A 120,682-nucleotide genomic window follows, 5' to 3' on the forward strand; every position below is an offset into this window, starting at 1 on the left:
AATTATTTTTTACTTGTCTCTCTTTTAACAACAATTAATGTGTATTACACTCTCATTGGCGCTCACCAACATTCGTCAAAATGAAACCACGAGGGTCGGGCACAAGTGGTACAGATACAACATAATAATATTTATACAGGTGTACATTGATGCGAGAATATTAAAATATACATGAACATGTGTAGGTATATATATATATGCCTAGATGAGCGAATGTATATATATATATAGGTGTGGCGCGTAAAAACCGGATCCTGCAGCAGTGGTATATATATCATATTAATAGAGATCGGTGAGAGTGTACGACGCGTTCGGCATCTTCGTGGCAAAATCGTGTGTCGTCGTTGAGAAATTTACGCTATGAAACTTTATTTATACTTGTACAAGCAGCACATTTTACAGTAACAAAAAAAAAAAAAGACCAAAGCGACGAACTTTTTTTTTTCCATGCAAAAACGTTATCTAATTTCCCTGTAATATTAAAATGATTGTTCAAAACTCAAAACAACAACGAAAAATCCTTTTTCCTCCTTTCGGGCGGAAAGTGAGGGCCGAAAGTACTTTCAGTGCCTATTTCACGGGCGGAAAGTGGAACCTCCCGCCCTAGGGCGGAAAGTACATTCCTGCCCTAGGGCGGAAAGTACATTCCCGCCCGCAAATAAGAAAAATTAGTAAATTTTGTAGTTGGTGCTGTACATTATCAATATGTTATATGCGACATCTATCAAATATCTTTCTTTATACATCTTCAAAACAAGACTTGATTATTTTATGAAATTCTATTATAAGTATATTTTGTGTATAATTTCTTAAGAAAAAATATAATATTACAATAAGGGAGTATTATATCTCTGATTGCCATTTTTTGATACTCATACTCTCATTCCACCAAGTTTTTTTTTTTCGGGAGATTAGATTAATTTAATTTATTTTTTTTTTTTCGGGAAATGGTTGTAAATTTTTTTTAATCGAACGATCAATTGATTTTTTGGACGAGGGGGGGGGCTTTGCCCCCCCTACCCCCCACCGGGGGCTCCGCCCCCTGGACCCCCGCCGGGGGCTTTGCCCCCTGGTCCCCCACCAGGGGCTGCCGCCCCTGGACCCCGCACAACCTTTGATGCGAACTTTCGTTTATTAACAATTAACTCTTACTTATTTTAAAAAATTCCCTACCTTACCGACTACTTTTTAGACTTATTATTTTATAAAAATAAAATCATACTCAATTTTAAATAATTGATGCAAAATACGAGTTACCGTTCTTCTTCATGACATCTCAATCAATAAACATAGTTTTATATATACAACACAATTTATAAATAGGGAAGTTCACTAATATCTACACTGCAGTCAAGATATTCTAGCATACCAGCTTTAAGTTTTTGTTCGTACTCAACTATTCTAGTCAATACACTATTCGAAACACCTCCGTTATTTTTTAACAGAGGTTGCAATATCTTAGAATTCACCGTAAATATTTTTCATTTTTAATCCTGTAGTTAAATTTCTATTGAAGTGATCATTAACCAGACAAAATACGCTCTCACTTTGCGCCCTTAAGGAGAAAAATAGGATACGCGACTCGGGCGGAGGCCTTCCCGCCCTTGAGCGCACTTTCCGCCCTTCGAGTACTTTCGGCCCTCGGGCGGAAAGTACTCGGCGGGTGGAAAGTGCGCCCGCGGGCGGGAAGAAGCACTTTCCGCCCTAGTGGCGTAATATACTATTTTTCTTTGCCGATCGAGTGTACGTAATGTGCAATCCTCGTGAAATCGCAACCATATAAGATTAATAATTCTGTTGAAGTTGAGCTCTGCACACCATATATATTATGTCATTCGTGGGTAAAATAAATAACAATCAGCACCTCCGAAGACTTCCTACATCAATAGAGTCGCTCACACAGGATGGGGGGACGTCTATAAAAGACACTTGATTTGCTTGATTCACTGCAAGTCAAAAAAAGCCTATCCATATTTATGTATATTTGTAGCTTTATGCAGTATGTATATTGTATAGGTGTATACATATATACATGATTGCAGGTCATCACTCCTATAATGGCCTCGATTTCTCTCCTACGTGTATATTATATACACCTATCCGGCGCTCGTGGGCAGAGGCGCCGCTCCTCTCCGAGTCCCGGATGCCTTCTCCCCGGGACTCGGCAGAAAGAGCGCCCGCAGTACTTGTATCTATATATATTTACAACACACACGCTTGCACACTGCAAAAGTTCTCTCTTTCTATCTTTTTTTTTTTTTTCCCCGAGGGCGAGCACCGGTTTCACACGCGATCGGAAGCAGCAGCAACATGTCCTACCATCAGCTACCACCCATATATACCTACGTACATAGTGTACAGGTTTCGATTTCTGCTGCCATAATACTCCAGCTCGTACTTCGCTTGTGTATACACAGTAGGTACGCTCGTGTACCGCTATAACGCCGCAATTGGCCTTTCCCCCCCCCGCCCCTCTCCTTGCCGCGGAATCGGTGAAAAGGATCTTTGCTCTCGTTGCCGATCGTTTCGCTGCATCGGCTGTATGTATACGTAATTAATGCTCGGTTTCGTTTGATCGTGATTTATATATGTAAATCTACGTATTACTGCTCCCTCTTTATTTTAATGATTTGTGTATAAGGTACGTAAAATCATAAGTTAACGGTTGCATGGGTTTTTTAGGGGGGTTTTTCAACCGATACCACGATAGGTCATCCTAACGAATCGGATGGTCTGCCACGATTATACCTTACATAAATAGGTTGGACACTATTGGCGATAAAAATCCGAAAGACATACGATGCGCGTCAAGACAGAATGTGTCATAATCACCGATCAAAGCTCTCTTTCTTTCTTTTTTCTGCCGATTTGATTTTAGCTCTCTCTTTCCCGTACTTATGTACATACATGTAAAAAAAAAACCGGCGTCTGTCCTGTATAGCTTTCTTTCTCGCTTTTACGCCGCGCGGGCGTGACGATCCGAAAAGAAAGACGACGATCGTTAAGTGCTCATTCTACTCCGCTATATAATATTTTCACGGGTAACTATATATGTATATGTACAGCTCTCGGCCGGATGATGCGGCGGCGGAGTCAGTGTAATGGCCCTCCCCGGTGGGCAACTCCGAACCCTCGCATATATACATGTATATACAAGAGCTCTCTCCGTTCCGCGGGGGGGATCTCGCGCCGGTCGCGAGAAAGAGCCGCGGGCGCTGAGAGGCATAAGGCTCGGAAAGCCTCGGAAGCGCGCCAGTTGGTCAATGAGACTCCGTTGCCGCCGCTGCTGGGTCGTGGAGCAGCGTGCATGCACGTTTTTTTTTTTTTTTTTTTTTTTTTGGTAATTTGTTTACATAAATACGCGCGAGGAGAATTTTCAAACGGCTACAGGGTGTTGGAGAGTTACAAATGATGAAACTGGTGTGCGAGTGATTGTTATTTTTTGTTGTTGTTGTTGTTGGTGGTGTAAAACTATGCGTGCAGACAAAAGCACGTGCGAGCCTGCGACCCGCGAAAGCTTGCGGAGCTTTAGTTGATAGGAGCAGAGGCGTTGTTGATCGAGCTTTTCGGAGATATCCCTATTAAGAGCAGGTATCCGACTGCGGAGGTGGAATATCGTTAGTCCGTACAGGTGTGCCGATTTTCCTGAGAGCAGGGACCGGCAAAGGAAAGCCTCGAAATGACGATCTCGGGAAAGGTAAGTTGCACACACAGTACATGTATTTCTAAAATTGTGTAGGTACTACGTGTTTTGTGGCGGCAATCGGTATAGATCGGTATTGGAAAACAAGAGAGCCGGTTTCTCTCGTGTTTGACCGCATGGGCCGTGCATATCACGCGTTATTTCCTTTATTTGAAAAAAAAAATCGGTAAACAACAAAGAGAGTAAATTAAAGCATAGTATCCATATAATTGCGCGTTATGGGTATACTGTGCTTGTGCATCGGGAATGAGTACAAGTGATGATTGACGTTTATCACCCAATTCTGGTGTGGCATGATCGTCATATCTATACGACATTACATGCCTGGCGACGGCATTTTCTCCTGTACGTATACACGTATGCACCATCCATACATACATACATGCTATGAGATAAATATAAATTCTTACACGTGTGTGGCTGATCGGTAGTATTATTTTAGTTTACACATGTATTTATACACGTACATAATGTTATCCGTACAGTCGAACCTCGGTACATGTAAAACGAGTACTGTACTTATATACACCAAAGCATAGCGGATACGGAACGATGAAAAAAAGTAAAATTAAGCCAAAGCAGCAAACTGAGAGAGGATCGGTAAAAAAAAAAAAAAAAAAAAAAAAAAAAAAAAAAAAAAAAAAAAAAAAAAAAAAAAAACAAGATACTTGTGATGAATAACAATTATACGAAGAGGAGCAACAGCGCGTGCAGGGGGCACGTTTTATATATACATACGGAGGTGGGGCGGAGGCTCGGTTGTATACGTGTATATACGCGTTATATTGTTGCGTTTCTGCGTGACGTAAATGCGATTCTCGGCGGACGAAAGCGCGTGCAATGACGAAACATGCAGCCGTGCGTATAGCTTTTTTTTTTCTCCTCTCGTTCGTGGTGCTGCCGGCGATATTACACAAATCTTTACGAGACACAAATATATACGTATATACTTTATGTACAAGGTGGTTAGACTGAAGGAAAAAAAAAAGTTGGAGAGGAGGAATCGCGTGATCAGGCTTACACTGTCGTCGCTACTGTTTTTTTTTCTTCTCCTTCATTTGTTTATTCATTTTTTTCGTCGAAGCACTTGTATTTTCACTTCGACAGGTGCATTATATTTTGTTGATGCGCATCAATCTGAAGGGGGGGAATCCATATCGCGATTTATCGTACATCGCATGTATAACTGTTTATAATACATACTGTGCTACCTTATACGCGTACATAATATTACACCAACGGCGATACCGATTACGATTGCGATACCGATTCGATCACGTATGCCCCCAAAGAGGAGGGATATGTATGTGTAGGAAGACGTTCGGTTTTTCGATCTCCGTTGCGAAATTTTGATGTCATTGGTTCGGTAAGCGATGGGGAAACTTTTCCGCCGAGCCCCCTGCTGTTGGGCATTTCTTTCGATTGTTTCGAAAAAATATACTTACCCGTCAAGTTTTTAAGCCCGTGCAAATATACCGGTGTGCCATATTTTTTTTGAAAATATTCACCGCGTGTTGATGGATTTTCTTTTTTTTTTTTGTTCTTACACGTTATTACGGGAACTTTGGTTTTTTTCAAACTGATGGACGTCTATAAAAACGTACGTATACTTTGAACCGATTCGAGTCTTTGTCGTAAATATATTATTCTTATTTATGCAATATAATATGTATTTGAGTATATCTACATGTATACGACGTGTCCTATAAGTGGTTTTACACGTACAACATCGTTAAAAGTATATTATAACTGTAAGTACTCCAAATAATGAAATTGCCCCGGCGGCGACAAATCACGAATTAAACGTTACATTAAAATTAAACGAGAAATAACACGATCGATGATTCGCAAGCGAGGAGAAAGCAGCGGTGTATGTATGATATATAGACTGTATGGACGTGCCACGGGGCACCGAAGAGCCGCGAGTTGGTGTGCAGCATCATCGCGGCAGCGGTGCACGCACCTGTTTTTCACCCGCGGTCCCGCTACTTTCACCGCATCACGCGCTCACCGATAGATCCGCCTCGCACATGTATATATACATGTGCTCTCTATTATACTGTTGCCGTGTGCCGTCCCCCTCCGCGCTGAGTTTCTCTTTACTCGGTTTTGCTACAATATACACGTACTTATACATACTTATATGTTTTGTACCTTATTACATGCTTTCGAAGCATTTTCATTATTTTGCAGCTTTTTTACGTACCTGCTTTTGCAAAAAAATGTTATAAGATTTTCGATTTTTCATTTTATTGAAACAAAAAAAAAAGTATCCACTCGCACAGCAATATGTCATACACGCAATCATATAAATGCACTTCTGTGCCAATAAAATTCCATTTGTTTATCCATGTGTAACCGTATCGTTATTGTTAAGATCGTTTTTATATTCTACTTTTTATTTATATTTTGTCGTCTTCGATCGAATTGTTAATTGGTATCATATAACACACATTATGTGTACGTATTTGCACATCATACTACATGTTACATGATGTACTCGATTATCAATTTCCTGCTTCATTCTAATGATTTAAACAATATAATTATTTTGCACAAATGACGAGCATATCGAGCTTCGAAAAGTACGTATCTTTACCATTGCCAATTGTTACAGCGGAGATGTAAAAAAAAAGCGTCCATATTTAAAAGTTCAAAAAGAGCGCATGTATACATTGTTATATTTCATGAGCAGTGTAAAACTAACGCAATTAAACCCCCCAAATTGTTCTTCGTACCCACGATTGTATTAACGTGCTTTTGTTCACGATTGCTCGCGATGACGATATGCACAGAAGTACGTGGAGTGCACAGTCCTGGGAAACGGCGGCGGAGCCGAGGCTGAGGATTCGTCCTACGACAGTGACTTCGAGCCCGAGGCCGATCACCCGTGCCCGTCGTCGCACCGGGTCGCCGAGCATCCACCGAGCACCAACGACAAACCGCACCCGGACGTGTCGCGCGCCAACTCCGACACCTTGGCCGCAGAGTTCGCCGAGTACGTGACGGTCCACGGAACCCTCACCAACGGCATCGCCGTCGACCCGGCTCTAATCACCAGTGCCCCCGGTAGGTCAAGTCATTACAGTATACCCGATCATTGAAATAAACAATATGTACATGGGTGATGATGTATGTTGAACGTATGGCCAGGGTACGCAGCTCGGGTCGAGTTTGGCCTGAAGTTGGGCTACACGGAGCGACTGGTGCAGACGGCTCTGCAGAAGCTGGGGCCCGAGCCGGGCCAGAACGAGCTCCTCGCCGAGCTAATAAAGCTGGGGGCGAACACGGCGCCGAGACTGGTGGACGCGCCCGACGAGAGCGAACCGTCCCTGGAGCACGTTGGTGGTGAGGATGGGCCTTGCGGGTCGGACGAGTCCTCGGAGATGGTCGGCAGCAGCCACCGTTTGCGGCCCGTTGTCATTGACGGCAGCAACGTTGCAATGAGCCACGGGAACAAGGAGGTCTTCTCGTGTCGGGGCATCAAGGTGTGCGTCGAGTGGTTCCGAGCCCGGGGACACCGGCAGATCACCGTCTTCGTGCCAAAGTGGCGCAAGGAGGCCTCCCGGCCCGACAACCCCGTCGCCGATCAAGAGATACTCGGCGAGCTCGAGCGCGACCGGCTGCTCGTGTTCACGCCTTCGAGGTATACACATGCATATACGTTTTATCGAGTAAACTGTAGTTTTTCTTCTTTTTTTTTCAATAACTTGGATAAACTTTTTGCAATGCAGACTGGTGGGTGGCAAGCGGCTGGTGTGCTACGACGATAGATACATCCTCAGGTATATAACTATACATATTTTTATACACGTTGGTTGTAACTTCTCTAAATTGGTTGTTTTTGTTTGTCAGGCTCGCCTCCGAGCTCGACGGCATCGTGGTCAGCAACGACAACTACCGGGACCTGGCCCAGGAGAGTCCCGAGTTCCGGAGGGTGGTCGAGGAGCGGATCCTCATGTACAGTTTCGTCGACGACCGGTTCATGCCGCCGGACGACCCACTGGGCAGGACCGGGCCCACCCTCGACAACTTCCTCAGGATGGCTCCACGGCGAAGCGAGCCCGCACCACCTTGTCCCTACGCAAAGGTTGGTATACAGTGGAAGCTTTTAATTTCCTTTCTTTATTCTCTCATATATATACAATGATACACGACATGATCTAAGTATGGAAAATTGAATAGAAATGCACGTACGGCAACAAGTGCAAGTTCCGGCACCCGGAGCGCGGTCCCCATCCGCACAAGTCCGTGACCGAGCGACTGGTGGAGCACGCGCGACTCCTGGGAGCTCGCTCGGCCAGCCTACCGCTCGCCGCTCCGGGCCAACACTCGTCCCTGACCAAGACCAGGTCCTGGACTCCGGGCGCCTGCGACTCCTCGACGAGCGCACCGAGTATTGCCGCCAACCAAACAAAGAGCTGCAGAGCCGACGTCCCAACCATGAACGTCTACCCTCAGAATTCCCCACAAGGTGAGTGGTGAGGTGTGCGTGGCTGGAAATTGGAGAGTACAGAAAGTATTGTTATTATTAATATTATCTCATCGATGGAACAAATATATGTACATGCAGGGGCTTCGCTGGGCTGGGTAGCCCCGAGAATGTCGAATCCCGAACCGGAGCCCGCCAACATGCACAGGAAACTGCAGCGCCAGCTGACGCTCAATCCGAGCTGCGATCCCCGTATCGGTCAGCTTCGCAGGTATCACCACAATCAGCAGATGCACCACCAGCTGCAGCCACAACAGCTGCTCGTCGGTCCGTCGCGCTCCACGGCTTTGCAGAGCCGGCAGTTGACGAGGCATGCGAGCCACGAGGCACACCCTGGTGCACCCACCGCAAGGTTTGTAATTGACAATCAGTTTTTCTCATGTATTGTATATACTTGATGTATATCAAAAAGGTTTCATTGCTCACGTCGTTATTATTGTCATTCAGCTGGGAGCAGCGGCAATTCCAGCGAGTCCACGTGACGCGCATGGCTTCGGCTCCGGATACCGCAAGAGCGGGTTGGTTGGACATTGGCGCTGCTACTGTCCCAACTGGTCAGCGGCTTGGCGCCTCGGAGCCCCACCTGAACTTGCTCGGTCCATCACCGATGCATCATCATCCGTGTCATCCGGATGGCGATCCTCAGCGTATGTGCGCCGCTGTATTTGCGATATTTCCGAAATACCGGGACTTTAGCGGTTAAACTTTCAATCTCACTATAATGTCAGAGAGATGCAGTTGCTGCGTGCGTGCGTGAGCAGGAACGTTGACAAGCAATTGTAAAACCTTTTCCCAAGTTCTTGCGTAAAATCCTTTACAGCGGATGTTCTTTTTTTCCATTCATCATCGTTAAAAATTAACTGGTAATATCATACTATATAATATGCTCTCTATGAGAGACATGCTGCTCTAGACTTTTACATACCACACACACACGTACATTATACAAGAGGACCTGCATAGTTCTTGTTGTTAAAAAGCAAAGAAAAAAAAACGTACCGTCATTGCAGGTACGCGAAGTTTGTTGTCATTTGTTTTATATTTAATTATTATGAATTTTCAACGATGGCTTTTTGTATCGAGGAATCAAAAAACAATCGATGGAGACTAACAATGGCGACAACTCGTCGATGGAGAGTCATTTTTGTATTACTGGTTACAAGTAAACAAGCTCACTGTGAGATTAATTATCGTGGAACAAATAACTGAGCTCTCAATCGAACTGTACTTTGTTTATTATATTTTTAAATGGTGAGAGTTTGTTGTTTTAGTTATTTTCATTTTTTGATGTGTTTCAATATTTTTTTACAATAGCACGAAATATACAAATGCAGTTACTTAGCACCGATTTTAAACATGACCAACATCGTATAAAATATATTAATTTATTGTATGCAAGTAAAACAACAAATGTACTTTAACATATTCTTACAATTTTTTTAAGTTTCGAGGTATTTCTTGCTATTTTTTTTTTTTTTACTTTGTAAAAATAATTGATTATTAAATTTAAAACATGGACAAAAAATGTAGGATTTTAAAAATTTTGCCAAAGTTTGAGGGCATGCATTTTATATATCAAAAACCTAAAAAATAAGATTTTTGAATTAGCGGCTCATATTGAGTGCTTTATTGTCGTTATCATTTTTTCTGTTACTTATATGACATGAGTTATGTGAATAAATAATATTGTTTATCAAAGTTTGTTTTTATTTCCACTGTTTTTTTTATGTGCCGTTTTGTTTTCGTGTTTATTTTTATTCTCAGTAAATTTGAATGTATCTTCCATAAAAGAAGACACATAAATCAATATGTTATCACTTTTGTAACTATTTAATACAAAACATTTCTAGTGAAACTAATACATTATTTCTTACTGTTATATCTGAAAACGTAAACAAAAAGATACAATTTTAATTTTTACATGATAAGCTATATTATATAAAACAAAGATTATTACACGTTTTATTGTATAATAGGTTACACTGAAGCATGAAACGTAATAAAATAAATGTTAAAGGCACAATTATCTAGTAAGTAAATTCTATCCTTATCCTTCTCTGACGATTATAATACTGAGGTTGTGGAATTAGTGATTAAAAAAAAAAATCAAGGCAGAGTCTTGTTTTTTAAACAGAATTTTATTTATAGAACTATTGCAATTTTTTTCTGCAAATGCATTAAAATGCAATACAATGATTTATTTTGACATACATACAGTTTAAGTTTTTATTTTTAGAATTTTAAAATATTTCCAACCGCGTATGTCATTATAATTAATGTTGTCTCTTATTTGTGAGTATATATGTGTGTGTACACAATTAACCATTCCAAGAACCATTTGATCAAACCACTGTATAAATATTGATCTGCTAAAAATTTTGATGTTCATCCAATGTGCAGGGAAAACCAAAATCTCATTTACAAGTCTGAAGAAAAAATATTTTTAAAAACGCAGTTTATACGACAATTTATGATGGACGTTTATAAATCTTTGCTTAGCGTAGCGTTATTATGGTAAATAAGTAAAGTTTTTATTAGCACAAATAGACGAGTGTGCATTTTGTACTAATTAAACTCGAACCTATAGTATTCTTTCATAAAATAACAAGTAAGCCTCGCTACTCAGAACAGTTTTCTCATCTACTTCTGAAACCCTGAAAAACAAAATTTATTTTTCATCTCACATGTGATTTGCGAATACTTTTAGATGAATTTCTCATTTGTTTGGATTTTTTTTTTTTTGTAATACCTTGAATCAGACACGTAATACCAGCGTCCTGGCGGCGGTTCAATTTTTGAAATATCAGCGCCAGAAGCTTCGTCATTTTCCAATTCAGAATTCGACTCGCTAGAATCGTCTTTATTTTCAAACCCATCTTTAGAAGGCAAAAAAGCCCAACGAGGATCATCGGGCTTTAATGGTGCTCTCGACTAAGATAAACATCATTTTACGTGTATCAATTTATTTCAATTAATTATAAAACTTTTAAAAACAAGCATTACATACCTTGACGTAAGCTACATAGTGTCCTCCGTACATGGTCCCACTATGTTCTACAATGCCGTATAACGAGTATATCCTAGGTTTCAAATAATCTTTGCAAACTGGTGAAAGATCTAATATCATTGGGAAACTGACTTGTTTTCCAACTTTTCGAGAACTAAACTTCTGAACTTGAAACCTTTTCAAGTGCAAGATGAGAACTGCAGGTACACACGAGATGAGATATTGCTTAGTACTATCCGTGCATACCATTTTTACTCCTTTTTTTCCCTGTAAATATTTAAGAGCTCGTGTCAAAAACATTTGTTTACAAAATAGGACTTTCACGGTGGTTATACGCAAACGAGAAAACAAATACCAATTACCTCATTTGCTCTTTGTGTACAAGCTTCGCAGCCTACTTTATTATTTCCATTTAGAAATTCAAGTACAGTGAACTGATTGAGACAGGATTGTATTGAACACTCGCCTTCTTTTACGAGATATCTTCTTGGAGACTCTGTGGGACTTGACAAGTTCAGCTTGGACATGTTTGACGCAATTTCGCCAAAACCATTTGTTAACTTTTTCGTTGTACCGTTTTCTTTGTTGGAAAATAAATTTTCGTCCTTTGAGTCGTTTTTTTTCCTGAAAATGGAGCAAACATTTTTTTTATAATAAACAAAATTTAGTTCCAAAAGCATGGATGGAAAGCATTTAGCATACTTAAAAGAGTCTTCTTTATCGCTTGTATCCTGCTTCTCTGAGGTATTATCGAGTGCTTGAACGAGTTTGCCTACTTTTTCAACTTCATCTCCATCTATAGCACTAGAAATGGGACTTGTAGGACTATCCTTGGAAGTTAGTGGACTACTTAACGGACTGATGGTCGGTCCTTCAGGACTAGTGAAATCTGAATGATCAAGTAATGACGTCGGAAGACTTAATCCTGCTGTTGTTGCTTCATTATTCTTGTTGTTTGTTAAAACAGTTATCTCAATGTCTGTCGGGCTTGGTAAAAAATTGGCATCGGCAATATTTCGATTCCATGACGTAAAATCGTAACTAAAATGTGCAACTGATGAAATATTGCTACTCTTTTCTGTACTGTGGAGCTCTGACAAAGATATGGGACTTGCAAGTTCTGACGGTTTTTCAGAGCTATATCCAGATTCTCCAACCTCTGTTTTTGAAGCATCTTCATTCTCAATGTTATCTTCGACATCCGCATCACTTTCTTCTACACAAAAAATTATTTATTTATGAAGCAATTACATTATTTCATTTATTTTATTTTACGTTTAAAGTATGTGAAAAGTTGAGATTACCAGACTCATTACCCTTTCTCTCTTCATTTATATGACCGGCATTTTGTGTCGATGTATTATTGACTTTATTTTTTTTTCTCTGAGCCTTATTAACTTTTTTTTCGTGCTTGGGTGTATTAGAAACATTATTGCTCGCAGTTTCAGTGGCATTCTCTAATCCAGTACTTTTTCTTCTATGAAAATATTACATGGTTAATGAACTACACATCGATTGAAAATCATGTTTACAAAAGTGGTAAATCTGATTCTGATGAAAATTCTTACTTATAACTGGTAGGTAAAGATTTATCGATCAATATAGGTAAACTAAGGTCTAAAAATGGTTCAGTCCGAGGTGATGTGTGATTGCACTCTAAACATGTTAAAGTTGAAACTAATTCGCCTCTAAAAACTCGTTCTGGACCCAAAAATTTAGCATTTGCTTGGTTGCCGTAATATTTTATATGTGACCTTATGTTATCATCGATCTTTTTTCGTTTTGATTTTTCATCCAAGCCAGTTTCTTTTAAAATAACCGATTGATATCTCTGTAAAATTTAAATACTACAAAATGTTGAAAAAACTAAAATTTTCGAAATGCATAATTTTTATGTACCTTTAGATCTTCATTACGAACAAATTCTAGTAAATGTCTCAAGAGCTCATGAGAATCATGTTGACCTCCATCGGTACACTGCATAGTCCTTCTTCTTAATGCAGTTAGTAAATCTGCTGGCCTGTAAACCTGACCATTTGAATTTTGCATTTCTACAAGCGTCTTGCGTAAAACTGGTGTGAAGGTAATATTGTTATCTAATGTTCCCTCAATAGGTGCCTAAGAAAATAAATAAATATTAGATAAGTGCAGTGGAATGTACTGTGCTATGGGGTAGAATAATTGCATACTAATTCAACTTCTTCATCATCTGTGACTTTAGATTTACCACCAGGCAGTATAAAATTTTGTCCAGGCACTTGCAAATCGTCTAAGACTTGAATCAAAAAAGGGGTCTGCGCAAGACATTGCAATACCGCATTGAAAAAGCAGGTATTGCCCAAGTTGGATAATCCCTGAAACAAAGAATCAATGAACAAAAAGCATTATTGGAAAATTAAGCCAATGTGATACTTACGCCAACTTTTGAGAGATCTGTTGGAATTTTTTTCCTTTCATTGTCCATAGGTGTCGTTTTATTTTGGCACAAAGGTAATTCCAGCTTTGGCTGAGCTGCACTGCTCCTACTTAATACCCTTTTAATAAGGCCTGTCACTTCGGCGAGCTTTTTTATTTGTTTGGAACATCTACAAGAAGAAAATACAAGATACGTTCACTCATAAGACACATTTGAAGAGCATATGAATCCATGTAAATCAAGATTTTTAAAAATTCACTCATATTCATACTTTGTATTACTGACGTAATCTTCATCACATTTATAGCACCAGACACTCCATTGTTGAGTGTCTACTACAACGTAATGCATACCAGTTCTGGATGCTTCAAAATGCTTGGATGCATGATTCTTATGATCTCTTCCACACGCAATATTTCCACATTGCAAGCAGACCCACAGTCGGGGAGGTTGCGGGACAATCTTTAAAAATTTTACAAATTATAAAACCCCAAAAATACCATTTGAATAATTATAACATTGATGTTACCTCATCGTCGCTGTCCAAATCTTCAGGAGCGACAGTAGCAGTCCCATCTACCTGACAGTCTGTACACGCGTTATTGAATGATTTGGATACAGTCTTTCTCAATCTGTTCAAGTCGATGCTCTTCATGAAATGTTGACACTTTGGCTCCTCTGCAAAATGCAACGATATTGATTCATCAGAAGTAAAAAAAAAAAAAAAAAAAATAGCAGAAGCAGAAGTATTGGTACTTATACATGTATTAATTATAACAGAGAAAAAAAAAAAAAAAAAAAAAAAAAAATTAGAATGCAGCACACGTGAAAATATAAAAAGGAGAAAGAAAGAGAGCGTGCTAAAGATATCCTCACCATTGCTGCCGTCCCCGGACTCCTCGCAATTGTCGTCGTTGTCGACGACGCTGTTCTCCACTTGATTGCTGCCGTCCCCGGACTCAGTGGACTCCTCGCATTTGTCGTCGTTGTCGACGGCGCTGTTCTCCACTTGAGACCTGCGCTTCCTACGACTCATTATCACGATGAATGCCGAAAGGCCTAAAACAACGACGATGACCGCGACAATCAGGACGGCAACGAGGGGCAATGGGGATTGGGCCGAAAAATCCACTGCTCTTGCACCAGAAACAGTACAGCACAACTCTTGATGTCACGCAAGAGAAACAGACACTGCAGGCAGACGAACGGATGGACCCAGTCGATTCAACAGCGAAGGAAGGAAAAAAAAGACTGGCTCCCCGCGCAACTCTCTATAGAGAGTATTATACTCTCGCTTGCTTGATTGATTGTCTAGAATTTTACACTAATTGTTTGATCGAACAGAGATATTACTCACATTTTCGGAAACGAGATTCCTTCTATTCATTTAATAAGTATTAGTAGGTAATACAGTATAATAATATAGAGCTACGGGGACCCAAACCCAAAGCCAAAAAGACTCCACTCCAGAGTATAAGTAATAAAGCAAAAAGTTATAAAGAACATACCTATAGGTATAAATATATGCACGTATAATTATAGCATTAACGCCATTATACCCTTGCCTAAAATGTATTTTTATTGCCAGTGCCCAGTAGCCCAGTTATGTTTATGTATCGACAAATTTGTACTATAATATGTCGCTACATCGTAAATATGTGTATGTACGTATGTGTATGCATGCATAAATACGATGAGTGATCGGTAATGTATGTTTACACACCTACTTACGGCTGGTATCATCGGTAGCGATATTTTTCATGATGTTTTTCTTACCTACCTAAGGTAATTGACTTTTCCGGTTTATACCATAAGATGATAAGAAGGGAAAGAGCGCGCGGTCACACGTCTGCTGGATTGACGTCATCACTCGGTCAGCGACGTCATCTGGTTACTAGTCGTCTATATATACGTGTAAGTGTAAGTGATGTCACAATGTCACATCATTGATGTGTGTAACTGTGTACTGTGTAGTGTGTAACTGTGTACTAGTGTACTCAAGTGTACTGTGTAGTGTGTAACAGTGTAAGTGTGTACTCGTACCGTACGAACGAACGTTCGTACTGTCAAAGAAAGTGTCAAAGTCAAAAGTGACTCCACCACTCCCGATAGCCATTTTGTATCCTTATACCGTATTCCATCGTAAATAGTCAATTATTTATTCTGTTACTTGCGGTTTCACGTGTGAAAAAGTAATTTAATTGGCATCAACAATGACTGGAAAAGGTAATTATACGATATGATCACTTTTTACTATTATTCTTCACCAATTTAATGACGTTTCATGCATACTCGAAAGTACTGCGTAAATTTACTGCTCTGGAGGCAATAATTGCATCATCTTTCACATTTGAGTTGTGATTGTTTCAATGTTCTTTACACATCTAAATTCTCCATGATTGATCCCGATGTTAAATTTCGTAAACTTACGATCATAGATGGCTTGACTTGTATACTTGAAATATATTTTCTAAAAGGTGGAAAAAAAAAGAAGGAAGAAGAAGGGGGTCCCTCTGCTGATTCTTCTACTCAAAGTGGGTCTAGCTCACAACCACAACCGCAAGCCCAAGCATCATCAAGTTTGTCCTCCCAGCCCCCTCAACAAGCAGCTCAACAGCCCCAGCAGCAAAGACAAAATGTTAAACCAGGCAGAGGCAGAGGTCAACAAAGATTCCAATCTCAGCCATCTCAAGTCCCTCAAGATCAAAGCCGATGGCCTGGTCCTCCTGGTAGTAGAACTCAATCGGCGCCTCAACAAGTTGCTCCTGCACAAGCATCAGCCCAGCCTCAACAGTCAGCATGGGGACGGCCAAGTCAGCCTTTGGAACAGTCAGCTCAAACCCAGCAGTCGTTCTGGGGTCAACAAAAGCAACAACAACGACAACCACAGCCGCAGCAACAACAGCAGCAACAACAGTGGCAACCACAGCAACAACCTCAGCAGCAGCAGCAACAGCGGCAACCCCAGCAGCAACAACAACCACAGCAGCAGCAACAACAGCGGCAACCCCAGCAACAGCAACAACGGCAACCCCAGCAACAGCAACAACAACGACAACCACAACAGTCTCAGCAGCAACAACAACAACAACAACCAGTATCTTCTTCTCAAGAAATCTCAAGACAAGTATTAAAATAATAATTTACTTAATATTCTAGCAATAAGTAATGGTTTCTCATACCTAATTTTTTCTTTATAAAGAGTTCAGATGTACAAGCAGCTACTAAACAACTTGCTAAAATGACAGTCAAGGTAAATAGTTTAAGTTTTTTAATTTATACATTATTAAGCTTAGCTTTTTTTTTTGGTATAATTATGTAACAATTAGTCTTCATCAATTATAAATAATCATCTTTCTTTGTCTAGCTATAAAATATAGTCTTTAAGTTTATCATTGGCATACATTTCACAGGCATTATCTCCCACTAACACAACTGCTCAAACAAGAAAAGAATATGATGCTTGGTATGAGAAAATTCCCAAGCGCGTAAATCCCCTGAAAGCTGGAACACTGGGGCGGCCAATTCAAGTCATCACAAATATGATGGCTGTAAACTTTGGAAAAAATTTCAAATCAAACGTTATCCATTACGATGTGGATATACAACCGAATGTCCCAAAGTATTTAATGAGACCTGTTTTTGATAAAGTTAGACAACAACATTTTTCAAATAGATTTCCAGCATTTGATGGAAGAAAAAATGCCTACTCTGCTGGAAAGTTGCCTTTTGGTGATGCATCGGTAATTGAGAAAGAGATTGAAAAAAATTTTTTTTACACAGTACTTTTGGTATAAATTCATAATTTTTTTTTAGCCTACTTATGAAGTAAAAATTCCGAATGAAGATGGAAGAGAAAAAGAATTTAAAGTTACATTGAAAATTGCCAATGTACTTGACTTGTCATGGCTTAAAAATGTAAGACCAGGCTTACAAGATGATGAAAAAAGTCAAAGTGCCATTCAAGCATTGGACATTATATTACGCAGTGCACCAGCTCTGCAAGCTACAGCTGTAGGTTCAGTATATGATAATCTTATTTAAATTAACAAGAAATTTTTAACTACTCTTTGATTATTTCATTAGGTCGGGCGCTCATTTTTTCCTCCACCTGTTCAAATACCACATAGTCTTGGTGGTGGCATGGATTTATGGGTTGGTCTTTTCCAATCTGCTGTGCTGGGATGGAAACCTTTTTTAAATGTTGATGGTTAGTGATATTTTCAAAGAGATCATGTCAAAAGTATAAAATTAATTATTGTTAGTTTCTTAACAACTTTTTGTTGTAACCATTATCAGTTTCTTTAAACATTTTTATTAATGGCATGCAGTACTAAAAGTTGAATTTATTTTCAGTGTCGCATAAAGGTTTTCCAAAATCTCAAAATGTTATTGATTTGATGAAAACCATTTGTGGCGTTGGTGATGAAGGTAGCGGTGGTGGTGGTGGTTATCAAGGGGGAAGAGGTGGCTTTCAAGGTGGAAGAGGTGGAAGAGGTGGTAGCAGAGGTGGTAGAGGCGGATATCAAGGAGGCCAGGGATATCAAGGAGGCCAAGGTCAGGGTGGTGGTGAATTAACGGCAGACTTAGTACACCGGTACAAAGACGATATCGTAAAATTTTTAAAAGGCCTAAAAGTCTCGATTCAAATTCCTGGACAGTCTAAAAGGACTCAACGAGTAAATGATCTCGTTAGATGTCCAAAAGAAAATATTTTTGAGCATAATGGTGTGAAAATTACTGTCCAAAAATATTACGCTCTTGAAAAAAAATATGCAATTCGGTATCCCGATTTGCCATGCCTATGGGTTGGTGCAAGAGACAAACATGTTTATGTTCCGCCAGAAGTAAGTTTTTACTAAAGATTAGGATCAAGTAGTACTGCATGTGTAACTGTAATAATTAAATCCAAATTTCTAGATATGTACGATTGTTGCGGGTCAAGCCACACAGAAGAAACTTGATGAAAATCAGACATCCAATATGATTCGTGCTGCAGCAACTGATACTGATCGTAGAAAACAAAAAATTATGAATGCGGTAAGTAATATGAAAATACTATTCAAATCCAAATAAAACAACTCTTCTATTAAAAATTTGTAGTATACACCTATGCAACACAACCAAAATCCCAGCATGAAAGAATTCGATATTTCTATTAGTGGAGAGTTTGAAAAAGTTCAAGCTCGAGTATTAGATCCTCCCTCAATACAGTATGGAAACATTGCTAGAGTTGCCAAAGGCGTGTGGCGCGCAAACCGGTTTAAAGAACCTACAAAGAAAATAGGAGATGACAACTCGTGGACTATTTTAAATCTTGATTACAGAACGAGAGATGATGCTCTCCATAATTTGCAAACACAATTGATAAGAATGGGTAAATATTCTCTTCAAATTTTTTATTTTGATTCATTATAATTATTAACACCAAGAATTGGTTTGTTATATTAGGCCAATCATTAGGGATTGGAGTAGGTAAGGCCAAAACCCCTTTCGAAAGTTTGCAGTGGAGAGGTAATGACACCAGACCCTTACAAGAATTCTTTAAAAGGAACAAAGGTTTGAAATTAGTTGTTGTTGTCATTCCTGATACAAAAGGGTATTACAGTAAGTAAACAGCAATACCAGAAATCAACATATCATCCCTGTTGTTGCGGTCCAATAAAACCAATAAAATTTTACAATGGGATTTTTCTATTAGTTTCTTATCGGTATTTGCACCCGTAAATCCAAATAAAATCCGAAATGGTTAAAAATAGATTTTCTATATCATTTATTATAACCAGGACATGATTGAACAAAAATAAATTGACAAATTTATGTCATACCATCCGGATGGTAACATCAAAACGGGGGGATTAGAGTATTTTATATGTAAATTGAAAGAAAAGTTAGTTATTAATTTTTATTAGAATTTTGTAAAAAATACGTTAGTCCCCCCGTTTTGGTGTTACCATCCGGATGGTATGACATAAATTTGTCAATTTATTTTTGTTCAATCATGTCCTAGTTATAATAAATGATATAGAAAATCTATTTTTGACCATTTCGGATTTTATTTGGATTTACGGGTGCAAATACCGATAACAAACCAATAGAAAAATCCTAAGGTAAAATCAATGAATTTTTTATTGGTTTTTATTGGACCGCAACAATAGGGATACTTACAGAGTGTAATTATTTTAATGTTTATAAACAAAAATTTTAACATTTCAGGTAGAGTTAAACAAATTTCGGAAGTCTCTGTTGGCGTTCTTACGCAATGCTTGAAAGGTAAAACCATTTTTGGGCCAAAGTTCAATGATGCGACTGTTGGAAATATATTACTAAAAATAAATGCAAAATTAAATGGTGTTAACCATTCATTGGCAGAACCAAGCTGGTAAAGCATCATGAGCAAATACAATAAGACACCGTTGGATTATTACAATTTCGTTAATTTTCATAAAGCTGATTTTTTTCACAGTTTACCATTCATCAAAGCTCTTAGTCTTCATTACATGATAGTGGGTGCTGATGTGACACATCCATCTCCTGATGCCAATGATATTCCATCTATAGCTGCAGTAAGAAATTTTATACTGCCTTATTTTTTGCAAATTTATCATTTTTTTTTTTTTTTTTTTTTCTACGAAAAAACGCCAGGATTCCAAGTGGTGTGCAAAAAAAAAAAAATAACGAATATGTCGCTGTTATATTATATACGCGATTTATCTAGATAAAAATATCTTTCTTCTTGTGAATTTTTCATTTCTTAATGATTCCTTCATAAAGTCAATCTTGTAATTAACATTAAAAATTATTAATGAATATCCACTAGCCTTAGATGAAGGATTCATAAACATGAGTGTAATGCATTCCAGTTTTATTGCTTACTATACTTTTTAATTTATCTTAAAGGTTGCTTCTAGTCACGATCTAGCAGCATTCAAGTACAACATTGAAATAAGACTACAACCGCCACGAGAAGAAATAATTTTAGATTTGACGGAAATTATAAGGAATCAGTTATTGTATTTTTACGCATGCAATGGAAGTCGGAAGCCTTCGAAATTGTTTTACTTCAGGTAAAAAATTATGGATTTTAAGATTTATCAATATACGAAAATTTTCAAAGATCACGTTGTAGATGTCCTTATCATATCATCTTAACTGTCATAAATGAGTTTCTATTATTTTTGTTTACAGAGATGGAGTAAGTGAAGGCCAGTTTGGTCAAGTATTGGCAAGAGAATTGACCGCTATTCAAAGAGCTTGTAAACTTTTGGAAAAAGGTTATGAACCACAAATTACATTTTTAGTAGTTCAGAAAAGACATCATATAAGATTATTTCCGGCTGATCCCAGAAATAGTGATGATCGAAATAATAATGTTCAAGCTGGAACGATTGTGGATACTCAGATAACGCATCCTTCACACATTGACTTTTACTTAGTATCGCATGCCAGCATTCAAGTGAGTTTTTTTTTTGTTTAGTATTTCATAAATAGTAAATTAACTGCAGATGGATGAAAAAAAAATTTTTTTTCTCAGGGTACTGCCAGACCTACGAAATATAGATGCTTGTGGGATGATTCAAACATGACAGAGGATCAAATAGAACAGCTTACTTACTTCTTGTGTCACATGTTTTCACGTTGTACAAGATCTGTGAGCTACCCCACTCCAACGTATTACGCTCATCTTGCTGCTTTCCGAGCAAGAGCTCTAACTCAAGAGTAAGCTTGAATTTTCTTACAATTTCTAATAAAATAGAAAATTATGGACCATAATGTATTTTTTAATAATTACTTTCATTTTAGCATAAACATCGATTTAAGTAAGCTGGATCGAGAACAGGATAAAGTAAGAATCCAACCAAACATTATAAATGATTCACCAATGTTTTTCGTATAAAAGTAACTTGAATAAAAAAAATAAAAAAAACAGTTATTCTATAAAAGTGTCTGTGCAGCGAAAATGTTGTACGACGCAACAAGTAGCATTGTTAAAAATTTATCCTAATATATGATAAAACTATTTTTTTGAATGTATTATTTATTTAAAAATTTTAAATATTCACGAATATATACCAATGTGTTTTATGTATTTTTAAATTGATGAAGATTTTTAATAAATGAGATTTTTTTTCAATCACGATTTTTTGCTATACCGAAAACCTACCCGAAATGTTTAATGAAATTTTTAAATAAAGCCAAAAAAAGTCTTGCTTATTTTGCATGTAATACAACTGAGTGACTTATAAGATTCGAGTTACCAATACATCGTTTATCACCTCTAGCGTATGAAAATAAACAACTTACAAGAACACATTAAACGTAATGTAGATATGTGTAACATCATTTTCAGTAAACTTGTACTCCTTAGATAAAGTAGATAAATAATCAATAACAATCACTTCATATAGTCCATCGCGATTTTGTTCTTTACTTGTTAAATTGGCTCTTATGTAGGTATTACACTAATTTTTATCGTCTTCTGTGAACGCCAGTTACTTACATCCATTTTAATCAATGAACGATCGATTGTACACTTATCGCAAAATTTTGACTAATATTCAAGCGCTCTTGTTTCAGACAGCAGTAGATAAGCAAAGTCACAAACTAATTATTAATTATACGAATGTCAGTAAACAAATTTAAATAAAAAAATATACTACAAGTACTGCAAGATGCCGATTGTCACTTGCAAAATTACTCATGAATTTTTACCACTATCAATCCGACACATGTAGAACAATTATATGATGCATTTTGATAAAAACCAGAAAAAACACATTTTAATGTGTATTTACTATCTATAAGTATTCAGTTCACCATAAAAAAATCAAATCAATTTTATAAAGCCGTTGTATCGCATAAAAAATAAGCTTTTAATTTATTTATCGGTAAAAATCGATTATTAGTAATTGAGACATCAATTAGTTGCGTAAAAATACCATGAATGTCTCGTATACCGATAAATAATACAACAATGTGTCAAAAGAATCCATATATTAAATGGATGTATACGTATGTATCTTTTTCGATTTACTTGTTCCCCATTTCACATCGCATATTATATTGAAAAAAAAAAAAAAAAAAAAAAAAAAAAAAAAAAAAAAAAAAAAAATACAAACACTTTTAATATTAGTTATAAAAATCTCAAAATCAAACGCCATTTGATCACTTATAATTTACCTGTAAAACACAAAAAACCTTTACTTTTAGTTGAACAAATTCACAATACTCATCGAGAGATTTTGGATAAAATGGCCCAGTCATTTTCTTCATTTATGTCATTCAAGTACTTAACTTTACAGTACAGTCAAATTTGATTTTTTTTTAACAGTTTTTTCGACACTTGTACAATAATAAGTAAAATGAGGCGTAAATTTTAAGGCACATCCACCCCCTATAGGTATATATGTACACATACATATACATAGTACGGAGTATATACACACATGGACATATCATAATATATAGGTATATACGCAGTTGTTAACAGACAAACTTATAAAAAGACAACGTCGTAGTTGGTGATATGGTAGTGGCGTGCGTAAAATTATTCAACCTACGCGTATACCCGCGTAATTGAACCATATTACAATAAAAAAAAAAAAAAATTGGTGAGTGCTTCTTCATACATATTTTGTGTCGATGTGTGTAAGCATATAATACAACTGATGACGTGTGTGATGTGTGCAATCGGTGCTAATTTTTGGAGCACTGAATAAGCCACTGATGCTGAAACAACCTAATCTATAATATCATCAGTTGTGGAATAATAATTGCATAAAGAAGATGGCTTGAAAATAATTATATATTTTGACAGCGTTCAGGCACTTGATCGAGTATCCATAAGTACCAATCAATGTTAAAACAATATAAATATTATTTATCATCTACCGACTGATCGATACATATATATATATATATATATATATATATATATATATATATATATATATATATATATATATAATTTAATGTAATCGTCCTATTGTAGTTGACAGTGAAACGTTTACGATAAATCGATCCTATGGTTTATAGATTGATACTCATCAATGATTATAATGTTTCTCATATCTTTTCGTCGATATTACTATTTTTTTTTTTTTTTTTTTTTTTTTTTTTGATAGAACTGTCGATTGTATTTATATTCGCGTACTTATGTGAATGTATTGTTGTGTCACGTGAATTATGAAAAAGTATACTTTTCTTGTTTACATAACAAGAAGCTGTGCCTGTTGTATTTTTCGTCACCCCGAATACTCAAAAGTAAATAAAAAATCAAATTATAGATACCCACAAGTTCTTGATGGCACTACTTATATTATTGTTATTTTGCAATTACAATAAGTCAACTTTTTACGCATTTATATATACTACAATATGTGTATATCGTGTATACCGCACCTGTATTGTACATATCATTTCATTACAAACCACGTATATGTATTTTACAAGTATACCGAAACGAGAGTATATACCTGTATTAGAAATTTCGATTGTATAAATAACGGAGCCATGATTATTATGTGCACGAGTCTGCAAGTGATATATGTTATATGTATAGGTAAATTAAAAGAGACGTATTAGGTATAGATTCCTAAACAGTAAACAGCAAAAAGTATTGAACGTTGGGTGTATATACCTATTCATTATAGTGCATGCGCGCGCGGTCAAGTCGTCTTATCTCTCCCTCTTCCGCGAGAGAGTCCATGTGGGTGGATGTGTATACATATATGTACACGACGTCGCGTAGTGCTCGCGAGGAAGGCCTCAGTCGAAGGGCTGCTCCGAAAACGGCTGTTATATAGACGCGTTTACGTCGCAGTTTTTTTCTTTTTGTTTTCCCCTCATCACTTGAAATAACAACAACTCTTGCAGGTAATGTTTATCACCCGTGCATGTACTTTTTTTTTTTTTTGTTTTTTTGTTTTTTTGTTTTTTCTTCCTTCCCCGCGTTATTACAGTGGCCCCTCGTCGTTATAGTGATTTAGGGGTGCAGATTTGTGTCGAGGGTCGCGGGTTAGTGTCTGGAATTTTCCATCTCTTGGAAATTGGAGGGAGGCAGTGTGTGTGTGTCTCTCTATTGCCACCCCCACTTCGCAGCTTGTGTTGCCCCCAACCCCCCACCCCCACCCCTCCTAACACACGTATACCCTTATTCTTGTTTATGCCGTCATTATTACGTGCTGTAAATATACGTAGCTCTGCGAGTGTGTCGAGTGATGTTTGTTGCTTCGCAATTATCTTTTTTTTTTTTTTTTTTTTTTTTTTTTTTTTGTACGTATTACCCAGTGATTAATTGTGTGATACGGTTTTTGGTTGCATACAATATGTTAATTTATAGGAGTACGTTACATTGGCACTATTCGCCGTAGCCCTTTAATTTTCTATACGCATAGTAAGTAAATAAGTTACCCGACTTCGTTTCTCAATTGTTTTTCCTTGCACGCGTGTAGGTGCGCGTATATTTTATTCAATCCTGCACATCATTCACGTGTCTCTATATACATACATGCAAAATATGTTAAACGGTATAAATGATGACTGAAAAAAAACGTAAACAAAAATTTTATTAATAGCGTAATGACATCCTTATGATCATTTGACTGGAAATAATTTTTTTTTTTTTTTTTTTACCTGCACACGTGCCTTTATGTACGTGCAATCGTGTTAAATAATTATAAATGTGACTCACGCACGAGAATCTGAAGCCAAATATGAATAATCTCTCGAAAATGTATTGTTGTAGTGTCAATATTATTGTCGCACTTTGATTAATGTGCCACACTTATGAATCATGTATATTTTTTATTTTTGTGTATCATGAGTAGCCGAAAATTGATAATGAAGTATTTGCACCGAGTATATGTAATTATACAAATGATTCAAGAATATTTGACGTGTGTAAAAACAAACAGCTATAGGTGTAGACGTCACTTGATGTCATTAAGAGCTAAAAAAAAAGATGTTTTTAACTTCCTCGTGCTTTCTCGTGATGCCCTCTAACGAGGAAAGAGAAAAAAGAAATAATTAAAAAAAAAAATTGCGTGTTTCAGACACAAAGAGCCGACAGAGAGCATGCATGGATCGGGGCCAGTGAGACGAGAAAGAGAAGAAGAGGAAGAAGATTAGCAAGAGGAGCGGCGCAAGGGGAAGAAAAAAGGGGTGGCGACTGATATCGTGAGGCGCTGATAAGAGCCGGGGGCTGAAAGCCGGGAGCCATCCCATGCTTACTTTACGGCTCGTCTCGACGCACTTCCTCAAGCAGCCATAGGCAGGTGCCTATAATAACCAACGTGCCATGTGTCGCGACCGAGACATGAATCCATAGACTCACGAAAAATCAACCGCACTCGCTCTCTCTCTCTCTCTCTCTCGCTCTCTATTGTTGCGTCCGTTTGTTTGTTTCTTCTTCTTTTTTTTTTTCGCTCAACTTTCGATCGTCGCTCCTGTCGTGTCGATCGGGAAATCAGGGGTGTACTCTATTTTTTGTCTTCTCCAACAACGGCGGACGAATTTTTCCACGCCTTTTATTTCGGTGGTGCACGCTTCTTTCGAAGGAAGAAGAGGAAGAAACAACGAGCACAAACAAACAAGAAAAAAAAAAAAAAAAAAAAAAAAAAAAAAAAAAAAAAAAAAAAATCGGGTGCACCGATCGCCACGATCGTTAAGCACCTCCGTTGTTGTAAATTACATACGATTATTATATTGTTACGTACTCGGGTGAAGAGGAGTGGTTCGTGAGACGAGACGAGGCGCGCGTTGTCGGGAGAAAAGGTGCGAAGAGGAAGGAACAAAGTCGGACGACGATCGGCAAAATCGGTTGGCGAGCCGATACGGTGCCGGCGTTATTCACCTTCGACACAGACACACTTCAACCTGTGGAGAGTCGCGAAAGAGTGTATCGTGAGTACCTTTTATCTCCATCTCGTAAATAAACCACAAAATATACAATCACTATCGTGCATTACTTCATTCAACACACACAGCGCGTAACACCAATTGATATACCCTACACGAGGGAAAGAACAAAAAACAACTTTTTTTCCCCTCGCAACGCATATATATATATATACATATATGTACATGGCCGTATCGCGTTACGATGTTTTATTGATTTTTAATAAATCGATACCCGATGGCGCGCTCGTTTGACCCGATCTCGAATAACGACCGGCCGAGTGAAAATCGGTAAAACACACGTTCACACACATACAACCGACGTTTGAATAAAAAAAAAACCAGTAAAAATGATGACGATCCCACAGTGCGGCAGTGGGTCGCGGTGCAGGCGGAGTGGGATGAGAGGCCCCCAGCAGGAATCACTAGCCCAACAGCAGCAAACAACAACAACAACAACGACGACGACGACGAAATCGATCATAGAGCAAGAGGTTCAGCAAGAGCAGCAGCCAAAGGACGAGTCGCGGCTGGCTCGGGTGAAGCGGGTGTTGCTCGGGCGCGGCAGCAATGCGGCGTCCGGGTGTAACAGCGACTCGTCGCCTCGGGCGAGTTTCGGGATCGAGCTGGAGCTGGTCGAGCGGCAAGGCGGGAGCGACGTGCCGCGAGTCGTTCACCGGCTCTGCGGCTACCTCGAGGCCCACGGCTTTAACAACCCGAGCCTGTTCAAGCTCCCCGCGGGCAGTTCCAGGCTCGCCGACCGGTTGCGCCTCGCGTTCGACCGACGGGGCGACGCTGACCTCGAGGCGGCTGCGTGTCCGGTCACCGCGGCCCTCCTGCTCAGGCAGTACCTCAAGGAGCTGCCCAGGCCCATCGTCGGGCCCACCTGCGTGTCCAAGCTGCTGCAGCTACATGCTCGTCAGTACCTATTTTATTATACATCATTACTACATACCTGTACTTTATGTATTATATTATATGGCAATATAATCTCGTATTGACTCGAACCGTGTCGGGCCGTCCAAATATTTGCTCCGCTTAATTTGTAGCCCATCAGGTTGACGAGCTTTATGTTCTTCTACTTTCGACACACCCTATTGTCGGTAAGTTCTTCGGGGTTACCTATAGTTGTGTATACAAAAACGCAGACGTTCTTTATTAGGAATAGGACGTCGTGGTATGTGATGTGACATTTTTTTCCACTGTTTGCGGTACTTATTTGCATGGAGGAGCGTAAAGTTATCGCGCCTGCCAACCGACCCATGTGACTCGTTGGAACATTTTTTATGGTTTTATCGATTACGTCGCCGTTCTAATTATACACACACCACGCGTACGATTGACATTGGGAAAAGTACTAGTGACTATTATTTTAATGTCACTATTTCAACTTGAACGCTTTTCGTCTTGTTTACGAAGTACCTGTAACCAATTTATTACGATGATGATCAATAACAAATTGGTAAGCATCTTTAATTAAATTTTGTTGATCGTACGATTTTTCCGCGTTTGATTGTACGCACACGTGTGTCTCGACGCTATACGTGTCCGCGAAACTATGCATCTGACAAAACAAAGAATTACCGCTCGGGTGAACAAACTCCCCAACAGTGCACACCAAACGGACGAGCAGGTGCGCGCGCGCGCGCTTTCACTTTGCAAAATTTTCCCCGATGACAAGAAAAGGGGAAAAAAAAAAAAAAAAAAAAACAATTCACCGGCTCTGCGAACCGTTCACTCGATGATGCGCTGTTACTGTACCGCGAGCCATCGATCAAGCCTCGCGCGATCGATCTCTGCGTTTCGAAAGTCGAGGAAAAAAAAAAAAACAAACTACGCGCAAACCCGACGCTGCAAAAATCGACTTTTGTATCGGTAAATTTAGCCGCAGGGAACAATGCATCTAAGGATCCAATGACCGATCGCGTGTATTTATACCGACGGTGTATATTTACCTGTACGTTAATGTGCAGGCGAGCGCGGCAACGATCACGAGGGCTGGATCGACAAGACGCGTGACCTGTTGGCGAACGAGTTGCCGATCTGGGAGTTGAAACTGCTTGGCTACCTGATCGTGTTTTTGGGAAAGTTCGAGGCACGGCATGGCTGTGGGGCCGGCGTTTGCGGTATATTCGCGCCCATCCTGCTGCCCCACGTGCCCCCGGCCACTGTGCTGCTGCGCGACATTCTCCACGACGCTCCTCTCATCTTCCCGGACGCGGACAGGTAAGCCGATTTCATATAGCATATTATGTATATATATAGTATATACTCTTGCAGTGCCCTTTTTTTTCATCCACGTAGAGTATAAACGACACATTTTGCACACGGGCATGTTTATCGTCACTCGATCTCCGACTGAGCTGGAATGAGAAAAATCGAGCCAACGGTTCGTATCACAATATAATACAGGCGACAAGTCACGCGAGCAAACGCGATACCTGCAATAAATGCGTCTGCAAGACGATCGGAACAATCGGTTCACTGTACATGCAATGGGATGCGCGATACGCGGTCACATCACAAGCTATACATTTAGTCACTACTTATAACTATAAGGCGTAACTTGAAACTCTGTCCACACGTAATGGCTGCTGAAATATTTTTGTTCTGCCTCGTTATTTCTCGCAATAACTCGAGCTTCAACGATTCAACTAATATATACGAATAGCGTCACGAAAACAAAGTATGATTTTTTGTTTCCGATGTCAGTGTATATACACACTACAGTCGATCGCCTGCATAATCCGTGCACCTGTATATCGTAGAGTACGTGATGCAATATACGTTTAAAGGTACAGGTCAGTGATGTACCGGTAAGCCTTTTAATGACCCCGCGTTCTCATTTCTACTTGCATAAGGTGTACATTGTTTCTTTTTTACATGTACATATACGTCCGCGGAGAAGCCCCAAAAATCTCGTTGTAGCGTTGCAATGGCTGTAAGTAGATGATATGATGATTATAACAATGAACGTACAGTCGTCAGGGTCAGTATACGGTATAACACCGCAGTTCGCGTTTAAACAGATTATATGCACCGATGACGAATGGAAATCTGTTTAGTTTGGGTCTTCGCGCGGATGCCGTGGCGTAATCCAAGTGTCATTGCAAGGCACACCAACAATTCGTAATTTTTATGTTACGCGAGCGTTACGCGTACGACTTTCATCGCGATTCGTACAGGGGATACGGGGTAACTTTGAACTCTTGCCTTCCATGATGATACGTAAGAAAATCATTTGCTCTGAATGTATACTCCTGAAGGTGTAATGTATAAAGTAATGAATCCTTAGGTGCAGTGTCTTTGGATTTGCAACTTTCAATAGCTGAAAGTGCTAGCATGTACGCGTGTCAATTTGGTGATCGAGACCAACCCCCAATTGTAGCTCCCTGTCGTGCAAGGAGAAGGAAAAAATCAATGACCGATTACGATTGATTTTATTCCGTTTTATCAATGGCAAACGAGTGCCTTGAACCGGGTTTCCAGTTCAAAGGGCACGCTTTACCTGTAACACATTATTATCACGGTGAACAAGACAATGACTGACTGACCCGGTGTATACAGTGCACGAGGTGTTGGCGCGCGATATACAAATTTTACATTTACAAGCTCTCTCCCTTGCAACTTTTATTGTTATTCGCTTGTTGCTCCCGGGGCTCAAGGATCTTCCCTGTATACTCGATGGCCTCTCGTGCACGTACAACCATCGGCTCGGATTATTTTCTCAATCGAGACTACAAGCAATACCTTATATACGTATACGCGCTTTTGTGCTTCAATCGATCGTAATTGTCTAGATATCGGTGCTTATACATGTTGTACGTGTATACATCATCATGCCGTGTATTTACAGGAGAAGGATGCAGTGTGTCAATTGCTGGCCGAGTGTAATCGTACGTTTGTCAACCAGAGGCGCGTGACTTTGCGTGACCCGCGACGTCGCGGTCATATTATCCATTATGTCTCGCTTTATTTCTCTTTCTTTTTCTCGGTCCTCGACTTTGCCTGCGTTTTTTTCATCGTACACGCTTTTATAAATACAACTGTACGTGAATAAAAGAAAATAAAATAAAAAGGCACGTAAATAATTCAAACGACGCGCCCGCGTCCCCTGGAGGTCAATGCGTGTTTTTGCGTCGCTCCCCGCGAGCCGCCCACGCGTCTATTTTTACACCCTCGTATATAAGCATACCTACGTACGTGCGTGTAACTTTTCTTTTCTTTTTTTTTTGGCGTTAATCCTTTCTCGAGTATTTCGGGGTGATACGCATTTGTCTCCACACCCATATGTATCTTATATGCTTGAAGTCGCGCATAATTTAGTATATATGACGTTGTGGTGGATCGGTACCCAATTAACGGAACGAAGGGCGTGTGCATCCAAGCTAAATTTGTTTTACGTCAACACATGGACACAGTAATCGCTCGACTATCGATACAAGGGGAAAAACCCCCTGTGGTTAACTATACATCTACAGTTGGAAATCCGCGCTCAATCAATCGAGTTAACTTGTTTTGATCGGTTAGTTACATCCACTTTACGTGTAAGAGTCGAATCACACATATTCGTAGCAAGAAAAAAAAGGGGGGGGGAAGGGCGAATGTTTGCACGCGCCCTTTTGTTTTTTTCTTCCTCCCTTATGGGTGCCGTTGACTCACAAAGTATAGCTCTTTCTCGTTGAAAGCTTTTTTTTTTCCCTCGAGTATACACGTACTCTAGTTTTTTTTTCCATCATCGGACGCTTTTATCGCTGGTCGAATCGTATGGTTTTTAATTCATAAAGGGCGCTTGTCTCGACATGGGTTTTCTTTTTGTTGACTCTACTAAAAATAGACGAGCTCCGATTGATGTTTTTTCTCGATCCACCGTTGGGTAAATGATTGATTAATTACACGTTGCTCGGCTCACCCCCCGATCGGTATGTATAGGGTACATCGAAAATCCATTTTTACCCTCTTTGTAGTTTAGTCAACTTATACATATTACGATCGGTTATAACAAAACAACGTTTCGTCGAATAAAACGCGGTTTATTTGTCGATCCCTGCGCGTAAACACGGCCTCTAGTGATAAAACAATTGGATTTCACGAACAACAGCAACAACAATAATAAATCACGCGTATTCGAACGAAGCTCTCACGATTAAAGCGACCGTCCGACTGTACGGAAATTTTCCGTGACGCCACAATCGGAAGGACAGCTTTAACCGGTTGTCGACGAGCGCGTTACTTTTAATCTCTTTCCATTTATCGCGACCTTTTCTCGGGCTACCAATAAATTAAAGCTATAATATACGCGCAAAAAATAAGTTTGTCTCGCTCATGTTATCATCTCCCTCGAAAAACTCTCCGTTTTATCATGTACTATGTATTCTGTTTTTTTTTTTTTTTTTTTTTTTTTTTCTTTTTGTTCCTCGAATCGTTTGTTTTCTCACTGCGATTAAAGAGAACTTACACCACAACAAAGTCTGATGTGCCAACAACAACAACAACATTAAATCCGAAGGATAGAGCCCTTAAAATCTCGAAAATAAACACGAATAAACATTCCAAAAATCGTTATTAGATCGCGACCGTCCATCAATCGGGAGGGAAAGTGAAAAGAAAAAAGGGTGTACCGCAAAAGTTAGTAACAACAGCACCTGAGGTCGTCGTGCAGTTTATTACATATTTTTAAACCGGAATAAAAATTGTTGTACACGTATACAACTTGCACTGCTGATGTGCAATACACCAACTTATTTGCTTCTCGAATTGATCGTTTGTGGACACTATACATACACACAATTAATTCTAATATATTTATTACTTACGAAATGCACCTTTTTTCCAAAGTATCCGAGGGTATACATGTATACGTACGTATATATACAAAAAAAGAAAACCCGTTCCTCGTCCCCAGTTCCAGCCTTCCTTCCATCTTCAAAAACAGGTTTTCTATTTTTTTTTCTTTCCTCCTTTCTCTCCTTCGCGTCTTACATGTACACATACGTACAAGTATATAAAATGGCCCTTGGGAGTCTGCCTTATGTCCTCACGAGGACGCGTGGCACGTGGCCGGTTAGCTGGAGATATACAATGCACGCGCGCTTCTTCGGCTTTTGCTGTTCATCATCAGTTATACATATTATGTATTATTGTTACATCCCTCGACGGGATCTCGTTGACTTGCAAAATAATTACTTGCTGGAAAATTATTACGTGTAACGTTTTTGTCGATCTGCCAAAATTTTTCATATCGAGGTTTAATTTTGTCCCTGTGGATTCACCGTTTCGTATATTATATATTTACGGTGTAGAAACTTTCCCGGCTGTTCATGCGCTGGGAATAGCATTTGGACGTATGTCGTGTGACTCGGACGAGACGCGATGTATACCTATGCTTGAGTTTTTTTTTAATTTTAGCGTTAATAAGTAAAAAACCTTTTTTTTTTTTTTTGCATCATCCCTGAATGATTGTTACTTTGAATGAAAGTTGTGGACTTTAATTTTACTCTATGTTTTACCTTCGTTTCCACATTTTGTGTATATTTTACAATCATTCAAAAAGTCTGCAGGAGAAAATTCAATTTTTTATCCCGTTGGGTTTTTCGAGAGACGTATTTGTGGCAGCTGTCTGGAAGTGAAATATATTTTCTAGAATTATTTTTTTTTCCTGCTTTTCGTAGGATTTCTCTTTATTTTTCCGTATACCCTACTTTTCCGAGCGCGAATCGCAAACCGACTGTACAGAGAAAGTAGAGAGAAAAAAAGCAGAGAATTGTTTCAGAGTACGAAAGGTATATGTAATAAAAAAAAGGAAAGCAAAACGCTTGTCTTGAAATTATAAAGAAAAACAATCAACAAATAAAGTTTTAACAAGTGAGTAAATTTACGAAAAATTTTACGCTTTTGTTTTAATTATAATTCATGTACTTATACGTGAAATTTTGTAAGAAATGGTTATATTGGAACGAATTAGAAAAAAAATTCACCTATAGTTGCATTTTGTTTGATTAGGAAACGTAATTTTTTTTTCTGACAACCCCACAAAATGTACAACATCACTACTTTGTTTAACGAAATAGTACACTTTCTAATCCTATAAAAATACTCATCTAATGAAAAACGAAATAAAATTCACTTCAAAAATATACAAATTCATTTGATGTAAACACAACGGTATTGATAATTTCCGTCGTCTGGTTCGAAACAACGAGTATATATTATGTATAAACGCTAGGTAATTTTGTCGAATCGATTTTTCTCGGAAGGCAAATCATAAACAATTTTTATTAAATTATTGGTTCGAGTACAACGCAACGCGCCTCGCGTATTATGCAACAACATCGCTCCATATCAAGTCCTGCGCTGTATAGAGCGCAAATTATTTTTTCTCTTTCCTTGGGAATACCGAACTCGGCTCGAAATTTTTCCATTGCCCCACCAACCATCCGTACACCTACTACTTCTACTACTACACACACACACACGCGCGCACGTATACTAGGATGATAAAAAAGAAAAAGTGGTCCGATGATGATGATTATGATGATGACCTGTTTGCTACACACTTCGGCTGATGCAAGTACAATGAATATTAGGCGTTGATGTTTAACACCGTCGGCGAATAATATTGGTATAACAATACAAGATTTGACCATACCCGCACTCAAGCTTCGATGACATTTTTCGTTGCGCAAAGTCTGAGCAAGCACTTGACTTTTTAAAACTGTTTATACCCAACTGCTTTCAATCCAAAGTGTAAAAATTTCATCCGCGTACACACACATATAGCAATAATCGTGAAATCGGTAATTCAACAACTGGGCATGCAATTTTTTTTATTTAGAAATTAAACAGTTGTTTTGTACACATTCATTGAAAATAATTCAGCGTTAGAAATCGGGGTGAAAATGCGAATCCTTGGCGGTATAATATACAACAGGAATAAACAGAAAAATCGGCATACCGATTTCCGCCCGTACAACTTTTACCCCTCGAGCTTACGGACAAAGAAGTCTACGTACTTAGTAAATCACAAGCAAAGGGATGATGGAACCAGTTTCTCTTTTTTTATAAACTGGGCACAAACAATGAAACAATAAAAAAAAAAAAAAATTAAAATAATCCACGATCTCAGGGAGTACCGATGAGAGTGACCTTAAGCACGTGTTGTTCTCCCTACGCACCATGAGGCTGTATACGTTTAGCATCGTCATTCATGGAAAATTCCATCGTCGTTCTATCACACGCTACTACTCCCACCAAATACCAAAGTCTCTCGTATACACATGACCCTCGAAATACCTAATAGCCGTACACACCCGCATAATCGTACTTTTGCATGTTGTTGCCGGGGTATCCATCACCTAGGTATATCGATGAAACTCGTACTTGTAAATTGCCTTTAAAATAAATAAATAAATAAACGATGAAAAATATAGATTCCACACTCACACACACACCGGTGTACTATAGTTGTATAAGGTAGCTGTCTCTTTCCCTATACTCTTCTTCTTTCTCTTCGTTGCTGGTATAGACCAACAACTCCGTTCGATCCACTCCACTCCAATATACATGTGTGTATACGAGTACAAAAAAACTAGCCGGCCGCTTGTACACGGCTGACACGCGTTCTCGCGACAGTCGCCTTCCAGACACCAGCCAGCGAGCGTCGACGCCTCCGGTGTTTTTATATATTCGCCATATATACACCCGCACACTCGACGCGCCCGCAGCACATTTTGCTCCGGAGTTGTTGCAAATACCCGAGCGAGCAGGGAAACCACTCCCTGGACTCGACAACGGACATCTCGAAACGAGTGTGGTGGCCACAGCGAGAGTTTGTCGGCACGAAAAATATTTCAGCGGGGGAGAGACAGTCATAAATGTTTCGTCGGGTCTACGAGAGGATCGCGTGCTGCGAGCCGATCGGCCGATTCTGGAAACGAAAGCTTACGGTCTTTGTGATCACGTGAAGCGCTATTGTTTTACATAAATAAGCCACCTCCTCGGCTGTACTTTTATTCATATACTTACACACAAGTACAACGCACTTGCATCCTCTCTTCTGTATATACCCACTCCGTGCGTTTTGCTTCGAATGCGGTGAGTCATGGGCTTTCACGTATCATGTGCTGGTTCCGCAAAAATTATACCTACCCCATTGATGCTCGGGTGTCTCTTTTTTTCAAACCGAATACAAATAAATTGGTTACTTTGGTATGGCTTTTGCAGAACTACGCTCGAAACATTTCATCCTCGGGATAAGCCAAAAAACAAAATCGCGCGCGGCTAAAAAAAGGGAAATTAATTTTGGAGATCTTATACTCGTAAAAACGCCCGTATAGCTCATCCACTTGTCGCTTTGGTCCTACATGTAACACAGCTTTTGGGCACTAGCTTGGCTTAGTGTTGATGGAACATACAAATTTTCAGTTGCTAAATCGGTATCCTTTTCCAGCCCCCGAGTATCAAAACTGATGACTTTTACGCGTGTGTACATGAAGCTTCGGTTGAACTTATTGACACTCAAAGATACATTTATACATATATTATACATGCACTGCACGTGAACACAAGTATAATTATATGCATCCGTACACAGCTGAGTATTACGTTAGTTGCCGGGTCATTCAGTTATTTATGTAAAGATAGCACACCGCTGATGCAACGATATACGACACCTGCATTATTGTTTGACGCTTGATCTAGAGTTTCATAATAGAACAGGTTTTGTGACCTCCTGCCTGTGCAATCTTGCGTTTTTTTTTATTTGTACGTCTGGCATGACTTTTCATTAAAATGCATAAATAAAATCCACTCCACCGGATAGATCGACAATTAATCCAAACGAGCGTGAACCGATGAAATTCAATGGACCGTGACGTACGTACTCGGTGTTCGAACATGACATATCTTTATTATATTAAATGCCACGCCAATCGAGTACATCGACCGGCTAAACGAGATCGTTATAGTTTTTCGTCGTATAGATCATAACAACAGCTCGTCACAGTCGTTCGGTAAAGGATGTCCTTGGCTCCTCGTGTTTTTTTTTTTTTTTTCCCGCGAGCAGAGTTTCAAAAGTGGGACATTTCCGTACACGTGTACCTACCTATCTCTCTCAAACGCGCACTGGCATCACAATTTTTTCCCAAATTAGCCCGTACGAGTTTCGCTGGGGTGCTCGATACCCCACAAACAATCACTCGATCACTGCATTAAACTAGTGTATAAATATGGCGATATAACCACATGCATGAAAAATCCGAGCTTGGCCATCATCGGTATTTCTTAACTGATGTTGTCTCGTTTCAGTGTCAAAGAGTCCACGCTGAACGGTAGCCAAGACAAAGCCACCAAGGACCAAGGAGACTCTGCCAACAACAAACATCATCACCATCAGTCCTTGGTCCCGTCGGCAGTGGGTACCCCCGGGATGGGCGCTACGTTGCTCCTCTCCAAGCCCTCCAAACGAAAGGACCGACGTGATTCCTGCGGCCAGGAAAGAAAGCTCATCAGGTACACAATCACCATCGTCGCACACGCGCGCGTGTGTCTTCCCGCGGCCGTGTACCGTATCTACTTTTTTTACTTTTTTTATTTTTCCGGCTTATTACCGCGGTCGGCCTTACGCTCGTTTATCTCTGGAGGCCGTTTCTTTTAACGCGCGTTATTTATGAGCAACAACAGCAATACACCAAAGTTGCGCCAAGGACAACATATTCTTTTTTTTTTTTATGCCCAACAACAATCAAACGGTTGGTTATAAGTATATCATTGTAAACTGGCTTGTGAAACGAAGATTTTGTTGGGGAGGGGAAGGAAAAAATCTTTCGTAACGCGTTTATAAATATTATACACGTTTGTCTACTAAGTATAACATATAATGTACGCAGGAGCAACAGCGAGGAGAAGATTGTGGCTGGGGAAAGTTGTTCCGAAAAATCAGCGGACACGATCCGCCGGGTCAGCAGCCACGAGGACTTCAACAGTGCCAAACACCATCACATTCTATCGAAGCTGCAAAAGGACATGGGAGGACACGGACCGGTTAGCCTATACCTATTTATACATTTCATTGATGTATCATGAAAAATCTTTGTAAACCACGAGTCCTCTTTTCTTTTCTTTTTTTCATTCAATCATAAAACAGCGTCTCGGCAGTAGTCAGCCTCTGCACGAGAGGACCAGCAACGTGTCGCCGGCTTCGTCTAGGGCTTCCCTGATGCACTCGACGGGTGACGTCGTGCTCGCGACCGAAAAGTACGACTGCGATGCCGAGAGGCTCAGGAACAGTGAGCGGTTCAGCAGGAGCATCACTCCCAGGGGCAGGCGCCAAGCGAGGAGGAAAAAATTACATCTGGGCGTCAACTTCGAGCAAAACAGCAGCAGGGTACCTTTTATTTTTTGTTTCTCTCGATCGGCTGGTTGAAAAACTTGGGCTGACGCGCAATTTGATTCGACGATTGCAGGAAAGCAACGAGATCACCGATTCGGAGTCAATTTTCAACCTGGCGCCGGATTTTAACAAGAGCGGCCAGAGTTTCCTGGAGATGCTGAGCGGCGATCCCAGCCGGTCGCCGTCCCCGGTCAGGCCTCCCTCGCTCGAGCTGGATGACGCCAACAATCCGACCATCGCCAACTGGAGCTTCCCGATACGCCAGAGCAACGTGTGTATTCCCTTTATTTTTCCCTCTGTCTCGTGGATGGAGAATCATTGTCTTCCTCGTGGTCTTTCAGGACGAGGAAATGGACGAGAGATTGGAGGCGATGGTTTCCCCGCGAAACTCCATACTGATACCTCGAAGGTTCTACAACAAGGAAGACGAAGTCGAGGACCAAGAGAACATCGGCAGCGCCAAGGAGTACGGCCTCAAGAGCATGATGAAGCACATCAACAGTCTCAAGAGAAAGATCAAAAAGTACGAGGGCGAATTCGAGGACAACTTTGGCTATCGGCCCACCCACTCCGACAAAATGAGCAACCGCGACATCAAACGGATTGTCTCGGAGTTGAGCAAAGTTAGGAAGGAGCACAAGATACTGAAGGAGGGCTTTGTCGGCACACTGCTGAGCAGCCCGAGAATGAGTCGGGACGAGGGCGTCTGTCCAAACAACAACAACAACGGCGAGGACAAGCTGCGGGCGACGACGATGGCCGAGATGGTCAAGGAGGTCGATCGCAAACTGTCGGAGAAAAGAATCAAGTACAACAGGTCGGAGAACATGGAGGATCTCACGTACGAACAGCTCTTGGACGAGAAGACCGCCGTGCAAAAGGCCCTCCTCCACATCGAGAACACCTTCGGGAGGCCCGTGTCCAAAGAGGACCGATCGATCGTTCGACCACTGTACGACAAGTACCGAACTCTCAAGCGGTTACTCATCAGAGCAGGCGCTGTAAGGACATCATACTTGATGCCAGTTTTTTTTTTTTTTTTCTTCTTTCACAACGTATTGTATACTTCAATCGACTGGATTTTCGGTTTCAGAATCGGTATAACGACAGCATGTCGGAGCTGGCGACGATTTTGGAGCACGAAGCCATGGACTTTACCTCGGCCATCGATTGCGATCGGCGAGCCAGTGAACCGGACATGTCTCACAGAGGAATATTGGATTGCATCGACTTCATGGATCAAGTGCCGACGGACAGCGACAGCCAGCACAGCAGCAGCGAAGGCAGTCGCGGTGTCGTCGAAAGCCTTCATTCCCTTCCAAAGTAAGTCATTGGATGAATTTTTAATCACGTTTACAAACAGTTTTGGGACTGATGAATGTCGCGTGTCGCATTTTCAGGGACGAATTGTTACAACAGCAAAGGGTAACCAAGGAGGAGAAGAAACGTTTGAGGAGAGCTTTGAAGGAATTGGAAATGCAGTTCGAGGTTCGCGTAGGTAGGCGTATGCAACGAGAAGACCGCGGCCCACAAGTACACGCTATTTACGACTCTTACAAACAAACGAAAGCCAAACTTAGATTGATCAGTGCCCTGTTGGCGAAAAATGCCTGACAGAGCGTTTAAGTTATTATTAATAAGTGAACACGTACCTTGATTTTACATGTACATATACATATATGCATACACAATATATACATATACATGTATACTGCGTTATGATTGTCAGATTACAGACAACAACCACTTTGAGCGTGGGGTGTAAAACTATTGTTTGTATTAATTTCGTAATTTTTTTGTTTGTTTCCTTGTCGAGCTTGTTGATGACATAAAAGTACCTGTAGCTGTTTAAATTACGATGAGTTGATATTTAAACGATAAATTATTAAAAGTCTTGAGTCTTACAAATACTCTATGGTGTTAACGTGTTGCGCACAGTAATTAAAAAAATTTTTAGAAGACCTGTAATTATAGTTGGAGGTACTTACATAGAGAGCTGCTCCATCAACCCCCACGTTGTTCAACAAAAAGAAAAGAAAAAATTAAATCAAGAGAGTAGCGTAGAAATTATACTTTTACAAGTGAATTACGTAATAACAAAGTTATAAAATGTTATATCTTAATGGTAAATAAACTGTTCGCGATGCCACATTTTCTGATGAGACTTTTTTGGATGCGTTTTTGGAATTTTTTTTTTCTTTTCAACAAAAAACAAAAAACTCCTTTTTTTTACAAAAGCAATCATTAAAAATTTTATACTTTCGATTGTACGATATACTTCCGCGTTATCATTCGATTACACTGAAAAATTGTCATTTTTTTTTAAATACTCGCGCGTATTGCCTGTATTGTCCACAAAGCCAAAACAAATATCGCATGTTAAAAGCGTCTAAACGTACTATTGACTGTTAAGACTTTGAAAATTTGACAATGAGCAACACCGTATAGCTAACGTGTATTTATATACATTTACGTTTTTATGAAACGCATGATTTTATATATATATACGTACTTAAAAACCGACAATTACTGTATATAGTATTGTTGAACAAGCAATACAGAAAATTGATTTACAACACCCGAGTACATTAGCTATGTATACATATATTATACTAGATGCGAGGCATGTTGATCGAGTATGTTCGGGAGAAATGGTTTTATAAGCTTTCCTTTTTTTTTTTTTTTTTTTTTTTTTTAATAACTCATCTCCTAAAATTTTTTAAACAAAAAATTTTGTAACTGTGGCTTAAAAAAATAAAACGTTTTCTATGGCTTGAGCACCGAATGTGTTTGACAATGCAAACGACCCAGAAAAAAAATAAACAACCACGCTTAACTGAGATTTGTGTCGTGAATTGAAAAAAAAATAAATCAATAAAATAATTATACGGAATGGTTTTTGTAGACCAAAGCATTTTTAGTCTGTGATATAAAAGAATTATTGAACTTGATAGAGAAAAGAGAGAGAAAGAATGTTTGTCTGTGAATGACCAGATTTAAGGAAAAAATGTGATTGACGTGGAGTAATGTATAGCTTTAAATGTAGGAATTGCATTCCTCGCAAAGATTAATTCTTATATTTTGATTATTAAAATGTTTTAAATCGATCGTCTAAATGAGCTATCGTACTGTTATGATTATTTTGTATACAAAAAATAAAAAAAACAATAATTGAGCGAAAAAAATTTTTTTTTTAAATATCGGTATTACACGTAGATTTAAGCTTGTGTTTTGTAGAGTACTTATTGAAAGTAATTTTGCAGCTGCTACGCCTAATGTAAAGCGAACCGAGACAATCGATAAAAAGAAAAACAGAAAGACAAACTTGTTCTTTCTTTCTTTCTTTCTTCTTTTTTTTTTTTTGTTTTTTTGTAGAACTTTGCAATAGAAACCAATTCTGGAGTTTGGCAAATGATGATTACTTTATCACAAGATGACAAAACAAAAACAACAGCAGCAGAACATGTTTCATGTTACAAGGAAATATTATCTAGGTGTAACCCAAGGTTTCAAGCGTTTGAATCTGATGTTTGGTCAGTGTAAAACTAATATATTTGCATACATGAAAATAAGATAAACAATAACCGGCTTATTAATCGTTTGCTCATCTCCAATAAACATGTATTGCAGGCTAACGATACTGTGTTTAAATAATCATACAAAAAAACAATATATCTATTAGGTGCTGTAGAGCCATCCGTAACAGATTTCTTATAAATACTTATAAATAAAAATAAAAAAAAAGAAACAGAAAAAAAGTAGAAAACAGTGAGCAGCGAACCTTGAGATTATGCTGTATACATATATACATATATATATATAAACAATAAAAAAATGTATGCGTAATCAAGTGCGCATATTTTTAAACACAGCCATACTTCAAACAATGTGTATAAAAAAAAAATGAAAATCAATTAAACTGAAAAAAAATCATAGCATAGCGACGATAAACTGGTAGAGTTGTTTGACTTTGAAAAAGATATACATACACATATATACTTGCATTATATTATACGTAGCACGTCAGAATTAAGTGAATGTGTATATAAAACAATGCGTATATATTACACACACACATAACGTATTATACATATTATAAATAATTATTGATGAGTCGATCTCGATGATAATAATATGTATCATGTACGTTATTTAAATAAAAAAGAATCCTCCCACTTGACTTTTCGTTTTTATTATCACCGCAAAAAAGGGGACAACGACAAAAAAGACGCATAAATTTAAGAACAAGACGACGACGACACAAGATACAACTCGCTAACACTATTGATTCACGCGAGGGACAGCTGCCTGTGAAAGGCCTGGATCTGCCTGAGCAACCCAGTGAGCTGGAGCGAATGGGGCGTCGCCTCGCAGAACAGTCCTGAGCCCCTCGTCCTCGAAGACCCGTAGTAGCCGATCTGATTGGCCGCCGCAAGGGCTCCGGCCGACGACTCGAAGGGCAGGGCCGTGTGGGCTCGCGCCCTCATGGTCCCCGTGGTCTGATGGAAAAGTGAATCCTCCGGTCTCGCGATGCACACGAAACTGTTGCGCTCGTGTAGCAGCTTCATCTGCTGCTTCAGCGATATAACCTGGTCGGGGTGGAAGTTATTTCATGGGACAATCGGTGACTATATATATATATTTTATATGATGGTTGGAAACGAAAAATTCCAAGCCAAACTCGTACAAGTTGGAAATAAAAGTGCACAAGCATCGCCGAGCATATAGGAATAAATACCGATCGTTCCTACTACGGTATTGTACAGAAACGAGCGACGACGTAACACCGGCTAATCCGTACGATGTTACGTGCGTGTCTCGCGGAAATGTCATTAGCGCTTTTTCCCCCTTTTTTCATCCAATTCGCCGTTGCGCAACGAGTAATACATTGATAAATATATAAGTACCTCTTTGTAGAGATCAACGACTGCCTTTATTTCTTTCTCCTTAGCTCTAAGGGCCTCCTCCAGCTCGAACACCTCTTTCAGCACTGACTTGTCTTTCCGCTTTTCTAACTGCTCCTTCAGCTTTTCTTGCTGCCTGTACGTAAATATACACGTATATGTTATTGTCGCTTTGTTGAATATCGGTATTCCGGTACTACGTAGAATATATCGCGGCGTACGTAATCATTTTTTGGAACTGGTCGTGGAACCTGTTGAGCACTTCCATCATTTCCTTGTTGTTTCTCGGGTAGTTGTTGCGGCTAAACGAGTGATCGCCTACGCTCTGCACCTGCGCGCACCAGGATCGAGAATTACAACATCTTTTTGCGTCTCTGTGTGTATAAAATATACCCAGCTTACCCTACTCGGGTGCCTCAACGAGCGATTTCTCTGCTGCTGCAAGTTATCCATCAACTTTCCGGCATCCGAAGCCGCTATCTGCTCCTTGTGTCCATTGTGCCCCACGCACGTTTCTGAATTCGACGAGTGCAACTCCTGAGGATCATACGTTATCGGATGATAATTAAATGCTCAAGGAAGGGCAAAACTCCTCAAAAACAGCACCTCGTCTTCCTCGTAGAGCGGCTCACAGGTGACGTTGTTGCTCTGCTTGAAGCCCATTTGATTGGCTATCGGGGACTGCAGGTGTCCGCACGAGTAGGAGCTGATGTCGCGACCAAGGCCCAAGTTGCTCGTCCTCTGGTCGTAGTAGCCGGTCGTGCTGTCGTGGAAGTTAAAGTCCCGGCACGATCTCGCGAACTCGCTGTTTATCTCCTCGAACAATCTCGACACCGGACTCATGCCCTTGCTGACTTTGCGTATCAGCACCGGACTTATCCCCGGCACCGCGGGTTGTTTCATTTTGATCACGCCCAGCACCTTTTTCAACCACCATCCGATTAAACGCAGCTCTCCCAATGACAAATATCAGCACAAGTTTACCTGCTGAATGTTTAATCCGAGGTTGTGGCTCGGGGACAAGGACGTTCCCACGACGAAGGGGATACTGCGGATGCTGAAGCGCTGGTACAGTGGCTTGGGTACCCGCTTTTTGTCCGAGACATAAGTGGGCGTCTCGTAGTGCGGCGTTTGATGAGGGGCTACAAGGTGGTTATTCGCCACTGCCGAGTATACTTGCGACAGCGACTGTCGCGGGCCCTCCTCGTTCACTTGGTACCGATCGTTGCTACTTTTGCCTGGGTTATCGACGTTCTTTCCTCGAAACTCGACGTCTCTGCGTGTTTATCATGATTAGGCGATCGGGAGCGCGAAAAAAAAAAAAAAAAGAAAAAAAACACAACGAAAAACACATTTGTCCCCTACACAGTCGCATTGTCTTCGGCAGGGGCGAACAATTTCTTATTCCTCCAGTTGTTACGCGCATCGCCGATCGTCTGGGCTATCTCTTCGCTGAGGTAAGATACCTGATGCGAGGCCTCGATCTTCGAGGGCCGGCTAGACACGGCCGACAAGCTCCCGCTCTTCAGGGCTCTGCTGTTGTTGAAGATCTCGATGAAGTCCTTCGGGTCCGATCGCTTCTTGTTAGGCTCGCGCGCTTTTACCTGATGACCTCCTCCTCGCTTGCGGCTCTGCTGTTGCTGCTGCTGCTGCTGCTGCTGCTGCTGCTGCGTGTGATTGTACACCACCGACAGGGCATCGATACCTATAAGTACAAAAATAATCTTGAGATGCTGCATACTTTTTGGTGTTCGTTAAAGCCGATTGTTTGCGTGGGTACACGAGAGAGGTATTTATGGTGAGTTGCACGTTGTATACTATATATACGAGTCATGATATGTAGCTGTGAATTACTTTTCTGCCGCTTGGTCTTTCTCATCCTGAGTCCTCTGGCGTCTGTCATAATCGTGTCCCTCGTGATGACGGTGCTCTTGGAGTTGGAGTTCTTCAACCGGCCGTGCAGTTTCTTCCGTTTGGCCTTGGCAGTGTATATCCGAGTCTGCCTGGCCAAGTCTTCGGCCGGTCTCTTTATCGGTGCGGGTTTCTTCTTTGGCTTGATGGTCTTCTTCAGGCGCTTCTTGACACTCTCAGCGCTCTTTTCCAGCCGCGGCGTCACCACAGCCACCGGCTCCCTCACAATCTGCGATCTCGGCGTCACCATAATTTGCACCCCTTTGTTATCGTCATCGTCCTCGTCGTCGTCGTCGTCGTCGTCGTCGAGGTTTGAATCGCTGTTGGTGTTGTTATTGTTGGCTTCTCGCTCGTTCCTCCGGAAATTGTTCGTCGGCTGCATCTCGCGATCGTACTTTGAGTCCGAGCTGCAGCCGAGAGAACTGCTGGATTTCCTCGATGGAGCCGTACTGCTGCTGTTCTCGTCGTCCAGAAAATTCGAGGCCTTCACCTGGCAGAGTCTCTGCACCGAGTTGTAATTCGTCTCGGCTAACCTGATGTTTTCGACCATTTCTGCAACAGCACACACATGTGTGTGTGTGTGTAAATAAATAAATCAACCAATAATCACGTTACCTTGGAAAATAAGCGTATCGAGCTCTCACCTTGTATCTCAAGCTTCGGTTCGCTGATGCAGGTCTGCGATTCCCGGAATCTTATTTCCAGCTGTCGGTTTTCGAGGTTCTGATCGGGGTCGGGTCGGTTGATCGCTTAAATTTTGGATATTTTTTTTTGTTATATCAGAATCAAACGGGTGCGCGTTTTTGCCGAGTGTTCAAATATATATATTTACCTGTCGACGCGGGTACAGTTTTACTCGAGGTATTTTGCGGTTCCATGCTTGTTTTTGGGAATTCGTAGGCGCTACGATGAGTACTTCATAATTTTGTCCGAAGCTAAAATGTTTAGTTTTTGTGTGTTAGTGATATACTGGACGCTTCAAACTACATTTCAAGGAATACGCGGTGAGGGTATAGAGGATGAATTTTTTTTTCACGGTAAGTTAGTTATGACCTAAAAAATCACTGCGGGGACGAGAAGTTGGGTGCGAAAAGGAATAACATTTTGCGCTCGTTTTGTTTTTGTGTTCGTTCTACCGGAAATAAGTACAAAATGAGGAATAACATTTAAAAAAAAAAAAAAAAAAAAAAAACAACAACAACAACCCAGTTGTTGGCACAATTACTCGTGTGGTTTTTCCAACGCTGCGTTTTATTACATATTATACGACAACATTTTATTCGAAGTCATGCAAACTGGGAAATGATTTTACTGTATTTTTATATTTATCTCTGGCGCGCCATTGTTATTATTATTACGTGCAGAGTGTACGTATACATCGATGTAAATACTTACCTTTATTGAACAAATTGCAAAAGAGTAACGTTTCACCTTGAATTTTTTTATACAGCTGGCGATAAAAATAAAAGCACCTTCAAAGTCCAATTTATCGTTACGCGCGTTTCGTAGCTGCTTTTGTTATTTTTTTTTGTTTTTATCGAGGTTCAAGATAACGTATAACACATATCTGTTTGTTCGTCTGTTGAATGTTTAAAATAGAGAATCTCAGAAAGACGGAATAAATAATTACTTACCCAGTAGCATAGGAATACAAAAAGTATCATGTTGCATTATTTTATTTTCAAATTATAACGATTTCTATACATGCATGATATGGGGGTTGCCGATAAAGTAGAAAAACGATAAAAAACAACGACCGACCGATCCATTAGCCAATAAAAAAAAAGTATATATATATGCAATGTAAAAAAGTGCTCAAAGAAATAGACGCATCAGCTGGAGAAGTTCAAAAAAACCAAGCGGACGATGGCGCGTGACGGCAAATGAAATATTCCCGGGCGTGCATTCCATGCCCCCCCGCCCCTCCTCTCCTTCTCACTGTCGCCCTCTCCAACAGTCCAACCTGCGGCAAGAAACTCGTGCTCGCGCGCGCGGTGGTCTCGTAAAGCACGCAGTCGCCGAACCGAAGCAGACCGAAGTCGCTCGTTGCGCGCTGCAAATGGTGGACGGCCTGTCATCGCCACCGAGGTTTCGCTAACATCAGGCAGGTATACGCGGGCAAAGCCTCGACCTCGTTTCTCTGTCTCCTCTCTCCCTCCTGTGGTACTTTATCCTTATACCTGCAACTTTTCAAACACCCACCTCCTCCTCGTTGTCACATCACAGTCACGAGTTACCCTAAAAACTGCGGTGCGTGTGTCAAAATGTATTCAAGCTTGTGAATTTGGTGAAAGCAGTTCGAGTTGTACGTATATAATAACGTATAAAAAGTTACGTAAAAAATTTGCAACTAGGCCAAGTGCGCAGTCGAGAGAGGGAGAGCCTCGTTCTCTTATCGCTCCAAAATAAGATCGTCCTATCTAACAGGTGGGGAGTGGAGAACATTGTGCCTAGACGTATAGCTAGGATTTCACGTACAAAGTGCCCTTCCCATGCGGGTGGTTCAGAAAAGGGGGTTGGCGCGGGTCGACATTGACACATGCACGCACGCATAAGGAAGCGCGTGTGAGTGTGTCTGCTGCTCCTTTTATGTAGGGCAATAACCTATATATTTTTTGCCTTAGCGAGTGTCTTCCCTATAGGTTGATCTTTCATTTCCTCCTCGCTCCACCCGTAACTCATCTTATTTCACTTGCCCTGACTCATATTTCGTCACACCTATATAAAGAACACGGATTGTGTAACACTTTTTCTCTTTCGCGCTCTCCCCGCCTTGCTATATACGCACAGTTCAGGTATTTTCGATGTGCATACCTATATAATAGACTTTATACACCTATAAACACAAGTATTTCGTTTTCGGAGCACGCTACGTAATTGCTGGTGCTGCGGATGCGATATTACTTATATACACCTGTTAAACATTTCGGTCTTGCTCTCGGTCGCGCTCTTTTCTTTCCTCTCCCTTATCCCGTCGTTTTGGCCGCGTGCATCCTATACCCTTGCTTCTAACATGTAGATGTATAGGTACTTCTATTATATGCATTAGACTCGAGAAACATCGGGGAGCGCGTGCACCTTCACCCTCGTCGAAAGACGCGGGAACGGCACTAAAGAGACCGCGTGACATTGACATTTCTTTAGTTAGGGCTCAAATCGGCACCGGAATCTCCATATATATATATAAATCGGCTACGTTATTTCTGCGCTCTTTTCCAGTTCGCACTAGCCAATGCTTTGCTTTGCTGCCGTCTGCTGGTCCCCTCTCAAAATATACCGGCAAATCGTCGTGAGACACGTCACAGCTGCTGCCTCCGCTATTCTTATTTTGTATGCTCAATTGATTTATTTTTTCCTGTTTAGAAATGATAAGAGATTAACTCTCTGAATTTCCTCTGTGTGCTTTCGCGCGCAATCCTCAAGGTTGTGTATGTATACGATAAAATACTGCATACCTGTATACAGCGTTTGTTTTTTTTTATCCTCCTGTCCCCGTCGTGACTTGTTGCGTTGGTGCATTTTTTAAATGATGACCCGGTTGACGCACAACATATGTTTATTTTAAAAACTTACCTCTGTTACACAACTTTGCATAATACTGCGAAAAAAGCCCGGAAGAAATTGGTTTGATTGACAATTTAATTTTTTTTTGTTTATTTTAGTATCATCATATGTAAAATGTGGTGTTTAAAGGTCGTTATTTACATTTGATATTTTTTTCGACTAAATGGCTTTTCAAACAACTTGGTAGATTACCAACATTCTCAAAGTCTGGGCGATTAAAATGACATGAAGTAATGAGTATTGTCTACCTCTGATAAGACTGACTCACTGAAATTTTATTTAAATATATCCAGAGCGTTCAAAAGATTATTTTTCAAACAGACGTCACTGATTCAAGCGTTTCTCAAATATTAATCTACTCCAAGAGGCATAATTTAAAAAAATTTTTTATACACTCAGATTTGAGTCAAAGCGGTCAACGTTTTTTTTCTTTTTTGTCGACAGGTTAAAATGTATAAGGCACGAGTAATATTTAATTCCCTCACCCCATTGACCCCTAGGGTCTGTGGGGCAAAAAAATTCGCATCGTGGCTGGTGAAAAGTGACCCCATATGTAGAAGCAGTCGAGCATTAGTTTCTGATCGCTCTGTAAGATACAAGAGCACAGCTGCTGCTGAACCTTTCCTCAATGGAAGTACCAGCTCTTATGTTGAAGACATGTACAATGCATGGCTCAAAGATCCGAATAGTGTCCATATCGTACGTATTTAGAAAAATTGATTTTTTTTTTTTTTTCCAACTGCAAGTAGAATAAATTTCTTAATGACCTTTTAGTCGTGGGACTCCTTTTTCCGTAGCAGCACAGCTGGAGCTTCACCTGGATCAGCTTACCAGGCACCACCACATGCCCCAAGTCACAATCAAATCCCTCTTGGGGCTCTAATGCCTTTAGGAGGTGCAGCAGTTGGTCAGGCTCCAGTGAATGAGAAAATAATCGATGACCATCTTGCGGTACAAGCTATCATTCGCTCTTATCAGGTAAGAAATTACTGGAAAGCCTTGATAACAAAGGCAGTTGTATTATGAATTACAATTCCATGACCATTGGTGAGTGCCTTACGTGCTTACATTTGAATTCAAATAGGGTCAATACACACACCTTGTGACTTGTTAATAAATCTAAAATCCCAGCCGTTGTCAGCCAGACAACAATAATCAATTAGCAATTATAATTTAACAAATGCCAGACAATTTTCCAGCCTTTTATCGCAGAGCTAAAATCAAATATTAACAATAACTCAGTACCACTCTCAGCACCTCCCACTAAATTTTAGTTTGTTGATATTTAAAAGTATTTTTTCTTTTAGCAATTGATGTAATAAAATTGTAGTCAATATCTGTTGTTAGATGTTTATTCCATTATAACTTTTTTTTAATTGTCAAGGTGACAGATTTTACACTGTTATACTGTTAATTGATCATTTAAAAAGCACGTTGATAAATATATTGCTTTTTTTAAACCTAAGTTTAAGTGCTTATTGACTCTATACTTTTTGCCATAAATAAAACAGCATGAGTTTAATAATTACGCAATGTTCATGTGTTTTACCAAATCGGGAACTTCATAACTTGATGTTTTTGCATGAAATTATAAAAATTAGATATAAATATGTCCTCATAGTTCATTTATTGAAGAATCATGTGATTTTCATGTTACTTGAAAAAAAAAAAATCAAGTTGACAGAGCATACATATTATGTCATAAATTTCATAAGATTTGTCATTGCACTCACTTATTTTTTTATTTATTAGATTAAATAATGAAGTCGTTGCAAAAAATAAGTTGAAAAAACTCAAAAATAAATTTAAAAAGCATTGTAGAGAATTTATAGTTCTCGTTGGGTTGAGAAGAATAAAAATTGTATTGATTTGTGGAAATTTTGCTTGTGGGGGACATCATTTTTCGTTTGGCACATAGGCTCGAGGTCACTTAGTCGCCGATTTGGATCCATTGGGTATCATGCGAACCGACTTGGTACACACACATTACGCGGCTCGCAAGGGGTCTCCGGAACAAGTTCTGCGCCAATATATGCTTGGTAAGGCTTCGATCGTGTTTGTCATTTCTCTCATACAGAGCCATCAAAATCGGTGATCAATTTAAAAATTATCCAGAGCAGTAAAGGTGTGCAGACGTTATTCAAACACTACGACTAATCATGTCTCGCTCCATCATCTACTTGCATACTTGTCGGCATCATTACTTCAGTCATAAGTAGTGCGATTTAACTGTTTTTCATGCCTAATTTTCTGAATGTGCTTATCAAAATAACTCTTTCACACCTTCACTCGCACTATTTTTGAGATTTACACAGACTCTTTTACTGACTTGGATAAAAATGTTGTTTACTTTCAATGTTGTAATTGCTTTGTACATACAGAAATCATTCTTATTTATACAAGATAGCTGATACTGAAAATTTTCTTAGTAGTAGTTAAATAGTTATTTTTACAAAATTGCAAATAGAAAAAAATTAATCTAGCTAATTTTATTAAGTATTTTATTTATGTAAATTACATCACTTATACTTTATTATTTAAGAACATGGTTTTGGATTGATAATTTTTTTTTTTTTTTTTTTTTTCCTCCAAAAAACGTACAACTTTATTTTTAACGAAAATTAAAATAAGCATGAAGGTAAGACACGTATTTTCAATAATTTTTAAGGTGCTTCTTCGCTTTTCTTCCTCTGTTACTATTTAACATCCAGCTTAGCATGATTTTACGATTGTTTCGTAATTAACAGCGTTTATTTTTACCTTTTTTATTTACTCTGCCTTGTCGTTTTTATTTATTTGTTTTGTACGTATCATGGGAGGTGTTAGGTGGTCAAATGTAACTGACAATTATTTCAACAAAAATAATTAAATCGAATAAGATGAAGAATATGAAGAATATACTTACTTTATGAAGAATATACATCGAAAAATTTTGTTAGCCAACACTTTACTTAGTCGAGTCCACTCTGAAATGTAAGTAGTGTGATGATACAATTTACAAATACAACATATTGTTAGTTAAAGCATAATAGTTTGGCTGAACAAAATAGCTTAAATTTTAAGTAAGTTCTATCGAGACTTGGAGGAACTGTGAGACCCAAACAATGTTTATGGCCGATGAAAAAAAAAAAAAAAAAAAAAAAAAAAAACGGTCTTTAAATTAACAGATACGTGGTCATCATATTGCTAAATTGGACCCACTGGGCATCAACAGCGCTGATCTCGATGACAGGCATCCACAAGAGTTACTCTATAATTATTACTCATTTGGTAAGATTTAAAATAGAGCATAAGTACACTCTTTCATATTTAAAAAAAATTAAAATTGACCGATCCAACTAAAAATCATATACTATTTTCATGCATTGGATTAAGGGAGTAGAAATTAATATTCTGCTCTAGCAAATCAACAAGTTGATTTTCACTCCTTTCGTTATTTTAAAATAATCATGCACAAATCACATATTGCATTGTACATGAATGTATGCCAGGCTAGGATTATGCATTAAAATTGTCCGTAAAAATAATAACGAATTTGAACTAACGAAAGGAGTCACATGCCTTGTTAATACCTAATATTTAGATGCACTTAATATTATAGGATATTCAGCACTTGTTCGTTATTTTTTTTTCGCAATTAAGTTAATTATTTTTCATGTTTGGTAATTTTATCCACTAATGAATTCTAAAATCAACATTAACTTTTAATTTATTACCATGACTCATTCAACAGTTTACTTAGAGATTCGCGCTGATTTTTGAATTTCCGTCCAAGTGGCAAAAAATTTCTTTTTTCAAGTTTAATTTTCACAGGAAAAAGTCCTCGTACAACTTATGCCCAAGACCTTCGAAATCGAGTTGCTGCCCTTACCCAAAGTACGTAGTATCTAAATTTCAAGTTTTAAAGGTCTGAAATCCCTAAGGTGGCTTTTTCTCAAGACTGGTATTGCTATAATATTTTTTGACACGTTCAATCACATTATTAATGACTTTTGTCGAAAACAAACGCGGGTTTTATTTTTGACAAAATTTTATTAATAAAAACTTTGATTTTAAAGAATATTAACGCTCATCAGTCTACTTCACGTGCTGTACTGCTGTTTGATGCTTCATATATTTTATCCAATGGAAAAGTAAATTTGACTTTGTCAACTATAATTCTTCTTTCAAGCCATATGTACAGGTGTTTGGGTACAATCTTCTCTCCTCTTTTAGCACTTCGATAAGAAGATATGATTTTCGTAAGACTTGGTGTTTATAACGTAGATTTAATGAAGTTGTTTGTTTGAGTAATTACTTGCGTTTTACCTAAAATACAAAGGGAAAGGAATTACTTTTTTTTTTTTTTTTTTTTTTTTCATTAGATCACTGCACTCACGATTGAGTAATTTTTTGACTAACTTTAATTTATTTTTATTTGTTGTACTAACCTGCTTGAAATGTTTATTTTTTACGTAATATTAAAAAAAAAAAAAAAAAAAAAAAAAAATTGATTTGAAAGGTGTTGTTATGACACGCATTAGTATGGTTTTATTTATGCAAGCGATTTATGTGCTATTTTTAGTTTTGTATGCCATGCTTCTTTGTACTTTTATTTAAATTAAATTCTAAATATCTATGTACAGACTTTTCATTAACAAATTAGTGTATGAAAAATCTGAAAAAAAAAAAAAATCACTAAAACTTGAAATAAATTTAAATCATTAATTTAGTAATAAATTAATCCTGCATCATTAAAAATCATTTCACCAATGACTTTCATTGACAGATCATTTTCAGTATCAGTAAAAAAAAAAAAAAAAAGAAAAAAAGAAATACTAACTATATAATAGACACGAATACAACGATGACGAATTTTCGTTGAATTTTGCTTCGAAAGCAACGAGTAAAACGATTGTTTTTCGCGTTAAATCAAAACAGAGGAAACGGACATGGATCGCGTGTTCAAATTGCCATCGACAACCTTTATCGGCGGCCAGGAAAAGTCCCTGCCACTGCGGGAAATCCTGTCGAGACTGGAGAACACCTACTGTCGTCACATTGGCGTCGAGTTCATGTTCATCAATTCGCTGGAGCAGTGCAACTGGATACGCCAAAAGATGGAGACGCCAGGAATAATGGAAGTAACCAACGATGAGAAGCGATTGATCCTGGCCCGACTGTCGCGCGCCACCATGTTCGAGGCGTTCCTGGCGCGCAAGTGGTCGTCCGAAAAGAGATTCGGTCTGGAGGGAGGCGAAATCCTCATTCCCGCGATGAAGCAGATTATTGACAAATCGACCGAGTTGGGCGTTGAATCCATCGTCATGGGAATGCCGCACAGAGGACGTCTTAACGTTTTGGCCAACGTCTGTCGTAAACCATTGAATCAGATATTCACTCAGTTCGCCGCTCTCGAGGCCGCAGATGATGTGAGACCCTTCGTTTGTTGCTTGTAACTTATGGTGATTTCAGAAGATTGTAATTTTCTGTTTTCTTTTGACAGGGATCCGGTGACGTCAAGTACCATCTTGGTACATACATCGAGCGTTTGAACCGCGTAACAAACAAAAACATACGTTTGGCGGTCGTAGCGAATCCGTCGCACTTGGAAGCTGCAGATCCCGTTGTGCAAGGCAAAACCCGTGCAGAGCAATTCTATCGCGGAGACGGGGAAGGCAAAAAAGTAATGAAAATGCATCAAATTGAACATCAAATCAAATCAGGTGATTTCATAATTGCAAAATTTTTAGGTCATGTCTATGCTTCTGCACGGTGATGCCGCTTTCTGTGGCCAAGGCGTCGTTTTCGAGACCATGCACTTGTCTGACTTGCCGGACTATACGACTCACGGGACCATCCACATCGTCGTTAACAATCAGATCGGTTTTACGACAGATCCCAGGCATTCCAGATCATCGCCGTACTGCACTGGTAAATTATCCTTGTAATCATTTATTTCAGTTGTGCAAAGTGATTTAACATAAATCAAATTATTAATTTTATTACCCTACTGTAGACGTTGCTCGAGTTGTCAACGCTCCCATCTTCCACGTTAACGCAGACGACCCAGAAGCTGTGATGCACGTTTGCAAGGTCGCCGCTGAATGGCGTGCCACTTTCCACAAAGACGTTGTTATCGACCTTGTGTCGTACAGAAGAAACGGCCACAACGAAATTGACGAGCCAATGTTTACGCAGCCTCTTATGTACCGCAAAATCAAGGAGACTCCACCAGCCCTGGAATTGTATTCCAAAAAGCTTGTGGAAGAGGGCGTCGTTACTCAAGATGAAGTTAAGGTATGAATGTTTTTTTTTTTTTTTAATGAAAAAAAAAAAACTTAATATCATCCAATGTCAAATATTTAGGCTGTCAATGAAAAGTATGAGAAAATCTGTGAAGAGGCTTACAACCAAGCGAAAAAAGAAACTCACATCAAGTACAAGGACTGGCTTGACTCTCCGTGGTCTGGATTCTTCGAGGGTAAAGATCCGCTCAAGTCTTCACCTACTGGCATCAAGGAGGACACACTTGTTCACATCGGCAAGAAATTCTCGTCTCCTCCTCCGAATGCTGCTGAGTTTGTCATACACAAAGGTATTGAGCGTATCCTCAAGGCTCGTATGGAAATGGTAGAGGCGCGACAGATCGACTGGGCTCTTGGAGAGGCTATGGCCTTCGGTTCGTTACTCAAAGAAGGCATTCACGTAAGGTTGTCTGGTCAGGACGTCGAGAGAGGAACATTTTCCCACAGACATCACGTTCTACACCATCAAAATGTCGATAAGGCGACATACAGGCCTTTGTGCTATCTCTATCCAGATCAAGCTCCTTACACAGTGTGTAACAGCTCTTTGTCCGAGTACGGTGTGCTTGGATTTGAATTGGGTTATTCAATGACGAATCCAAACGCATTGGTCATGTGGGAAGCACAGTTTGGAGATTTCAACAATACGGCTCAGTGCATAATCGACCAGTTTGTTAGCAGTGGTCAAGCCAAGTGGGTGCGGCAGTCTGGTATTGTTATGTTGCAACCTCACGGTCTCGAGGGTATGGGTCCTGAGCATTCTAGCGCTCGTCTCGAGAGGTTTTTACAGATGTCAGCAGACGATCCAGACTACTTCCCACCCGAGAGCGAAGAATTCGCCGTACGGCAGCTTCACGACATCAACTGGATCGTTGCTAACTGCAGCACACCTGCCAACCTTTTCCACATACTGCGCCGACAAATCGCGTTACCCTTCCGCAAACCTCTCATTTTGATGACCCCCAAATCACTTTTACGCCATCCTGAGGCTCGCTCAAGTTTCGACTTGATGTTGGAAGGCACTGAGTTCCAAAGGATCATCCCAGATGATGGTGTCGCGGCTAGCAACCCCGACAACGTCAAGAGAGTCCTGTTCTGCTCGGGAAAAGTGTACTACGACTTGAAGAAAGCACGTGCGGAAAGAAAATTAGAGGACAGTGTTGCCATCACGAGGGTGGAACAGGTACGTTATACTAGTCCAAAAAACCATAACATTTTCTACAATTATCTTTTTTTACAGATCTCTCCCTTCCCTTACGATCTTCTCAAGAAAGAGGTAGCAAAATATCCCAATGCAGAATTAATTTGGGCACAGGAAGAACATAAAAATCAGGGATCGTGGACGTACATTCAACCGAGATTCCAAACAGCTCTCAACGGAACGAAACCCATTTCGTAAGTACAATAACAGAATTACTACTTTTATTTATTTAAGAATACTTATTGCATTTTTTAAAACCCAAAACAAAGAGATTGAATTCTTAATAAAGTTATGTCAGTATAATACGTAAAAAGTTTAGTGTAGAGGGCAACTTATCTGTACTTTTTAAATATTGTCCCAACAAAGAGAGAAGATAGTGACAAATTTAGGAACGATATTGTAGTTGATATCCTATTTTACACATTTTAAACGTGGGTATGCTTGCACTCGTTGCTAAAAAATTCTTATCAACTTAAAAAACGTAGAAACTTGATGTTTTTTTTTTGTTTTTTTTTTTTTCTTGCACCATCTGTATGGCCCTAATTTTTTTCTGTTAAAGTAAATGTATATCCATTAGTTTGTGTGTAAGCTTAAAACCTTGTGTTTTGTAAAATTATCATTCATGGCACTTTTTCGTTTGAATAACGTTGAATGAATTATTTTGAGTAAAAAATTTGGGCCGGTTTACAGTCTGGCAAGTACGAGTGCAAGCGATAACGGTGAGGGGTGGTTGAGCTGGTTTTCTTCATCCAAACCAACACAAACGAGTACTACATCCGAATCAGATTCGAAAGAACCATCAAAACCAAATACGAGAACAATTAGGTAAATTTATTACTTTAAGAATTGGCGAATCATCCAACTTGTGCCGTAGCTGTAGATTATAGTGAAAAAACATTGCAAGAGCTGACATTGAGGGACAACAAATTGTTTTGTGTACTTGCAGGTATGTTGGCCGTCCTACTGCGGCATCACCAGCTACCGGCAGCAAAATGCAGCATCTCAAAGAGTTGAAACAGTTACTGGACGACTCTTTTACTCTTTAATTTAACCTAGACTCATATTGAACGAAATTTATTTATTTTTGTTCTCAACATTAATGTTGGTACACTCTTCGGCGCGCTATAAATGTTAAAAAAAAAATTTTCTGTCATCTTTCTTCCTTGTTTAAATAATTCTCAAAGCGTCTTACTATTAGAATGAAAATCTAACGTGAAACTCGAAAATCTAAAAAATGTCTTTGACGCAACGTTAACCAAATTCTTGGTAAGTCTTATTACTTTAAGTTTTGTAACTATGTAAGTATAGTTATTAGTTTATTGGTTGTATTTGTGAAATCTCTACATGTGTCTGTGTTTAAACGCGTTCGAATTTCGCGTTGGTTTCATTAGCAAAGTAAATATAATTTTTTTTTTCTGTTCAAATGTCTATAAAAGCAATTTCGTGACATGTAATAAAATCACTTACTAAAGTATTATTTTAAACGTAAAAAAAACCAAGTTCGTAAGATGATTGCGCTTGATCGCGCACACGATTCCGATACACTTGAAGAGATAATTAACTATAAATAGGAAAAAAAAGAATATAAATAAATAATAGGACCGCCGGTCGTCTGGATTTTTTATGGTTGATGTGTTTTGTAAAAAATCGAGCGATCGGCCAAATCGATGAGTGCTATGTGTAACAGCGGCATTGTGCCTAAAAATGGTGGCTCACTTGTATAATAATGTGACAGATTGATGAGGAGATGATATATATATTTGCAGTATACGATTTAATATTTATTTACTTTGAAAAAAACGCTACGTCATATTGGACACTGCACAGACGGCAAAGACGCAGTATTTCGCTCACGAGTTCCTTATATACACGCGTAAGGTATTTTCGTTAGCAAGTCTAATCGATTATTTAAGTAAGACAATTTTTTCCTATGAAACTGATGAAAAACCTAAAATCATGAAAAAAAAAAAAAAAAAAAAATGTAAATTTGAATAGAGATGAAAAAAAATATTACGTACGTTTGAAACGATGGCGCTATGACCGTATCGTTTGTCATTTCTGGTGGAAACTAGATGTGATTTAACGAAAAAAGTCGCACTTATTTTGAAAGTTTAATGAAAAAACTTGGTGATACTTAAATAGAGAAAGAAAGATTTTATTGTTCAATATGTATAACACGATGAAGATGACGACGATTTAATGATTTGAGGCACGGCTTTTGTCTGGCGAACCGTGTGCAATACTTACTTAAGCATACTTGGTGTCACAAAAAAAAAAAAAAAAAAAAAAAAAAAAAATCCTCTGGTAAACTTTTAAGCTCTATCAATGAATTATTGTTTTATCCAGTAAGAAATATGGAAAAAATTACACTGCACTTGATTGTAGAAAATTTCAGTATGCAATTAAACTAATTCTTCCACCAGACATATGCAATCTATATATCACATACTACCTCCTCTGAAAAATCCTTATTTCACACCAGTGTGTGTTATAACGATTGAAAAAAAGCACACAGTTCCATTCGAGTTAATTTATTTATTTTCATAAAGTTTTCTTACAATTCTTCATTTCAAATGTTCTTGTAACATATATACACAAAATAAAGCACGCACGCGCATGTATCGTCAACTCAAGACTGTGAAATAAGTATCACTCGCAGTTGACAAGTTTTTAAAAGCACTTTTCAAAAATCGTCTTTGCAAAACATCATTCGGTAAGTACAAGTTGTCTCTACATAAGTACATAAAGCTAGCAAAAACTTGCTAAAAAAAAAAAAAAAAAAATAAAGAAAGAAATGGTCGAAAGAAACTAAATACTGGACTTTGATGTCTTGGTGAAAATAAAAAAATATCTTTGACCTATACAGGGGCTCGATTTTACGTGTAAAAATAAAATCTCTGCGTTTCTTTTGAGCTATCGATTATCGTTTGCACAGCACGTATACTGAATATTTTTACTCTTTCTTTCGTTATCATAGAATATCGTTAAAAAAAAAAAAAAAAAAAAAAAAAAAAGGTAGCACGCTAGCTACGCTTAATTGAATTTGAATTTATCTTTTTTTTTCTCCTTCTCTGACCTCTTTTGTTATAAAGTACACGTATCTAGTATTCCGTTTCTCCAAGGACGCTGAACATGATTCTTTTGAAGCTGTTGCTCTGGTGGATCGTTTCGCCATCGCTGTCGGTAACGTTGATCTGTGCAAACCGGGGTGAAACAACGATTAGAAAAATTGTATCGAATACTCGAGTGTAAAAAAAAAAATAAGATGACACTTACAGCTGGACTTCTCGGCCGGTACGGGGCAGGCTGCGAACAATGAAACGTGGATGATGCGTGAGAGAACCGATCAACAGTTTCAGATGATGGATTTCCTGGTGAAGTCATACTTACCTTGGATGTGGTTTGCCTGGTTTTTTGCGGCGCGAAGACACCCTGGCGCGTTGGCTGACTGATGTGCTGGACCCCGTGGTCATCGTAGCCCTCCTCTATCAGAGCCTTGTAGGTCTCGCTCTGGCTCGGATCGAACTTGCCTGGCTTCTTACTGCGTACATTCCATCAGTCGCATAATAATATTATACTATCATTATTATTTCAATAATCAACCCCCTTTTTTTGTTTGTTTGAGGGCATACATCTACCGTGAATTTCGTGCTTAAACCTATACTTTGTCAATTCATTTGCGAAAAGACTGTAAAGATACGGAGTAATGAAAGGCCATGAATATGCAGTGCAGTCGATACATTTGACATTTTCATGTTTAAACGTATAAGTAACACAATGTATTGTAACTCCATAACCAACTGCGTGTACTGATAGCACAGGATATAGTATAATAAAAGTTTGAGGTAGTGCGAAGCAAAGAGATACTTATTAAAATTTAGTCAAGTCCAGAGGTGCATAAGTGCTGATGATCTGTATGTAGTTTCTTTCCAAAAAGAGCGATAATATTAATATCATTAATTACAAAGATAAGATAGTATTATTAGGTACAATAGATATTATGTACTGCAGTTAGTGCGAATTTCATATACTTGATGTGATGATTGTACATTCATATCGCATGCAAAGAGCTATTTTGACTTGATAAAGCGCGACGTGCAATTGTATTTTTTTTTTGTTTTTCAATTATTTAATGATTCATTTATGTTTCGATTTATGAGTCGCTCATGTATATGTCGTTCATGTTTCTTTTTTTTTTCTAGATGCATATCTTAATTACATGATTTTTCGTCGTTTTTTTTTTTTCTCGTATGAAATACTAAATGATTTCGATCGTTTGAAAGTTCGATGGGCGAAGGCATAATACACATGGTGAGAGACAAGATGTACGTAATGGGAGATTTTTAAGGCAGGTGGGAGGCGTTAATGGGACGAGTGATGGCGAAGAAAAGAGATGAAATCGAAATGATGGATGGATGGATGCTGTGATTATTTTTGTTTTCCGTTTTCAATTAGGCCGATTAAACTGCGGCCACACGTTCTTCGCAGCATTGGCCCTAGCCTGCTCTTTCATGCGCCTCGCTTGCTCTTCGATTTCCTGTTTCTGTTTCAGGAAGGAAAAATCTATGAAAATGCTGCAATCACAAACAAAGAGAGCTCAAATCAATCGATTTTTGGGACAAATTAAAGAGAAACAAACAAATACTTTTTTTCTTTTTTTTTTTCATTTTGTTTGCGTCCTCGTGTGTGTATTTTTACGTATACTTGTGATGACAATGAGCGTTCGACACGGCATTTTTCACATTCCGGGCTTCACTGCTGCATCTTCAGGTTTTTTTTTTTTTTTTTTTTGTTTTTTTTCATGAACTTTGTTTTTAATGTTACGTATTAAAACAAAAATAGAGTTAGAGTATTACAAAAAAATCGTGGATTAATTAGTAATGTTTAGACGCGCGTGATGCGAGCTTGTTTAAATTTGTTGTGTCGGTGACAAGGTGAAATTTCAAGGTTTACACGACGAAAGGCCTGAATTCCCGAACCACACGGTGTTTGTTTCGCGTGGTGATAATTTTTTTAGATTTCCTTTTTTTTTTTTTTTTTTTTTTTAGGATTGTATTTATAAGTTAAAAGCTGTGAGTAAAGCTAGTTGTTTTTTTTTTTTTTTTTTCTACTAGCACAACTTTTGCAACATGAGCTTTAGAGTGAAAGCATCGGCGGTGGTAAGTATGTAAAGCGTACGCCGCTACGATTGACACATGAGTAAACACCAAAGCAACAGTCACGTGAAAAATCCAAAAAAAAAAAAAACGAGTGACGTGAGAAAAACAGTTTTAGAGCGAGCTAGAAAAATGTATTGTTAGGTATATATTATTTTACTAGCGGTGATTGCGTAAGCGAAAGTCGTATATGCGCGTGTGCAAGCTTTTTTTTTTTAAGTTTAAAAGTACAGAATATCGATAAAGTAAAGAGAAGCTCTTTTTACTTACGGTATGGCCGAGGCCTGGCACTTTAAAGTGTCCGCTATATTTTGTTCTGAGTAGAGGCCGATCGGCGAATTGAATTGTTTGTGTACTACCTGCCGAAACAAACAATCACATTGACAAAGGTGTACATGTATATTTTATATGCATAAAAGCTTTTTTTTTTTTTTTTTTTTGACAATAATAATCGAAGCAAGTTATTTTCACAATGCTTTTTATTTGGCAAAACGGTCAAAATGCAAACAGTGAGTGTGATATTATAATGGAAAATCGATTACAATGCGATAAAGCGATGAGGCATCGGCGTCTTCCAACTGTACACAAAATCGGACCAACTTTTTTTTTTTTTTTTTTTTTTCTTTTCTTACCCCGCACACTCGTTCGAGTGTGCGGTATGTATTCACTTGCGATTAGCAGCTCAGCTTTAGACGACGCAGATACGTGTAAATCCCTGCGAAAGCGTTTATTAGGCAAACGGACGAGATAAAGTTGGATCTTTCATAAAATGCAAATTCATACAATAACGTAAGAGTTGACGATTATATTTTGAAAGATCCAACCATCTCGACGAGCAATTAAATTAATAGAGCAGAGCTTTCGGCGTGACGATAATTGGCGACCACCCACACACAAAAGCTCTATAACATAATGAATGGCCACACGGTTTTGATTTCCAAAGGCGGGTATGATTATGTATACGTGTAAACGTGAAATGCAAGAGTTTGAAAAGCAACGAAAACAAAGACAACAATGCAATAAAGCTCGTATCGTAAAAAAAAGAAATAAATTCCGGTGCGAACCTTGGGCAGATCGTTAGGGCTGAGAACTCGCTGCAGCACGGACTCCGCCACCTGTGTGTCACCATATAGTATGTAGTTCACGCAAAATGTTGGATAATTGTAAAATACATCGTATATATATAATCGATATAAAATAAAATCGGTACGAGCGTGTCTCCTGTCTTTTTTCTCTCTCTCTCTACGCGCGCGCTTGGCTTCACAAAGCGAGAGAAAGATCGAGACTCGAGGAGGTGGGAGAACTCGAGTCGTCGTTGTTGTCTATTTTGATCTCTTGGACGACCGGGACGATGTGAAATTTGAAGGTACGTACTTTCTGCTTCATCGCGACGTCGTGGCTGACGGGCTCGTGCTGGTGAGGCGGGGCCCGGACCATAGGGTTCGGGTGATGGCGCAGGTAGCACTCGCCCAGGGGCGCGTCTTTCTTCACCTTGGCTCCGGGCAGGACCAAAGGGGTCGTGCGGTACGGCTGAAATTAAAATTTTTCCTTTCTTTCTCTCTCTCTCTCTCTCTCTCTCTTAAACTTACATGTATATGCTTTTAGGCAATATAACAGGTACGAACGGCGTGGAATGACAGAAAAAAAATCGGTTCCTTTTTTAATACAATTCTAAATACACGTATAATACCTGTGCGAGCCTCTACGTAATGGGTGTAGGTATTTCATAACCAACTCCCAAGAGCCAAAGTTTCGGCTCCGCGGAGTTGTTAGCAAAACTGTTTTGCCCATCTGTCGGGGGAGGAGGCTCTTGAACGCGTGCCAAGTTAAAAAAAAAAAAAAAAAAAAGAAAAAATGAAGAAAAAAAAAGGTCCACATAGATGCGTTCCGTAACAAAGTTCGACAGCGAGGGGGAGTAGCTACGTGTTGCGCGCGTGCACGCAATTCATCAATTACAAAGCCGGCGCATCAGGGTTGTGTGCTCGCGAAGGGGACCATCGCGCCCCAATTAATTTTTCGGCCGTTTGTTGCTTGTACCTATATACACATGTACGAACGACAAAAATAAACATCGGCAGGGGGGGGGGGGTGGCGATCCATGAGAGTAATGGGTATGCATGTACGTGGAGGGGCTCTTTTATTCGTCACTCGTGCATGTGTCACTCCTGTCTTTTGCGCGAAACTCTTGGCATGTTCCCTGCGTAACAACAACTATTGCGTCTTTTGTAGCGTTATAGGCTTTGACCCAATACATAAATGACACTGTTTTTGCATAATTTGGTCAATTCCGCGGCTTCTGATCGGATACATGTATCATGGGGGTTGAGGGTGGTTTCTTGACCCTCGTTTTAAAAGCTTCGCCAAAGCTTTGCTGGTGCGCTTAAAAGAGAAACAATATTTATTTATTTTTTTTTTTTTTTTTTCTTTTACACAAGTATAGGCAATACGAGTTACTTAGCATTTACAAATACACGGTAAGCAGGGATAAACTCATAACAACCTCTCGGAAAGGAAAAGGACAAAAAATGGAAATAAGCGCTGTTTTATAAAAGGTTTTTTTTTTTTTCTTACAATGTATTTTATTACTTGGTAAAACTATTATACGTCCCCGATTATATTTTCCAAAAAAAAAAATAAAAAATAAAATTACCCACGAATGAAAAAGAAAAAAAGAAAAAAAATTCGCACCTACGTTACCAAGCAGTAGGAATTTGTGTTTTTATTACTCCCATAAAAATAAAAAATAAAAGTCTAGAGATTTATGAAACTACCACAGTCCACCTTACCTATACGTATAAATAAATATATGTATATGTATACCCTCGTATCGTGCATACTACGTTGCTCGTGGCGTGTTTACGCCGTTAATTTCATTCAGCTAAAACGAGACTTCTTTGAATTTGACTTTCTCCCCAAAAGTATAAGTATACACACAACAAGACAATAATTTCTCGGCTCGTTTTATTTTCGAGCACATACTCGAAACTTTTGTTCTTTTGCGCCGAATCACGAAAATGAAACAAAATTAAACAATAAATAGCGCTTACATCGCTACCGTTTATCATAAATTTGTCTGCACATTATTACATTCATCCGAAACGTACTTACCTATTGTACTTTTGCAAAAAAAAAAAAAAAAAAAACAACCCTTCCTCCTCTCCCACGGTGTGACAATGACGAGCGTAAAATATGTTATATACTTGCACCCACACTCGCGCGCGCGAGAGATGAAAGACCTCGCGAGACGAAGGGCAGGGCTAAACATCCGCGCAACCAGGAGGAAAATATACCTCCGCGCTCATTCTCCCCTTTCGATGATGTATACAATTGCGGGTCAAAGGGGGAGTAGGTACGTATATATATTATGTGCCCGCACATTTCACATTGCATAAATGGGTCAGGAACGTAAAAGTTGCGCGATGACATAGTATGAGCATAATACGTGTGTGTGCGTGCATGTACTCTCGGTGTATATTATCGTAGGTATACACCATACTATATCATACCATGTACCCTCCATATTATACAGGTATATTGCAATAGCGGCCGTGCCCGTGTGTGCGATACCAAAAGACGCGGACCGCGAATCCACGCGCTCGAAATAGATCAAGGCCCCCCTGTGTGTATACCAACTCTCCGGCGCAAAACCCGCCCGTGTGTAAAAATAAGCGCCTTGTGTTGCTATGATGCCGCCTCTAATGTCGTAAGTAAAAATACATACATGTATATACACGCGCATCGGGGAAAATAGAAAATAGGCAGGTATATACATACGCATGCAAAGCTCAGCTGGACAGCCGTTAGCTTTCTCTCTGTGTTGTATTATACGCTCCTTCCCTTACTTATTTGCGGCTCCTCGAGTATGAACTTCTGTCAAGGTCGCACGCGCACTCGATTAGGGGGGTGCCGTTATTATATTACGTAGAAACAGTTTTACAGTTGATCGCAACATTTATTTAAAATTTATACTCATAATCGGTACACATAAAAATCCAATACATTTTTTAGGGGTATAGAGTTATAAGCTAGTGTGGGATGATCTTTGCTAAATAACCCAGATTTCGCCTGCAAACGAAAATAGCCGGTCTCGTGTGGGGTATATATTTTAACGGCGCTTGCGAGATATAGGCGGGGACGAAGTTTAACGTGCAACAGCTGGTGTGCACTATATACGGTGTCCAAGGTGCAGCGCTCGTTATCGTTGAGATCGCACCCCCTCCCCCTTTTTTTATGTTATCGCTGTCGTTGCCGATTTATGTATTTTTAAACTTTCCATCAGCCCATTAACGGAGGGATATATACTTGACCAACGGTCACTCCTCTGTTTTTTTTAAGAAGCGATTGTACGGGCGTATAGCAATTTAAGTTTAGCAAGGAGCCGACGCTCGCGGGCTTTCGAGAGCCATGCCAATTTATACCGGGCCGAATGACGTTTGCGGGAAAGACACGAAGATAGGTGCTCTCCGCGTGTGCGTGTATGATTTCTCGACTTGGACGATCGACGACCGTGTACGTGTGTATGTACGTGTTATGTACCTGTGTGTATATATGACGCGATAAATCGACGCCACCGCGTTCAAAGATCGTTATATTTGTTATTCGGGGGTAACGGCATAATTTAGCTAATGGTTGCGTAGGCGCGCTCGGTGCACTCGTATCAAGTTCGTTCATTCATTCTGAAAGTTGAATGGTGTACGCGTAGCTTCTTTTTTTTTTTTTTTTCGATCGGTATACCGTGTGTGATATGTGTACAAGCTCGATCGGTTTCAAGACTAGCCAATGCAGTAGGGTTGTGTGCGTGTGCGTTAACGGTCTCGTACCCAGTAAACTGCCGACTCCTTCTCGTCTTTGTGGAGCTCGAAGGGCCGGGTGTAGGTGGGCATGAACTGGTAGCCGTTTATGGGCATTTTCTCTTCTTCTTCCGTATGTTAGTAATATGATATTCTGGAACACCTGCTCGTGATCACTTTGCACACCAGAGGGGAGGGGAAAAAAAAAAAAACAAAAACAAAAAAACTTGATAAAAAAAGGAAAACTTTTAGAGTGTCGATATTGTGACCGCTAGTGCGACAAGTGCGTTGTCCGTTAAGCTACTGGTCCGAGCGATGCGCGGTCGGCCACTAACACTCCCGTGGCTCGATTTTTGACACTATATGTATACCTATAGGCACGCGGATCGGATTCTCCAAGAGTCGGAAAAGCTCGCGGCTGCGCGCCCCCACCGGACGAAAGAATATTAGCCATCCCCGATCTTTTGACTCGCACGCCCACACGCACCTGCCACCATGTATAATAAACCCCCCCGTGTTATGAGGTATGTGGGTATAGGCGATCGGATTCTTTCTCTCTTGAGCTTTCTCGTTTTTATTTTGGGGCTGTCGTCGCTCCTGCCGGTCTCTACACACGGGTACACGTGTAAGGCCGATTTTTCGTTCGTTAACTCGATTCGGTGCCTGGAAGCATATACAAAAACTACCACTGCTACTGACAATTACTTGGCACAAAGCTTCCTCAAACTCTATCGCTTTTTTTTCATAAATTCTAATTTTAATTCCTCTCTTTTTTCTACTTACTTATTTATTATTTGCAAAAGTTTTAGTTATGATAGATTTAACTACACAAGTTATAGATTACAGTTGAAAATTTTTAAGCAAATGAGTCGTTGGAACGAAAATTTTGCCAAAAATGAATTATCGATACTAAGGACTTACGTACTATTCGAAATAAATGATAAATTTGTACAGTCAAACTAAACTTACAAAGATTCCCGTGAGTAACATTGGAAACGGCTCAATTGGTTTTTTAGTCTGTAAAGCTTTATCGATACTTCGTTAATTGCAATTATTAAAAAATAATTGTATATTCGAAAACTATGTTTTTAAAAATCGTAAAATAAATATAATTTTAAAAACAGAAAAATAATCGAAAGACAGATACACAAGAATAAGCTTGTACAAAAATTAATCGTGGATTCCTCGAGATCTAACTAATAAACCCACGGGTGATGGACATCTTTTGGGAGAGCCAAGTATTTCCACACCTATAAATCGCAACGTACGTATTTTCCTCAGCAAGAAAGTAAATCATCCATGTCCCTTAATCATATTTTTTTTTTTTAATTTTGTAAAACTCAAATTGTTGACAAACTATCGAGCTTATTTTCTCGCCGTGTAATCACAAATTGTTCCAACAAATAAGCAGGAACACGCGTACATTTCACATTTCACATGATTTTATTTTAATGACGTACAAAAGCTCGGGCGTATGAATTTATGGGTTGCTAAATCTCGTTCATTATGTCACCGCGCGATGCAGAGTGCGTTATAAAATACACGGAATGGAACACACCCCCGCGCGGCCATTAACCGAAAAACAAAGTTCGTTAAAAATCACGTAAACACAAGCAACGCGTACGCAAATAAAAATTTTCATTTAAAACGAAACGATGAAAAAAAAAAAAAAAAAATGTGTCCACGATACACGCAACAATCAATAGAGTCCACACTTTTTACACAACATATGCACGTAGCAACAGATATCTATATATGTACCAAATTCATTTACGCGATGTAGGAAAAAAAAAATGAGCACAGAAGTCTATATATTATACTGGACCGATCGCGACCCATGAAAAAAATACAAAAACCTATATTTTTAGCCCTTATTTTGACAGCTGCACCATAAACGTGCATCACGCGTATAACTTTGAAAATTTCACAACTCACATACGTATACACCGATCCGAAGAATAAACAAAGCAAAAAAAAAAAAAATTGAGTATAGGTACATCAATGTATTATCTACGGCACAAAACCAATTACATCCAATTATAGTATCGTGTGAGAGCGGATGGAGAAATTCGTCCGGCTACATAATACACGATGTAGGTGTGTATACATGTATATACACACACGAGCGAAACAGCCGATATTTATAGAGTCCGGCGAGTTAGCGGCAACGCAGATAGACAAGTATTTGTTCCTAACAGCTTCGAGACTTTTCTCTATTCTCTTTCATCGGGCACTCGCGCGTGGACTGTGTATAACAATTTCCAGCATAGTTTGACGAGCCAACGAAAATACTATACGCGTTATTCTTCGATAGTCGCAGTTGCTCGAAACTTTTCATTTTTCGCGTAAATCTCGCGAGATTCGGGTAAAAACGCGATGTGCTTGCAAGCTCGGCAAGTCGGTGGTATAGGTATAATATGTATAGGTACAAGCAAACAACGTCATTTGTTGCTATATATTTTTTGCAGCTCGTTTTCGCTGCCAAGCACAAATTTGCCAAACAAATGACTTTTCCCGGTTCTCCTTTTGTCCCTGTTTCGCTCGTGTGTTGGGCATTTATTGCACATTATTTTTAGATGGCAAAACCCAGTGGTATACCTATACACGTTGTACAACACAAGTAAGGCGCATGTAAACGAGACTCTCGCTTTTTTGATCAAAAAGATTTTTCGCGAAGCATATACTTTGATGGGTATATATAGGTACATGTTAAATTGAAGCACGATTCGCGTTTCGCTTATACTTTTCCCCTGCGCGTGCGAGTGACAAACAAATCGTACACGAGCGCTTTTTTCACTATAAAATACATAGGTGGGATGAAAAGCGTATTTGTCCCCCCCGACGACTGCTAACCTGGGAGAGCATGTACTTTTCCTCGCGAGCCTCATCGTAGCTGCTGTTGTAGCGGTGCTGGTGCAGGTTGAAGGAGGTTCTCGTGCCGTCGGGGCTCCCCATGGAGTACGGGGGGATGGGGCTCTTGGGCAGCATCGGCACCTGCGTCGCGCACAACTTTGGCCTGCGCTCGTGTGGTCGTCGTCGTTGTTGGTCACCAAGGGTCGCGCCGTGTCCACAAGGAGTAAACAGTGCACGTTAATTTCGAGTGATACTTGAATACTTTTTTTTTTTTTTTTTTTTTTCTTTTTTTTTTTAACGCTTAATGTAAAACTGTATACGCTCATGTCCGGTGAGAGGGGCAGTCGAGTTTATTGGACACTGAGACTGTTGGGCAAATAAATAAAACGGCGAGCAACGTGCGTTGCGAAACGCGTGGTGAGATTTTCTTCAATGAGCGCGAGAGCAAATGCGCGTATACGTATATATTACGATTCATTTTCCGAATTTCGGGCAGGCGCCAATTGGCAGCGATTTGGTCGCTAAAATGAAAAAAAAAAAAAAAAAAACAATTATAATAATAAGAATAAACGAGCTCGTGGTAGTAATAATTTACAAGTGCGTCAAAGCGAATAGAAAAATCATCCTCGAGTCCCGTGAAGATTGTCCCCGGTGGAGACGTCTTTTTCGTTTTTATAATTGTGCTTTTTTTTTTTCGAGAAAACGAGATACGAGAAAAATTGCCGGACAGGATTCTTTCGTTCGAATGATAAAAATTTCGGATCAATGTTGCATTTCCTACTATTAGTATTACATTTGATTCATTTCTCGCGTTATATTCTTCAAAGCTAATCTTAAAGAAGATCGACACTATTTTTGTTCGTTATCGATTTTGGTATTTTTTGGTAACTTGTAAGAAAAGTCGTGTGATGGGAGGAAAAAAAAAAAATGAAATCACGACTTTGTAAAACGATTGAAAAAATGCCAGGTGATTGACAATGAAGTTACTCAAATCTACCGACAGCCAATAGGAATTATCTAATTATTTGAAAACAAAACATGATTGTTTTTTCCCGTGCAACCATCTCGAAACAAATTAAAAATAATGCACGTGGTACTAAATGACGATTGCTAGTTTATAATACTGTACAAACCAGCAAGTCTTCGCTATACGTGATGATTGCTTTTGCATGCACGAAAAATAAACACTTGCAGAAATTTTAATTAACGATGAAGAGTAATGTTTTTATTAGTAAGAGCATGTATTATAAGCATCTGTACACATATGATTATGATTAATTACACACAATGAAAACAGCAGCTGAAAGAAATGCCCGAGCGCAAATTTGTTCTTGCACTGAGCGCTGGTACAAGTAAAAAAAAAAAAAAATATCGGAGCTCAACTTCATTACAGCTCATACAAATACGTATGTATACACTTATACTCGCGTACCTGTAATTGATCGCTCGATCAAAAAGCCACGTGTGCCTCTGCCAACACAACTCTTTGCATGTACACACGATCGTATAAAGTACTTATTTAACTCGAAATTTATCGCTTGGAACGTCTGCGGGGCATTTCCTTGTACTGCCCGTGGGTTAGTATTTGGATGATTGACAAATTTATATGTACTGTTACTGACAGAGATTTTACGAAAAACAAAAAGCACGGGCATCTACGGACTCGCTGCTTTGCTACGCGAGTCGTGGTGTACCATCACCCCTTACGAAAAAAGATGCCATTTGTAGATTCTTACATAAAAAAAAAAAAAAAAAATGCAATTCAATTGTCTCGACAAAGAAAAAGATACGATCCAACTTTCCCTTCTAAGCCAATAAAACGCCGTATTATCAATTTTTCTGGTTGTATATAGTTCAGTAAAAAGCCAACATAGAAAAGCTAAAAAAGCGTTCAGGGACATTTTTATCCTCCAAGTGTGCTATACAGATGTAAAAATGTTATCTTACAAAAGATGCAGTTTTAAGAAAATCAACTTAAACCTATCGTTCCCCGGTGCCATGATTTAATATCACCGGGAACGCTGAGTCGTACTTTTACCACAAAAGTATATTTTTTCGTACAGGATGACGTTACACCGCGAAATCGTGTTAAAATGTGGGCCACGTATGCATAATTATGGTTAATGAATATTAGTATGTGGCCTCAGAGCAGCTGTAGGATGAGTTGCTCGGAGAGCCTGGCGCACAGGAGCTTGAAAATTTGCCGAAACTGGCGCCCAACGGGACCAGTGTCGCCGTCATTGTGCCGATTTTTAACGATCGGCGCGTCCTTAGGTGCCGTTATTGGCGTTTGCATCGGCTCGTTTACAAACTTTGTGCTGCGAATCGACTTGAGTGTTATGACATGATCGACGCTCGCAGCCGCGCCGATGTCGTTATTAGCGCTGCCGTTGCAGGTGATGACGCTAGTTTTGACGACTGAAGCGGATGACGTATTGTCGCTGCGGTGATGTTGATGATGATGATGATGATGATGGTGGTATTCCGATCCGAATGTACGATCGTTATCGGCGTTACTATTGTTACTCTTACTAATAATATTGTAGGGCAAATCGGACCTTTCGACGGCTAACACTACGGACTCGGAATTTTGCAGGAGTGTTTGGGCGTCTACGTGCCTTAGGTCGCGCACGTCGTACTCGTCGATCTTCTTTATCACGTCGCCCTTGTGGAGATCCTCGTTCTCCGACTGCAACACAACAACATAATACCAACGCACATCATAGTATTATATACTTACGATACATATTATGTATTATACTTTATTTACTACATATACACAATTAATCATTAATCAAGGCACTGCTGCTATACGTGTGTAATTTTTATGTATAATATCTACGAAACTTATCATTGGTCGACTGATGCAATGCGATAAGTTATAGCAAAAGGAAAAATAATTATCAAGTTCGACAAATTTTTCCTGTTTTGTTATCTATGCGATATTATATACCTATTAGGTCCGCTTATAGACGCGATAATCATGATTATCAAACATTCGGAGGTTCACAGTACAAGTTGTGATGGTAAAATTTATTTTTTAAATATTCACCTTAATGATTCTCCTTTTAATTTGCTTTTATATTATGTAAGTAGATGTATGATGGTACAAATGAAAAATTCGTGTCTCTTTTTTGTGGGGTAACGAATCCAACGCGGTCTAGTTTCCGCTATTTTTCACACGTAAGCACTTCAATAAGGAGAAGTATAACAGTGTCGTATAGGCTTGATTTGAAAAATGTGATGAATTATACATGTAAATCTGTACCAACGATGATGTACGTAAAACATTGGCGGAAAATGGTTGTTGTATAGGTATATTAGGGGATGATTCCGATTGTGGCACTGGATGTGGCACTGAGCTATACATATACAGATATATTTGGCTATTGGATAGTAAAAGACAGAAGTATCAGGCACCACAGAAATCGGTATGATGCCAGGTATAGGTATCCGAGAAGGACATGCGACGTAAATAGGAGACTCACGTACACGAGTGACCACCAAGGGTGTGCCGAGATCGACACCACCTGCGATACTAATACCCCAGGGCACGGCTCTGCAGGGCCTCCTCAGCTTAACGATCAGCGAGTGGCGTTTATTCGTCATCCCTCCGTATGGCTATATTACGTACCTTCGGTACTTTATGGTGTTATATGTGTATATATCTCACACACGCGAAACTCAATGGCACGAAAAATTAACGGCACTACACTGAGTACACGATCCCTCGTAGAATATAATTATATTACACCCCTATACGAAACTCCTGTCACAATGAATGCCTATATGGAACAAATAAGTACTCGGTGCGTAAAGAGCATAAATTAATAATACTTGAAAAAACGCGTGCGGACGCGCGCACCGCACGATAGAGCCTACAATATTGTTGATGCGCTGCACTGGCGGTCAGAGGGGCCACTAAGCGCGCACTGCCCGATCGACCTGACAAGCACAAGTATATACAGGGCCGATACGAGTTTGACAGGCCTGCTCGTGTAGGTATATGTATATATGGACGACGTAGTATATTTTGCGCGCTCTCGAGTAGTTGCGGCCAACTTTGCTGTATACTTACTGCAGGCTGACACAGGTACTACCTATACCTGCGGTCAGTCCAACTAGACGTCTCTATCTCTCTTATATACCGATTTTAGGAGCTTTGAGAGCTTTCACGGCTCGCTTTTTCTCTCTCTTTCCGTCCCTGCAAGATCTGGCCTCATTCTCGCTATTGGCGTACACATCCACGAAACGCATTGTCTCGTCTTTTGTTCGTTCGTTTCTCTCCTTCGTCCGTCGGCATCATCGATCTCTAACACCGCTTTGATCAAACAAACCATAGCTTTCACCGATCCCACTTTCAATATACTTTTTGATATTTTTCTCTTTTTTTTTTTTTTTTTTTTTTTTTTTTTTTAATACGTGGGATCCAAACATCAATCGTAGAACCGATCAAGATGCAAAATGAAGAAAACGAAAAAAAAGAAATAGATAGAGGGGCCAAAAGTAACATCAATACGAGCACGTAATATATACCCATGCGCGCCGAGCAAGGCGGATCGGGGGAGCTAAATTAAGAAAATAGGTGCGAGGATCGGCCGATACTTATTGCTCATATCGGAGCGTCGCATTTGACGTAACGGGGCATGGGGCAACAACGCCGGCGAAGGTTCAGGCGCCGATCAAAGACAGAGAGGGAGAAATCGGCAGCGTCAAGGTATGCAGAAGCAAGCGTTGACAGGAGGGAAAAAAAAAAAACCGGCCGTATATGAGCTCAGGGTTGATTTGGTTGCGTGCAATGGCGGTATAGGTGTACACCTGATGGGTCAGCAGCATCGTGGAATAAAACACAATTGCGTATATATACCGATCTCGCTGGTTGATTCGAAGAGGGAGAGCTAGGAAGTCGACGACTTACGTAGGTCTCGTAGTAGTTGGCGATGTGGAACCTCAGTTTCATTTTTGCGTCTTGCTGTTGTTGCTGCTGATAGGGGTGGTAGTGGTGGTGCTGTTGCGGCCGGCCGATCGCTGTTGTTCCGTTGTGATACATGGAGAAAGCTGAGGCTACGCGCGTACACGTATCGGAGGTGCAAGGGCTGGGAAATATATATGTGTGCAGGACTTGGCTGCGGGTTGGGCCGAGAGAAGAAGAACAAAACCAAAGAATCGATCCGATCGATCCGACGGCTTTTCCTCGTCTCTCGATCGAATTAGGCCCACTGGCCCGGCGCACCTATACCCATCGAATCTCTGGGAATCCAGAGCCTGCCCTACTCCATCTCTATCTCTCCGTACGTTTGTGTGCGTATATATGTGTCTTTACGAGGTGAGGAAGGGGGAACAAAAAGGGTGGTGCCACTGATTGACGAAGAAAGTCGAGCGCAAGAGAAAAAAAGATGCCGATTTTCCCCTCTTGCCATCCTCTTGTTGTGGCGTGCCTCTGTGACTTCGTCAGCTATTGAATCACACCCGATCCGAGTATTGTTGTTTTTCTCTTTTGCCTTCTCCCCGGTGTCTTGCACGGCATGGGCTTCCGCGTGGAAAAATTGGACGTCTTGGCGTCATCCTGACGCACGTTGCTGATTTTTTTTTTTTTTTTTTTTTTTTTTTTCATCAAGTCATTTTTTATTGGAAATCATTTTTAAAAAAAGTATGCGCAGAGATGGGAGCAGCGAGTTTTTACCAGCGCCAATGACCCATTAAAAAGGTAAGTTTGCGCTTCAACGTGTTTTGAGCCCGAGTTCCCTCGAAAACACACTTATAATTACAAGAACACACAAAAAAACGGAAAAATTTCATTAAAAAAAGACGGAAAGCTTTAATCTTTCCTCGATCGGAGAATCGCAACACACAACACACTCAAAAAGCTTGTATAATAACAGAAGTTGGAACGTAAAAAGTCGTTATTTCCTCACAAAACCTGAAATTACAGCACAACCGTATATTATATACAGTGCAACGAGCAGTGCAAGCCCACATCAAAATCAACGTTTGTTTGTTCACGAGTACTCCTCGGAAATGGCACGGCTGATGACCATTCGTCGAATTTCACTGGTGCCAGCGCCAATTTCGTACAGTTTGGCATCCCTCAACAGCCGACCGGTTGGATAATCGTTGATGTACCCATTTCCGCCTGAAAGAATGTTAATTTCGCGTGAACCAAAACTCGTATTTACCTATACCCACTGTCGCGCGTCTGGCTCTGCCTCGAATTTCAAATACATATATATATAGGCGCTTACCGAGTATTTGTATTGCTTCGAGCGCCAATTTGGTCGCGTTCTCGCCGCAGTACAGAATAACGGAGGCGCAATTTTTCCGATTGACGTGGCCCACGTCGCAAGCTCGCGCCACCGCGTACAGGTAACTCCGACTGGTGCACAATGCCGTGTGCATATCCGCCATTTTTCCCTGGAAACGAGTTTCGTCAATATAATAGGTACTACACAATACTTGTCTACATATACCATGTGGAAAAATATACCTGTATGAGCTGGAACTCGGCTATCTTCCGATCGAACTGCCTCCTAGTGTGGGCGTACTCGAAGGCGACGTCGCAGCAGGCCTGCATGATTCTGAAAATCACAAAAACCATTAACATTGCATTGAAAAAAACGCAGGAGAGATTTTCATAAACGTGTGTATACAATGTCTCACCCGAGCGGTCCGGCTGCCAGGACTAGCCTCTCCAGGTCCAAGCCACTGAGGAGCACGTAAACACCCTTGTTCACCTCCCCGAGCACGTTGGCAGCTTGAACGAAGGAATTCCTCCAAGTAAAAAGAAAACAACAACCACAAATATGTCTTTGTATACGTACCGGGCACCCTGCAGTCCTGGAAAACGAGCTCGCAGGTGTTGGAGCCCCTGACGCCGAGCTTGTCGAGTTTCGGGCCGGTGGAGAAACCTTCAAAGCCCCGCTCGACGATAAACGCGGTGATGCCGTGCTGCTTCTTCTGGGCGCCGGGATCAGTCCTCGCGTAAACGACGAACACGTCGGCGTCGGGTCCATTTGTTATCCAAAACTTGTTGCCGTTGAGGATGTAGTGGTCGCCTTGTTTCTCGGCCCGCAGCTTCATGGACACCACGTCCGAGCCGGCGCCGGGCTCCGACATGGCCAGAGCGCCCACGTGCTCGCCGCTGCACAGCTGCGGGTTACGACGAGAGAGAGAGGTCACTTTGTTCGAGCAATCGCGTGTGGCGTAAGTATATACATATAAGTACGAACCTTGGGGAGGTACTTGTGCTTCTGCTCTTCGCTTCCGTTGCGGTGGATCTGGTTGACGCAGAGGTTCGAGTGGGCGCCGTAGCTTATGCCCACGGCGGCGCTGGCTCGGCTCAGCTCCTCTTGGATGAGTACGTGGTCGAGGTAGCCGCCGTCGCTGCCGCCGTACTCCGCTTTGGCTGTTATGCCCAGGAGCCCGAGTTTGCCGAGTTCGCGCCAAAACGCCTGTCCACCCGTTCTTCACATGTTTACATTTTTTTCGAACAAAGGGAGCATATATGCGTGCGTATGTGTATACATGCAAGTATACTCACTCTCATTTCATCAAAGTTGTTCTTCTTGTCGATCTCGGCGGCCTTGGGGGCGAGCTCTTTCTGCGCGAAGTTGAATACCAAATTTCTCAGCTGAAAGTTCAACCGATAAACAAAATCACGCCCAGGAATTCAGCCACGGGATTCATTAAAAATCGTTATTTTTGTCAAGTGTGTTATATATAAACCGGTAAGCAATATAACAATCAATTTATCCATATCAGTGAATAAAATTTGTTAGTTCATTCAACGGGTCATTAAGACATGTCACTGGGGATTTACCAATGAGAAGCATCATCAAAACTCGTTTAAGATGTACTTCACTTTTGCAATGAATATCTTGATTCTTTATCAACCATTTCCTTTTTAACGATATGTCTGTCCAAGAAATGTGTTGAAGAAAAGAGAAAGAAAAAAAAAAAAAAAAAGAATTATCGCAACACTGATCAGAATTGTTGCGTTGTTAGCGTATAAAATAGTCGAATGCAAACACATTGCCCGGCATGCGGATCGCGCTAATTTTCAAGGGCAGACCGGGGGATGGTGTAGGTGTGTAATATGAAGGTAAGTCGCGTTACGCTTCGTTATACCGGCTGTACAATCTGGCTGACCTCTTTTTGTTGCTCGGACAGGCCGAAGACGTTCTCGTCGATCGGGTAGTACTGGGACAGAGGCCTCCGGGAGGCTCGGAAAATCGGTAGCCGTTGTCGCTCGTTGCTCGACACCAAGAGACGGCCAACGCTTCCTCGGACCACGACAAACCGGTTGATCATGTTTTCCACGGAATTATCCCGGTTTTCACTAAACTGCGGTGTACCTCCTCCCTACGATGCTTTTTCTTGTTTTTTTTTTTTTTTTTTTTATTTCCTTCCGATTCCACCACGATCGGTATACATATGGAATCGGATGGACGCACTTCTCTTTGGTGGCTTTGCTTTTCTTCGACTGAGAACACAAAACATGGGGGACACACAGACACACATTTCAGCCGAGATGGGCCTACGTATACGCAGAAGGGGCTTACTGCCTGGTGATAAGAAGTCTCGATAATGGGTGAACGTGTGTGTGTTTTGTTGTACGCTCAAGTTAAATGTAATACCTTATACACATGGGTGACGCGCGCGTTACGCAAGAGAGAGAGACAGGCCAAGGCAAATATAAGATGGGTTCATTAACAAATCGATATTGATATACTAAGATAAATGTGTCAAAAACATACAATGTATGTACACGCACCTTTTTTTTTTTTTTTTTTTTCTCTTTTTTCATCATAAATCATTTTGCCAATCAACTCCTAATTGATTGTTATACGGATCCATACTCATATTGCAGGGTGATGTACAACTTCTTCGCACTGTTTTCTATTGTTGCATTATTTTCATCTTTTTTGGGGTTTCAAACAATATTATTATTATTATTACTACTTTCTAGTTCTGAAGTTATTGTCAAGTTGTTTTTTTTCGTGGATCGGAGAAAAAAAACTATTCCCCGTTTTTTTACTATATACATGAGTACATCTATATATATATACAAATATATTGAGAGATGAGAAAGGTGCGAGAGAGAGATAGATAGAGAATATATATATATAGAAGGTACTTAGCTTTATTTAGCATGAATTAAAATGTGAAACATGTTGTTCTCGAATGTTTTTTAATTAAAGTTTAGGTATAGGGTTAATTAAAATAATGATTGGTTGTTGAAAATAAAAGCTGAACATGGGTTCTAATAAGTTTGTTGATAAAAACTCTACTTTTAAAGTGGACGGCAAAAAGTATAGTAGAGTCGTCGAGAAAATACAGGTCAGTGAGGTTAACATTTGAAAATTAATGTTTTCTTTAACTAGTTAAATTTAACAACATGCTCCGTTTAGGACAAGTGGAAGCTCGTCCCTGCTTTTCTGAAGGGCAAAGGATTGGTGAAGCAGCACATTGATTCCTTCAATTACTTTATAAACGTGGAAATAAAAAAAATCATCAAAGCCAACGAAAAGATATTCAGTGATGTCGATCCTATGTTTTATCTCAAGTAAACACCAGTTACACATAATTTACAAATTGCAATGCTCATTGAATTATAAAATGCTTACAAACATTTTAGATATCTCAACATTTCGATCGGTACACCTGACGTCGAAGAAGGATTTAGCGTGTCACGTTCTACAACTCCTCACGAATGTCGATTGAGAGATTTAAACTATTCGGCTCCCATCACGGTTGATATTGAGTACATGAGGGGAAATCAACCAATCATCAGGAATAATCTACTGATTGGCAGGTGTGTCTATTGAAATCTTGTAATTTTAGGTAGCATAGTTTATAAACCTTGGGCTTTTAGGATGCCAATAATGTTGAGGAGCTCAAACTGTGTACTGTTGGACAAATCAAACTTTCAGTTGGCTAAAATGAATGAATGTCCACACGATCCTGGTGGCTATTTTATCATTAATGGCCAAGAAAAAGTTATTTTGATACAGGAACAGATGCTTAGAAACAGAATCATAGTAGAAGCTGATAACAAAAAAAATATTATAGCATCATGTAACAGTGCAACCCAAGAAAGAAAAACAAAAACCAACATTATTGGCAAAGGAGGCAAATACTACTTGCGGCACAACATTTTTCAAGATGTAAGAAATTTATGTACAACTACTTTCATTGTGCTCAGCAATTTTTACTTAATTTTTTTCATTAATTATAGGATATACCAGTTATTGTGATATTCAAAGCCATGGGTATTATATGTGATCAAGAAATTGTACAACTTATTGGCACAGAAGAAGAGTTTATGAAGAAAATCAGTGGTAGCCTTGAGGAATGTCACAATCTAAATATACATGCTCAAAATCAAGCACTAAAGTAAGAAATCATTTTTTATAAGATCACAAATATTTTGTGTATTTTCCTTAAAAATCTATTTACCCACAGTCGTTTATTTCAAGGTATTTAGGTAACAAAAGAAAAATCAAACGGTTTACAACTGTGAAAAACAGTATTACGGACGAGATGAAAGATGTTTTGGCTTCCAGCATTTTAAATCATGTTCCTGTATGTAAATTTCAATTATATCAATAATACACTGCAGATAATAGTAAACACACTCATAATTTATGTTACCTAGATCATAGACTTTAACTTTAAATTGAAAGCAACGTTTCTTGCTCTGATGATAAGAAAAATCATGACAGCACAAATTCACGGTAATCTGATTGATGATCGGGATTATTATGGTAATAAAAGATTAGAATTAGCTGGATCCTTGTTATCATTGATGTTTGAAGATTTGTTCAAAAGATTCAACATGGAAGTAAGTAAATGAAACTTTGTTACTAATCATGTGTATAAATCAGTACTTGACGATATTTTTTGTTTTATTTTAGTTGAAAGCAATAGCTGACAAAAATATTCCAAAAATTAAAGCTGCTCAATTCGATATTGTTAAGCACATGAGACATGATTTGATAACAAATGGATTGGCCTGTGCGATATCTTCTGTAAGATTTTTTCTTTTGCTTTTGTTGGTCTTGTTTTCCGTGTGAATTTTCACTCGGTGTTGTCTTCAACAGGGAAATTGGACCATTAAAAGATTTAAAATGGATCGACATGGCGTAACTCAAGTGTTGTCTCGATTATCCTATATTTCAGCTTTGGGAATGATGACAAGAGTAAATTCGCAGTTTGAGAAAACGAGAAAAGTTTCAGGTCCGCGTTCTCTACAGCCGTCTCAATGGGGTATGCTGTGCCCTAGTGATACTCCCGAAGGAGAGGTAATGAATATAATTGATTTTTCGATGGATCACAATCTTATTATAAAGCAATGATTATATTCTGAAAATTTTTAGGGATGTGGTTTAGTGAAAAACTTGGCCTTAATGACTCACATAACAACTGAGATGGATGAAGGACCAATCGTGAGATTAGCTTATAATCTTGGTGTGGAGAATGTAAATACTTTAGGTGGCGAAGAAATAAATAATAAGGATGTTTATATGGTATTTTTAAATGGTAACATATTAGGTATTGTAAAAAATTACTACAGACTTGTAACGGCTTTTCGAATGCTGAGGAGAAAAGGTCTCGTCAATCAATTTGTATCAATATATCCTCAGTATCAGCACAGATATGTACAGATAAGCTCTGATGGTGGAAGATTATGCAGGCCATACATTATTGTCGAATGCTGCCAGCCATTGGTCAAAGCAGAGCACATAAAGTTATTAGAACAAGGAGTCAGGAGTTTTGAAGATTTTCTACATGAAGGTAGTTTTATTTAATTTTAATTTCATTCAAAAGTGCAGAGTAACATAACTAAATTATGATGATACTTTTTTTATAAATCAAGGTTTAGTCGAGTATTTAGATGTAAACGAAGAAAATGACAGTTTTATTGCTTTTGATGAATCTCACATAAAGGAAGGCATTACTCATTTGGAAATTGAACCTTTCACACTGCTTGGTGTTTGCGCTGGTCTCGTACCTTATCCTCACCATAATCAAAGTCCGAGAAATACTTACCAGTGTGCTATGGGTAAACAAGCCATGGGTATGATTGGTTACAATCAAAAAAATCGAATCGATACCTTGATGTACAATTTGGTATATCCTCATGCTCCTATGGTAAAAACAAGGACAATCGAGATGATTAATTTTGATAAGCTTCCTGCTGGACAAAACGCGATAGTTGCTGTAATGTCATACAGTGGCTATGATATCGAAGATGCTTTAATTTTGAATAAAGCTTCGTTAGACAGAGGATACGGTAGATGCTTGGTTTACAAAAACAACAAGTGCATATTGAAGAAGTATGCTAATCAAACTTGTGACAAAATTTTGGGCCCACTTTTGGATGCGAATACAAAAAAGCCAATACCAAAGCACGAATGCATTGATCATGACGGTATCATAGCTCCTGGCGAGCCGGTTGAGAGAGGAAAAGTAATGGTTAACAAGTCCACACCTATTGTCAGTAGCGGATCCGTGGCTCAAGCAAATCAGGCCCAAACGGAGTATAAAGAAGCGGCCATCAGTTACAAAAATCCTATTCCAGCATATATAGAAAAAGTCATGATTTCCAGTAATGCCGAAGATGCGTATTTAATTAAAATTTTATTACGACAAACACGAAGGCCGGAAATTGGTGATAAATTTAGTAGTCGTCACGGTCAGAAAGGTGTAACTGGTGAGATTTCGTGTACTTTTTTTTTTTTTTAATAATAATTCCATGTTAAACTAGTAAGAAAAGACTACAAGTCAACATTTTTTAGGACTGATTGTTGAACAAGAAGACATGCCTTTCAATGATTCTGGTATTTGTCCTGACATGATCATGAATCCTCACGGCTTCCCATCTCGTATGACAGTCGGCAAATTGATAGAACTTCTCGCCGGTAAAGCTGGAGTTTTAAAGGGAAAATTCCACTATGGAACAGGTAAAGAGATAATATTTTAATCAAATATTTTAAATTCTATAACAAATTTTCTGGCTCCAAGTGATTTAAGCAAACAAATCTAATGGATCAATCAAAAAATTATTAATAAAATTAAATCAAAAATTTGAAAAATAACAGAGATAAAAGTCCTGGGTTGAATAATTAGCAACGATTTTATTTCAGCTTTCGGCGGATCAAAAGTACAAGATGTTTGTGACGAACTGTACAGTGCCGGGTACAACTATTTGGGAAAGGATATATTTTACTCTGGCTTGACGGGAGAGCCATTGCAAGCTTACATTTATTCTGGACCTGTAAGTTGTAGTTGTCTTTTTCCATCGTTAAATATAAATTTCAATGTTCTTACTACTACTTCTCACTACTCGTAAAACAGGTGTATTATCAAAAGCTCAAGCACATGGTGCAAGACAAAATGCACGCTCGAGCGCGGGGACCACGAGCAGTCCTGACGAGGCAGCCGACCGAGGGCCGAGCCAAAGATGGTGGATTGAGATTGGGTGAGATGGAGAGGGATTGCCTGGTCGGATACGGCGCCAGCATGATGCTGCTCGAGAGGTTGATGCTGTCCAGTGACAAATTTGACGTTGATGTGTGCAACCAGTGCGGCTTGATGGCCTATAGTGGCTACTGTCACAGCTGTCGATCCAGCAAAAGCGTCGCCAGCGTCACGATGCCCTACGCTTGCAAACTCCTGTTTCAAGAACTCCAGTCCATGAACATCGTGCCAAGATTGACTCTGAAAAACACTTGCGACGATCTTTAAAGATGGAAAGTTGATTTTTTTTATACAAATTTTATAAGTAGCTACGGAAAATATAGAAAAAGAGAAACGCTTCGAATTCAAATTTTTTTTATATTTGATTTTCCCTCCTATCGAACCGATGATGCACCTCTCGAGCTATCTCGATATATCGATAATCGACAGATGAGAACGCAAAAAAGAACGCGGAACGGCGGCGGCGAGAAACGGAGTGGCACGGCAACAGGAACGGCCCCTCTCTTTTCGAACTCTGCCGGACTGCCAAATAAGTCGTTAGTACTTAGTCCGGCTATAAAAAAAAAAAAAAGGAATTTATTATACTGTACCTAGTCCGTTATAATTTTGGCCAAATCATGTGAAAGCGCGAAAAAAACATATCAGTTTGCGAATCGAGTGTGCCCAATTTTGACAAAATCAGCGCACGGGAGTGAACTCTTGGTTCTCCAGAAGCTGAACGCATATCAGGCCCACTGTTACTCCTCGCCGCTCAGCTTAGTCGTATAGTAATTTAGTGTACGTGTACTTTTGCAAGGACGACACTCTTTTTCTTCACTCGGTGAAGGCAAGGTGATTTTAAAGGTACGCCACTACGCCAGTGGAGGCAAAATCCGGACTCAGTGAGTAGCAGGCAGCAGAAGCATGAGTACCAACAATAGCCAGCATCTCTTTGCCTGCTCGAAATGCTTCACCAGGCATCCTTTCGAGGAACTCTCTCCTGGCCAACAGCTCTGCAAGGTTAGAAATCCACTAGTTAAATCGTACATTTCATGCCAGTTTCACTTTCTGTTCTTATTATACCTATCCGCTCTATATATCTAGCTCTCTCTTTTAATTATCTGCGTGACTTTTAAATTTCGTTTTCAAGGTTATGACTAAGTATATGCACATCTTGCATGAAATTGCAAATGCATTGACTTTGCGAGGGAAGATATCCTATTTGTATTAGGCGTATTTTACGATGAGTCTTGCGAGTTGTTATAAAAATAATATCCGTACACCCAGTATAGTACCACCCTTTACAATTATAATCATTAAAAAAGCAATCGTTTCATTAGACCAGTTAATATTTTATTTCGTTAAAGTTAAATAAACACCGTACACTGTATACACATATATTATATTTATGAACACATGGATATACATAAACATACTTGATCAACAAAAAGCATTGATGTTTTACCAGTTTTGCACCATGTTTGTCAAAAAGTTTGAGAGTACAAGCTGTGGTTGTATAATATTTCTCATTGTTGTACTTATTCTCTGATCATATTTCATGAAATATGCCAAATGATTAGCTTTAACAAGAAAATTCAAAACTTCAAATAGTTGAATTTATTATTTAGGAATGCCGAGGCACCTTTCCCGTCGTCAAATGTACATACTGTAGATCAGAATTTCAACAAACTATGTAAGTAAATGCAGTGGAGTATGCGTGAATTTATCTTTCCAACTTCGAAACAAGCAAATTCTGATTTTATATTTTATTGTAGAAAAGGTAATACGAGCGCTATATGCAAAAAATGTGAACAAAATGTTAAGTTACATGGAAAACCATCTGCTTGTGAATATTGCAACACCATTGCTGCATTCATTGGAAGTAAATGTCAGAGATGTACAAATGAAGAGAAGCGGTATGGCCCACCTGTTACCTGTGAGCAATGCAAGCAAAAATGTGCCTTTGATAGACATGACGAAGATAAAAAAGTAATAAAATTGGGATTTCTGAAAAAAAGCTACTTATGTTTTCTCTGCTTTTCAGTTAATTTAAAAAAAATGTTATATTTTAGGTCGATGGGAAACTTTTGTGCTGGCTGTGTACACTATCGTACAAACGAGCTCTTGCAAGAACAAAACAATCTGATGCCGATAGGAAAGCACATTTGAAGATGATGCAGCAAAAAGCTGCCAAAAATAAAGAAGAAAAGTGTGTCTTAAATATAAAAAAAATGTTTTACATTAGTGTATTGACATTTTAACTTGAAATTAATACGTTTTTGTATATTGAAGGTTGAAAGGTCACAACAAAAGGCCGCATAGAGTTGATGTGACGAAGCTCCCTCCTCAATCGGATTCTGGTGACAGCAACGGTCCAACCCTTGTGAAGGCTGCAAGGATTGCTGGAGTGCATGATCCCCATGACCCTAGCATCTCTGACCATGTGGTTGCAGTAACATCTCTTAAAGAAACAATATCGAATTTGCAAAAACAAATTTCGATGAAAGATGGACAGCTCCTAGCAAAAGAAAAACAAGTAATTTTTTCTTCTTAAAATACATAATTTTCTATTAAATAACGTCTAGGTGCTTATAAATCTATTTTTACAGATAACAGAACTCAAGGCCAAAAATTTTACTTCTGAGTCAGAGCTCCGTAATAAAATGAAATCAACAGAAAGAGAATATGAAAATAAAATATCAAATATGCAGCATAAAATTTCTAATTTGCTGAAAGAAGTTGCAACTTTATCTAAAAGTACAAAACGCGACAGAAAATCTGCCGCAAATAGTGAAAAATTTGAAAATTCAATAATTAAGAGTGAAGTGAAGAGTGAAAGTGGAAGTGGGACAGATAGTCCTGTACCTTGATAAGGTAATAAGTTATTTTATAATAAATGTACGTTGAGATTACAAATTTCTTCTTAGGTGAATAATTCAAATTATTTTTAGGGTTCCGTTTAGCTTCATCAATGTCCTATGCGATGTCCACGCTCACCTGGATTATGTGATTAATCAATAGCAAATTATTTCCACCCAAGAAAAGTTTTACTCTTTTTTCATGCCAGTGGCCTGGAAAATCGTATACGCACCATGACCAGAAGTTAAGATGCCTTAGATCGTCTGTGTATTGTACATTATACGGACAATCTAAAACTTTCTTTACTTTCCGGCCTAGGTGGGTCATGAACTATTTCTAATTAATGTACATTTGAGGCATTCACTTGTTACTAAACTAGACATTTTTTATTTCGCTAATAATTAGGTAACTGATGTCTTAAAAATTTCTATTAGGAATTTTTAACGTTTGTTTTCTTTTTTTCATAATTATTACCACTATTTTTACTGTTGCAATTTTTTTCTAATTAATTATAATATACATTTTTTGAGGTACCTACCTCGACTTGAACAAATAGTACTTCCTCAGCGAAAGAACACAAATTTTATTTTTATTTGAGGTAGGCAAAAAAATAGTATTTTCAGCAAGGGTGACGTAAAAAATTCTCTGATCGCAAGTTTGCCAATACACATGCGATCTGAGACATATTTTACTTTGCCACCTCGGATGCGTAATGTTCTAATATAAACCAAAATATTATGCAGTATAATGCATTACATTAAGATTATTTTTTGTATGTGTACAAATCTAAGCCATATTCCATTTGAAAATACAAGTCTTTCCACTGACAAAACGGATTCTATACAAGAGTAGCAGGTGCTCTAATTTTAAATAAAAAAAAAAAAATGTATTAAAGTAAAATAGTAACAGTAGCAATTGATAATGATTATAAAAAACAGATGTGTTGCAGAAGAACGACTGCTACTGTATTTTATTATTTATAACGAATGTAAAACGACGATGCACCAAACACCATGGTGATTGTAGAAAAATTTGCAATAAAAATGTAAAAAATATGAACTAAGGTTGCAAGTTTATATGATAACCACATGTATACAGTCTCGACTTTTCATCATTAGAACAAGTCTACTGAAACGATTGCTAATTTAAACGTAGTAAAAAAAAAAAAAAAAAAGCTAACATTAATTTGGATCTGTGGGCAAGGAAAAGAAATTCAGTTTAAATATCCAACAGCCATATATTTATTCTGTATTTTTAAGAAACAAATGCTAAATTGAGCATGACCTATTTCATAATTATAATGATAATAAATGCGTAACAATTTACGAAGTATAAGGATAATTAACATTTAATTTATAGTCGTTCAAATACGAAACGTTTGCGAACGCGCGCGCGACAGTTGTGTAAGCGCTACCAAAATACAGAAAGACATACACACACACACAGACACGTATATTATCCTTACGATGCGCGCTAACTCGCGCTAGTTGTAATAAAAGTACCCTGAGAGGTACCAATCTAAATATGACATACTTGTGCGCGTGTGTGTGTGTGTTTGGATCTGTTTTTTGCTTTTTGCAAAAGTTTATCGACTCGAGAGACAGTAAAAACTAAATAATATTGCTTGTCCGTTGCCGAGGCGATTATTTTTCGTAGTCATGTACATTACTTGAATTTATTCGCTTAATCGCTTTCCCTTTTTTTATTTGTTTATTTATTTTTTTGTATTTTATTTTATTTTATTTTTTTAATTTTTGATCAATCGATGACTATAACTTTCAGTAGTGACCCTCGCATACATGTCGTGTATATATATTTACAATGAAAACCATTCGCTCGTCCGTGTAACACAATCCACCCACTCACTCTTTCACCTCGTACGAGTACCCATATGCAATAGTTTCGTTTAGTGGTGCGTTGATTGCAGGCAAGGCCGAATACTTACCGCGTGAGGCTTATTTTATTTTACGAAATACCGTATAGCATACAGCATACCCATCTCTCACTCAAACGCAATAAATGCCGTTGGGAGCGTCGCGTGACGTTTTCATCGGGACAGTCTTTCGTGTGTGTGTGTGTGTGTGTGTGTGTGTATTACATATAATTGCTTCGAAAGCGCAGTCTTTTTTATTTATCCGAGAGTAAAATTGCTTCGAAAACAAAAACGAGATTAGCTATGAGGGGCTGTCCCAACGGAATTTAGCGTGTAACGACTCGCACTCACTCGTATTACAAATATAATAATTTACAACGGAGACGCACTGCTCGTGTTAGCTCTACAGTTACAAGTAACAAGCACCTGTAGTACCGTTAAACTTTATTTTTGTGTGTGTAATTTTTTTTTTCCTTCGACTAATCGCAATATTTTCTGCGGATAGTAATCAAGTGCTGCTGAGTATGTTATAGTTATTTATACCACTGTCCTTAATCTTTCGTATGAAAAAACGCTCATGTATGCAAAAAAAAAAAAAAAAAAGAAAGAAGGAAAATAACGCTCTGTCGGTGTATTGTTTTTAATAATACTCTATCTACGATATCGTGTATTAAGTACAATTAGGTATTGCTTGGCCTCGGCGATCCGCGCGCTTGCGGATACCGTCCGTCCTATCTTCTTTTTTTTTGTTTTTATTATTTTTTTTTTTTTCGTCAACTTACGCTTCATTTTTCCACTCTCTCTTATCGTACAATAATACTTTGTATAATCGCAAGCAAGTACATAGATAAGTATACGTGTATAGGTATTTCAGACTCGTGTTTTTGACGTTGGTTGCTTTTTTTTTTTTCACCCACACCCGGCATCGCCTCTGACTCTCGTCTAAACTCCATACAGTCTTCTCGGATATTTTTCCTCCTCTCCATATCCATATCGATACAGAGCGCATAGATTAATTCCGAATGTCTATTTTTATGAGTAAGTATAAGTATATCGTATACGAAAGATTTAAAAAAAAAAAAAAAAGAAAAGAAAAAAAGTGACGCAGACATGCGTTGCACTCTTCGTATTTATTGATTCGTTTACTTATCATTTGTATTTTTTATTTTATTTCTAGAATATAATATGTATATATTTATATATTTATACTTTCTTTCCAAAACGATATTCCTTAAACTTACGATGTATAACTACAGTGTAAAAAGTTTGTGTGTACAATCGATGTATATAATATATATTTATAAAGAACCTTGCACTCCACTCGTCACTCGTTTCAATAAGTATTATATCGTATTGACGTCTTAAAACATTACCTTTGAGTACTTGTGTATTATATTTATTAATTTCCTTACTCGCTTATACAGTATATAGGTAATTAAGTACTATTGTGATTGGTAGACAAGACTCGAGTTTTTCGTTATTTCGTTTGTTTCAACATCATTACAACCGTACGTGTGTCATATACGTATGTAAACTCGATGCTTCAAGTCTCTTCGTATATTATTATTATTATTGTTGTTGTTGTTGTTGTTGTTGTTGTTGTTTTCATTGTTATTATCTACTAATAAAAAGTGAAATGATCGTGCAATGCGTATGTTTGTATATGTGTACAGAGTTGGTCGAAAATTTATGTATGAATGAAACTCAACGGTGGTCCTGTTATAGACGCGCGAAATAAATAAATTATCATTACCGACTATTTTCACTTATACCCGAATCAGACTCTTTTAAGAAAATTACACGTGTAGATATATAAATCCTTTGAGTATTTAACGCGTGCCGTAGTCGAGGGGTAATTGTATACGCGAAACGCACGTCTTCCCCGGATACATTACGTTCGTGTGTGCATGCCTTAGTTGACTGGAAAATAAGTACAATATCGAGTTCTGCGTGGATCTTCTGTTTCTTTCGTTTTACAAAAATATATGTGTGTGTTTCAACAAAATCAATCCGCACACGCTTGCCACTTTACATCTTTCGTCCATCAACTGTCGATGAGCTACGTTTGAAGCCTTTTTTCTTTTTTTTTTTTTTTTTTTTTTTTTTTGTTGATACGACGTTTTGGGGCGAGACTCGGAAAACTTGTAAATCTCGTCATTGAGCAAGAAAGTGGATTATCAAGGAGTTTTCCGAGCGTCGCTCTGAAACGCATCGAAGTTAACGGAAATTTACTTACAATTTACTTGAGCATGAGCTCGTGTGGAGTTTTTTCATCGTCTAAATACTGGCTACGTAAAGGGTAATTTTGTCAAAGAGTCAATTGAGTTCGTAACAACTAATTCGAATACGTTTAGCGATCACATATCTTATTAAATCTACGTCCTATAATCCGAATTTTCGAGATTCCATTGCGATTCAGAAAACTTAAAGTAATCCTTGCATATGAGGAGTGACCATTCGACGGTCGAGTAAACATTTACGATTCGAATGTACAGATTTATATATATATATATTTATTTATAATTTGTTTTTTTTTTTTTTTTTACTTTTGTACATAAAGTTTTATCAATAAACTATGAATAATTCAATAAAAAACAATGTTAAAAAATTTCACCGGTATCATCCACCCCATCTCTTGGTATTCTTTTTTCTCCAATTGTTTTTTTTTTTGTTTTTCTCTCTTTTTAATCGAAAATTACAAAATTGTCAAATTAGAAGCTACGTTGCTCTGACTAGCTTCGACGCAAGGACTACCTTAACTAATTATGTACAGAAGACAAAAGTGAATTTTTTTTTTTTTTTTTCATATAAAAAAAAAAAAATTGTCAAAATGTACACACGCCCCGAGCGTTTTAAAGCGCACCAATGTCGTTCCGCTTCCATTTACCTCTTTTCCAAAGTGCATAATGTACTCTCGATAGGTACAGACAAGCACTGCGACAATGTTTAAATATCAGATCATCAAGCTTCCCCCCCCCCTCGTTTCGTCAATCAGCTAATAGTTAATGTTAGTATTTACAGGTACAGGTCTCGCATAGTTGCAGTCGTGTCGTCACTTTGCTCCAACGACCAAAGAAACAAAAAACATCCAACACCGCACCCCACTCTAGCCCTCAACCTGTCGGACGCACTCTCTTAGTTTCATGCTTCTCTTCCATAGGTATAGTCTTTCGTGTAATGCATCGTTTTAAAAAAAAATGACAAAGAAACCGCCCAATGGAATGGGGAAATTTCGATGTCACGATCGCGCGATCAACGCTTCGCGCGATCCTGTTGTGCGGCTCAACGTGCTACCAAACTCTCGAGGTAGCCGTTAAAAAGCAGTCTTCGTAGGTGGGTCCACGCCTCCCCCTTAGGTGCACTCGATGATGTGCGGCTGCGAAGTCTCTATGACGCTCGGCCGGCCGACCGAGTTTTCGAGGTTGTGCAACGAGGTGGGCATGCTACCTGCAACCACCGATCGATCGAGTTAGCAATCACTCGTTGTCATCCATACATGTATTATCATTTTGTCGAATGAAGGTATAATAACATTTATATATATGCACAAAGCGTCCCCGACTCACCCACGTTAACGTCGGGCGCGTACTCGTAGTAGTTGGGGGGCGAGCCAACCGCGCCGGCCAGCGCCAGCTCGTCCTCGATGTTGTTGGGCCGACAGCTGGTGGTTTTCCAGTGGGTGCGCAACCCGCTCGCGCTTATGTACTTCTTGTCGCACACCTGGCACGTGTAGGGCCGCTCGTTCGTGTGCAACCTCTTGTGCAACTTCAAGTGCACGAATTGCGTGAACTTGGCCGTGCACAGGTCGCAAGCGTACGGCTTTTGGCCCGAGTGCAGTCGGAGGTGCGTCTTCAGGTTCGACGTCGAGCTGAACCTCTTTTTGCAAATGTCGCACTGGTGGGGCTTTTCACCTGTGAAAATGAAAAAAAAAAAAATAAAACAACAACAACAACAACAATGACCAACGAGCCCCAAGAGATGTACATGCAATCAACGACAACAGAGAGAACCAGTGTACTGACCCGTGTGGACGAGGTGGTGCTTCTGGAGGTGGGCGAGCTGGGTGAAGCTCTTGGTGCAGACGTTGCACTTGAAGGGCCGCTCGCCCGAGTGGGTCCTAAGGTGGACCTTGAGATTCGAGAGTTGGCCAAAGGTCTTGCAGCATACGTTGCACTTGTAGTGCATCTTGCCGTCCTTCTTCTCGAGGGGATAGGGCAGGGAGCGATAGCCCCTTGAGCCACCGGCTTGGGAGTTGGGGCTGACGGCCCCGCTCTGGGAGCAACGCTCGTCTGGGGACATGGAGCCTGCCATGGGCGAGTAGCAGCGTCGCATCATCGAGGGACTGCTCGAGGACGGACTGTGGACCGACGACTGCAACTGCTGCTGGTGTTGGCCGTGGCTCTCCTGCAGCTGGTGGTGGTGGTGGTTGTGATGATGGTGGTTGTCCAGGTGGAGATTGTGGGTACCGCTGATTAGGCCCTGGCTGCCCTCCATCTGCGATAAGGTGGACGAGCTAGGCAATTGGCTGCTACTGCTCGCCTCGGCACGCCGACGGTCCTCGTTGCCACCACCACCACCACCACTACTACTACTGGCGGTTCGCTCGGGCGAGTAGAGCGGGTAGCTCGAGCAGTTGACCACTGACGACGACGACGACGGCGACGACAATGGCTGATGGTGATGTTGGTGGTAGAGGTGTTGTTGCTGGCCGTACGGTGGGTAGGAAGGCGAGGAGCCCTGATGGACGGGCGAGGAGAGAGAGGACAGCGACGACACAGCCTGGTAGATGCTCGTCCCGGAGGTGGTCCCGGTCTCGCCCGAGTAAAGTATCGTAGTGGTTGGGTGCTGCGTGTGCTGGGTGGGCGAGGGCGAGGGGCTCTTGGTCTTGCGCCGGCTGGCCGGTGACGAGGCCGCCGACGAGACCCCCGAGCTCGAGGTCGCGTGCACCCCCGTAGCCGAAGTGGTCGAGGCGAGGACCGTGCTACTACTGCCGACCAGGTGGCTCGAGTGCATCAGACCCGGACTGCTGCAGGTGGTCGCCGCGTTGCTACTACTGGCCAATAGGAGGCCACCTCCGTTGCTGCTGCTGGGCGAGGAGCTCGAGTGCAGGAGCTGCTGGTGGTGGCCGGTGCTGCTACTCGCTAGCTCAACTGGTACCACCACGGGCAGCAAGTGGCCGTTGTTGGTATTGTTGTTGTTGTTGTTGTTGTTGTTGTTGTTCGAGCTCGAGGAGTCGGGACTGCAGGGCAGGATGTTGCTGTAGCGGTGCGACTTTTTGTACGAGTAGGCCATTTCCGTGGGACTCGAGGGCGAGGGGGTCACCGAGTCCGGGACGTGAGCCGCCGCCGCCGCAGATGCAACCACTACCAGGTGTCCCGTGTGTATGACATTGTTGTTGTTGTTGTTGTTGTTGTTGCTACCGGCACTGCTGGGCGTGTTGTTGTTGCTGTCGGTGCTGCTGCGCAGGAGTATGTTCTCGAGGATGGAGGAGCTCGCGCCGATGTAGGGCCGGGGCTGCTGGCCGCTCAACAGCGTCGTGGTCGTGGTCGTGGTCGTGGTCGTCGACATGGGACTGGGGCTGCATCTCTCGTAGCCGAACGTGCCCTTTGGCTGGGACTGCCTGTTGTTGCTACTGTCGAGCAGCGCGTCCTCGGGAGTACTGCTGTTGGGCGTCGTGGCCGTTGACGCGGTCGTCGTCGTCGACGGGGTTATCAATACGACCGAACTGTTGGCCAGGAGCTTTTGCACGGGCAACACGAGCTCCGGTGTTATCGAGCGTTGCTCGCGCATCAGCTGCTCCTCCTCCTTGGGACTGCTGTTGCTGTTGTTGTTGTTGTTGTTGTTGTTGTTGTTGTTGCACTCCCTGTTTGGGTTGGATTGTTGAAAGTTGCCGTACGTCCGGTTCATTTTGATCTTGACCTTGCGGTAATCGTTGCGCGCGACGCTGTGCTCTTGCCTGATAAGCCCGACCGCGAGGTGGTGGTGGTAGTGGTGGTTGTTGCTGTTGGCCAGCACCGGGAGGCCGTTTCTCGCGTTGCCGCTACTACCGGTGTTTGTGGTCGTGCTCACGGCGCCGGTGCTCTTGGAGCTCTTGGAAAAATCGAGGACGTAGTTGCTCTCCGAGTCGGACTCGCTGCTCTCCTCCGGCGGCGTGAGGATCTCGTCGTGGTAGCCGTTCGAGTGGTAACCCTCGTCCGACCTCACGCTACCGTCCGTCGGGGTCATTTGCGAGCGCCTCTCGTATATCACAGACTCCTTGAGGGTCGACGTTGCCTCGAGCCCCGCCGCCATCTCGATCCCCGGGTGCTGTTGCTGCGCCGTCTGTTGCACCTGCTGTTCCCCTGTTTAGGACCATTTAGTTGCATTAGGGCTCAAATACGGTACCTTTTTTTTTTTTTTTTTTTTTTTTTTTTTTTTTCATCGTTCGAGCGTGTGCGGTACAATAGGTTGAAATGGAAAAATATCAATAAAGTTGAAACACGCGTATAGCAAATAATACTGCATGATTGTGATATAACGATGAAAATAATGATAACAAAATTGAAATTGCATCGAACGTAATGTTGTTTTGTCGTGTGTGTGATTTCAGACTTACGGATCTTCTGTATCATCTGTTCGCCGGTCATCGGGTGATTCAGCCTCTCGGCAAATTCACGGCAGTACCAGACCAAGAGCTCCTGATTAGGATCGATTTCTTTGACGGTGTAAAAATAAATGTTCATCTGCGGAGAAGAGGAAGAAAACGAATCGTTAAAAGGTTCAACACCTACACATTAATCCGCATGGCAATATATAATATATATACATATACACATATTCGTACGTACCTCGTACTGGCAAGCGATTAGATTCTGCGATTCGGAGGAGTACGCCGGGTTGACGTATCTCATCCAGTTTGCCTTTTGCACGTCGTATCCGTCTATGTAGTAGAACAGCTCGTCGTTCTTGTAAATCTACGATCGTTCGGATACACAACGGTTATTATAGATAAATACATGTATATTATCGATGTATTTTTACAATTGAAAAAGTGAAAAAGTGAAAAAAATAAAACATTTTTTAATGGCTTACCCTCCAAAAGTACTTTCTGTCCGTGTCCGGTGGCACCGCATCCTTCATGTAGATTTGCCCGACCAGCGGTCCGAAACGAGTCCCCTTCGGGATCCGCTCCGTGCTCCAAACTCCAAACACCTGTGCACACACCCAAGCAACGCGTTCAAATGAATTTCAAGTGAAATTTAAATGTATATACTACACGAGCAAATAAAAAAAAAAAATATATGTATCTTACATTGTTGCACTCCTGGGAGGGTTTGAGGACCAAGTTCCTCGGCAACGACGCCTCGGCGCGATTCGGCTCACCGGGTGACACCGGCGTGTCCGGGGCTATGTAATTGACCTTCTGCTGGAACTCCTCCTCCCGCAGGTTCATGTAGTCCCAATCGCTCGACTTCATTTTTCACTGAAAGCACCCAAAAAGCAAAAGAAAACAATCAATCTCGTTGTTTCATGTAGGTCTGTGTGATCGGACAGTCAAGTAGAAACATCCGCGTACGGTCAGACGAAAGATGAAAGGAGCGTTTTTTTTTTTTTTTTACTCGTTCACTTGAAATGCGTACGACTTTGATTATTATTCGAATCGATTCCTATTTCGAGCGCGGTGAAAGTACCGGTGGGAGGTATTTTGACCAATTGTTCGAAAAGTGGGCGGGGAAGGGGCCACACTTTTACTTTTGGGATAACTCGATTTAATGGAAGAATCAATGGAGAAAAAAAAAAAAAAAAAAAAAAAAGATCCCACGAAGAGGTTGTGAAAATAGCAGATCGAAAGTGACCTCGGGACGTCGCATGTAGGGGTGCATATGAACGCAGCAGCCATCGCAACGCCAGGGGTTCAGCGACCTCGGGGGCGCATAGCGGAAAAAAGGAAAGGGCAGCAGCAGGCCAATCTGTAAGTCGCCAAAATCCATTGTCGAGCCGCGAGAGGGAGGGAGGGAGGGAGGATGGGAGAGGGTTGCGTGCGCAGGGGTATAAGGTAGAGTGAGAGTGAGAGGCGTCGGGCGGGCGAGAGTAAAACACGCACGCAGAGGGCGAGAGAGAGAGTGAAGCAGGGAGGGCTGCTCGCGGGTGCAGCACGCGCTTCAACACACCGCGAAAGTGAAACCCGTCCGTGCATTGATCGACCGCGAGGAAAGGGGTTGGAGTAAACTCCCTCCGCTCGGTCCAGCCCGACCACCCCCTCGCTCTTTTCCTCTCTCCGATGTAGTTTGTTCGTGCCCTCCTCTACTCTGGCGCAGCTCTCTTTCGATTATTCTGCCCTCGTTATTGCCCCCCCCCCTCACGCACACCCCTTTTTCCCGTTGTATCTGTCTGACTGTGTATTTTTGCGTTTCGTTTTTTACCTACTTTTGCACCGCTCCGAGGCTTTCGCTCGCAATTGGATCGCGAAAGTTTTTGTCCCACCTTTTTTTTTTTTTTTTTTTTTTTCACTTTAATCGTTTAAAGTTTGATGCTTCCCTTTTATGCAGTACAAGCGATAACATCATTAGGGTACACGCATGTCGAATAAATGCACCACCACCCGTTTTTCATGTTGTTTGTTTTTTTTTTTTTTTTTTTTCAAATAAAACAACCCACATCGTGGGTTGATTGTAAATAACAAAATTAAAAAAAAAAAAAAAAAAAAAAAAAAAAAAAGTCAGAGTTCGAAACAACAGAGAGGGTCCTTTGCCAGTACAATGACATGGGTGCATCGGCTCGGAAGGGAGTCGCCCGGCTCGAATCTACGCTGCTCCGCCCGCCAGTACCTACTTTGTTTACGTATATATATATATACGCAGCTCCCCGCGAGGGCGCATTTCACTTTCCACCGGAGCGTCCGACTCCCGTTCGTTATACCACCTCGCTCCCTTTGCCTACCACCCACCCGCCCACCCGTCGAGCCCCTGCAGCACTGCCTCACCTTCGGCTTCGCTCCCCCTCTCACCTGATACGTTGTATATATATATACCTATCTGATTATTATCGTTATCACTGCTGCAGCTCTCTGCAGCCGTTGTCCGTCCGGGCCGACAAAGTTTCCACCCGCGTCGCGGCGCAATTACGTAATCCGGTGGTTCTTCAGGGATACCGGGCCATCGTCCGCCACCATCTCCGTCGTAGTAACGTCAATCACGGCCGGGCTCGGTGCGATCGCGCCGCCGGTGCACTGACTCCTCTCCATCTCCTCCTCCGCGCCAGCTATTCACCTACTTCCGGGTGAATGCCGCTTCCGACCCACCCCGTGGGTCCGCACACGCACCCCCTTCGAGAACACTTTTGCCGTGTAATGTCGATGCGCGATTCGCGCGTGAGGGGGGGGGCGTGTTATACCTTTGCTGAGCCGTCAATCGCGTAAACGACCCGGTGTCCGTGCACTCGATCTTTACGTATGTATAACAAATAGTGTGGATCGCGATGAAAAAAAGAAGAAAAAAGAAAAAACGAAAAAAGAAAAAATTGCAGCCACTGTATGGCCGTACAATCAATCAGTAGAACGAGAAAGCGTATAGTCAGACGCAGCCGCCGCTCGGCGTCCCCAAGTACGATGCATCGGCCAGCGGTGACGCTACTGCTGCACTCACGTTGGTTGGGTAACCTACGCGGTGTTGGCGGGTGGGTGGCACGGAAACTCGGGTAGACCTGACCTAGCTCAACTCGAGCCCGTTTGGGACAGGCTGTGTGTGTGTGTGTATGTTATTGCACGCGAGCGCGCGCACCACCGACAGCCAGCGGTGGGAGGGACCACTACCACCACCGCCAGCTTAGAGTTGCACTATATGCGCTTTCGATCGACCCACCTCGCCACGCATTGGTATACATGTATAATATGTACATGTACGCGTTTGTTGAGTTCATCTCTCTCTCTCTCTCTCTCGTCGGCGCGCTCTCGTTTTCCGCGTCTGGTTCACCTTTCCCGGTGCACACGCACAGATAACCAGACCTACCTCACTCTCTCTCTGTTTCTTTCCCCTCCCCTCTGCTGCTGATGGTTCACCCCCGTGCGGTGGTGTGTCGTTGCTCTTCCGTCCGTCTCTGTACTGTTACTCGCTCCCTCTCGTTTGCGCGTTGCTCTTACTGGCGCCTCCGGCGTCCTCCTTATTCTCACTCTGCCTCCTGCTGGGTCGCTTTTTGCCTGCTCTTCGCGCTTTCGCGGAGCACCGGTGCGATTAATTGCCGATTTTTCCTCCCGCGCGACTGAGACTCGCTCTAGCTGCGAGGGTTCGTTGGCCTCGACCGGCTTTTTATTCTCTTTTCCCGTGTACCCACGATGCAATCGCATTGGGATCCTTTGCTTTTTTTTTTTTTTTTTTTTTTCTCTCTCTTTCTTTGCCGTTGCGCGATCCCCGCCGTCCCAAACGTTGACTGTACTACTTAAAAGTGGTCGACAGTTTGCTTGCATCGTGGGTCCGTCGGGACTTTGACGTTTCTTTTCCGTGCATTTCCAATCTCAACGACCATCAATAGCTTTGAATAATGAACAAAAAAAATAAAATAAAATCGGCATTGCGAAACAAATGTAAATCAGCGCGGAATGAGCATAGGCAGCGGACGTCGCGACTCAAGTGTAGTATGTATACGTAGCCGGTCACCTCGATTTCACAAAGTCACGGTCTGGGCCGAGCGACAGTAATGGGCATATGTGCATATACATGTACCTGCAGTAGCAGCTGGGTAGCTCAGCGATGCAACCCGAGGAGGAGGAGGAAGGAAAGAGAGAAATCTAGCGGTGCTGCACTTCTCTTTCGGAAAAAGGGAAAGAGAAGAGGTGGGGAGGGGAGGGGGGGGATAGGCAAGGCTCGTTAGAGAAGAATTTCCACGGCAGCAGTGGCAGCGAATCGGCCGCGACTACTAACCCAGATACGCGCGGCCCGGCCGGGGTCGTTGATCTCTCCTTATTCGCCGACTCTCCGTCTTTCTCGCTGGCTTTGGTTCGGTTAGTTTTGCAGAAAAGAAAAAAAAAAAAGGCGCCGTACGTGTATATCCTAGGAGACGCGGGAAGAGTGGGGGAGAGATGCACTCGCCCGGATTTGGATCGGATTGCTCTTGCGGGCGTATATAATAAACACATGTGTGCGTAACGAGGTGGCGTGTATACGGCGGTGTCGTTGACCCGAACGGGCGAGGAGTCTGATCGATGGTTTTTTTTTTCTTCTTTTTTTTCTCGGGAAACGTTTACGGAGCTCGTGTACATTATATGCCAATGTATGGCTTGGATGCGAATATTATATGGCCATTTGGCACGATGAGTCGTACCTTTGAACTTTCGTATCTTGCAGTTGCAATAAAGTTACGTGGTTTTCGACCAAAAAAAAAAAAAAAAAAACTTAATACGGTCTATCAACTTACTACACTTTATCAATTATTTATCGTTTCGTTTGCATTTTTCTCCATAACAATAACTCTTCGGGAATTTTCATTTTTCTTTTTCCTTTCTTTTTTTTACTGGTAAAATTATAATCATGGTTTTACATGTAAGTTTTCTCAACTCTATCGCTCGTGCTCCTTTTCTCCAAAACGTCAAGTATCGGTCTTTATCGTTGACAAAGTGTATCATAAAAGAAAAAAAAAATTACTCTGACGAATTCTGAAAAATCCTTCCTGACGTTGTAGAGTACAGCTATCCTATCTATACACATTTACACGTAAAACGAAAAAATAAAATAAAAAAAAATAGCATCGGACCACGCGAACTCGACCCCGAATCCCTCGCGACTCTTCCTTTCGCTCCGTCTCTCTTTCTCCACAGCGACGTTGGTATAAATATATGTATAGACCGCGCGCCGCTAATAACAAAATAAGTACATAATACACGTACAGTGTTGCGGTCTATAGGACACACACACACACACACACACATACTTACATTACGGAGAGTCTCATTATTTCTCTGTCGGTCGTTCGCAGCGCGCGCCAATCCGTCATCATAGCCATCAGTGCTGGCCCCGTTTTTCGCGCGCACTCGCAACGTGGAAAGCGCATAACGGAGCTAACGGCCCCCCTAGGATGTGTGTGTGTATATATATATATATATATATATGTAATACATACATACACGTCAAGGAAGCGCGTAATGCTTTTCTAGCGCGCGCATTCGCCTGCGCCGTGTATAATAGCGAAAAGAGAGAGAGAGAAGGAGTGTGCAAGTGAATCGTCGACCGATGCAGCTGCTGCCGAACATGCACCTCCAGGAGGAGGAGAAGAAAGCTCCCGGTGGAGCTGTAATGTTTGTAAGTATATGTATATAGACGCGGGGCCTCTCGTCCCTCCTTGTATATTATACCTATATGTACAACCCTGTATATATCAGGTATGGGAGATCGAAAGAAGGTCTCTGCCGGTCGTTGTCCCACTTGATCCTCTTGCGCGTTGTCCGCTATATGCGCCATACGCACACACACACACACACACACAGTCTCCCCCTCCCTCTTTCGCTCTAGAGGCCGATCCTTGCTCGTTTTCGCACTTCTCTCCGCGCGATATCGAGGTTATCGCCTATGTGTACCATATATTCTATATACCTCTTTGGCTTTTGCTTTTGCCCGACGCCTCCTTTTTACATATATACCCAACACGAGCGCGTGTATAATACAGTTGTGCCATCCTCCAAGGAGCAGATGCACGGGCTTCCCTCCCCCCCCCCCTCGGCGTGGCCTAGACAGAGGAACCCGAGAGTTCGTTCAACTCCGGCTCGGGAGATCGGGTGACCGGCGATGATGCCGTTGTCATTTATACGTACGGATTCGTCGCGCGTCTTATGTAAACGCCACCTCGAAAATATAATGGTAATGTCACAACGGTTCCCCCATACCTGAGTATCTGGCCTTCGCTCCCGTCGGCTCGTGATAATACACACGTTCACGCGCTCCCCGTCTAACGACGTTTCGACAGTTTTCAGAGTTTCATAACCGACGAACGCCGAGACGGATATTTCGGGGCAAGTACCTAAACACACGTACGCGCTTTACTGACGCAACGATGACGATGGGACTTGTGAAGGGGGTGGGGGGGGGAGGTGTTGTTTTCCACGCTTACGGCTCTTTCAAGGCCCGTACGGTTCGTACTGGATACGTATACATGTACGGTGTTGTCCGCGAATGTCTATTTATATACGCTCTGCCGCGCTGTCTCGATGTTGTAAAATCATGCGTATATTTATGTACCCGTAAACTTGGCCTTGGGGGCAGATCAAACTCGGGCGATGAACTCGCGTGTGGGCAGGTGCGTGTTTTCGGCTCGTTGAAGCCTATTAGTGGTTGCGAAAACAATAATATGTTGTACAACCGACTGGGAAAAAGAAAACCGATCGCGAGTGTAACGTTGTTGCCGAAACGATTCGAAGCGTTTTTTTTTTTTTTTTTTCCTCAACCGGGAGCTTAAATTTTTCGTCCTCGTTCATCCTCCGTTTACAAATAGGTGCGTCCTCTCCCGAATACGCGACACGGCGGTGATCGGTCGAGTAGCGGGGCTCAACGTGCGCTCGGACGCCAGCGTGTGTGTGTGTGTGTATGATTTTCGCTCGGCCGGGGTCTTTGAACGCGCGCCTCCTCCGTGCATAACCTATTTTGTAACACACATGCAGCACACTTTACTTAACCGGCACGCGGCATCCTTTCCCCATTGGCTATACGTGTGTGTACATAGGTATCGCGCGGCGACGGCTGCTTCTTTTTTTTTTTTTTTCTTCCTTTTCCTATACATATATATATACAGTATGAAACATGTACACGCTCCTTTCTCGCCTCTCTTTTTCTCTATGGCTTCGTCGTTTTAGAGTTTCGCACGCGACGCTCGTGCACTGACCTATTGATGCACTCGCGGGTCCCGCGTAAGTATGTACTTTCGTTTAATTTTGCACGCGTGCGAGTATAAGTACCCAAGAAAATGAATAGAAGCCGTCCTGGGTATGTAGAGCGAGGAGGAAATCTCCCCTGGTCTATACCAATAATGAGCCCACTCTCACAAAATTATTCTCTTTTTTTCCCCTTGCAATCACAGTTTGGCATATGGGTGGGCAGTATATTGTTTAGTAGTAACAGCCACATCAGGTAAGACCAATTGTAAAATATGTCGTTTAGTAGTAACATCCACATCGGGTAAGACTGGCTGTAATGTGTCGTTTAGTAGTAACAGCCACATCAGGTAAGACCAATTGTAAAATATGTCGTTTAGTAGTAACATCCACATCAGGTAAGACTGGCTGTAATGTGTCGTTTAGTAGTAACAGCCACATCAAGTAAGACCAACTGCAATGTAATATTTAGTAGTAACAGCGACATCAGGTAAGACCGATTGTAACGTGTTATTTAGTAGTAACAGCGATATCGGGTAAGACCGATTGTAACGTGTTATTTAGTAGTAACAGCGATATCGGGTAAGACCGCTTGTGATTATCATCGAAAATCAACTAATCGAACAAAACGTTGGTAGAAAAAGGAAAAAAAAAAAAAAAACGAAATAAGCAAATGAAACAATGGAAGACAAGCGGTGGCGAAAAGGAAGTTTTACCGGCCTGCCGGATAATTGTTGCGAAAGAGATGAAATAAGCGCTTGCTGCATCGACGATATATGTACACATATACATAAACCATATATCCGCGTGCATGCAGTACATATATATATGTATTCGTGTGCTTCCGCGTTGACTAGGTACTCGGCGTCCCACCAGCTATATATAAGTATACCTACAGAGTCTCTCTCCGACCGTATAGCGCACACCTACCTCCGCGAACGGAGTTCAATGTCAATGCCGCGTAGCTTTTGCAGAGCCTTTCACCTTATATAACGTGGTATACGTCTCTACAGGTACAGATGTATATACCTATCTCACACACACACACACATATTATATACGAGGGCGCGCGAGCGCTCGTTGAACTCAACCGTTGCGCTTGAACTCGATCCGCGTGCGGTTATCGTGCTAAATCGCCGCTGCTTCTCGCTCATGGCGTACAAGTATATATACGTGTATCTTAGGCTGCGGCTACAGGCTCTAGGCTAGTTGATTCGTGAAACGAAAAGCGCAATCATGACATATTTGATTTAAATGCGAATTCTAACGAGCTTCTAAGTTTGGTAATTTTTTTTTTTTTTTTTTTTTTTTTTTTCAATACTTCAAGGCTCGGTCAGTAGCTGATGACGATGACTCGAGTAATAATGCTATCAAAATTTGTTTTTTTTTTTTTCTGTTTATTTTTATCATTATTAACAATAGTAACGAGAATGACCGAGTTTCCATTTATGATGGTACATGTGTATAAAACTAGAGTTAATCGATTGTACTTTTTTTTTTTTTTTTTTTTTTTTTTTCAAACATAGTAAACAAAATCATAGCCACGTCTTTGAATGTAATTGATGTTGACGTAGCTCGTAAACGTAAGAAGAACAATCACTCAAGCAGAGTTGAATAACCATCATCATCATCAGCAGCGAACGAGAGTTCAAGTTCAGCGCGCGCGGATTACGTTTCCTTCGAGGAGGAGGAGGAGGAAGGAGGAAGTTGTCGGTAGGCATATATATGTACTAAAAGCGCGCAGTCAGTGGCCGCGTATTAGATGTGCTGATGCATCTACAAGAGCCTATACGTAGATCCAACTATCAGTTGCAGGGTATAATGTGTAAGTGTTATAACAGGAGTGAGACAGAAAGAGATGCGGAGGGAAGAAAATCTCACGGCCGCTATAACTGCGCGTATAAAAAACACACTGTATACGCTCGTGACTCTGGAGTACAGTGTGCGTGGCGCATAATAGAATACGCGCGAGAGTAGGTGTACATGTGTACACTCACATATATAAATGGACGGGGGGGGGCGCCGGCCGGTGTAATAAATACGGGGCCGCGGAGCGCGTCAATGTAGAACGGTCATTGACTCTCTCTCCGGCTCGCCTGGCCCGGCGCAACGTGTGCGTGCAGTGTATAACGCATATCGCGCGTACTGCAGGCAACCTCAGCAACGGCTCTCCCTCTCGTTACGGGTATATATAGATACACGTATAGGGATACAGTATAAATGGGCCCGACCCATCACTGTTTTTTTTTTTTTTTTTCTCCCTCTCCTTTGACTTTTCCGTTTCCTTTCCTTTTGCTTGCCACTTGTTCGCAAATCGGATATATCAGCTCTCCTACATCCACGGTATACACCTTGTGTGCATGTGCAGCCCCGATAACAAAATCGCTCTAGCTCTCAAGAAGGGCCCCCCACTATGTAAAGTATGTAAGTTTATATATATATACTCGCCGAATCGAGCTGTCATTATTACGGTAAAACGGCGCCCCGGGCCTTTTTTGCTCTGCATTTTTCGAGCACCGCGTATACGCAACGCCTATACCTGTGTATACACCCCCCTACCCCTACCCCTACCAGATATTAACAGCTACGAAGGTATAATATGAATTCCCTGATGATATCCCCAGGGACGTGCGCGTAAGCGTCAAGTATACACATGCGTATACTTAATATACACGTGTAGAACACCTGCACAAATATGCGTGTGAGCGCTTCGAATCGCGAACTCGAGTTTGATTGCGTTTATACGTGATGGTACTGCTTCGTGATGTGTCAATGAAACGCAAAGTTAATCAAACAGCAAACAACATGGGTACGAGTATGCGGGGTGGGAGGGGGGGGAATTGCGTGCGTTAATTGCATAATCCGGTCGCAGCTCGTACGTATATATATATATAGCACACAGCAGCCCCCGCGAACTTGAATTTCAAATCCGAGATCCGTCGCGGCTACGGGGGGGAGCACGCACTTTGTGTATAATATACATATATATGTATACCTATATATGTCCTAAAAGTGGTGCTAGTAATTGTGGCAAAGCTCAATGCATCGGAGTCAAGTTCAGAGTCGGAGGTACGGGGGGGGGAAGGGCAAGATACATGTATGTAGAAAGAGACCACGTTGATCTTGTTATATGATGGTTTTGCGCGTTTTCTAGCGCAGCCAGGCCAAAGAACGGGAGATACGTATAGCACCTCCGCGCGCAACCACTCGTGCAAACTCTCTGTTCGCGCGTAGGTATATACCTATACACGTTTAGTTGTTTTTGTACGTACAGTACTTACAGTGGGTATATGTACAATAAGTGCAACGACCGCTCCAATAAATCGGCCTCCCCCGTTCTCTCTCTCTCTCTCTCTCTGACATCGGCACGAGAGAGCACGAAAAAGGCACGACACAAACACACACATACGCGCACATGAGCACCTCCAGTCGACGCGATAGGTACCGTTATGTCACATTTGAACACACCTGCGCGAGGCTGATGTCTACGCCATACGAATGATACATACCCACCTTTACATGTATATATTATGCGTGTCTGTGTGTGTGTGACGCGTAAGTGCAAAGGAATTTTTCACGTTTGTTTCTGTTTGTTTGATTTTTTTTGTTTTATATACTTGCAGTGTCTTTGACGCTCTTATTTACTATTGTTGAGTTTTTTTTTTTTTTTTTTTTTTTTTTTTTTTTTCTAATGACGCTATTTTTTTGGTAAGGTCGGCAAAACAATTTTTTTTTATTTCATGAAGAACCGTTGAACTCTTAAAAAAAATGTACCGCACCGGTGGTAAAACAACCCATCAATTATTTTCAATAAAAGTTATTCTCGCATCTTTTGAAGTCTTAAAATGCCGAGAGACATCATTTGGACGGATATTTGTCTTTCCAATTTTTGGCAAGTGTGAGTGAAATTTGATCATTGTTTTTGTAAAATTTTTCCAATACAAATACACACTTACAACACGTTTAACAGAACGACAAAAAGGAAAACAGAGAAAAAATAGATTCCCTTTCGAAAAACAGTTACTTCCGCTCGTAAGCGACGACGTAAGGTCCCTTCGAACCCCTATACACATGTACTTCCGACGATAACAACGACACCCTTCCGATGCGCCCACGACGAATCAAAAGCACCGGTATAATAATAATAATAAATAATAAACAACAAAAATAAAGGCACAATAGGTACATCGCGAAACAAAGATTCAAACGGTGACCCTCTCCCACCCGCGTTCAATGTCTCTTCGAGGGGCGACCCTATCTACGTTACGGTAAACCCATTGCCGGTACGGAAGTGCCGAAAAAAAGGGAGAGCTGTGGAACAAAAAAAAATAGAAAGAGGAAGCGTACGGTACTCCCTTTGATTCACCAAGGCTGATGTGATGCGTATATGTTTTCCATTGGGTGTACGCGCATCCCCCGAAAGGGTCATAGCATCATCAAAACCATTGTATACAAGCACAATAGAGGGACAAGCGTGTGTGCCACATCATATTTATACTATAGTTGTAACATTAACTAATAGGTACATACATATATATATATATATATATATATATATATATATACACAACGTCGTGCGGTATATGAATGGATTGTATGTATACGTGCTCGCTTGCACTACACACTTATGTGTAGGTATACATAAAGAGACGTTTGCCGATGCTCTCTCGCTGCAGGCCGGCAGGGAGGACAAGAAGGAAAAAAGAAGGAGGCGAAAGAGAGAGAGAGAGACTGAAAGGTGGGAGGGAAAGGGACCGGAAGCCTGCATGCAGAGAGAGAGAGAGAGAGAGAGAGAGCACATAGCGCGGCAGAAGGGGGCAGCGCTCGCGAATAACGGCACATTTTTCGCTCTTCTCTTTCGTTCCCTCTTCGCTTTCCTTAACTCCCTTTTCACTAATGTATCCGCGCTCGAGCCCCCACCCTTTCATACCGAGCTCCTTTTTCGCCGCCTCTCACTCTCTTCTTTGCTTCGTGATGCGTTGATACGCTGTACAGTAGAGAGAGAGAGAGGATACGGGGAGGAGAAATATATGTATATAGTTTACATGTAAAAAGAGAGAGAGGGTTAGGGAGGGGGCTCGAGACCAGAGATCGAAAGGAGAACTGTATATATACATTCGCGAAGCGAGGACCGCGGAGGAGCGGCGTGTGACGGAATTAACCTATGTGTACCGTTACGTCATGTATTAGGAAGTAGGATAACCCCCCGTCCCCGTCCCCGTCTATAGGTATAGATATCATCGCAGTAATAACTTTTTTATACATATTGCGCGTATGGGTGCTTTAATATTGTTAAACGGCGTTGTTTGCCTCTGCGATGATCGGTATGGGGATCGGTATACTTTTTTTGAGTTCATTCTCAATTTCGAAATTTCAGGATTCGAGTAGTTGAATCGGTTCGATTGACCAATCGGTACCTTCAAGCCGACCCAGCACCGTGAGACAAAAAAAAAAAACAAAAAAAAAACAAAAGAACACATTGTTGACAAAGATCAAGCCTCACTGATTGAAAAGAAAAGAAAAGAAAACCACTTGGCCTTGACTCGTCGCTCAACGCACATCGCGTAATACCTTGTACTCCCGATATATATAGAAAGAACACAAGCCGAGCGCCGAACCGTGCCTAATTCAAAGGCAAGCGCTCAAATGTACGTATAATATAAAAAATGTATAGGTATATAAACCCCGCAAGCCACAACGTTTGCACAAGAAGGAGAAAAAGAAAGAGGAGGAGGTGGAGGAACAACAGTACCATCAGCACTGCTCGGCGCGATTTTGACGCAATCGCGGGGCTGTGTAATATGCGCTCGAGCTTCAAGCGCGCGCTCGCTCTCAAGGTCAATGTCCTTTTTCGACCTTAACGCTCGGCGCTCTCCTTCTCTCTCCCTTTCTGTCGCGCTTGCTCGCTCCCTCGCTCGTTTTCCGTGCGTATACAACACGTACACGTATACGGAGCTCCCCGCGCTCGACTCTTTTTTCCTCCCTCTCCCTCCCTCCCTCTCTCTCTCTCTTATTGCACTCGTTTAATTACGCGACGCTGATCGATTGCGTCACTCACCCTAGCTCGACTCGTACGCACGCGTGTGTAATATATGTATATATATATATATATATATATACGTGTGGCGCGATAAGTATGTGCCACCGCTGCAGCTGTGCAAAGGAGAGCCGAGGAACGAGGAAGCGAGAAATCAAGGTCATCGATCGGCCGTCGTCCCCCTCCCCCATCTCTCTCTCTCTCTGTCCTCGAAAGCGCGTCCGAGAAAACTCGAGAAGTATATCTGGTGCATACATGTGTACATGGAACTGACTATTCTTTCTTTTTTTTTTTTTATTTGAAGCTTTTCAACTGTTTGGGGCTACATTTGGTACATTTTGTAAATTTTCAATTCTTCCGTTGATTTTTGAAAAAAAAAAAAAAAAAAAAAAAATCAAAAAGACGCTTTGTATACGATTGACCTGTAAGCTTTTGACAACGCGATCGGTAGGCATGAAATTCACTGGGAGACGCGAAGATCGGTAAAAATCGGTAGTGACAAATTCAAAAAGCAACCCTCCGAGCGGAAAAGCAATTAATTGTGTCGATATGAGAACGCAAGAGCTTGCAGTGCACACTCACCTTCCTCGCGACGTCGACGACAGTCGCACCAAACTTTGGCAACTTGCTGCGGTACCCAGCGTGTCACTGTCACTTGGCTCTATCTCCTCGGCCTCTGGACCATCGAGTTCATCTTTGTATAATCGTTCTCCTCTTCTCGTCGTCGAAAATTCTTATCACACGCGGACAGTGTCCTTATCGCATATCGAACAATCCGTCACGCACCAAAACAAAAAACGAGCAATCTTGCCGTCGTTGAACGGCAATTCGCATGAATTAATCACAAAATTGGACAGTCGAGGATAGGAAGAAAAAAAAAAAAAAAAAAAAAAACAATGAACAATAACAACAAGAACAATCAACAGGAGCAACAATAACAAGCCAAGGCACTGGATTTCTCAGAGGCTAAGAGCCGTACCGGCGCAGGGGCGCAGTGAGAGCAACAGGTCATCTACCTTCGAGCCGGCTCTCTGCATCGGCAGCGCACAACCAACAAGTAAGTAAATATGTATACTGTAGGGGTACACAGTTCGTTACGTATGCTCGATAACAGCGTCAATGCATCGAACGATCCATAGATAGCCGAATCGGTAGATCGGTAAGACAATGAAACCCCTATGTACCGATCTGACGGGCGCTCGTACGTGTAATAAACGCGAAGGATATGTCGCGTCGTACCCGAGCGGCTGTTTTCGTGAGGACCGCGTGGTTCGTACTGGAAGCGCGTAGCGCACACGGCGAAGAGCCAACCGCGCGAGGGGCAGCCCGACCACGCCAGGTAGGTACGTATACGTATAGGTAGAGAGCGCGAGCGAGAGTAGGTGTACACATATAAGTAGTATAGAGGAGAGAGAGAGAGAGCAATGGCCAGCAGAAGAAGAAGAGCGCAAACACCACCACCACCACCACCACCACCTCAGCAGCGCCCCCCGGCCTGGCAACCTTCTCCTCCTCCTCCTCCTCCTCCTCCTCTTCTTCCTTCGCTCTTCTTACGATACTCGTATCTACCTTCCTTCGTACGTATACCTACTATCTAACTCCTCGCTCCTCCTTCACCGCTGCTCCTGCCTATACCCGTTCCCCTTTACTCTCTCTCTCTCTCTTTCTTTTGTAAGTATACACACACTTATACGCAGGAGGTGGTGGGCATACGAAAGAAAGAGAGAAGGAGCGCCGCTTCAGCATTCCCCATTACATCGCGCTCATACATAAAATAAATATATATATATATATATGTGTATATACACCTTGACTGGTTGGTTGGCACCCAACGGTACTTCCCTGTATCCTCGCTGCATGTACGTATATAGGTATATGTATACGTGCCCTCCTCTTTCTCTCTCGTTCGCTCCCACCGACCCCTGCACGCGCGCATATCACCAGATCCCGGTTATATCTACATATTGTATACTCTATCGGCATTTTCCTTTCTTTCTTTCTTTTATAGTATTACATTGTTTTACACTCGGGTGTAAGAGCCGCGGTGGCAACCCTTGTACCGCTCCCCGAAAGCACCAAGGAGGGATGGTTGCACACTTATACGCGCTCTCTGTTACGCACGGGCCCTTTTCTCCATACTAGTGCACTCTTCGTAATGTACACCCCATTACACGAGCATAATATAATGAGACTCCGTGCACCTTCTCTCTCTCTCTCTCTCTCTCTCTCTCTCTCTTGCATTCGCGGGGGGAGGAGAGATCGAGTCGTTCTCCTCTTCTTCTTATTCGCTGTGTAGCTCGTCCTTCCCGCTCTCCCTCGATCGGTGGGCTCTCCGCGCCGTGTCTTCTCTTTCCGTTTCCCTTTCCCTTTCTCTTTCCTCTCGTTGTTCGCCGGTGCAATGCCTCCTCGGACGCGGCTACGCGCTCGTGTATATACATGTATATAAAAATTATACTTGCGTGCGGCTCGAAAGGGACGGAGGGACCGATCGTTCACGGGTCAACGATCGGTAAGACGCGCGCTCGCCGCGAGCCGATGTATTACGAGCCCCGGCACTTTCGAAACTTTTGGCTAGCGGTACCTGCAGCCAAGGAGCGCCCACCGATCCGTACACACACACACACACACGACACCCCGGACCTTTTTCTTTGGTTTTTTTTTTTTTTTTTTTTTTTTTTTTTCCATTCGGTCACACGCGCGCTCGTCGGGGATAGAGATGAAGGATTACGAAATCCAACAGCGCGGGCCGAGCGTTGACTTTCGGCTCGTCTGGTTTTCCTTCCCTCTTTCTTCATACACCCGCCAAACGTATACCGTTTTTCGGGGACTTTGTGGTCATTGACGCGCTCCAGGCGAAAGGACATTCCGGACTGTTGCCAAAGAACCGATGAATCAACGCCGGTATAGTTGCGGATCGTTGACATTGGCCCTTGGATTAAAAAGAAAAAAAACAAAAAAAACTCACTCTCAAGTGTGAAAATTTGAAGAAAATAAACAAATGGTGACGTTGTCTTGTAAGTATATATTGTACATGCAACCGCGCGATAAGGCCACAAATCATCGGTCGTTCGAACCTTGATGCATAACACACATAAGCGCCGACACGTAAGTCCCATAAATCAATCGTTCGGCGGCTTATGTAAAAGTTACAACACAGAGTCGCCGCGCATACCTGTAAGCTGCACACGTGTTACACACATACGTATACAACACAAGTGTTGTACGGAAAATTCAACCCCCAATCACCAATACGTGTAGAGCATATTATGCTCTCGCTAAAAAGGCCGAGGAAGTCATAGTTTACGCTGCAGGCGCTTGCTTTCCCGCGGCTCTCGACCCATTTATTGCACGTGTATAGGTATACGTGTGAGCGTATAGCGACGTATAGGTACGATGTGCAATGCAATCACGCCCGGGAGGCTATATGTGCACGGATACCATATGTTGTGTTATATGGAGATCGGTGGCGTGCAAGTGCTAAATCTATAATAATTACACGGTGAAACGCACGTGGTATGCGTCTTATTGTAGGAAGTAACCAACGTGACGAAATATACAACGCTATTGTTTAACAGTGCTGTTAAATTCTGTTGAAGAGCGCGAGGATATATTAAACGTGGTCCACGCGTTATTTTGTCACTGGTACCCTTGTATTTTTCTTAAAATTTCCGATTACGTGGCTCAGCTTCATTGGGAAATATAGTGCTTCAAAATGAGTTTCCTTTTTTTTTTTTTCTTTTCTTCATGGCTCGCTCTAGACGCCACTCCAAATGCTTTGGGTATATTTAAAGTTTCGTAATAGGACTTCATTGTATTATCGAATAGAAAATACGTAACAGTTGGCAGTGTGTGTACGTGTGAACTTGCGAGATCGTGATTGAGATACAAGGGCAGCACGTCGAGTTTTCAATGGCCAACGATACATACATACGTACTTGACGTGATAGATCGCTCAGTCGATCCGTACGTGTATATATATATATATATATATATATATATATATATATACCTATGCCTTTACGGTCGATCATTTTTACGCCACACAATACGTGAGCGGCTTTTGAATTTTCAAATGCTCATTACCGGGTGGATTCAAATTTTGTCCATTTTTCAAAATTTATAATGCTTGAAAATGTTTGTTACACTTATTTCAAACACTCGAAGCTATACGCGCCATTGTATAATGTATACGTAAGCTTTTTGTACATTGGAAAAACAAAAATGTCACGAGAGTCGCCAAGAATTTGTATATACATACATAACATCAATAAGGGAAAGTATAGGTATGGTACACTACTGTTTTTTTTTTTTTTTTTTTTTTTCCTGCAACTCCTTGGCAATGGTAACACACCGCAATAATAATCCTAATTGTAGGGGTTATATACCCTGTATGAAAAACAACGAAAAATATATAAATGCACGTGTTAACGCAAACGCAAAAGACCGCGCATCATGTGGTGCTTTAGCCCGTACCTATACGGGTACACACATAATAAACGCACCCACTCGCAGGTTTTCTAGGAATATGAATTGTTTTCCGCGCGTGCCTCCGTACATATATATGTTCCATTACATTTTCTCCCCGTGCGGATGTTATCTGTGCCCCCCCGCATGCACACGCGCCAAAGGCGGGGGAAAGTGCAGAAAGGAAGAGGGAAAAAAATACATATATGGCAGCGTCGTTAAACGAGGTGCATAATAATAGGCTCGCTCACCTTTTAACCATCGTTAAAAATGTATGCGCGGGTGTTTTTGCACCCATCGCGGTTTGTGCCCTCTTTTGCCGTTTGAAAAGACCGAGACGGGTGGTAATATTACAATATGTAAAGGTACGCTTTTGATTTATCTTGGGACATGGAGTATCCTTTTTTTCCCCTTTCGTTTTTTTTTTTTTTTTTTTTTCTATTATATGACACTCAGACACATGGTGTGCCAAATTGAACTTGTTCCTGTAGGTCAATGTTGGTTCAGCCATGGGACATTCTAGGGATGTTATATTCATCGCGAAAACTATGATTATTACCGTATCGTTGGGTAATGAGGCCAACAATGACAACTTGACCCCACCAATAACGAACTGCAATGCGCGCAAGTGTGCGCGCGCGTGTGTTTTTTATCGACACCGTCACGGTAAATTTAATTTAAAAAAATGTTTTTTCCTTGTTCATGTGTGCGTGTATGCCTGCGGGTACATGTATAATACACACAACACACTGTACATCACACAACCACGTGTACATACTTACATAGATATACGCGCACGTGTAATGGTTACTGACCTCTTATAGCAAGGATACATACATACATGTATATATACACAGCGAGCGAGCGCTGCACTCTCTTGCACTACTTATTCGGCGAGGAGGAGGGGGACGACTAGAGAGATTTACCTTCACCTTGCAATTGCGAGCCATAATGCGGTAAGTTGCTGCAGCGACGGCTCTCTCTCTCTCTCTCGGCGCAAACTGCATAATCCAGGAAATGCAAAAGTGCAATGCCCCTTTGTATATATTATAAGCAGAGCTATACAGGCCTAAATAGCTTATTTCTGTGATATATATGTATATGTGTGCATCTACAGATACTACATGGGTTGTAGGTGCGAGTTGGCTATTTAGACTTTTATTGAGACACATGTTTTTTTTTTTTTTTTTAATTTGTTCTATGAGCTATAAAATGATCAATAAAATTACGAATAAAAAAGATATTAGAACAAAAATGAATGCCAAACGTCAAGCGTGACAACGCGACTTTTGTACTGTGAAATATGTTCACCATAAGTGTTTGTTTGATGGTAAAAGGTTTGAAAAAAAAGCAGTAACAATAATATTAAGAAATAAATAAATTAAAAAAAAAAAAAAAAAAAAGACAAATAAATATAAAGATTCGTTGCAAAAAACAATACCATGAACCAGTGTCGTATACCTCTCTTTCTAATACTACCCGTGACCTAAAACAACCAGAGCAATATCTATACATGATCTCGGTGTTACCGCATGTATACATATATTATGTACACATAACAACCCAATTGTCATCCATCCGTTCATATCCGACGACTCGCACACGTGTGGAATGTATGCTTATGAAAAAAAAAAAAAAAAAAAAAAAAGAATTGAGCCCAAACAGTGAATGCATTATATTATATCACATATACATCCCTGCAAACGTATAACAAAAGGTGAACACGGACCACCACCATCACCGGGGCGCTGCAGACCCAAGTACAATTCGCAACCGATCGGATCGCGCAACAACCGCAAGTCGTCCCACATAATATTATTATGTATAAACTTATGGGTGGGGAAAAAGAAAAAAAAAAAAAAAAATGGATTACAATACGTGCATCGCAGCCGCGAAACGTCGTTTGAACAAACGCGTTTACACAGGGGCGCATCCGCTCGTATTATATTTAACGTCTATAAGTATGTATATATGATAATGTGCCGCGGATAAACCCTGACGTGCGATAGTAGAGATCGGCAAAGAGTCGCGATCGGTCAATGACACACTCCCGACGTCGGACAAAAGCCACAAAGTGCACGCGCGCGACTCGCGAGAAAAGAAAAGGGGGCCTCTCCTCTCTCTTTCCCGCGAAATAGACGACAGGAGGGTGGGGGAAAATTCGCGAGGCTTTCCCGGGGCAGATACATATACATATATGTACAAGCACAAGAAGGAGAAGCGCAAAAGTAAGACACACACCACTCCGGCCGTGGCCGTGCGCGTCCTCGCGGGTTCGTTAACCCCTTGAAAATACTCTCCTTGCAGGAGGTATACGTATATTACAACAGCAGCTCGACGTATCAGCGGGATCCAGGACTCTCTCTCTCTCTCTCTCTCCCTCGCTCCCATCCTTCTCCTCCTCGTTGAGTTGCGCTAGTTTGCGCGCGAAAAGTTACACAGCTCTCTCAGTGTGTGTGTGTGGCGATCGGTCACCGTTATAATACCTACACACACACACACACACACACACCTCTCTCTCTCTGTACTGGTTACAGCCGGGCCCCCTCGCGATGGCCCAGAGCTCGCTCTTCCTCCTCGATTATTATTCTCGCCTCTGACGATACTTGCCTATAAATATACATATATACAACGTAGGCGGCCCGATAGTGACCGCTTCTTTTAACGAGTAAGTATATACACACCTATTATATACTGTAATGTCCTCGCGCGAGAAGAAAACCAACCAAAGCAGCGGATAAGACAGAAGAAGAAGAAGAAGTGGTACACGCACGCACAATGTGTGTATATATATACATATACGTAATATTGTCGGGCCGAGCGAGCCAAGGGGTCTTTGACCGCTCTGCTTCGTCTTCTTCTTCTTCTTCTTCTCCTCATCCTCTTTATACAGGTACTGTTGCTGCTCCCATCACAGGACGAGCATAACCGATCTGTAATTTCTGTATACCCTGCGTGTACATGTATATAAAGAGCACATACGCTGGGCCTTATTGTACCGGCATCCGTGCTTTTGTGCGTTGCACCAAAAGACGACGTTTTTCGCGACAGCCTCCCTCTTCCTCTTTTTGCGGGTGAACACGGGGGATGCGTGTACGGGGAGAATCTTAAAAACTCACGCCTCCACCCCTCCCCAACGAAAAGAGCCACGCATCGGTTTCGGGTCTTTGACCGTCATTGACACGCGGGTTCTTTGAACTCGATTTTTAAAAGTCCTTTCTCTCCCGTCCCGGCGGCTATCGCGCATTTTCTCACCGAGTCCTCCTTCCTCCTTCCTTCGTATAATACATATACATATGATATGCCTATACGAGCCTCGCTCGTGTATATACACTCTTACTCGCGCGGCTGTTTCGCTTTTCTTTGGGGGTTTTTATTTCAACGTCAGGGGCCCGGGCATTCCGATGGCCCCCTTCTCTCTTTCTCGTTTCGTTTTCAGCGTCTTCTTGTACTCCTCCCCTCTAAAAAATAGAAACTCCTCCCCCCCCCTACTGTTTAATAGACAAGTGGTGACACGGTGGGTATATACTTTGTGCCACGCAACCGTGCATCATCTACCTGTTGAGCCCCTATAAAGGTGTAGGCGCTCCTGTACGACTACCCCTAGAAATTCCATCGCTGGACCTACAAAACATTATAAAGTTAGGTGTACAGTGTGGCGTTGAGTATAGGTATATAATTATAGTATATGCATTGCGCGTAAAAATGGCCAACGGATGTAAAAAAGGGACTCGCCTACGTCTGACTGCCAGCTCTCGTGAAAAGGGAAAATCCAGCTGTACATGTGTACAATAACGGTATATGTAGGTATGCGATGGGTGAATACATGGAAAAAAGGGCCAAGGGCGGCATGGATTCGTAAAGTGTGGGCGTTTAATAATATACGGAGTACTTTTACTTTTTTTTTTTTCTCTCTCTTTTTTTTCGAAAGTATTTTTTTGTTCTTCCTCGGTGCAAGAGTAAGTATTTAGGTACACACGCATTGCCGATCGCACACGAGCCCTGTATAACGGGTTTGGGGTACATATATGCGCGGCTGTAGATTTCCTTTCCTTTCAACTATTGCATGCACGTGTATATACGTTACCCGCGCGGTGCACATTGTTGTTTCGGGAGGATTTATTGCGCGCCTACAACCAAAGGAAAGCTCCACAATACCGACTTTTTTTTTTTTTTTTCTCTTCATTTATCGAGCTTGACGAGTGGACTCGTTGTTTCGTTGATCCCCTCTCCTCTTTTTTCTCTATACAGTTCTGGGTAAAAACACTCGCAAGCGTGGATTTATTGAAAAATCGGTGTTTAATGTCCTTTCGTGGAGGGAAAAATCGCTTTTCCGAGCTGCTCCGGTACAACATAAACAAGATTTATATACATGTACCTATACGTATTTCCTTTTTTTTTCTTTTTTTCACGACTCGTGAGAAAAAAAGAGAGGGGCGGGAAGATATGGACCACCGAGATTTTTCATTGATGCCTCCCGGTTCGTTGACCCACTCTCCGTGGTGCTTTTACGCCGTTGTACCTATGTATACCTGTGGGATAATGTATTCATCGGCGACACTCGAAAATATAAGGTATAAGAAGGACAAAAAAAAAAAAAAGGCCTTTGGGAATAAGGAAAGGAAAACTTGAAAAAACGAACGAGGGAAGGCGCGTTCGTTTTTATCCCACCGAACAAAAGGAGAGGAGGAAGAGGGGGAATTGTATCTTTCGCGAACGAGGCGCCTGTACCCACATCCATATATACCCACCTCCTACCTGACTGCAAAAGTATATTACCGCGTGGCCAAGAAAGAGAGTAAGTGTGTATATATAGGAAGGAGGAGGAGAGAGAGAAAAGCCAGAGTATAACAGCATCAAGAGTCGGAGGGGGCCCGATGTTCCGCATAGGAGACATTGACCCTGGGCCCCCCCTCGAGCTGTACACGATTTGTATATACATATATATGCGATGCCAACTGTGATGGCCGTGGCGAACATTCGCGTAAACAAATCCGCTTCTAACGGTAAGCGTGTACATACTTTGGTGTGGAAGTGTTAGCGAATCCCCTATGTGTATGTGCGCGCTGTACGTAATGGGCCTTATCCTTATATATATATATATATATATATATATATATATATATATATATATATATATATATATATATATATACCTACCTACGTGTAACAGTGATGGTGGTGGTGGTTGGCGCGGCCGAAGCTCAATTGACAATGTGGGCCGTGCTAAAGTGCATCACACCGTATTATACCTATCACAGTAGTGCGGGGGTAAAGGTGTGTATATATATATACACTTTGCGTCTATCCATGTACAGTTCTGCTCTGGTCTCTGCATCGGCTCGTCGATCGGTCGTGTCTCCTCCTCGCGTTATTATGCGGCCGATTCTCTTTTCGAGAAGGTTCGTCGGCCTCTCCTACTTACACGCTTTACTTGAATCCCTCGGTCTCGCTTTTTTCACCCATTTTTCTCCCATTTTTTTTTTTTTTGCACAAGATGGAAAAGTGGTGGAAAAAAAAAAAAAGGCAAACAGGGGAAGAGAAATGATATTGTAATTACGGTGATGGTCGCGAGCGTTCGTTTACTTTTGTCTACTTATTTATTATATTTACATGTATATAGATACGCCGCAGGATAATCACGCGGGTATGGGTGATCATGTACGCCATGTGTGGCTTTTAATATTATGTGGAGCGAGAATAAAAAAAAAAAATTGCCGTCTCGATGGACAGGCTAATTTCCCGTTTGTTGCGAGGATTCGCGGAAGATCGGTAATAGAAATCGTCGGCGCGTTGTTGCGACTACACGTGCATATATGCACACAGGTATACCTATATACGTTGCCCGGCGCTGTTCCACTTTGAGAGTTGGCGCGGGAAAATCCGCAGCTACTGAAATCGGGGATTCTTTTTTTTTTTCTCCCTTCCATCTGCTACTTTTCGCCGAAGGGTAAGTATATTCGGGTTCGATCGACTGTTTCGCGCGAGGCCAATGAAGGGGGTCACTCTTGAAGCTACGTACACCCACCCCGTACGGTGTAATGACCGTGACAGTGAAACTACAGGTAAAGGGTTGCGCGACGACAAACACACGTTAAACAAAGACCTGATGTTTTGGTATATGCACCACGAGTTTGACATCTGAAAAAAAAAAGAAATCCTCGTCCTTTCCCGTTAGAGAGAGGCAGAGGCTCTTTGACACTATTGTAAAGGGTACACGATAAAATGACAAATATGAGCCGAAATATATATATATACAAACAAAATGATATGCATGTACAGGCGTCATTTTCAGTATCGGCTCGTGTTGGATTACAGCTATAATACATTGCGATTAGACCGGAGGGGGGGGGCTTTTTCTCTTTCGCGCACGAGGGGAATGAACTACGGCGAGGGGGCCACAGCTATATATACATTATACGCCAGAGGGAGAGAAGACAGAGACCTAGTTTGCAGGTAGAACGCACGCCGACGCCGCCGTCTTGTGCAACGGCACTAGGTCACGCCGATGGTTGCAGCTGCACGCACATATATATACATATATGTATATATATTATATTATACATAGACGGGCTACTGCACTCGCGATAGGCGATACTTGTGTATATAGGCGCACGGTAGCTCTCCTTTCTCAGTTTTCCTCTCCCCCCCCCTCCCTCTGGTGTACAGCGCAAAAAGAGCTACCGTGAAACTTGTCGCGCACCAACTGTGATGATCGGAGTTGGATGCTAAAGGGGGGAAGAGGAGGAAGTTATAGTTCCTCGATCGCGGCCGGGTGGGACTTGGAAATCGGTGACGTGCAAACCATATTTACACCGGAGATTCTCTCCACTTTCGTTCCCGATACTTACACTTATACTTACTTATGTATATATGTATACTTGCTGTGCATCACCCGGCCGTTGACTTGCGTCCATTCATATACGACGCTGTAACGCTAAAGAGCTGCTCTTTTATACGATACCGATTTTTCTCCACCTTCGATATCCACAAGTTGGATTTTTCAAATGTATAACCGTGGAAGAATGTGCACGCGATATTTAGGACAGAGCTACCGAGGGTCTTACACAAATCATTGCAAAAAAATCTGCGATAAAAATAAACAGATGTCATCCCGTAGATCATCCCTTTGTTTTTCCGAGTTGGTAATCGTGTAACGCTATACATATACGGGCTCGACGCGTATCCATTGGTCGCCGGCTTAATTGTTCGCCTTGTATGAAATTTTTTTTGTTTGTTTCGCGCCCCCGACAACTGTATATAAAATTGCGCAGACAAACATAATAAACGGCAAAACGGAGGACGACAGCTGTAAAGGTGTGCACCGCTTTTTTTTTTTTTTCTTCTTCTTCTGCACTCGAGAGGCCATTGGCCGAGACCTTGATACTTGACGGCGCCTTTTCGTTCCGGGAGAAACCGAAGGAGGCGAACTAACGTCGAGCCGCTATTTCTATACGCACACTCGTATGTAATACTTATATGTGCTAGTAAGAGTGCAATAATCATCCATTCGGCCGTTTTGCAAACCCAACAACCAACAGCAATCGTTACATCCATGCTGTGTTCATTATACCTTACCACATACATATACACGTCAAACTTGTATAATACGTACGATAAAGGTTTTCCCCCAGAGACACGCTTTGAAATCGAGTTTTGCTTGCACAGGAGCTCATTCGTAGACTTCTGGAATCATCATCATCACCATTATCATTGTTATTCTTGTGTATATTTATAAAGTACAGCTGAATCAATTGGTTCGTTCAAAAAAAAAAAAGAAACATTTTACGGTAATTTTTACCGTGACGCTATGCATTGGAAAACTGTGCAAATGCAGAAAAACTGGGATGGACCATCACCCTACTCTTAAACAATAAAGGTAAAAATGTACAGTAAACATTCGCGGAGTCTCAACTTAACCGTACACACTTTCGCGGTAATATTTACCGTATAGTTGTTTTTCTCCGTATCATAAATCGGTAATCATTTATCTGCAGTTCGAGTATTGCAGTTCAATGTTGAAATGTATACATTAGGAGAAATGATTACACGCCCCTGTGAACTTTAGTACTTCAATCTGCATTTTTCACTTATTATTTTTGTTTTTTTTTTTTCCTTTCTTTATCCAAGAAAACAGTTATTCGAACTCAAACGTTACTTATAGCAAAAATAAGCCGCAACAATTGCAGCAGCATCCATAGCATTTGCTCGAAATTGACACGAAACATCTGTAAGTACATTGCATCGGTGACTGTATATCAAATGGATGAAATTTATACGCGCAAACAAAAAGCCAAAAACTGTAGTCGAAGGGATAAGTATTTATTTCGCAAAAACAAAGAGATCGATATGGAATTAAGAATCGTTCGTTTGTAAGGTACTTTTTTACAATACACGCATAAGTGTAAGTAAAAAAAAAAAAAAAAAAAAAAATGATGTATACAGTGTAAGTATTAAAGGATCATAGAGTCGTGTAAAACGTAAGGCGAGTAGAAGACTGCTTATAACGTAACGGGCCGATACCGCACGTGTATACACGGGGACATACGATGTAAATATATGTATATACACAAACACACACACACGTAAGTATATAATCGTAAGCGAGTACGAAAACGAGCACTCGGAGTCGGGGCAGCAAAAGCAAAGGCAGCTATATGTATATATACATATACATGTATACTGGCAACAGCAGGCATAACGGTACATCGCTCGGCACCAACACCTCGTCAGGCGGTATTCGCGCGCGAGCGAGAGATCCCTTCTCTTTCGTTCATCCTTACGGATCGGCAAGGCTGCAGAAACAGATTTTTGCCCTTTTGCCGTTTCTTTTCCTTTGTCGCGCGCGCTCGCGAGCTCTCCGGTCAATGATCCTACTTGGGCAACATACAAGTATATATTTTATACATATGTTTGTACATACGCTGGACGATGAGATGCCGAATATTCCACGAGTAGGTACCTATACACGGGTGTTAATTGAGATGTATGAAGCTTTTCTTAAAATACACTCTTGAGCCGTTTGCCTTTTTTTTTTTTTCTTTTTTTTTTTTTTCTTTAGCACAGGTATACCTACGCGCTTTTCTGTCGCTCTTTTACTCGCGTATAATAATTTATCCACGTACACGTATAGGCAAACTGAGCGAGTACATGTATAATATAATAATATAACGGCACATGCACCACGTATAGGTGTACTTTATAACGCAAAAGCGCACGCATTTTAAAAACATATGCACTTGTCTGCAAGGGTATAATATCTGCGCTTACGCTATGTACCCGATACGTGAACTACATCTTTACAATAGAGATCGACAAACATATACATAAGTACATGTATATATGTACGACGGACCAGTTGATGGAGAAGAAGAGGAACGATACAAAAAAAGGAGAGGAAAAAAAAATCTCGTGCGACTTACGATGATGTATACTGCACGTGTACATACTTATATGTGTGTACTTACGAGAAAAGCTAGCTTTCCCATTGCGTGCGATCTTCGCAATTGGGGCATACACGTACACGTATACGTATCGGGTGAGAGCGAGAGAGGGACGTATTAGTGCAAGTGCATCGAGAGTCGCGCTCG

At 41.0% G+C, this 120,682-nt stretch overlaps 11 protein-coding genes across 23 annotated transcripts; 6 read left to right on the top strand and 5 right to left on the bottom strand.

Annotated features, from left to right (window-relative positions):
- Positions 1-3,654: 3,654 nt before the first annotated feature.
- On the top strand, positions 3,655-9,794 carry Regnase-1 (zinc finger CCCH-type containing protein regnase 1). Its single transcript, XM_023389510.2, has 8 exons — positions 3,655-3,697; positions 6,499-6,763; positions 6,857-7,349; positions 7,438-7,488; positions 7,559-7,793; positions 7,889-8,177; positions 8,277-8,531; positions 8,633-9,794. The coding sequence occupies exons 1-8, from the start codon at positions 3,680-3,682 to the stop codon at positions 8,896-8,898; spliced, it is 1,872 nt and encodes a 623-aa protein (XP_023245278.2). The 5' UTR covers positions 3,655-3,679; the 3' UTR covers positions 8,899-9,794.
- A 565-nt stretch (positions 9,795-10,359) lies between these two features.
- Positions 10,360-15,215, bottom strand: Usp16-45 (ubiquitin specific protease 16/45). 2 transcript variants are annotated; one of them, XM_014354918.3, is made up of 14 exons: positions 15,127-15,215; positions 14,495-14,997; positions 14,148-14,296; positions 13,890-14,080; positions 13,619-13,787; positions 13,392-13,556; positions 13,102-13,320; positions 12,771-13,033; positions 12,507-12,679; positions 11,905-12,418; positions 11,565-11,826; positions 11,203-11,469; positions 10,945-11,126; positions 10,360-10,849 (listed from the first exon to the last, which is right to left on the bottom strand). In XM_014354918.3, the coding sequence occupies exons 2-14, from the start codon at positions 14,652-14,654 to the stop codon at positions 10,777-10,779; spliced, it is 2,787 nt and encodes a 928-aa protein (XP_014210404.2). In that variant the 5' UTR covers positions 14,655-14,997; positions 15,127-15,215; the 3' UTR covers positions 10,360-10,776. The 2 variants fall into 2 exon arrangements, with proteins under 2 accessions (XP_014210404.2, XP_023245248.2); XM_023389480.2 differs by having other exon boundaries at positions 14,495-15,203.
- Positions 15,216-15,655: 440 nt separating this feature from the next.
- On the top strand, positions 15,656-21,690 carry AGO2 (Argonaute 2). The gene is made up of 16 exons (XM_023389527.2): positions 15,656-15,844; positions 16,096-16,745; positions 16,821-16,871; positions 17,032-17,361; positions 17,435-17,632; positions 17,705-17,828; positions 17,975-18,465; positions 18,539-18,658; positions 18,722-18,995; positions 19,070-19,225; positions 19,835-20,000; positions 20,085-20,184; positions 20,519-20,685; positions 20,807-21,074; positions 21,153-21,337; positions 21,422-21,690. The coding sequence occupies exons 1-16, from the start codon at positions 15,832-15,834 to the stop codon at positions 21,513-21,515; spliced, it is 3,387 nt and encodes a 1,128-aa protein (XP_023245295.2). The 5' UTR covers positions 15,656-15,831; the 3' UTR covers positions 21,516-21,690.
- Positions 21,691-26,241: 4,551 nt separating this feature from the next.
- LOC106640818 (protein FAM13B) lies at positions 26,242-41,706 on the top strand. Its single transcript, XM_014354977.2, has 10 exons — positions 26,242-26,521; positions 26,884-27,433; positions 28,489-28,741; positions 36,821-37,024; positions 37,402-37,555; positions 37,659-37,898; positions 37,978-38,175; positions 38,246-38,905; positions 38,998-39,227; positions 39,305-41,706. The coding sequence occupies exons 2-10, from the start codon at positions 26,917-26,919 to the stop codon at positions 39,516-39,518; spliced, it is 2,670 nt and encodes an 889-aa protein (XP_014210463.2). The 5' UTR covers positions 26,242-26,521; positions 26,884-26,916; the 3' UTR covers positions 39,519-41,706.
- A 487-nt stretch (positions 41,707-42,193) lies between these two features.
- On the bottom strand, positions 42,194-45,415 carry LOC106640769 (uncharacterized; the record flags this gene model as incomplete). The annotated part of the gene is made up of 10 exons (XM_023389511.2): positions 42,194-42,293; positions 42,357-42,493; positions 42,812-42,944; positions 43,030-43,139; positions 43,211-43,345; positions 43,415-43,729; positions 43,793-44,084; positions 44,174-44,513; positions 44,663-45,271; positions 45,364-45,415. Coding segments are annotated over 10 exons (2,223 nt in total), but the record flags the coding sequence as incomplete, so codon positions are not given.
- A 1,300-nt stretch (positions 45,416-46,715) lies between these two features.
- On the top strand, positions 46,716-58,195 carry Nc73EF (oxoglutarate dehydrogenase Nc73EF). Of its 6 annotated transcripts, none has more exons than XM_014354953.2 (13): positions 46,716-46,823; positions 48,728-48,982; positions 49,058-49,261; positions 51,451-51,553; positions 52,097-52,159; positions 53,204-53,694; positions 53,769-53,948; positions 54,016-54,196; positions 54,282-54,562; positions 54,632-55,753; positions 55,811-55,965; positions 56,462-56,596; positions 56,718-58,195. In XM_014354953.2, the coding sequence occupies exons 2-13, from the start codon at positions 48,734-48,736 to the stop codon at positions 56,815-56,817; spliced, it is 3,264 nt and encodes a 1,087-aa protein (XP_014210439.2). In that variant the 5' UTR covers positions 46,716-46,823; positions 48,728-48,733; the 3' UTR covers positions 56,818-58,195. The 6 variants fall into 6 exon arrangements, with proteins under 6 accessions (XP_014210439.2, XP_014210438.2, XP_023245263.2 ...); XM_014354952.2 differs by having other exon boundaries at positions 46,721-46,827; XM_023389495.2 differs by lacking the exons at positions 51,451-51,553; positions 52,097-52,159 and adding an exon at positions 50,202-50,322 and having other exon boundaries at positions 46,721-46,827.
- A 96-nt stretch (positions 58,196-58,291) lies between these two features.
- Positions 58,292-73,658, bottom strand: Zasp66 (PDZ_signaling and DUF4749 domain-containing protein Zasp66). 7 transcript variants are annotated; one of them, XM_089591788.1, is made up of 9 exons: positions 73,489-73,658; positions 71,189-71,259; positions 68,571-68,733; positions 62,302-62,457; positions 61,992-62,042; positions 61,198-61,286; positions 59,162-59,312; positions 59,048-59,077; positions 58,292-58,965 (listed from the first exon to the last, which is right to left on the bottom strand). In XM_089591788.1, the coding sequence occupies exons 1-9, from the start codon at positions 73,618-73,620 to the stop codon at positions 58,873-58,875; spliced, it is 936 nt and encodes a 311-aa protein (XP_089447914.1). In that variant the 5' UTR covers positions 73,621-73,658; the 3' UTR covers positions 58,292-58,872. The 7 variants fall into 7 exon arrangements, with proteins under 7 accessions (XP_089447914.1, XP_089447911.1, XP_089447912.1 ...); XM_089591785.1 differs by having other exon boundaries at positions 71,129-71,259; XM_089591786.1 differs by lacking the exon at positions 73,489-73,658 and adding an exon at positions 72,063-72,492 and having other exon boundaries at positions 71,129-71,259.
- A 717-nt stretch (positions 73,659-74,375) lies between these two features.
- On the bottom strand, positions 74,376-77,100 carry LOC106646486 (isovaleryl-CoA dehydrogenase, mitochondrial). The gene is made up of 8 exons (XM_014362523.2): positions 76,716-77,100; positions 76,108-76,197; positions 75,797-76,018; positions 75,389-75,716; positions 75,228-75,321; positions 75,055-75,145; positions 74,813-74,981; positions 74,376-74,703 (listed from the first exon to the last, which is right to left on the bottom strand). The coding sequence occupies exons 1-8, from the start codon at positions 76,875-76,877 to the stop codon at positions 74,570-74,572; spliced, it is 1,290 nt and encodes a 429-aa protein (XP_014218009.2). The 5' UTR covers positions 76,878-77,100; the 3' UTR covers positions 74,376-74,569.
- A 629-nt stretch (positions 77,101-77,729) lies between these two features.
- On the top strand, positions 77,730-82,392 carry RpIII128 (RNA polymerase III subunit RpIII128). Its single transcript, XM_014354963.2, has 14 exons — positions 77,730-77,906; positions 77,978-78,132; positions 78,205-78,381; positions 78,442-78,733; positions 78,805-78,962; positions 79,046-79,151; positions 79,225-79,410; positions 79,484-79,597; positions 79,670-79,870; positions 79,946-80,363; positions 80,446-81,282; positions 81,368-81,532; positions 81,716-81,846; positions 81,927-82,392. Exons 1-14 carry the CDS (start codon positions 77,823-77,825, stop codon positions 82,314-82,316), a joined length of 3,414 nt encoding a protein of 1,137 aa, XP_014210449.2. The 5' UTR covers positions 77,730-77,822; the 3' UTR covers positions 82,317-82,392.
- Positions 82,393-82,539: 147 nt separating this feature from the next.
- On the top strand, positions 82,540-85,907 carry LOC106640812 (protein FAM76A). The gene is made up of 7 exons (XM_014354967.3): positions 82,540-83,048; positions 83,657-83,721; positions 83,804-84,017; positions 84,101-84,237; positions 84,321-84,564; positions 84,638-84,902; positions 84,980-85,907. Exons 1-6 carry the CDS (start codon positions 82,953-82,955, stop codon positions 84,896-84,898), a joined length of 1,017 nt encoding a protein of 338 aa, XP_014210453.1. The 5' UTR covers positions 82,540-82,952; the 3' UTR covers positions 84,899-84,902; positions 84,980-85,907.
- A 4,171-nt stretch (positions 85,908-90,078) lies between these two features.
- Positions 90,079-94,216, bottom strand: Blimp-1 (PR domain zinc finger protein 1). The gene is given in 11 exon segments (XM_089590815.1): positions 90,079-90,207; positions 90,327-90,671; positions 90,783-91,082; positions 91,182-92,581; positions 92,657-92,724; positions 92,726-92,761; positions 92,830-93,101; positions 93,356-93,482; positions 93,588-93,713; positions 93,832-93,951; positions 94,052-94,216. Coding segments are annotated over 11 exon segments (3,054 nt in total). The 3' UTR covers positions 90,079-90,112.
- Positions 94,217-120,682: the final 26,466 nt, after the last annotated feature.

The sequence above is a fragment of the Copidosoma floridanum genome, unplaced genomic scaffold (genome assembly GCF_036245765.1).
Source record: "Copidosoma floridanum isolate Cflo_tuat_1 unplaced genomic scaffold, Cflo_Japanese_pri ptg000013l, whole genome shotgun sequence".
Taxonomy (NCBI): Eukaryota; Metazoa; Arthropoda; class Insecta; order Hymenoptera; family Encyrtidae; genus Copidosoma; species Copidosoma floridanum.

What these genes read in the sequence shown, in the direction of transcription:
- RpIII128 (XM_014354963.2), top strand. Translation starts at nt 77,823, where the DNA reads ATGGGTTCTAATAAGTTTGTTGATAAAAACTCTACTTTTAAAGTGGAC. An exon ending in GGCACAACATTTTTCAAGAT is followed by an intron (nt 78,734 to 78,804) that starts GTAAGAAATTTA and finishes CATTAATTATAG; the next exon opens with GATATACCAGTTATTGTGAT. An exon ending in GTGATACTCCCGAAGGAGAG is followed by an intron (nt 79,871 to 79,945) that starts GTAATGAATATA and finishes GAAAATTTTTAG; the next exon opens with GGATGTGGTTTAGTGAAAAA.
- Usp16-45 (XM_014354918.3), bottom strand. Translation starts at nt 14,654, where the DNA reads ATGAGTCGTAGGAAGCGCAGGTCTCAAGTGGAGAACAGCGCCGTCGAC. An exon ending in TTCGTAATGAAGATCTAAAG is followed by an intron (nt 13,034 to 13,101) that starts GTACATAAAAAT and finishes TAAATTTTACAG; the next exon opens with AGATATCAATCGGTTATTTT. An exon ending in GTACACAAAGAGCAAATGAG is followed by an intron (nt 11,470 to 11,564) that starts GTAATTGGTATT and finishes AAATATTTACAG; the next exon opens with GGAAAAAAAGGAGTAAAAAT.
- LOC106646486 (XM_014362523.2), bottom strand. Translation starts at nt 76,877, where the DNA reads ATGATCAACCGGTTTGTCGTGGTCCGAGGAAGCGTTGGCCGTCTCTTG. An exon ending in ACAACTTTGATGAAATGAGA is followed by an intron (nt 76,019 to 76,107) that starts GTGAGTATACTT and finishes ACGGGTGGACAG; the next exon opens with GCGTTTTGGCGCGAACTCGG. An exon ending in AGCACAAGTACCTCCCCAAG is followed by an intron (nt 75,717 to 75,796) that starts GTTCGTACTTAT and finishes CGTAACCCGCAG; the next exon opens with CTGTGCAGCGGCGAGCACGT.
- Nc73EF (XM_014354953.2), top strand. Translation starts at nt 48,734, where the DNA reads ATGTATAAGGCACGAGTAATATTTAATTCCCTCACCCCATTGACCCCT. An exon ending in CCATCACGAGGGTGGAACAG is followed by an intron (nt 55,754 to 55,810) that starts GTACGTTATACT and finishes CTTTTTTTACAG; the next exon opens with ATCTCTCCCTTCCCTTACGA. An exon ending in AACGGAACGAAACCCATTTC is followed by an intron (nt 55,966 to 56,461) that starts GTAAGTACAATA and finishes GCCGGTTTACAG; the next exon opens with TCTGGCAAGTACGAGTGCAA.
- LOC106640812 (XM_014354967.3), top strand. Translation starts at nt 82,953, where the DNA reads ATGAGTACCAACAATAGCCAGCATCTCTTTGCCTGCTCGAAATGCTTC. An exon ending in GACATGACGAAGATAAAAAA is followed by an intron (nt 84,018 to 84,100) that starts GTAATAAAATTG and finishes GTTATATTTTAG; the next exon opens with GTCGATGGGAAACTTTTGTG. An exon ending in GCCAAAAATAAAGAAGAAAA is followed by an intron (nt 84,238 to 84,320) that starts GTGTGTCTTAAA and finishes TGTATATTGAAG; the next exon opens with GTTGAAAGGTCACAACAAAA.
- Zasp66 (XM_089591785.1), bottom strand. Translation starts at nt 73,620, where the DNA reads ATGTATCACAACGGAACAACAGCGATCGGCCGGCCGCAACAGCACCAC. An exon ending in ACGTCGCGATGAAGCAGAAA is followed by an intron (nt 62,043 to 62,301) that starts GTACGTACCTTC and finishes GGTGACACACAG; the next exon opens with GTGGCGGAGTCCGTGCTGCA. An exon ending in ACCGGCCGAGAAGTCCAGCT is followed by an intron (nt 58,966 to 59,047) that starts GTAAGTGTCATC and finishes CGGTTTGCACAG; the next exon opens with ATCAACGTTACCGACAGCGA.
- Regnase-1 (XM_023389510.2), top strand. An exon ending in CCCTCAGAATTCCCCACAAG is followed by an intron (nt 8,178 to 8,276) that starts GTGAGTGGTGAG and finishes ATGTACATGCAG; the next exon opens with GGGCTTCGCTGGGCTGGGTA. An exon ending in GAGCCACGAGGCACACCCTG is followed by an intron (nt 8,532 to 8,632) that starts GTGCACCCACCG and finishes CGTCGTTATTAT; the next exon opens with TGTCATTCAGCTGGGAGCAG.
- AGO2 (XM_023389527.2), top strand. An exon ending in TTGCTAAAATGACAGTCAAG is followed by an intron (nt 16,872 to 17,031) that starts GTAAATAGTTTA and finishes TACATTTCACAG; the next exon opens with GCATTATCTCCCACTAACAC. An exon ending in ATATTCCATCTATAGCTGCA is followed by an intron (nt 20,185 to 20,518) that starts GTAAGAAATTTT and finishes TTTATCTTAAAG; the next exon opens with GTTGCTTCTAGTCACGATCT.
- LOC106640818 (XM_014354977.2), top strand. Translation starts at nt 26,917, where the DNA reads ATGAGAGGCCCCCAGCAGGAATCACTAGCCCAACAGCAGCAAACAACA. An exon ending in TCGAGCAAAACAGCAGCAGG is followed by an intron (nt 37,899 to 37,977) that starts GTACCTTTTATT and finishes CGACGATTGCAG; the next exon opens with GAAAGCAACGAGATCACCGA. An exon ending in AGCCTTCATTCCCTTCCAAA is followed by an intron (nt 39,228 to 39,304) that starts GTAAGTCATTGG and finishes TCGCATTTTCAG; the next exon opens with GGACGAATTGTTACAACAGC.